The following is a 144,179-nucleotide window of genomic DNA, read 5'->3' as shown; positions in this document are numbered from 1 at the left end:
TGGTTTCTATCTTGATGCCTAGAAAATAGAAATTCAAACAATAGTCCACTTGCTGTTCTCAAGGTATTTTATGTCATAATGAAGTCTCAAAGTGATCTGCTGCTACAGTCCTTGTGACTATTACTCCCCGAACCCAACCACCACAAAAGAAGAAGGCACCAAATCTAGAGTAAGTAAAGCTGGAATGAAAAGATAGAAACCTCCCTGCCTAATCTAAACCCTTCAGAAGACCAAAGTGACTACAGATCTCACTTACTCTAATCACCCCCATGCCTCCCTGTGTGCCAGGCAGAGCTAGCAAAAACAAACAGGTAGATTGTCTTTTAAGCTTTAGTTGAGGTGACCTCAACACCATGTCTTCAGAGTAGTGTCCTGATCTAAAGCCTCCCACCCTATTCCAATACTCCATATCCAAGAGTTAGGAAACACTATTCAGTCTGGTCATGTGACAGAAGGGGAGGGCAAAATTGAAGAGAGGGAAGATGTTGGCAGCCAAATTAGTAAATGGCTTCCCTGCTTGAGGGAAAGGGGCTAGAAACCTAGCTAGAACACTAAAAGTGGAAGTAGGAATTAATCCAACTGTACTATAAAATAATTTTTTACCTTACTCCCAAAGTTACCAAATTGTACCTACCCTTTGCTCAGGCAAAATCATACTGCCAATCACATACACCAAAGAGGTTTTAAAGATAGAGGGAAAGAACTCAGATGTTGACAAATATTTATAGCATTTTTTTGTTATAGCAAAGAATTGGACTTAAAGTAGGTGTTTTTCATTTGAGGAGTGGCTGAACAAATTTTGGTATATGAATGTAATAGAATAGTATTATACCAACAAATATTAAGAATTCAGATATTTGGAAACATTTGTGAACTAATTCAGAGTAAAATGAGAAGAACCATGAGTACAATTTACACAATGACCACAATAATGTAAGAGAAAAGAATTTTAAAAGATTTCAGAACTTTGTATTGTGACCAATCACAATATTTAAAAACCATCAATCATTGTCATCATCACCATCACAGTCATAACTGGAATCGGTCTAGAACTTTAAGACTTGCAAAGCACTTTAAAAATATCTCATTTTATCTTTAAAACAATACTGGGAGAGAGGTGCTATTATTTTCTCCATTTTAGAGATAAAGAAAGTGAGTCAAAGGACAAATCATTTGCCCAGGGTTATATAGTTAACATCTACAGCAGGATTTGAATACATTTCTTTCTAATTACTCAATTTCCTAGGGATCATCATAGTACCTACCTACCAGGGTTGTTGTGAGGATATTTGTATAGCACTTAGCACAGTTCCTGGCACATAGCAGAAGCTTAATAAATTTATATTCTGTTTCTCTTCCTCCTTGTGTCTTCCCCAAGTTATGTCACAAGAGCAAAGGTTTACAGATGGAAAACCCAAGGGCTACACTAGTAGACACAAAATAGTTTCTAGAGCATCATAGAAGATCTTGGCATTAGGTAGTTTCTCATCTATATCTAAGTCATTTATATCTATTTAATCTATTCATTCCTAAATACATTCCTTTATATAACCATCAATTATATCATCTGGTTAAGCTTATGGTCAAGATAATATTATGATGGGGGGGAGCTAGGTCGTGCCCTGGATAGAGTACTGGCCCTGGATTCAGAAGGACCCGAGTTCAAATCCAGCCTCAGACACTTAACACTTACTAGCTGTGTGACCCTGAGCAAGTCACTTAACACCAATTGCCTCACTAAAAAAAAAAATAATAATATCATGTATTTTTTGAATAAAGACTAAATACACAAAGGGAGATCTTCATGATAATAAGTTTGGGAATTAATCAAATTTGTTTTTAAATATTACTGAAGGTTATAGCCACGCAACAGTTAATAAAAAATGAGGAGAGGGAGAGAAATTAACATGGTTATAAGGGTGTTGGTATTAATTTCTCAACATGAGAAGTACTTTTATTGTACAAATATCTCATGAAAAATCTAACCAATCAGTCTAAATCATGTACATCATTTGCAGGGGTGGCCTTGAAACAAAGCTGTTGCAATATGGCATAGTGGAAAGAACAGGAGATTTAAACTCCAAAAGCTTGAGTGGACCCTTGGTCCAAATCACGTGATCTTGAGTAAGCAAATTTCCATCTTTTCTCATCTGTAAAATGAGGATAATAACACTTCTCTATCCTAACAATGGATAACTGTAGCTTGAAAGAGTGAATCCTTCCCTTTCTTTCTTCTTCTGAATTTTATTATTTGTAAGAAAGTTCAAAATCCCTTGTCCTATTTCTTTGTGTACACCCCTCCTACTCCCACTCCACCCCTGTCCACAGCCTAGTTGAGTATTTTGCATATAATATGTGACAAATCCATATTATTTGGCAACCTAGCAGGCTCCTTTCTAATTGTTTGGAAGTCAGACCAAGCAGGAGTTCAGTTTAAAAGAACCTCATGCAAAGAAATTACAGTAATTCTTTTCTTAGTGGCTTGGAAGGGAGACAGGAGTGACCAAGAAACAAGAGGAACCAGCAGTGTGAGAGGCTTCTTCTGCAGCTTTTCTAACAGAATTTTCTCCCACACCCCACCCCTCAAAACATCCCTCTGATATTCTGATATTCCATGTTTTCTGTAGGTACCTTGAAGGCTTTTAGTCATTCCTGGAAATAGGTGATTAGTGTCTACTTTCACAGTTTTTTACATTTAAATGTATGATTAATGATCAATAATGTAGTCAAACATTGGCTGCTCTTATGCTAGAAATATCTGAAAGCCCCAAGGGAACCAGCCTGGATCAATTGCTCAGGAGCTAAATGAGAGCCAAGGTGCTAATTATGGTTCTGTCACTGATAGTGCCCCTGGGTCACTTGTAGCCATCTCTGTTTCATCTTTAAATCTAGTGAGAGATAGGGAACATTTGTTCAAATTACTAAGATGCTGCTGCATAGGATATGTAAATACACATGCATTGATACCCAGAAGTTGTCTTTTCATGTTTCTATTCTCAGTCTTTTGCTTCCTGTTACTATTTTCTCTCTTCTCCCCTTTCCCTCCCTGCTCCATATTTGGCGCCACACTTTTTACAGGTGTCTTTTTTTTTTTCTAAAAAGGGAATCAGGTGCCGCATTTCATATTCCTCTTGTCACCTCCACAGAAAAAAGGAACAAAATTTCTTTCTCTTGCTCGAATGAGTTTATCAGACCCTTTCCTAATTCAACATTTTATGCAGAAAAAACCAGAACAACTCTCTTAATCTCTCATCTGAAGGATGAGGCTCATTAGCCATGTATTGCTAACTCATTGGATGGCTATGAAAAAAGTCCTTAATAAACCTTAGAGTGATCTACAAATGTGAGATGCTCATGGAATTAGAGATTCTTGTTATAATATTGATGTTTACAAAATTTGGAATCAATCCTAGACAGCCAGACCTTGTTTATTCTCCTGCCTCCTATCCAGTTTTCTGAAGGCCGTAACATGATTATTCCTTGTTTACATTTTCCCTATGCAACCCCCCAAACTCTACTACTTCCTTCCCATAGACTTTGGGACATTTCTCCTTCCTCACAAGGCACAGCAATATTGCCTGCCATTAGACCCCACAGGTGACGGCCATACTTAAACCCTGAAGGAGAAAATGAACCTTCTAAACTCTTGCCTTCATCAATGAACCTCTTCCCATCTGCTGACATTCTGAGTTCGTTTTCCAATAGCTAACATACATTCACGCTCTCCTTCTTTCCTCATCTTGGTGATACTGAACCTCAAACTGCAAAAGAAGAATCCCTCCTTTTTCCAACCACATCTGTTCACCTCCTCATTCCTACTTCCCCCATGACCCATTTCAGATTTACCTATCTCTTTCACTCTGGAACTCCTGCTCCAAAGTTAACAACTTTCCTTTCATTTTAGATGCCAAACTCTCCTTTCCTTTCTATATTCTGATACTAAGACTTGGCTATCCCCATACTGCTTATAAATGACAGTCAGGACGCAAATCCAGGCTTTTATGACTCCAAGTCCATTATTCTCTTCACTATGCTATGCTTTCACCTGAAAAGAACAAAAAGATCCCCTTATTCAATATTTCCTATCTCTTCACTCCTACAAAAAAGAACGTACCTTGACCCCCCATTCTTTCACCTTTCACAGGAAGCAGAAATATCATATACTTCATATGTGCAATAAAGATGGGGCCCAAACCATTCCATTCTATGTTAGCCTTGATATCTCAACTAGGTAAGAACACATCTTGAACAATCAACAATAGGCTTTAGAATTAATGTGAAAAGTCCTTTTAAGTAGAGTGACTTTGCAAAAGAATCTTATTTGGATAAGGCCATGACCAAGATGTTGTATACAAATTAATCAAGCTAGTTAGAAATGAAATCATTCCATAAATTGTGAAATTTCAAGAAATTCGTGAAAGGAAACACGTTAGGGAGTGTGGTGGAGAGGAAAGAGTCCTCAGTATCATGTTTGGGTCCCCTTCCCCACCAAGTTGGTTGGAGAAGGACCTTGTGTCTATGATTCCTAATCTTCTCATCAGTACGCTAGCAGCACTCCCAAATCAAAATTATGACAATGTTTGTGCCAAGAGCCAAGGACATAGATTTACAACACCACAAAGATCCAAGAAAAGCACCTCTTGGTAATTTCTTAAGTACCTCATAGATGGGGCAAAATGATTTCCAGCAACCTGGAGCTGTGAGTCACCCCTTTGTCACAGGCACTCTCTTAGCTTATGCACACTTTTCTTGGATTCTGTATATATTCATAGAAGAGCTTGTCAAAGAATTTTAGGTATATATTTTCTAGCAATTATTCCAAATGAGTAAATACTTTTTTCTAAAAGCAACTAAAGGCTGGCTTACTAAATTGATTCTTAACTGATAATCTTGTTGGCAATGACATTAGAAACAATGGCATTAGAAAACCATCCCCAAATCCTCAGGGTACACCTCTAGAACTCTGAGAGAAGATGTAGCTAAGCAGAGGTAACTAGGTGATACAGTAGAGAGAGTATTGGACTCAGAGTCAGGAAGACCTGCCTTGAAATTGAGCCTCAGACATTCATTAACTGTGTGACTCTATAAAAGTCACTTAACCTCTCCTAGCCTCAGTGTCTGTATTTATAAAATGAGGGAAATAATAATATTTCCCAGGGTGTTTGTGAGGTTAAAATGAAAAAAAAATTTCTAAAATACTTTGCAAACCTTAAAGTGACATATGAATATTATCTTATACTACTACTATTACAATCACTATTACTACTTCTGGTGCCACTACTACTACTACTACTACTACTACTACTACTACTACTACTACTACTACTACTACTACTACTACTACTATAATCACTGTTACTGCTGTTGTTGCTACTACTACTATTACTACTATCGCTATTACTGCTGCTGCTACTACTACTACTACAATCACTATTATGCTACTACTACTACTACTATCACCATTACTGATGCTGCCACTGCTACTACTACTATTACTACTGTAATTATTACTACTACTACTACTACTGTTGCTGCTGCTGCTGCTGCTGCTACTACTCCTTGTGTAGCTTTATTCCAGGATATAAGAATCTGTGAATTTGTGAGTAGAATTAAGATGAGTTACCTCAGAGTTATATGGGCTACTAATGCATGAATCAGTAGTTTTTAGAATCCTTGGGGATGGGGGGAGGGGGAAGTCATGACATCTTTCAAAGAAGTGGCAAAAAAAAAAGAAACAAAAAGAAAAAACATAGATAAGTAATTTGTTTTGAAGAGTAACATTTCAAATGCCTAGTGTAAATTCTAGGACACCCCCAAAATACTAAATCCATTTTAGTGATGAATTAATAAACCCTTTTTTCCCCTTAAATATGTATACCACAGTGATAAACTAACCAGGAATGAAGATGTATCCTTTATCATCTCTGTCACATCAAAAAGTAACATTATCAATGAATTGTTAAGGCAAATTCTTCTTATTGTGGTAGATCAGCATATTACTATGTTGTAGAGAAGGAAATATCCTTAGAAGGCCTATGTGATTAATGACCATGAGAAACCAGTTAGTTTCCATTGTTATGTGCCTGAAGTCACATATACTAGATGTGATCATCCCCAAAGAAGAATTGTTCAAATCCAGGAATAGGAAGTGAAGATTAGCGAAATTAGGGAAATGTCGCTTCTAATTTAGTTGCCCAGTTGCATGATAGAGCAGCATGGTTGCAGGATCTGTTGATGGGACCTAAGTTTGAATTTCTGCCCACTACTTAATCCCTGGGTGACTATCTCCAAGACTCAGTGTTTTCATTTGCAAAACGGTGATGACTTACATTGAGAGGTGTCAAGGAATGGTCAAGAGAACACATATTGACTGTGTGATCCTGTGCAAATCATTGAATATCTCAGTTTCCCAGGCAACTCTCCGACCCCAACAGTTAAAGGACAGTTGAGGATCTCCATTGAAAAGAAGGGATTTTCTCAACTGGAATCTCTCTACACCAAGGAAGTCCAGTGACATCCCCCACTCCCCAAAAGAGGACATTAACTAAATCACATTTCACAGTTGTGAAAAATGCTTTGTAAATTAAAAAGCCCTCCTTAAATGTAAAGTATCAGTTAATATTAATTAATCTCAGACAGGCATTATACAACTTGTATAACGTACAAATATGATCCAATGGGGCCTCAACAAACTTTCATTCTGAGAACAAGAGAGCAGGGATGAATTTTGCTTTCTCAAACCACATACTTTAGCAAGTCTTTCACTTCAGTACTATAACCTAGGAACAATGCTGAAAAGAATGAAACAGAAATGGAAACTCTAAGAGGTCAAAGGGAAGGAACAACATCTTCCCCCTTCCAGCCTTCCAGAGAGGATAGGGGCACAGAGAGGAAAAACTATCCCATCTACCTCAGCAGGAACAAAGGTGTGGGCTAGGCCTGACTCAAGCCAGTCTCCTGGTAATTTATGTGCTATATTAGAGTGGAGGGAATACTTGTAGGCCATTCGACATTGTTAACAAAAGACTTCTTTAACCATAGTAGGAAAAAAATTTCCCCAAGGATAGGTACCAAAGGTTGGTATTGCCAGATGGGGCCTAGGCTGCTGCTACTATCCTTGGAACCCATATTGTTGGGATGTAAGTCACAGAGGGAGAGACAGAGACAGAGACAGATAGAGTGAGAGAGACAGAAAGACAGAAACAGAGGGAGACAGAGACAGAGAGAGATACAGAGAAAAAGAGAGAGACAGAGATACAGAAAGAGACACACAGAGACAAACACAGAGACACAGAGATGGAGATACAGAGAGAAAAAGAGAGAGATAGACAGACAGAAACAGAGACAGTGACAGACAGAAAGAGACAGTGACAGGAATATAGGGAGAAACAGATAGAAATAGAGACAGAATATGATTACAGGTATTCCTACTCCATGTTTAGGGCTCTTTCCCCAAGTGCCAAACGTTAAAGGATTAGTAACCAAGGCACAAATGAAGTTGAAGGGGATAAGATAAGAAAAGCATCTAAAATGAAAGAGGACACAAGAAGAAAGAATCAGGCCAGGAAGAGGCAGGGCTTAGGAGCTGAAAAATTGCCAGAAGTATGCAAAGTTAGTAAATGTAGAAATAGGTTATTATGTGATGAAAAACTGATGATTTTGAAAAAGAGATACAGAATATTGTCTATTCTGACCATGGCTTCTTCAAGTCTGCTTTGACTACTCTGGGATCCAGGAACTGAAGTGTTAAGTTTTTGCTCCTAGAACCTATAGCTTTTCTGGTCCATACCACTTGTCATAAATCACCTAGATGGGGACAGTGAATGGAGCCATGGACCTGGAGTCAGTAAAACTTGGGTTCAATTATGTCCTTGGACACTTATTAGCCATGTGGACAGCAAGTCATTTAACTGTTCTCTACCTCAGTTTCCTCATCTGTAAAACGGGGATTAAAAAAAACCATACTTGTTCATATCCTGTTTCTCCAACTAATCTGTTGGGCCCTTTGGCACAGAGACCATTAGTTATACCCTTATTGTCTCCTGTACTAGGCATAGTACTCAACACATAGTAGGTTCTCCACAAATGTTCACTAATGAGGACACTGATCTGTATACTTTGCCAATTTATACTCATCAAATTCCACAATGCCTGCCAAGGATAGCAGTCTCAATCAGGAAACATCTTGCATGCTTATGGGCATAAAGTTAAGTTCCAATATAAGCATTTTCCTCATAAAAGTTGTATCACCACTTGGCTTGCTACTTTTTCAGCTGTTGGAGGCCTTCCCTGGGAACAATAGAACAGGCTCTTTTCCAGAGTTAATGGAAGCACTCTGGCAAAGGGTAACTATTTCTATGTAAATATATAAGTAATTTAGATTATCATGTGAATGACAAATTTCTTAATGTGTTGGCCATTTTCTCAAATGCAATATCAGACTTTTAAAGGGAGAAAATATAATCAAACTGATTTGGATTAATATTTACATATTTCATCTCTATAACATATATTTTATTATCTTTTCTGGTATCTATATGTATACTCAGAAGATTCTGCTAATGGGCAGCACATTATGTTATGATTTATCCTTATGATACTATTAATTTCTAGTATACGACAGTTTTACTGTAAAGGATTCATGGGAGATTTGCACTCATGGAGGAAATTGATGGCATGGAATATTAGCACACTTTATAGGAAATAACATTGGGTTTGGAGTCAGAGGATCTGGGTGTCAGTCTTGGTTTCATGTGACCATAAGCATATCAATCACTTAATTCCCTTATGGGATAGTTTCTTCATTTCCCTCTCTGGACTTGCTCACCTGCCTTTTCATTCTACCTTTGTGGTCTTCTTTACCTACTGGTTAAGTTTCTGCATGAACGTCCATTTTGAGAAAGTTCCCAGACCAACTGTGCTTCATTCTCTAGACTTCAAGAACCTTATTCTCCTGTGCAGATACCTCACTCCCTTTTCAGCCTCCTTTTTATGTGTTGTCTTCCCCCATTAGAATGCAATCTCCCTGAGGGCAGGGACTATTTGTATGTTCAGCATAAGTGTTTGGAATATAATGCATACTTAATAAATGCTTTTTGCCTCAATTTGATATTCCTATGTTACCTTTCTATCAAAGACTTTCTCCTGACACAAAGGTCCCTGGTATACTGTGAGAACCTCTTTCTTCTCTACTTTATCACCTCCAAAAAAGGTAGACTCTCAGAACTTTGTTATTTAACCCAACTCCAAGGGAAAACCATCAGCTCTTCTTAAAATTTTATTATTTAACCAAACTCAAAGGTGGATCATTAGCTCTTAAAAAATACTCCGTTTTCATATATAAATATATATAACCTCTATCATAACACACACATATGAACATATAAAACCTCTCTCTCTATAACCTCTCTATATTTGTATGTGTATGTGTATGTATATGTGTGTCTGCATATGTATGTATATACAGAAATAAAAACTGATATCAGATTGCTTGCCATCTTGGAGAGGGAAGAGGGAAGGGACAGAAAAAATTAGGAACTCAAAATCTTATAGAAATGAATGTTGAAAATTATCTTTACATGTAACTGGAAAAGATAAAATACCATTAATATTGAAAAAAATACTCTGTTTTACAAGTTCTCTCTCTCTCTCTCTCTCTCTCTATATATATATATATATATATATATATATATATATTTTTTTTTTTTTGCAGGGCAATTGGGGTTAAGTGACTTGCCCAGGGTCACACAGCTAGTAAGTGTCAAGGGTCTGAGACCAGATTTGAACTTAGGTCCTCCTGAATCCAGGGCCAGTGCTTTATCCACTGCGCCACCTAGCTGCCCCTCAAAATATATTTTTAACATAGTAAAGGACACAGAAAAGCTCTAAATTTCAGCCCAGAGAAAGTAAAAAAACCAAATAAAACAAAAAAACAGCAAGTACAACAGTTGGCTTTACCAATAGAACAGTAGTAGTGTTTTGAGAATGATATTTTTTTTATATCATGACTCCTCCCTCCATGGAGAGGGCTCTGGATCTCCTCCTTTTTGGGCCACTGGAATAAGCTACTGTCTTCTGTTCTAAGTCAGGCTATTAGAGTCCATCCCATTTGCTTCCTCCTTTGCTTAACACTTGTCAATGTGCTTCCCATTCACCAAGCCACTTTCCACACTATCTTTCAGAATGGCATCTTTATTAGTTTTCTGTTTATTTTTCTATTTTCTCTTACCCTCCAGGGCAGCTGAACTGCATATGCAAATTAATCTAGTCTGCTTCTCAAAAGAACTTCCTCCAAGGAAAAGTAAAAGGGACAGATCTACTTAGCACCCCTGTGGTGAGGGTAAAGATTTATGTCTTTGCTACCTGAAAATGGAAAGTGTTAGACTATTGACCTCTAAGATCTCTTCTAACTTGAAATCTTATAATCCTTTTCCAAGACCACTGCCATAAGGAAGAAACATCCATTTGTTTTGTTGCCTTTGAATAATCTATACATTTTATATCTTTCAAAAGAGAAAAAAAAAAAAAAGGAGCAGTGCCCCAGGCCCTAGTAATTTGGTATCTTGGGAATTTCCTCAGCCTTTTTGTAGGTCACAATTCTTCAATTCTCTATTAGTTTAGCTAAGACAGTTTTCATACTTCTCACATTTTATTGGGAACCCATAAAGGTAAGTAAATAAGTTGGGTAATCACCTTTCTGAACTTTCATTTGAACAAACTTTTTTTTTAATGTGGGAATGACAATGTTTTCCAATTGAGAAAAACACAGTATGAACTGCATATTATTACATAGCGATGAATTACTATTTTAAATGGTAGTTATATTACATAAAAGTGTGCTGGATTTTATTATTCTCCAGTTGAATGACAGTGGAAAGAATATTGAACCCTTAATCAGAAGATTTGGGTTTGAATTCCACCTGTGCCATTGCTACATGACCTTAAGCAGATCAATTAACCTCTACTGGTCTCAATTTCCTCATTTTTGTAAAGTGAGATTGTATTAATTATTATAGTTTCTTTATTTTGATATTTGATGGTTTTGTGATGCTTATCAACTTGTCACCTATGCTCCACTACCTATTTGAGAAACCTCCCCCATAGGATCCTAATGGAGTCATCCAAGCATCTACTATATTGCATTGCCCTTAGTAAGGGGGCCTGAAACAATGACCTTGCCTTTCCATTTGCATGGTGATAGAATTTCTGGTGGAGAGGACTGGTCTTTGCAAAGGTTTGAGCTGAGAACTATTAACCAGGAGTCTCTAGGAACTTTAGTACCCATTTTCCACTCAGCTGTCAAAGTGATTTTCTAGAAGTGCAGGCCTGACCATATTATTCAATAAAATCTAATGTTTTCCTATTACCTCCAGGATAAAATATAAAATTATCTGCTTGGTTTTTAAAGCCTTTAACCACCTGGTCCCTTCCCATCTTTCCAGTCTTCTTTTATTCCCCTCCACATATGGGCCAGGAAAATTGGCCTTCTTGCTGTTGCTCCCATAGTATACTCTGTCTCTTTTGACTAGCTATCTATCTCTTACCTCAGAAATGTTTTTCCTCTTGTGTACATGTCTTCCTTTACAACTCAAATCTACCTCATGTAGAAGGCCTTTCCTACTTCTCTCCTCCCCCCAAATCCCCCATACTTAGTGGCTTTCCTCTGAAATTATCTTCTATCACTCTCTATATATCTTGTATGTTTTTAGCCTTCCTTGTTTCTCTAGGGCTTAGAACCTTGCCTGAACACAATAAGGATTTAATGCTTCTTGATAGATTGACTTCTTGAAAAAAGAATGCTATTACAAACGACCTAAAGAAGACTGAAAGTAAAGGGAAAGGTTACACACAGAGATGTCTCCCATGCTTTCACTTCTTGGTTCCATTTCCAGTAGGCAGAGGAAGAGTAAATGATTGTAGTTCTGGTATATTCTTTCCTTTGCCTTTCTTTTCCCCATCTCTGATTGTGTATATGGCCCCAGAGAGGTATTAACTAGTAATCGACATCCTATTTTCAGGAATGCTGGTACATCTGTGACTCAAAAATCTTCCTTTATCTTTCACCTTTTTTTTTTGGTGAGGCAATTGGGTTAAGTGACTTGCCCAGGGTCACAAAGCTAGTAAGTGTCCAGTGTCTGGTGCTGGATTTGAACTCAGGTCCTCCTGACTCCAGGGCCAGTGCTCTATCCACTGTGCCACCTAGCTGCCCCTCACCTCTTCTTTTGATCAAAGTAATCTACTTCTTCAGTGGAGTTCAGTAATTCTAACATCATAGTATCTATTTATATGAGTATTTATGATTGATAAAGGGAATACAGTACCTTAATCCTTTTCCTAAGCAAAAGTTCACAATCTAGTGAGTTATATGGGCATGAAGCATTCAAAAAATAGAAATGTTTAGAACATCTAAAACAACCTCCCATTCAAAGCTGGAACCCAATTTGCAGCAGTTCTAACATATGGGAATACAGTCTGTTTTAGGTACAACTGATCAACAAATTGCAAGTCAATCTAAATGTTCTGTGATCCAGTCCAATCAAATTCAGATTTAATCTGGGAATTCAACAAATATCTATTAAGTTTCTTCTGTATGCAGATCACTCTTATTGGGGACTGAGGGTTAGATAAGACATAATTCCTATATTGATGAAGCACAGTTTAGTAAATAGATTGTAAGTTTTTGCCCATTGCTCTTTTGAAATCAAGGTACACTAGAAGTTGTATAATTCAGTGGAAAGAAAAATGTGAGTTTGAGGACCTGACTTTTTATCCCAGCTCTTATACTAATTAATTGTATGACCCTGGAAAAGTTGTTTAGTCTCTCTTTGGACCTCAGTCTTCTGATTTATAAGTAGGTTGGACAACAGAATATCCAAAAAAAAAAGAAAAGAAAGAAAGAAAGAAAAGAATATCCAGTCTTTTCCTGTCCTAATATTCCGAGTCTCGATTTCTACACAATTTCTTCTCTACCTGACTATTAATAACTTTACCAAAAAAGGAAATGAGGTAGGTTTATAATAATTTGATCTTAGGGAATCTATGTTTGCTTCTCAAAATCATTACTTTCTTTTCTAAGTGTTTATAAATCACCTTTCACATAATTCATTTCAGATTTTTCTTTCTGGAGATTCATGTCAAGATGATCAGATTCCATCTTTTCTTCTTTTTGAAAATTGTAACATTTTCCTTTCTCCGGTCTTCTGACCTGTTTCATAATCCACATTTCACAGATAACCAAAAATCCTTCTATGATCACATATATGTTTTTGTTCTGTTTTACTGTGTTTCATTTTTGCACTCTGAAGTATAATTCTTAGACCATTTTTAACTCACTTAGTTGCATAAGGATAGATACTGGTTTTGCTTTTCTTTGTATCTCAGTGTTTAGCACAATGCCTGGCCTCGCCTATGGTGGGCACTTGGTAAATGCTTGTTTACTTGTTTTGACAGAGCAGGGAGCTTCTTTTTTATTCTCTTGGACTTTAATCCCATATTCCTTCTGATTTTCTAAAATTCTACACACTGTTATTTAAAGATCATACTCCTTGAAGAAGTCACTTTCATAAAAAGTCCCTCTCTAAATCACTCTCTTTTCATTAGCATCAAGTTAAAAAAGGTATTAATTGTTTTTACTGGTTTAAAAAAAAACACAAAAAACAGGACTCTCTGCTTCCTGATATTGCTTTTGAGAATGGATATGAGATCCTTGCAATACTTCAAGGAAAAAGTTATCCCTGGAAAACTTCCACAGTCCAAAAAACAGATGGCTGATTTCAGGAGAAGAATAATAAGATTTGAAAATGGCTTAAAGTGGCTTAAATTTTTCAGGACATCAACTGTATGCTTTTTTATGATAAAAGAAAAAGAGGTTGAGTAATGAATATCCATTTATCTGACATCCATTCTTTTCTTTTTTAAAAACCTTTTTTCATTAAAAGCTCAAATTTATCACCTCAAAGTGATTATAGGAGTTACTCCAGGGAAACTGTAACATCAGAATTCCAGCTTAATAGTGAAGCTTGACACACCATCACTAGTTTTGGGATGCTTCATAGTAAATCTAAACCACATCTTCTCCTTGGAACCTTAAAAGGATTATTCTATCATAACTGGTGATGGTATGATAGTGCTTCAATGGTTTTTCTGCTCATTATGGAACAGATATTACAAGGGCTAAAAGGGGTCATACATTACCTTGATGAGATCCAATTATAGGAAAAACCACAATGGTCTACGTGGACAACCAGAAAGCTCTGCTAAAGCAATCACATGCCTGAATATTAAGAATACAAAATGTTAGTTATCCCTCCTCCCCTGTAGGATTGTTTAATTTATGCATACTACTAAAATTGTGATTAAGCAATTCATGCAGTCAGATTTTTAAAAAAATACAGTGATTTTTAACAGATACCGACTATACCAAAATCTTGCTATACCTAGCCTAGCATCACTGTACTTCTTCCATAGAAAATTCTCCTCACTATTCTTACTTGCTAATATGACCCCTAGTGAAATTGTTACAGAAATATAAATTTGGGGAATTGACAAGTGGATCGTTAATTTAAGAGACTAATCCAAGGTTAATGTAATTTGAATGCCCAACTTGACTTCTAATCCTCTCATATTTAGATGGGGACTATGGTCTCACCCAAACTGTGTGATTAACACATTCAAACCAAAGACATATATTATTATATTCTTAAAACATTATGTAGAGTGCCCAAAGTGAAGACACATGTACAGTACATTCAAAGGTACAGCAAAGCAAACTTGGATTAGCTATAATTAACCAACACCATTTTCCAATCTCAGAACCTGAGTTTCTTCAGCTGAAAAAACGAGGGAGTTGGCCCCAGATTCAAGGCTTTGACTAAATCACTTTCCCTCCTTTGCTTTATATTTCTCCTTGGTAAAGAAAGTGTTAGTACTATATGATCACAAAGGCACCTTTCAGTTCTAATATTTTAGGAGATTGATGAGAAATGATTATGGAACCAACTCTGGGATAATATAAAGACAATGGTTAAAAAAACATACCTAGGGAGCACAGTGGATAAATCACTGGTCTTGGATTCAGGAGGACCTGAATTAAAATCCAGCCTCAGACACTTGACGCTTACTAGCTGTGTGATCCTGGGAAAGTCATTTAACCCTCATTGCCCCACCAAAACGCGCGCGCGCGCGCACACACACACACACACACACACACACACACACAAACAAAAAGCTATACCTTGATTTAGTTACTTCTCATTCTCATAGTTGATCAAATGGTAATATACATAAAGCACTTTGCAAATATTAAAGCACTAGATAAATGTTAGGTGTTGTTATTATTTTCATTTTTTTTTCCCATTTTTGACCTCTATATAGAGCACTGGATCTAGTTAATCACCCCATTCCTCTGCATATTCTTTCCTACTTAGGATTTCATGACACACATGTCATAGTTCTTTTCCTAACTATCAGAATAAAGGTTTTTGGTCTCTTTTGCAGGTTTATTATACAAATCTCACCCCCTAAGTATGAATGCACCCCAAAGCTTTGTCCTGAGCTCTCTATTCAAATCACTCTAAACTCTATTTTAGTAAACTCCCCAATTCTCATGGATTAAATTTCATCTCTAAGCATATGACTTCTACATGTACATATTAAGACCTCATTTTCCTCTGAGTTTTAGTCTCTCATATGCAGCAGACTATTTGGCTTTTCCAGGCCACTGGTATTCATTTGGGTTGGCAACATAAGTCATCTTCAATTCTTCACTTTCCCTTGTCTTCCTTATCTCCAAACATTCTTGTAAATTCTACTTCCTTAACACCTCTTGCATCTATCTTTTTTCCTCTATCTAAACTATAGCCAACCTAGGCCAGGGTCTCATCTATGTTATTATGGTAGACACTTCAGTGATCTTCATATTTTCCCTTCTCTAATCTATCCTCGACACAAATTAATATTCCTCTAAGTATCAGTGACTCCTCATTGCCTTCAAATTAAAACATAAAACTCCTTTAATTTGCATGAAAATACTTTCACATTCTAGATTTATTCCATCATTCTAGACTGATTACACATTACTCCTGTGAGGTCCTAGATGTTTCAGTCAAACTGGCTTAATTGTTCTTTTCATCTCCACCCCTTTGTATAAACAACACCCTGTGTTTGGAATGATCTATCTTTACCTTCATTTCTTAAAAACTGTTGTTTTCTTAAAGGCTCAGCTAAAATATAACCTCTTTCAAGATACCTTTCCTGTTTCCTTGAGTGGTTAATACCTCAACCCTTTTCACTTTACATTAAAAACATATCTAAGAACATCTAGAACGTAACTTCCTTGAGGACAGGCACTATAATACTTTTTATATTGATTTTCCTATCAACTAACACATATGTGGCTCATTTCTTAAATCATTTTTGTGATTTCATTATATAGGGGACTTCTGATGAGTAAATTTTCGATGCCAGTGCAGGTCAGCACCTGCTCTGCAACTTAGAATCTCTGATAGTTGCCTGGAGGCACTGAGAGCTTGAATGATTTATGGAGGGTCACACAGCCAGAAGCTGAGTCAGAAACTGTTTAGAAATCAGGTTTCCTGATTCTATCCACTGTAGTTATTCTATATAGATTTTGCTTTGTACATATTTGTACAGACACAGTCTCCTCCTTTAGATTGTAAGCTCTGAAGGAAGACACTGTTTGTTGCCTCTTTTTGTATCCTGAACAGGTAGCACAGTGCCTGGCATATAGTAGGTACTTTTTTTTTTTTTGCCGGGCAATGAGGGTTAAGTGATTTGCCCAGGGTCACACAGCTAGTAAGTGCCAAGTGTCTGAGGCTGGATTTGAACTCAGTTTCCTCCTGAATTCAGGGCCAGTGCTTTATCCACTGCTCCATCTAGCTGCCGCCACATAGTAGGTACTTAATGAACATGTGTTGATTGATTGATTGTACCACATTGTCTACTTGCTGGCACCTACCAGTGTTTAGTAATATTTAATTTTATAATTTTGATGTTTATCATATTATTTCACTACTATTAATGATGTTTTATTAACATTAAATTCTTACAATAGCATCTTTGTAATAAAGCACAGATGATCTTAACAAAGCAGAGTAAAACTGAAAATACCAGATGTTTTGTGATAACCTAGTGAAACTTTCCTGGAATTACATTCATAACATAACCAAATAAGACCCTAGTTTAAATAAAAGATGAAAAATATCTATGTAATTACTTTTTTAACAGATAATCTGACAGTTTTAAATGTTGATTTGCACAGCCTTCTGAGTTTAAGAAATATTTTTACATAATAGCTTATCCTTCATTTTATAGCTGCAATAGTAAACTCAGTTTGCATTAAAAGTTAGGTCATCATTTACTAGATGGCTATTAGCAATAACGTATCATTTTACAAATAGATGCATTTTTTTAATGTGCTGTTATGTAGAGAAATCAATGAGGATCAAGTGAGGTAATATTTGTAATGTGCTTTGTGGGTTTAATAGTCCTATATCAATGTCAGTTGCTGTCATTATGACTATTTTCCAATAATCCAATGAATCTATGATTTTAATCAGCTTGGGTATCCCTTTTAATGATGCAGATCACAACACATCCATGACTGTCTATGTATAATTATAATTCAAATAATAAATCAAATTATTTATTGCAATTGTTCATACTCAAGTTGAAATCACAAATTCTAAATAAAAAAATTATTTATTGAGTCCTTACCATCTGTTCAAGGTTTCTGAAGATTTAAATATCTTTAGTCATAGAGTTTTAGAGCTTAATAGAATCCTTAGACATCATAGGAGGCAATAGCCAGATGATATAATGGATAAATCAGGAAGACCTGAATTTGAATCCTACCTAATTCTTGTTAGCTATGTGACCCTGGGCAAGCCACTTAGACAAATCTATGTCTCAGTTTCCACATCTCTAAAATGGCGATAATAATAGCACCTGTCTTACATGGTTCTGGTGAAGATCAAATGAGTTAACATATATAAAGTACTTTACAAACTTAAAGTTTTATATAAATGCTAGGTTTTTTAAAACCATCATCATCATTATAATAATAATTATTAAAGTCCAGTCCTTTCTTTATCGACATAGTCACTGACCACAAGGTTCTTAGACCTGGTCTATTCAGGGAACCAATACTAATTAGTAGTAGTAGTAGTAGCAGGCCTCCACTAGTCAGGGACGACCATGGATCAGCGCCTTGAAGAGCCACAGGCCACAGTGTGGCTGTGCAGTCTGATACAGGAGCCGCAGCTCCTGAATGACTTATAACTGGTAACTGGCGCATCCCGTGTTGTATCTACCCCATGAGGAGTAGCTGGAGTGTCCTCTCCAGGGCGCTGGCCTGGGCGGATCAATATGGAAAACAAGCTGTTGCCCATGCAGCAGATTTTCTCTCTCTGCGACACTGGTGGATCAAAAGGAGAGGCAGAGCCAATACAGTTTGGCACCAGTGCTGCCGCAGGAGTTGCCAGAGGGATGTGATGTCCAACATCCAACTGCCTAAGGGACTCCGACTCCTGATTTTTCCTCGGGGTTAACTCCTGAAGCCTTTCCCATATATGGGTATAGCCACAAGGCAGTGGAGGTTTAAAATCAGGGTTTCCTTCCCCTAGGCAGGTTGCCTACCAAGGCTAACAAGCCCCACCTGCCCAAAGTGACTGGTTTTAAGGCGCCAGTGACTTGCCTTCACCCCTTCTCCTGTTAGTGGAAACAGTTCCACCACGAGAAGGCCAGGAGTTGGGCTTCGGTTGTTAGAAGCTATTTGAGACGCACGCTATTGGAGCATTTTATAGAGAATGGGAGTTTATCCCCACTCCCACCCCGGCATGACAAACCTTTGGAACCAAATACTAATTAATGCCCATGAAACAATAATAAATACAAGAAGGTCAAATTCAGTGCCAAATCGGGTGGTTACAGAGAGTCTGTAGATGAGATTTTGTAGGAGACCGGTAAGTATTGTAGAGTGAGTTGTCCAGCAGGAGGAAGGAAGGAGATGGGCCTTGGGATGCTCTCTGAAGGATGTGGAGGATTTAAATAGGAGAAGAGGACATTCCATGAGTGAACAACATAAGAAAAGGCACAGGCAGAAGCAAGGATGAGTGTGTGGTGTTTGTGGGATGAGACAGTTCTGATTAGAGAGAAGGTAGATGATGGGAAACAAGTTTAGGGAGATTATAGATGGCATCTTAAAGCAAGCAGGGTGGTTGACTTGATGTAGTAGGACATTGGGAGACAATTACAGGACAGCACAGGATGAAAGAGAGTAATCATTTATGTAGTGAATGAGTTCCATCACTTAAAGAATGCTAATTAAATGAAATTGGGATGGAGGGGAGAATCTTCCAAAATAGACAAGCTAGTGGGGAATATGGAAGTAAATAACATAACAAGAAAATGCTTTGCAGAATATTGATTTAATGCATCACTTAAGCAGCAGAAAGTCTCCAACCCGAATTATCCATGCTCTACTTCCTTGTACTTTGGACAGCTTATCTGTTCACCTCTCTCAAAGGAACAGACACATTTTTCTACATGAATTGTTTGCCTGTGATGTATAGTTTTTAACAGTATGATAAACTGCAACTCAAAGAGAATTCAGCACTTTTAGAAGTTATGTATTTTCTAATATGTCATGGGTTATAATGCCATGAATAAAAATGACTAAAATTAAATTTAGACCAGCAGAAGATAACTGCCATCATCGTCATCTGTTGAAAACATATCACAGCAAAAGAAATCCTTTTCAATACTCACAAAAGTTTGCAAATTGCAATTTGACCTCATTGTACAAATTTCAATAGTCATCTGAAACATTGAAATAAACCCATTTAAAATAATTATGTTGATTCTAAATTGTGCGTTGCAATGGGATGCTCAGTTCACAGACTGGAGATGTGACAAGAACCCATGCAAGAAAACCAAGGCAGAAAGCTGAATCTAGCTATGAAGGCTATTGTTTATTTTGAAACACAGGTAGAGAATTCCTAATGTTTCTTTTTGTTTTAATAAAAAAAAAAGCAACAGGTCTAGAAATAAATTGTATTAATACGCCACTAACATTTGCCCTCATTTAAACAAAACTGGTCTTTGGGACTTTTAAAGCTCTATGGACATCTTTTAAAGAGATAAATAATAAATACTGGAAGAAATATTGGGTGGTAAAGAGACTCTTGTTGTTTACCTGACCAGTTTTGGGAAGGTCAATATTTGTAGGATGAGGCCCCCCAAAATGTGGCTTTTTTAGTTTGTGGCTCAAGTCCTTGCAATTCAAATTTCACTTTGGGTTGAGATGTTTGATCTCATTTTTACTTTCATGAATATATGAAAATAAGAAAACTGATATCATACTAAAATTTAGATAAACTTGAACCACCTTAAAGTTTAGAGTGAACATCAGGTGAAACACATAATTTTTCAGATTTTTTTTCCTCCTTCCTTTGGGTTTTGATTTGGCCTGAACCTCAAAGAGAAGATCAGTAGATAAGAAGCCACGTAAATGAAGTGTGCAAATTCGCAAAATTCCCTTGCAAACCAATATTACTGAACCTCAAATCATGCCTAGCCACCAGGGAACTTTAGAATCAAAGGCAATAAACTAAAAGAGATTTGCATATCAAATTCTGGACACCTATTTCTTTAATGTTAGATAGATGTTAAAACACAGGGGAAATTGACTTAATTTGATCTCAAAACTTTCTTTCCTTTGATTCTGTGCTTCATCTTTTTTTAAAATTGTACAAATAGTGATTTTACATTATATACTTATACAAAGGGACAATAATAGTATATAATGGAGTGTTGGCCTTGAAGTCAGGAGAACTGAGTTCTAATTCTATTTCAGACACAATTTGTCTGAGTGACCATAAGTAAATCAACTTATTTCTCAGATCTTCAGTTTTTTATCCGGCAAAAAGGGATGGCAATAATACTTGTGTACACCCTACCCCATAGGATTGTTGTGAGGAAAGCGCTCTGCAAGCCTTTCCTCATAGACAGACCAATTATCCAACAGCAGTAACTATTACATGATGGGTTGTGTGCTAGGTCCTGGGGATACACAGGAAAAAAATGGAAACAGTCCCTGCCCTCAGGGAGCTTCTCAATGGAGACAATATGTGAATACATAAATAAAAATGAGGTTGGTTTTTCTTAGGGGAGAGTACTAGAAATGGAGGATAGGGGAGATTAGAAAAGGCTTCATGTATAAGGTGTTGGAATTCTAAGAGGCAGATGAGAGAAACCAGACAGAAGCTAGGGTTCCCTGTTGTCCTGAAACACTAAGAGATAGGTCCAGCTCCTTAGGTTTCAAATCTCACAGAAAGAAATCCTTGGGAGTAACATGAGCTCACAAAGGCAGGAAAGCAGGACTGGAAATCCTAGACTGCTGTGAGTGCAGTTGTTTCCTAAACCGGCTGAGCTGCCCTGGATTACTTTTACATTTCCTCCCCAGCCCTCCAACCTCAGCAGCCTTCTCATGCTAGAAATTCCTCCACCCCTAGGGCCTCTTGACATTCCTCCCTGGAAACTACACTTGAAGAAGGACAAATGCCAGTCATACTAACTTGTAATCCATTTCAGCTCCTGAATCTCTAGGCTGCCTTTTCACTGGGCACCTTTCCCAACTTCTCTGTCCCCAACCCCTTTCAGCTCCCATTTATATGTTGCCACCCCTCATTAGAATGTAAACTTCTTAATGGCAGGGATTGAAGAATTACCTTTCTGTTTGCATTTTATTCCCAGCACTTAACCCAGTACAGGGTATTAATTGTTATCTAGCTTCCTTTCTTGTGTGACCCTACATTTTTCTGCTACATAAATAAACCACCTCAGGGGTGGTTCTTTGCTATGTTTTCCAAAAACAAGGTGGCCATGTAGAAGATCTCCAGCATCAAATGTCTAGATGCTATCTTCTCTATCATGTTATATGCTAGTCTCATCTAATTTCAACCAGTTGTCCTGGATAGGAATTGGAAGCAATTTATCCCAACCAACAGCTGAATGGCTGTTAGCCCAACACTATTTATAAGGAGGTATATCAGGTAGTAGATATATGGCCATCCTCATTGAATTCTGAAGCTTGTTCCTCCTGCTCAGCATCAAAAAACATATTTGACAACTTCTCTACATTTCCTTTCTTCCTGGAAGGCACTCTTGAGCTACTGTCTCAAATGAATGAATGAATGAATGAATTTATTAGGCACCACAATGTATCAGGTACTGGGTTAAGTGGTGGAGACACAAACACTGAAATAAGACAGTCCCTGTTCTTAAGTGATTTTTAGTCTTGTAATAGAGTTCTGGGGGAGTTGCCTATCATACTCTTTTAAGGAGAAGTGGTAGTATTGATTGTTTTTGTTTGTTTTTTTTTAGTGAGGCAATTGGGGTTAGGTGACTTGCCCAGGGTCACACAGCTAGTAAGTGTTAAGTGTCTGAGGCCGGATTTGAACTCCGGTACTCCTGACTTCAGGGCCAGTGCTCTATCCACTGCGCCACCTAGCTGCCCCAGTATTGATTATTTTGAAAAGTCGTGTTATTCTGTAATTGATAAATATCATCAATCATGATCATTTCCACATACACAGAAGTCTTTACCCCAAAAGGATTGTTCATGGTACTATGAATCTCAGTTGTGCATATCTTGCATTTTAATTTTTTTTGTTTTGTTTTGTTTGCAGGGCAATGAGGGTTAAGTGACTTGCCCAAGGTCACACAGCTAGTAAGTGTCTAGTGTCTGTGACCAGATTTGAACTCAGGTCCTCCTGAATCCAGGGCTGGTGCTTTATCCACTGTGCCACTTTGCTGCCCATATCTTGCATTTTTAAAAGAATATAATAAATCCAACATATTATTCTCAAAGCTATCCTACTTGTCTGCTTACTTCCTAGTTTTCTGTTTTCTTCTGTGCATTTTTTAAATGACCCTCTGTTCTTTTCCTTCTTTTTAAAAATTAATCTGCTGTGCCTATTCACAGTTCCCCTTTCCCTCCCAAATCCCATCCCCAGAGTAGAGAAAGAAAAAAAAACACCTTTCCCTTATAAAAATATTAAAGCAAAATAAATTCACATATCATGGTATTGATTTGATAATTTTCCAGAGCAATGGGTAGTAGAGAGCAGAGGGTGGCATATTGCATGTGGTGGCAAGACAGATGGCAGGGATGACTAGGGTCGACAAGTAGATGGGATGTTGCACTTTTCTTAGGATTATGGCTGTCTCCTAAAATCACTCTGCATCTGGAAACTACTTTTCCCAAACTCAAGAAACAATTGCCCTTTCCCAGTGGCCTCAACTTTCCATGAGTTCATCCAGAGGTCAGCAAACTACAGCTTATGGAGCCAAATTTGGCAGCCACCTGTTTTTGTACTGCCCATGAGCTAAGATTATACATGTGTGTGTGTATACATATATACTTTAAATATATGTGTATATATATATACATATACTTTAAATATATGTGTGTGTACATATACACTTATATTTAAACAAAGTCTTGTTGGGTTTAAAATGTAAAAAACACTTTCTTAACTCTCTCCAAGAAAACAATTTGGTTTTGGCCCTTGGGCTAGAGTTTGTAGATCATTGGTTCATAAAATCATAGATTTAGAACTAGAAGGACTGAAAATCATGAAGACCAAGCAGAACATTTCAGCAATTGAAGGAATCATACTTTTTTGCTTGTAATGAAAGGTGCATAAGAGAGTGAGCCAGAAATATGTCCTCTTCCCCACTTCCATTTACCATATTATCAGAGAGACTGGAAGACTAAAAAACAATGGATTCATCCAAGAGCTGAGAGGACTAATCTGAGGAAATGCAATTTCAGGAATCGTGACCTCTTTGAGTTGTAGAGAAATACAGCTGCAGGGTTCTTCGGCGAGTGAATAGAGTGCTGGGCTGGGGTTGAGGGAGAGCTGAGTTCAAATCCATCCTGAAACACTTACTAGCTCTGTAATTCTAGTCAAGTCACTTAACCTCTCTGTCTGCCTTAGGTTCCTCAACTACAAACTGAAGATAATAGCAGTACTTACCTCACAGGGTTGTTGTGAAGATTATATGAGATAATATTAGTAAAGCACTTAGCACAATGCCTGGCACTTAGTAGGTGCTATATAAATAATTATTCCTCTTCCCCTCCCTCTTGATACTCAGGTACAGAAGAGAGCTACCGACCCATCTCAGAGGAATTTCTTGGGGACTACAAAAAAGACAGGTTCTGGAAACTGGGGGCTGTTGGATGACCCTTTGTTGTAGAAGATCAAATGAGTTAATATGTGGAAAGCTCCTAGCACAGTGCCTGGTACTTAGTAGGTACTATATAAACATTAACTATAAAGCATCTAGCATTGTGCCTGACACATAATAGGCATTATATAAATTTTTGTTATTATTATTATTATCTTTATATACATTCTATGTGTGAGTCCACTTTTTACTGGTCTCTATATCTGATAGCAGGAGAATGTGTCTCTGACTATTTTTTGAAGAGTAATAGATGTCTTTGTACCAAATGTTCTTACTATACCATCTTATTAAACACCTCCTTTTTTTTTTTTTTTTTTTTTTTGCGGGGCAATTGGGGTTAAGTGACTTGCCCAGGGTCACACAGCTAGTAAGTGTTAAGTGTCTGAGGTCGGATTTGAACTCAGGTCCTCCTGAATCCAGGGCCGGTGCTTTATCCACTGTGCCACCTAGCTGCCCCTAAACACCTCCTTTTAAAATTTAATTAACTCTGGCTCCTTAATTGATATTAAAGAGCACACTAGATGAAAGCCTGTATGAAACAGAACTGGAGGAACCCCTAGGAAACTGAGATAGGAGTCTTAGCTGTCCTTTGAAACCTGGAGTAAGAGTGGGGAAAGTAGCCTCAGAGGGGATGCTAGACACAGACAGACACAGATGCACACACACAGAGATCATACAATACCATACTTACCAGGATGCTTCTCAATCTAGTTTAGTGATTTTCAAATTTTCCTATGCCATGTGGCTATTAAATGCCTACTATGTGTTCAGTGATACAGATACAACAATGAAAAGCACCACAGCTCCTGCTTTCAGGGACCTCACTTGAAATATAAAGGTAATATCTCTAGTGCTAACTATTTTTGTGGAAATTTTTCTTACAACATTCCATCCAGCATACCATAGTAGATGAAGAGGTGATCTCAGATCAGAAAGAGCTAATTTCAAATCCTACGTATTAGAAGTACTGGCTAGTAACACTAGACAAGACATTTAATCTTTAGCATTCTCTCTAGGATTATAGTTTGTTTATCTGAATTGCTCACCTAAATTGATAGAGGTAATATCAAGTAGTAGTAGTAGTAGTAGCAGCAGCAGTAGCAGCAGCAGTAGTAGCAGTAGCAGCAGCAGTAGTAGTAGCAGCAGCAGCAGCAGCAGCAGCAGTAGTAGTAGTAGCAGCAGCAGTAGTAGTAGTAGTAGTAGTAGCAGCAGCAGTAGTAGCAGTAGCAGCAGCAGTAGTAGCAGTAGCAGCAGCAGTAGTAGTAGCAGCAGCAGCAGCAGCAGCAGTAGTAGTAGTAGCAGCAGCAGCAGTAGTAGTAGTAGCAGCAGCAGTAGTAGCAGCAGTAGTAGTAGTAGTAGTAGCAGTAGCAGTAGTAGCAGTAGCAGCAGCAGTAGTAGCAGTAGCAGCAGCAGTAGTAGTAGCAGCAGCAGCAGCAGCAGCAGTAGTAGTAGTAGCAGCAGCAGCAGTAGTAGTAGTAGCAGCAGCAGCAGTAGTAGTAGTAGTAGCAGCAGCAGCAGTAGTAGCTGCAGTAGCAGCAGCAGCAGCAGCAGTAGTAGTAGTATTTACATAGCACTTTAAGGTATGCAAAGTGCATTACAAATAGTATCATATTTTATCCTCACAACAAGCCTGGGAGACTGTTATTATTATTTCCATCTAATTGGAGGACTGGAGAGTAGAGTACCAAATTCCTCCCAATGCCTTCCTTTATACTATAGAAACTGGAATTTTTCGTTCACTCCACTCAAACTGCTACTTTGTCTAGTTTCAGCTCCATGAAACAAGATGCCTCCTAAACTCTCTTTCCTGCCTCTTTTTGTGTGTTGTCTTCCCCAATTAGATTGTAAACTCCTGGAAAGTAAGAACTATCTTTCTTTTTCTTAATTATATTTCCAGAGCTTATCACAGTACCTGGTACATAGTAAGCACTTAATAAATGTTGTTGGTTTAGATTAGATTTTCCATATGAGGAAACTGAGGATAGAGTTGGTTAAGTGACTAACCCAGGGTCACACAGCTTTTAAGTTTCTGAAGTCAAATTTGAACTCAGGTCATAATGACAACAGGTACAGAGGTCTATCTCAAGTACTATCTATCTAATTTCCTCACAAATGAGGATTTCCCTACACAAATGAAGTTACATCTTTAGTCTCCCCTGTCTCCTAAAATATATGTGCAAATACACACACAAACACACGCACATATCTAACTCAGAGAAAATAGCTGGATGCTATTACTATTCTCACTTTGAAAGGAGTTGAAATATAAATTAATTATAGATCTTGGGTAAAAATCTGAATATTTGTGGCGAACAATGCCTTCTTCAGAAATAAAGAATAATGTACCTAGGAAGAATCTTATGGGGTACCTAATCCAATAAATAATCTGACAAAAGATAACACTGATACTTAAAAGATAAAATCACTTGCCTGAGGTCATGATGTTAGCTAGATTCAGAGGCTAGACTAGATCCTAGTTTTTCTCATTGCTAGACTAGTGAACTTTAAATTATACCATGGTACTTCCTAGTTTTTATTACAGATTCCCACTGTCACACATTGTTGCCACTCTCTAGTATTGAAGAAGGAATCTCTTTTCCTGGTACTCCTGGTAATATTTAAAGCAAATATTTTTAAGGGTTTTTTTTTTCTAAATTGGAAAATTATAATTTTAATTAGCATTTGCACTCATTATTGTAAAAAAAAACCCTCTTGCCTTTTAAAATTTACTGAAAGAACTTTCTTCCTAAATTATTAATCTAATTTAATTTAAATTTTCATAAGTTACTAAAGGAGACTGCATTTGAGTAGCCAAGTATCAAATATGGCATCTCCTAATGCAAGACATGATGCTGATGTAGACCCTTTGGGGTATTAACTTCCCTCAAGTAAAGCATAAAATAATTTTTTTCATCGAAGGAAAAAAATGTGGATGGCAGATGCTTTTCAAAGGGTTTAATGAATTATCTCAATTTTCGACCACCCAAGAGTTGAGAGACGGATCAGAATCGATTATGTTGACAGAGATCACATGCACTGAGATATCTGGTGGGCCTAGCAACTCTCATAATTGAAGATCTTAATAGACAATGAGGACTGCCTATTAAAAATAACCAACTAGAAATATATAGTAAATTCCACTTCTCAGAACAACTTTCTGTGATCACAGGATTCAGAAGACCACCCGCAAGTGTACTTACTGGAATTCTTTCTTTATATGAAGAGTTTGAGATTAAGATAGTTATTTGAAAAGAGAGAGGGGGAATAACAGAAAGAAAAGCTAGTAACACACAGAAGACCCAAAGGTAAGTCAGAAAATAGAATGAAAGTTATCTAACCCTTTAAACCTCACATGTGAACTAACTAAGCAAATGCATAGACCATAGTAGGCTGACAGGAAACTACATTTCCTTGGGTGAGTATATTTTTATATCTGAGGAAACAAAGAATTAATAGCTAGATTTTTGCGGCATAAAAAGTCTTCCTTGGTCAAAATAATTTCCTTCTTTTACTGTGGTATCTGATATTGATCCTATGAGTTTCATTTATCTAGGAGTCATGAATCTTAATTTATTTGTTTGGTAATCCAAATAGATTAACAAAATTCATTTTACAAAAAGAAAATGGGTATGAGGAGGGTAAAAATTATATTAGAGATTAAGGCTCAAAGGTAGAAATTAAGTAAAAATTAAATGTTGTGTCTGGATTACTTAGATATCTCATACTTTCTGTTCATAATGGATATTTTATTCTACAGAGATATAAAAGGTGATGTATGTGAAAAATACTGAAGGATACCATAAATAAATTTATACAAGTAATAATTTCATAATCCAAGGTTGGTGTGCAAATGATTGACAGGTTAGATTAGACATCAAAGTAAGAACTAAATTATAATAAAAGATAAATAATGGAAAGTACAATGTATAATTTCATTGATTATAACACAATCTATTTAAACAATTCATTACCCCCCCAAAATTGAAAGGGGTAAATACAAAGACACTGTCACCATGATTTGTTAGGGAATTTTAAGTAATAAAAAGGGCAAAAGAGCAAAGAAAAATCCTTAGCCAAGAATATTTCAGATTTCATTATGAGGGAGAACTATATGCCAGTCAAGGGCAACACTTGTTTAGAATATAAGTTAATTGTTGAACCACTATTGAGAAGATGAAACAAACACCATTAACTCACAAAACAGAGAAAACAGATAAGGATTGAGAAAATCCTTTCAGGGATCTTGGCTTGACATTCAACTTTGTGGTGAAATCAGAAGCAACAAACAGATGTGAAATGGAATAGATCTGCCAGTATTTTTGAAATAGCACTTTATTTTTACCGGGTGGAACAACCAAATTTGGAGTCTACGATATCAATGTCCAAGAGTCATTGTCGCTTAAAAAGATGAAATCAGGAAGAGCATAAATTTGTTGGTGGTGACACAATTTTAAAGACACCAATTGGGGTAATTTCTGAACATATAACTATATAAATGCAAAGGAATATTATAGTACAATAAGAAAGATGAAATGGGTTGTTTCAGAAAAAAACATGTCAGGTGAAGTAAGCAGAAAAAAGAACAATCTATAATGTCAACATTGTGAATAGAAACAATTTTGTAAAACTTAAAAAAATTGATCAACTCAATGACCAACCACAAGTCCAGAAAGCTGGATGAATCATGTTAACCATCTCTTCAAAGAGAGGCTATTGGTTCAAGATGCATTTTTTTTTTGCAAATATCAACTATGGGAATTTCTTTTGATTGTCTTAGCAGATTTGCTGCAAGGTTTCTTTCTGTCTTTCTCTTTCTTTCCTTCCTTCCTTTCCTCCTTCCTTCCTTCTTTTCCCATGCAGTAGTGGAGGAGAGGGGTTAGGATGTAGAGAATATAGATTTATGTTTATTGAAAAATACAAGATATTTTTAAAATAAAGGCAGTTAGGAATCAATTTTCAAGATAAACGCCTCACCCCTATCCCCACCCCAACTTATTTCTTATTGCTAAGGTAAAAGGTCAAAGGGCACATACCATTTAGTAAATTCTTGTGTATAAGTTCAAATTGTTTTCCAGAATGGTTATAACCAACGGTCTACCATCACCCACAGCTCCTCCAATATTTTTCATTTTCATTTCTCATCTTCTTAGATACTATGATAGATGTGAGGAAGAATCTTGGAATTGCTTTAATTTGTATTTCTTTAAATAGTTGTGATTTAGAACATTTTTTATTACATATCCATAAACAGCCTGCATTTCTCCCCTTGAAAACTGCCTATTCATGTCCTTAGACCATTGACCAATTGGGGAATTTCTTTTTTTTTTTTATAAATTTGAATCATTTTCTTAATATATTTTGGAAATTAGACTTTCTCAGAGTAACTTGCTATAAAGATTTCTTCCCCCAGACAATTGTTTCCTTTTTAAATGTTGAGTTATTAGATTTGTGTAAAAACATTTTAATTTTATTCAATCAAAATTATTAATTTTATCTTCTATGACCCTCTATATTTTTATTTTTGGTCACAAACTTTTCTTCTATCCATACATCTGATAGGTTCATTTCCCCCTACTTTTTCTAATTTGTTTAAGATGTGATTTTTTATATTCAGGTTATATATCTATTTGGAACTTATCCTTATATGAAGTAAAAGGTGTTGATTGGAATCTTATTTTTTCCATGTTGCTACCCAAATTTTCCAGTAGTTTATGTTAAATACTGAATCTTTATCATAACAGGGTGTTTATGTTTATTGAATACTAAAGTAATGAATACATTTGCTTTCCCTGTGTATAGAATACCTCATTTATTCCATTGTTTGATTGAATAATGCTAATTTAAAATATAATAACTGAAGTATATTTTGAAGTATAGTTTTTTGACCTAGCACTGCTAACACCATTAGTTCCTATTTCTTTTCATTTTTTTCTTGAGATTCTTGACCTTTTCCCCTCCATATGATATCAATAAAAATCAGCAAGAAGAGCTAGATAACATTTACAATTACTTCAGAATGTATAAAATACTTATGAGTGTACTTTACAAGGTATGTGGAAGAACTATGTGAATATAATTACAGGGAAAACTAGGAGGCACAGTGCATTGAAAATCAGCCTTAGAATCAGAAAGACTTGTGTTCAAATCAGGCTTCAGACAGAGGCCAGATTACTAGCTGTGTGACCCTGGACAAGTCATTTAACCCTGATTGCCTCCCCAAAACAAATAGGTAAAAAAAAATAAATACAAGTAAAAACAATTGTTCATAGCAATAAAGACAGGCCAAAATAATTGGGGAAATATTCATTGCTCACAAGTAGGATGAATAAAAATTTAAAAAATGTCAATACTTCATATATCAACTTACTTATTCAATATTATCCCTATCAAATTACCAAAAAAAAATAACTGAATATTACCAGTCCCTTTAGCCTAGAAACAGAGAAATTGAAACAGAGATGAAGTGATTTGTCATCAGAGGTGGTAAGGAATAGAACTTGGATTCAAATAGGACAAACCCAAGGCTTTCTCCATTGTATCTTTTTCTAACACCAATATTCTCTAAGTGATGCTGTGTAGCTATGAATCATGAAATACAATCATTTAAAAATTAAAATGACAAGATTGAAAAGATGCATTGTGGGCTTAAGTAGGCTATGGTTTATTACCAAGACTGATGTGGTAATAGTAGGATTATTAAGAAGGTATGCTTCTAGTTACATTGTGAGATTGAGAGATAAAAACAAAAGGATAATCCAGTTGGGAAATTATCACCCCTTGCTGACCCCTGAAATATTTAAAGAATTAAAGGAAGGCACCAAGGCATTGTGTAAATTCTTTATGGAAATATTCATCAGAAACATTACCAAGTATTGTACAGAATGAGAAGGAATGGAAGGGTTACATTCTGTGTCAATGCTGACAGTATTAAGGATCTACATAGTAAACATGGAAACCAACACTTTGATGCTGCTGAGGCTGAGTTAAATGTCACCTCTTTTCCAGTGCCTTTCTTGGTGCTCCCTATTTGTTTGTGATCTCTTCATTCTCATTTTTTAAAACTTTTTCATCTGTTTTCATGGTTTTATTATATAGTAAAATGTAGGCTTCTTGAGGGTATAGATCATATATTTTTTTTCTTTTTGTTTTTGTCTTTGCAGTCAAAGAGCCTTGGGGATAATAGAGATCTAATAAGTATTTGTTGAATTCAACTAAATTCCTCCTTACTCTCTTATGGCTCTTTTTTTGCGCCTCTATCATGAATCTATAATCTACTTAGTCATTTAATATACTCTGGTGGTTTTGCATTTATTTTACAACCTTGAGATCAGAAGTGTGTCTTGCTGATTTTCATATTCACTCATTGTTTCTAATGTAGTATAATATTTAATAAATGCTTGTTGAATGAATGACTTTTGACCTTCAAAGTTAAAAATTTACTCATCTTTTCTCTTTTTTCTCAGAATAATTTCATTTAAACTTTATTTTCCTGGCTAGAAATAGGGAATCTACTACAAACATACAATAATAAAAGAGCTAAATACTCATGTAGATAGGTTTAACATCCAGAAATTTTTGTCATATTTGCACTGGTGCAGATTTTCCCTTGGCTGAAATTTACATTAGTTTTTCTGCCAATCTCCTATTAATAAGGTACATTATATATAGTGACTAGTTTCTACAAATTTATTTTCTGTGTCTATCTTCATTCATAAGACAGTAACAAAATTTGGGATGTCTTTCATCAAATAAAACTCTAGTACTTTTACAATTTGAACAGAATGCTAGGTGACCAGTGAAAGCAATAACCCATGTGTCTTCCTCCTTCTAAAATATTTTACTAACTTATTCCTACTCATTTTCTCTTTCTTTCTTTCTTTCTTTTTTTTTTGCAGGGCAGTGGGGGTTAAGTGACTTGCCCAGGGTCACACAGCTAGTAAGTGTCAAGTCTCTGAGTCCCGATTTGAACTCAGGTACTCCTGAATCCAGGGCTGGGTGCTTTATCCACTGTGCCACCTAGCTGCCCCATTCCTACTCATTTTCACCACATGGTATAAAAAAATTGCAGTTGAAAAATGGACATCTTAGTTAATAACCAAAAACTTTATCTATAGGAAGTACTGCATCTGAATATTCAGAAAAAATCAGTTTGGCTGATTTTGTTCATTCTTCCTTCATATGATTGACATCGTGGAATTTCAGGCACAGAAAGGAGGCATTTTGACTGTAGGTGGGAAGGAATTTAGACGGCAATAACTCAGAAAGTTTTCTTATAGCCTCACAAAAGCAGAAGCCTAAAGCTAGAGGTTTAAAAGTTCAATTGTCACAGATTTCAACAAACTATGTAAGAGGTAGCCAAGAAGGTTATTTCCTGTGGTTTTGTCTGTTCAAGTTCTTATGTTCTGACAATATTGGCCCACTCTACATTCAGTATGATTTAGATACTTCTTGCTCTAAGGACCCTTATTTTCATCTGATTCTTGTTTTCCCTCCCTAGAATTAGACTACCCATGACAAGCTTAGCTAAAACAAATTTGCTACCAGAAACTGGTTATTTAAGCTAGAACAAAAAAGAAATAGGTATCAAATTAGGTGAAGACATAGAATTCATATGCTTTAGATAAGTTGTGAGTTAAGGGGAGTGATTAGATGTCTTAATAACATCTAACACTTTACTGAGTGGAACAGAGATATATCTCTGATTCTTAAAGGACAAATCACTCAGTTTCTTCCTCTGAAAAGTTAGGATAATGATACTTGCATTATTTATTTCCCAGGGCTGTGGAGAAGAGTGCTTTGCAAACTTTAGAGCATTATATAAATGAGTAATTTGCTTTGTAAATCTTTAAAATAGTTGTGTATTATTGCTTATTTTTGCCATTATAGAAATAGTTATATGTACATCATTGATAATTCTGTATTAGATTTTAAACTCCATGAAAATATGGACCTTATATAAATTTTCATATTTCTTCATAACTCTTAGTGCAGTGTTCTACAGATAAGTAGGCAAACTGTCTTCTTACATAAAATTCCATCTTTTTAACCCAAATATTTATTTAGTGATTCAATGTCATTGAGAATCATAGAACACCACAATGGTATAAAGAATCAAGATGGAGGGTGATCAAAAGAGCAACTGAGAAATGCATATTGGGCAGAAGAAGTCTACAGGATATGATTAATGATGACTTGCCAAAGTATAGCAAAATATATCATTCAGGAAGTGTACAATTGCAACAGCAGCTATTTTCTACATAGATGACTTTCAGACTTATATATACAGCCTGATTTATCTCATGATCTTCCCTCCCATATCACCAAGTGCCCTCAGGACATTTTGAAATGGATGTCTCTCTTGTGTATAACAGCTACTCAAAGACCATCTCTTGTTGATTCTACCTCTACAATATCTCCTTTGAAAGTCCATTTCTCTGTACTTACATGGCCACCTCCCTAGTTCAGGTCTTCATCAGCATTTGCCTGACCAGTGTGATGATAGCCTCTTAATTTGTCTCCATGCCTCAGGTCTCTCCAGTCTCCTACCTATTTTTTTTTGGCAGGGATATAAGTGACTTGCCCAGGGTCACACAGCTAGTAAGTGTCAAGTGTCTGAGGCCAGATTTGACCTCAGGTACTCCCGAATCTAGGGCCGGTGCTTTATCCACTGTGCCACCTAGCTGTCCCCTCTCCTACCTATTATTTCCCGAGATCCCAAAGCCATATACCTAAAGCATATTCCTGATCATATGCTCATCATAGAACACTCTTACTCAATTAACTCAACTGGTTCCCAATTATCTTGAAAATAAAATAAAACTTCTCTATTTGGCATAAACTACCTACTTACAACCTACTCTTCCAGGTTTATTATACATTCACACACTCTCTAGTCCAACCAAACTGCTTGCTTTCTATTACGTATACAGAACAGACAGGACATTTCTTTTCTCTGTGACAATGCATAAGCATTGTACTCTGTCCCCTGCCCCCCCACCATAGCCTGGAATGCACCCCCTTCCCTTACCTAGTTTGCATCAAAATTCAGCTCAAATGCTACCTCCTGCATGAGGTCTTTTATGATTCCCAAAGCAGCTAGTGCTTCCTCCCCACCTGTCACCTATATATTTTGTCTCTGTCTCTGTTCCCCCTCCTCCCCTCTGTGGGTGTGTGTACATATATGTGTGTATGTATATATGTGTACCTATATATCTATCTCTATATATCTATACACACACACACACACACACACACACACACACACACACACACACACACACACATATATATATATATATTCATTTCTCTCAAAGCATAAAGTTCCTTAAGGTCAGGTACTATGTCCTTTTTTGTTTTTAATAACTAGCACCTACTGCAGTACCTGTAACATCCCAGATATTTGATAAAGGCCTGGTTGATTATGCCAATCATTTGGTCATACAAACAGTTAACAGATGAATAACTGTAAGGCTGCATTGATACCAGGGGAGGTTAAAAGTTCTAGACAAAGGCCTCTACTGCATTTGGTAGGTTTTCTAGAGAAGATTTATATTAAGGCATAGACAAGATTTGTACAGGATGAGAAGAAATAGGATGAAGCAACATGATGCCACTGGCCTTAGGGTCAGGAAGACTTAGTTCATCTGATGTTTGATATCTGTGGGATCCATAGCAATCAGCCTCTCTTGACTTTGGTTCCCTCTTTGGTGGACTTAATGCCTGATAAGATCTATTCCAGCTGTAAATCTGTTATCCTATGACCCCACAGTTGCTTCTGATTGATCTGTAGCTCTGAGGATGGTACACACATTGACGAGAGCATGAGTACATGGAAGTGCTGCGTTGAATGAGTTGTGCACTTGGTTACTCGGGAATTTTAGGGATTGTTGCTAATTTTTGACTTTACTATGAAGTCAGAAATTGCCAATGAAAGCATTGTTTTGCACTTAGAGCTCTGTTAAGCCTTAATATTAAGTTTTGAGATGACCAGGTTCAGTAACAGCTGAGCCAAATGCTAAAAAAAAGTTTTTGTTGCACATTTAAAAAAAGAAGAAAGAGCAAAACCAAACAAACCAAACAAAAAACAGGCTATAGCAGTAACAACAAAGGGAGGTTATTTCATTCTTCTAATATCATATAAATGAAAAATCCCAAAACCCACAGTAATGAATGATTCTAAGGTATACTGGCAAGAACATTTTGTTGTTGCCATTCAGTCATTCAGTTATGTACAACACAAGAATATTAACCACTATTAATTACATCTTTGACTTATTTTATCAGGCTGTTTGGTTTTCTTTCTTGGTACCTTTGAGACTGAGTGCCTTCTTCTTCTTCCCCCAACATGAAACCTGGTTAAGAATAAGAATAGAATATAAAATACTAGGTTTAGATTATAAAAATCCAACTTGAATTCTTGGCGTTGCTATCTATTATCTGTGGGACTATGAGCAGATCACCTCACTACCCAAGACTTCAGTTTCTTCATCTGTAAATGGAGAGCCATAGTCACATCAGGTGCTATTAAATATAAGACATGAGGAGAAGTTATAAATTAACCCTTGCCATACTCTTCAGTGCTACAGGATGGCTTCTTGAAGAGCCAGGCAGTTCTGAACTTGCAAATGGAAAAGAAAATACTTGCTATTAGAGTACTAGGTCATGGAACACTCTTTTGGACTTTTAGGCTAGAAATAAGAACCTTATGACCTTTTGGGAAAGGGAGAGTGTTGACTCCAAATCTCTGATCTTTACCGTTTCTTTTCTCCAGGGGATCTTGTCAGGGACCTTCTTTGAATCATGAGAACTGAATTGGGCCCTCTATGTTGTCTAGAGACATGAAAGGGACTCTCACAGATGCCTGGTTGCCACATGATATGGCACGTGCTGAATACCAAATCAAGACATGATCCAACTTGTAACTTGGGGAGCATCTTTGTCATAACTTGGTAGCAAGGTCAGTGTGAAATTGACCTTTTCTGACGAGATGGTTAATGATAAAGAACATCACAGGATTAAAGCTTTAAAGATGGAAGTGCCTTAAGAGGACATCTAATCTAACTCCTTTTACAGATAAGGTTGCATAAATATAAAGTAACTTGATAAAGATCACTTAGCTAGTAAGCATCAGACAGAGGATTTGAACCTTGGTCTTCCTAAGTAAAAAGCTGCATTCTCTATACCACATTGCCTCATTGGTACTGAAAGTAAGCAATCCTAAATGTAATAGGACAGGGGCAGCAAAAATCTTTCACTGGTTTCACGGTGCTGGGACCCTCTATTTGGATTCTCTGGAGTTAAAAGCAGAGTCAGTGCCATTGATTTCACAAAGGTCAGTGTGATTCTCAGGTTTTGACCTGACATTATCCCTATTTCTACAGCAACATTAAAAAAGGGGAAGTTGTGTGGAAATTCAAGTCAAGGCAGAGCCATTGTCAAAACTGATCCAATTGAGAACCATGAAATGAAACTTTCTCCAAAATTTCATCAAATCATAGGAATTTTCATTTAGAATCATTTGGGATCACCTAGTTCTACTTCTTCATTCTATGCATGAGGAACCTGAGGTGACATGATTTGACTAGATCGTAAAAGTAGAAGGGAGCAGAGCTTTGAATTCAATGTATGTCTTGTAACTTCCAATTCATTGCTTTTGCCACTATATCATGGTCCTTTCATGTAAAAGGTATGCTTAGATCTGGTCCAGGGGGAGGGGAGAGAGACAGAAATAGGGACACACACAGAGACAGAGAGATGGAGAGACAAAGACACAAACAGAGAGACAGACACAGAGAGACAAAGACAAAGAGAATAGAATACAGGGATAGGAAGAGAAAGAGGGAGAGAATGAGTGAGAGGGAGACTTAAAAAGAGCTATCCATGAATGTGGAATTTAAGCTTATACCACTTTCAAATAGGTCTTTACATTTTAAAAAGCTATCTGCACAGTGACTCAAAAAAAAATACTTTGAGCATATTAGAAACTGGAAGACAAAACTAACTCACATGCCAGCAAATTATGTCTGCCAAATTGAATTTAATCCAAACAACCTACTTATGATTTCCTAATATCTAAAAACATTAAAAACAATCCAATCATGTTCTTTACATTTCTATCTCTTTTTTTGTGCTAGTTTTTTGACCAATGGGAGTAATTATTTTGACCTTTCTGTTAGGAACCATTAATTTCTGATGATTACATAATTCATGTGAAATGAAAATGTAACTACAGCCTATATTTTTAAAAGATAAAAGTCTGAAGCCCATATTTATTTACTTAAAAATAAAAACCGTATTTAGCCTTTGTCTCAGAACCAAAATATTATATTAATTCAAATGTTTATTTTCTACTACAAAATAAGTATGTAAGTCAAATAATTGAAAACAATATCTTGAAGTGTTAGCCAACAAAAAAGATCATAAAATAGTGGAATTATTCAATATTAATAATTACAGGTTTATAATAAAATATTACATTGGTGTTTGAACTGATGACTATCTATGAATCATATGCATATAATAACATACATTTTATATTAAAATAATTGATCAACAGTTCTCCATAGTAATCTTTAGCTTTAAATATTCAGTACAATAATGACACAAGTTCAATGGACATTACAACTGTTGAATCTCTTCATGATTTTCTCCAACTAAGTTATTATCAGAATGGATATATCAGCTTCCTGAGGCTAATTTCTGTAAGCCTACGGTATTAGTATTGTCAGCATTTAATCATAAGCCCACTATACTGCAATATCTACAGACACATATCCTGCCACACAGGAACCTCCCAATTATTTGGAACCTCAAGAATGAATTTAAATATGATAAAAGCCTTCTAAGTCTACCTACCAAAGTACTTACATTTAGATTTTTCTCAGTGGTTAAACTTTGTTCATCAGGGCAGAGTGCAATCCCTTCTTGACTTCCCATCCTTTATCATCTTTGTCCTTGTCCTACAAAATTCTCCATAGAGGATTTGTTTGGAGGTTTTCTTCTCATTCTTTGGCTATTTGGAAGATACTGTGCTAGAATTTGGGCTGTCTACCTCTTGTATTCTAATATTACATTGCCACCCCACCTTTTTTCATCATGCATGTCCTTGGTGATTTGTCATTTCTCATATTAAAATTATCACTGATAATGTGATTCAGCTAACATACTCAATATACTTCCATTGTCTGTTGGGTCACTAACAATGTTGATTCTCTGAGATAATGGCTTCCCGTGGTATCTAACCATAGGAGTAAATATTGGTTTTAAAGGAAAGGACTTCTGGAGCAGGAAGTCAACTTAGGATCATTGATCATGTGGGTCTAAACCAATTAAATTCACTTTGAACACTTAATAAGTGATAACTACTTGTGAGAACTGCCACAAAGCCCTCCTCTGATGCCTCTTTGTGTAATATGTAAAGTTCTGGGTTCTCAAATGCTAGTTGAATAGACGTCAAGGTTCTACCATGGCAGAAAGATTTCATATGTGATCCTAGCATTAGACAATTCATTCAACAGACAACTATTAAGTGCCTATTATGTGTCAGTCACTGTGTTAAGTCCTTGGAAGGCAAAGAATGAATAAGGAAATAAATGTTTATATAGCACTGACTTTGTGTCTCTCACTGTGCTAAGTGCTTTCACAAATATTATCTCATTTGATCTCACAACAATCCTGTGAGATAAATGCTGTTATCATTTCTCTCTCTCTCTCTCTCTCTCTCTCTCTCTCTCTCTCTCTCTCTCTCTCTCTCTCTCTCTCTTTTAATTGAGCAATCTGGGGCCAATAAGAAATTAAGTGACTTGCCCAGGGGTCATAGAGCTAGTAAATGTCTGAGGCAGGATTTGAACTCAGAACTTCCTGACTCCAGACTCAGAAATCCTTTGATAGAAACAAAATAGTTCCTGCCCTCAAGGAGCTTTCTTGCAGTTGGAGGAAAATAACAAGCACATAGAAAAGTACTTATGGAATACAAAGTAAATAAAAAGTGATGGAGGTAGTGGGTGGCATTAGCAACTGTGGCCATTGGAATAGGCCTTGTGAAGCAGGAAACATTGAGTTGAGCCTTGGCAGAAGCTAAAGACTGTGAGATGCAAAGATTGAGGAGAAAGTGCTTTGCAATCCACACTGGCCACCAGTCTAGGAACAAAGATCCTCCTCAGCAATGTGACTCTAAACCTGAGATAATCAGCAAAATAATACAGTGAGTCCTGAGGTGCAGCTGACCTCAAATACACCCTGCCACCTACTGTAGAAACAGTTTGACCCCAGGCCTACTCTAATCCCTAATTTGATTACAGAAGACCAAGAGCCAGTCTATACACTCTATACTTTCCTTCTACCTCACATTTTACTTTTTTCAGGGATGGCAAATAAATTCAACACTATCTTTGCTTACCATAAAGAAGTTTTACAATTTATGGACACCTTATGAAGCTCTTTTAAATCCCTGGGGGCTGACTTGTGAGCAGTTTATGTGAGAACTTCCCTTCTTGACCATTATTTCATAATCCCTTAGATTTATCGATAGTCCCTTCCTTCTGTTGTCATACTCTTTCACAACTTTACTTTGTACAAATTTGCGTGTGTGTATGTGTGTGTGTGTGTGTGTGTGTGTGTGTGTGTGTGTGTGTGGATAGACCAATGGGCCTGGAGTCAGGAAGATATGAGTTAAAATCCAGTCTCAGACATTTAGTAGCTGTGTGAACCTGGGCAGGTCACTGAACCCTGTTTGCCTCAGTTTCTTCATCTGTAAAATGAGCTGGAGAAAGAAATGGCCAACCACTCTAGCATCTCTGCCAAGAAAATCCCAGCCACCAAGAGTCAGACATGACTAAAATGACAGCAACAATAACTCTCTCTGTGTATGTGTATATGTATATGTGTGTATGTATGTTTATATATATGTGTATATATATGTGTGTGTGTGTGTGTGTGTGTGTGTGTGTGCATGCACATACACATGTGCTATTTTTCTTCTCCTCAAAAATAAAATGCTATCCTCTGGTTCTTGTCCTACCTGTATGGCCTCTCTTTGTCTACTATGATAGAATCTTCATCCACATCATGACCTTGCCCCAAAGCTCTATCCTGGCCCACTTTTCTTTTCCATATATTATATTATATTATGTTATATTATTTTACTTGATGATCCCTTCAGTTCCCATGGATTCAATCATCTCTATTCTGATGAATCTCAGATCTACTTTTCCAGTTCTAACCTCTCTCCTTACTTTCAGTCTTTTATCTCCAATTATTAGACATTTTGAACCCAACATGTCCCAAAACAAATTCATTGTCTTCCCAATCCCTCCAATCCTACCCCTTTGCTAACTTCTCTATTACTATAGAGAGGACCACTATCCTCCCAGGCACCCAGGCTCATAACCTAGGTTTCATTTTCAATTTCTCTCTCTCTCTCTCTCTCTCATTCCACTCTCCCACCATATTGAATCTGCTTCCAAATCTTATCATTTCTACCTTCAGAACATCTCTCATATATGCCCCTCTCTTCTCTGACAATGCAATTCCCTGCTGTAGATACTCATTATCTCAAGCCTAGACTATTGAAATAGTCTAATGGTTGGTGCCACTGTTTCAAGTCTCTCCCCACTCATGTCCTTCCTTTACTTGGCTGTCAGACTGATCTTCTTAAAGTAAAGATCTAACCATATCCCCTCCTTCCACATCTTCACCTTCCCCATAATTCAAGAAACTCCAATGACTCCCTGTTACTTCCAGGAACAAATCTAAAATCCTCTAGTTGACTTTTAAAGCCCTTTATAACTTGGTCCTTTTCTACTTTTCTAGACAGTTTAATACCTAACTCCCCTCCATGTGCTTTCTGGCCCAGTGACAGTGGCCTCCATGGTGTTCCTCTCACACCACATTTCATCTCTGCACTCTGAGAATTCTCACCATCCTGGAATGCTCTCCCTCCTTGCCTCTCTCTGCCTCACAACTTCCTTGCCTTCCTTCAGGTCTCAGTTAAAGCCCCAGCTTCTACAGGAAGCCTTTCCCATTCCTTAATCTCAGGACCTTCCCTCTGATTTTTATCCTGTACATGTCCTGTTTGCACAGTTAATTGCATGATATCTTCCCATGAGACCAAAAGATCCTTGATATCAAAACTATTTGGTTTTGCCTCTCTTTGTATCCCCAGTTCTAGGACGGTGCCTGGCACTTTGTAGGCACATATTAAATGCTAGTTGACTAGAAGATAAGGTTCCTGAAGGAACTTTTGGGTCTTGGTTTTACATGCCCCATGAAAGGAACCAACTCTTTTTTGCTCTAACTCTCCCATCACCCTGGTGTAGTCCCCCATCATCTCCCTTCTATACTATTGCAACAGTTTGCAGGTTGGTCATCCTGCCTCAAGTGACTCCCCATTCAATCCATCTTCCATTCAACAATTAAAGTGATCTTCCTAAAGCACAGGACTAACCAAGTCACCCACTAATTCAGCACATTCTGGCAGCCCTCTATTACCTCCAGGACCAAATATAAAGATCCTCTGCTTAGCTTCTAAAGTCCTTCATAAATTGGATTTTCTCCTCTTTCCATCCTTTTATTCCTTATACCTCACTACCACATACTCTATGATCCACTGATACAGGCCTCCTTGCCTTTTCTTCTACTTGGAACTCCATCTTTTGACTAGGTATTTTCACTGGCTACCCCCACACATGAAATTCTCTCATCTTTTCCTTCTGGATTCCCTGACTTTCTTTAATTCTCAACTAAAAAGCCCATATCTTCTGTAAGAACCCATTCCTGGCCTACTTGATACTAATTCCTTCCATCTAAAATTATTTCACTTCATCCTGTTTATATATAACTTATACATAGTTGTTTGCACGTTGTCTTTCCCATTAGATTCTGAGTTCCTTGAAGGTGGGGATTGTTTTTCCTCTTCCTTTGTACCCTCAAATATTTGTTTATTTGACATTATCTTGCATAGAGTAGGGAGCCACTGAAACTTCTTGAGCAAGAGAGTAACAGAGTCAGGCTTGTGCTTTAGAAATATCAATTTGGCAGTTGTATGTAGAAGGGTTCTACACACACATTAAAGCTATCCTTAAGGGGCAGCTAGGTGGCACAGTGGATAGAGCACCGGCCCTGGATTCAGGAGGACCTGAGTTCAAATCTGACCTCAGACATTTGCCACTTACTAGCTGTGTGAACCTGGGCAAGTCTCTTAACCCCAATTGCCTCACCAAAAAAAAGCTACCTTTAGGGGCAGCTAGGTGGCGCAGTGGATAGAGCACCGGCCCTGGAGTCAGGAGTACCTGAGTTCAAATCCGGCCTCAGACACTTAACACTTACTAGCTGTGTGACCCTGGGCAAGTCACTTAACCCCCATTGCCTCACTAAAAAAAAAAAAAAAAAAAGCTACCTTTAACTGAGATATTAGAAGGTAAAAGGCAGGCTTTCACAAATGATATGCTACAGCAGACCACATCTTCATAGTCACTTAATTGCCTGAAAGGTATAGTGAATGCAAGAGCCACCAGGATTATTATTTTTTTTTAGTGAGGCAATTGGGGTTAAGTGACTTGCCCAGGGTCACACAGCTAGTAAGTGTTAAGTGTCTGAGGCTGGATTTGAACTCAGGTCCTCCTGACTCCAGGGCCGGTGCTCTATCCACTGCGCCACCTAGCTGCCCCCAGGATTATTTTTAATAGAAAAAAAACTATGATTTGATATAACAAAATGCTATGTTAAAAGGCTCTTTTCAATATGTGAAAGTGTCCTTTTCATATATCAAAATCATACAAGATTTGTTTAAGATGTAACAAAAGAGAAAACCATTTACTCACCCTATGTTCTAATAAATATGAAATGAGGCATAAACCATGAAAATACAAATTTATCAAAGTCCTATCATTACTAAAGTAGCAGGCTATCCAAAGTAGTGTCTAAATTGGATTGATTCTATTTCTACAAATGAGGAAATTGAAGCTTTGAAATGAAGAAGCACTAAAAAGTATCAAAGATGGAACCTGAACCCACGTTTTCCTGACTTCCAGTCCACTATTCCATTCTTGTGTGTGTGTGTGTGTGTGTGTGTGTGTGTGTGTGTACCCAGGGTTACACAGCTAGTAAGTGTCAAGTGTCTGAGGCCGGATTTGAACTCAGGTCCTGAATCCAGGGCTGGTGCTTTATCCACTATGCCCCCCTAGCTGTCCCTCATAGTCCACTATTCTTTCCATTATCCACCAAATATTATCCCTTCTCAGAAGTATGGCATAGGGAAATAGAAACCTTAATTGTATAGGCAGAGTAGTTGGAGGTATATTTTGTATGATTTATGAAAGACTATGGGGTTGTTCTCCTGTCCCTAAACACATCACTTATTCATCTACTGTTCTGTCTGAAATTCTGCCATTAGAGATTTATTATTTTGGTTTAACTTATTGCTTTGTGAAAGTACGTTCTTTCTTCAAAGTGCAAATATTCCTGAGAGCTAGTTTTGTCAGAGATTTTTTTTGTTCTGGTCCAAAGTGGGCCCAGTTGGGGATGGGGCTTGAGGTTGGAAGCAGACAGCAAAACTGCCCATGGAAGGATACTTTGCTAGGTGGGGAAGGAGACTGGTCTCATGTGGGACAAAAGTCCACTGCTTCTTGTCTTTACTTACCTTCATAGATTTTTTTTTTTTTAAGTGAGGCAGTTGGGGTTGTGACTTGCCCAGGGTCCCACAGCTAGTAAGTGTTAAGTGTCTGAGGCCGGATTTGAACTCAGGTACTCCTGACTCCAGGGCCGGTGCTCTATCCACTGCGCCACCTAGCCGCCCCCACCTTCATAGATTTTTGCTGATTTTGTATTGCTGCTTAGGCTCTGTTTTATAGCTCCTGCCTGTTGCAATTAATCTTTTTTTCCCAGTGAACTCTTTGGCTAGAACTTGCCTTGAGATTCTGTTTACCCTTTTGTAACACGGGGCTTGGACCACACTCTTTTGCCCCCTCAAAGAAGGCTTGTCACCCTCTAAGCCTATTAATTGCTTCTCATCACCAGCCGGGCTGGGACCTGACATTATTGTCAGTTAGTCTGCCAGATTGCTTTCCTCACTAAGAGCCGATCAGTATTGGAATCCATTCATTCATTCAGCAAGCATTTATTGAGTGCTTATCATATGCAAAGTGCTGTCCTTACCCCTCAAAAGGATACAGTGATGTATAACCCATAGTCCTCAAGATGCCCCACAATATAGTTGAGGAACTGGGAGGGTGGGGTGGAGTAATGAGGAAGCAATAATTTCAGTGTGTAAGTGTCTCCTGGGAAGAATAGATTAGGTGAGAAACTTCATGGAGGAACTCCAGGGACTTAGTTGTTAGCATGAGGACAGTGGGTAACGAAGGTGAGTCAACATCATGATTTGGGGCTAAGATGAAGAAAGAAGAGAGGAAAAAGACTCTGAAGGTAAACTTGCTACTTCCCCTCCCCTCCAGCCAGCCCAAACTTAATTAAAGCACTAACCACTCTCTCAGGCAACAATCATGTGTGCCACAGAAATAATGCTCCCTCTGAATCTGCTAGGAAAAGACAGCATAACACCAAGGCATGCCCCCAATTTTCCACATCAAAGGCAACATAGACTACCTCATGACACGGCAGATGCCACTGTAGTCCACAGCCATGAGTATTCTCTTCATTTTCTGGATAAATACAGATAAACTCAGAGAGATTCCATTAGGCTGCTTGCTGTTATAATCTCAGTCCCAGGAGTAGTTTCTATCATCCCTTATTCACAATCAGTGCGATGTATCTTATTCTAAATCACATTATTATGGTTATGCTAAAATATGAAAATTCAGTAAGCCATGGAGAAAATCCTGACCTGATTCTATGGGAGAGTACTGATGGTAGGGTGAGCCCTTCTCCAAGACACAGACATGTGCATTTAGTTTATGTAGAACTCTGAAAATAAGTTTTACTGAGCGTGACTACTGCGTCATGATTTGTAAAACAACAACAATATCACCACACAAAACAAAACAAAAACCCTTGAAGGTTATGGTATGCAGTCTTGTGTGGAGACTGTAAGACAACATATCTACCATACTTTTAGATATCATTTTAAAAAATGAAGTTAGGAGATCGGAAGGAAGGGGTAGGGAGAGGTATTTTATGTCATCTGTGAGATTATTTTGTTTCATTCTGCATTGTCCAATCAGGCAAATCAAGAATGTTGCTCCATTGTGAAAGAATTAGTGGTTTTCCCTATTCCTGGCTGGTTATAAGTATGCCATTGCCATTATTGCATTGTAAGTATGGAAAAACAGCATATAAATATTTCAGATTCCTGCTTTCTAGCACACTAACAGTTATTCACAAAGGAAGTAGAGTTTGGGGCAGTGACCCTATTGAACACTGGTCAGGCAGCCTGGAACTTCAGTAGAACCAGCGCAGTCAACAAAATCCATTCGATTTGAAATGACTTCCTTTGAAAAGATTGAGAACTTCGAATTAGGGCTGAATTCTTTGAAGGCAACATTAATGCTGATGTCCTCACTTTCTGCTGCTGCTGCTGCCAAAGTTAAAAGCAAAAGAAAGCTTTCCCTGATAGGCAAAGAACAGGCAAGACTGCAGAAGAAGAGAAGGTGTGTGTGTGTGTGTGTGTGTGTGTGTGTGTGTGTGTGTGTGTGTGTGTGTGTGTGTGTGTGTGTGTGTGTTTTAGAGGGAGGGGAATCTTGGATCTTGGAGGGGGAAAAAATCCCTAGCCTTCCAATCACCACCCACCACTCTGTGAAAGATGACTTCAGTCTCTTTCTTAACTAATTCTGTCACTGTAAAATCCTACAGTCATTCTTCCACACATAAAGGAAAATAAGCTCACTAGGTGGACCTAGATGCTTTCAGTTTTAACTATTAACCAATGGCGAAAAGGACAGAATGCCTAAGTTATGTCTTTGTGACCAATAGGGTAGCTGTGTGTGTCCCACATGACTCCCTTCCCCTGTCTTTCACATGGGCTGTAATTTAGTTCAATTCAGAACTGCAGATAGTACAGCTTTCACAGAAGCAATGGGATGTCTGAGCACAAGTAGCTGACTTGGGAGTGACTTTATGAAGCACTTTCTGCCTTCCTTAGGCATAAAAAAACTGGAATTCTGCACCTGCATCAGAAAAGGACCAGGCTAATTCTGCCACCCAGTAGCAAGAAACTCCCACAGCTAACCAGTTTGAAATTGTAAGTATGCTTTTTTTTTTCATAAAGTGCTGTGATTCAAATAGTTTATATGCCATATGCATAAAGTATATGAGACTTAAAAAAAATCCAGCTACCTTGTAGATGTGGATATTAATGAGAATGTAAATTACTGGAAAAAATCATTTCTGGCCAGATGTTGTCTGTTTCGGTCTAATAAAGATAAAAGAACAAAAAATAAAAGTCAGTCATCCCTTAGGGTAGATATATGAGGGCTGCACGGCAGAACATAGCTATGTGCCGCTTTGTTCATAAGGAAAATCCAAGGCAGACACATATGTATTTTGTTCTTTTCTATTTGGTCTCTGTGTCTAATCAGGTTTGATCAGTCCCCAAGAAAAATAAAAGACAAACTTTGCTGACTCCTCTGACAAGGGCACTGTAGACTTTCCAGACATCTGACAGTTATTATAATTAGCAATGAAAGACAGCTAAGGCACTTGGGGGCAAAGAGCTCTTAAATTTTGAACAATGGATCCAAGCCAGGGCTGGCTTTCTATTTATTTTTTTTAACTACCCTCTCCATTTTTATAGTATTTATAGTTGTGGAAGGGTTTCAGAGCTTATTTTAAAAATAAGAAATAAAATGCAAACAGTTCTACAGGAGTCTGAAATTGGTCAGTGTAATGGCAGATTGGAGAGACAGCCTGAGAGACGTCTCGGATTCCAGCCTTCCATGTATAAAGAATTTTTCCCCCTGAAATTCCTAATAGGGTGGAGTGAGGAGGGGGAGCTTCTTCACAGCAGATTGCCAGACGGAAAAATAATTTTGGTTTTCTCTTTCATCTTTACTGGCTAGGGAAAAAAAATATATATGATTAGCATCTAAGTTGCTTTCCATGTAAGATTTATGGACTTCAAATAGAAGCAAACAAACAAACAAACAAACAAAAAACCACACTTGGTTAAGAAAATCTAACCAAATGGGTAAAAGATGCCGTTCACTTATCACTTCTTCCCTTTCATACTCAGATATAAGGTCATTCTGCCTTTACTTCTAGAATCATCGAAATCTTTTAAAAGTTGCATGCTAAAACTCTCCTGGGGGTGGTAGTGGAGGGAGGTGGGGGATGAAATCAAATCTACTTTTCATGGATGCATCAGTGCTTGCTCAGTAACAAAGCATGGGAAGAAAAGAAGAGTTTGTAAGGGAAATGTTATTTCCGCGATTTAAAAAAAAAGCATATTAGCTAATAAAGGAAATTATTGAAGGGATCCAGACATTCCTAATTATGGCTTAAATAAATCTGCTCCAGCAGAGGTTTGTGTGTTCTAATTGGGGAGAAGAGAGAGGCACTGAGACTTTAGGATTAATTTTAAAGAAGGACTTTGACGTGAATTTTCACATAATCTTTTAAAAATACACCATTTAATTTTCTTTGTCTGCCCTCATGTTATCTACACCTCCCCCCACCACCGCCCACTGTGAGCTGAGACACCTGAAGGCTAGACATAATGATCAACAGAGCCCTAGCCTGTCTGGAGTCCAGCCAGGTTTTTTTTTTCCCCTCCCCTCTCTACAATCAAGGAGCCTGCACACAGCAACGCATGCCAAGCCTATTCCACTGCTATGTGCAGATCAGGGATGGGAGTCTTACACACACTGCGGAAAGATTAAAGACAACAATATCCCCTTTCTCTTACCCTGGGCAGCCTCGATTTTAACCCTTTCATAACCCCTCCAACCATATGCCTTTTCCATCGTAACCCAGGTCTCTAGAGACCCAACAACTCATGAAGCATTATCATATACCCCCGCCTGACTCATTTGGTTTAGAAACCAATTCCCTAATGCCAGTCCACATCTGGATTATTTAGTATTATCGATGCATCGCTCCGCAAGGAATCATTTGCCTATAAAAGCACAGTAAGGGTGGTTGGAATGAACTATGCAGTAGGAAACCTGCAAAAAGTCCGAGGTTAATGGGGAGAGACTTCCAAATCTTGCAGAAGATTACAGCATAGCTGATGATGCCGTTCATGAAGGCATGAAGAGCTTTTCTCTCTCTCTCTCTCTCTCTCTCTCTCTCTCTCTCTCTCTCTCTCTCTCTCTCCTCCCAACTTCTATTTTTGCCCTTTCTTCTTTCTTCCCACATTCCATTTCTCCACCATCCCTCTCTCTCCTTTCTCCTTCCCTCTCCCCCCCCCCAAATACTCATGCAGTTACATCAGAGAGATGTCCAGATTTTCAGGTGATGTCATCACTCCCCCCAATTTTGCCTTCGTAGGAAGCATTTCCAGTCCCCAATGTCCATCTGTTGGGTGTGTGCCCATAAGAAGTTCAGGTATTTGTGGGGTTAAACTACACCCACACGCAAAGCATCTTAGAATCTTGGCCATCTCTTCAAGATGCTTCCATATGGCATCATGGTCATGTTTATCACAATAAGATAGTCAGGCAGCTTCCCTGTTTCTAGAGTGCTTTGTTAATGTAATGGTTCAATGTTCATCCGCACTCCAGAGGTGACTGAATTGCAGTGACATAAATAGGAAGAAAAGGTTTAGGAAAGAATTTTCAGGTTTTCTAAAAGAAAAGCTATCAAATACAGCTACATTCATTTGATCTTGCTTTTTCTTGCTATGTAAAATTATGAAGTGCTCTAAAATGTACCTTGGTAATAGCCATTTTCATAGAGGGAGAGGAATGTTATGCTAAATGAGTTGTAAAGAATGATGATTTCATATGTTTTACTATCTGCACATATCCTGATTGGATAGTGGGTGGGTTATATTTTTTGTGGGCTGGCATATTTCCTGTATTTATTTTCTAGCACTTATAAGGGTCTTAATAACTTACGGTTGCTGTTTGCATTCTTGTATCTTTTGATAAAACATTTTAAAAAGTGTAACACAATGTTCTTTTCTGAAAAATCCACTGGATTTCATTAATTCCTTACAATGCAAACACAAACATGCTTGTAGAAATACTATATATAAATATCAGACAATAATTGCTAAACGTTTAGTATCTTGTACATATATGTATGTATATATATACATACATACATATATATATTTTATTTTTAAATGTTAAAATGTTATCTCAGCATTTTATGTTGTATATCCATGTCAGAAAGGCATGTATTTTAATAGGACTTTCAAAATGTTTGTGAAGTGTTCAAATATATGAAATAGATCAACTTTACCAAATTAATGTTTTTTTTTTAATTAAAACAAACATGATTTCCCCCTTTAATACTACTGTTGAAAAAAGTCATTCCCTAAGACATAACTTTATCAGTTGACACATTTTGAACCTAGGCACAGAACAGGTCACACAAGTTGGGTGACATTCTATGTGGGAAGACTGAACTAATATGTAACTTTTTGGACAACCACTTAAGGCCTCACTTTGTAATCTCTCCATGGGTAGTTCTAAGAAAGCCCCAAAGTTCTTCCTGTGAGAGTTACAGAACTCATTTAGATTATTAAAGAAAGAAAAAAGGAATAAACAGTAGTACTGAACTTTCAGCTACTTTGTGAGTACAGCACACAGAACCACCCAGTGGGGGTACAGGTTACTAAAAGGCATCTTTCAAAGAAATGAAGATAATGGCCTTGATTGAAATAGTCAGACTACGTAACTCCAATTCAAGAACAAATAGTTTTTCAGTGCATTACTGAGAAAGAACAATTTATGAGAGTACACTTTGCTCTTATACAATGCTAATGTTTCATATGAAATGGCAGACTACACATCACTGAATGAATAAATGCACCAATGCATGTGTGATATTGGGGAGATATAAAAATGCATGTTTCATGTTACATTAGAATGTATTTTTTCTTGTCCATTATTTTATGTTTCTTCCTTAAAGCAAAACCACCATTCTATAAAAAAAATACACATAAGCTATGCAGGTGATAGTTTTAAAAAAATAAACAAAGAAGTTTATTTATTTTTGGAATGTAATGGAATAACCAGACTTTAAGATGGGTTTTACAGTTTGAATTTCCTTATGTGTCAGCTGAACAGAATTTAGGTAGAGAAATCAATTTGTACTTAGCAGAGAAGCACATATAAATAGGAGACTATTTTTGGTTTTGATCATTGTGCATTTACTGTGCATAGTCTCATCTAAAATATTGTTTTTCAATCATATAGAGAGGTCTTTGGCTCTAATTATTGCACATATTAAAAACTGGAATATCCTCTGAATCCAATTTTTCTTCTCTCCCCTCATTCCCTTCATTCCAAATACTTTCACCATGTTGTTCCTAAGAAGTAACTTTATATTTATGGACTCTTCCTAGAAGTATAGAGTTTCATTTCCCCCACCACCACCACCTTTAGTCTACTCCTTTGAAATATAAACAATGCTGTATTGTGTGTAGAATACATGGGAACATCAAGTGAGTGAAGAACAGCCCCCCCCCCAACATTTTCCTCTTTAAGTATAAATGCAGATTTTCATGGAGTGGAAACAGTTCAAGATTCTTTGTACAACGTTCAGCAGATCAGTTGCTCTGTTGATATGTCCATGGAGCAAAAGTGCTGTGAGAATGATTGAAAGCTTTAGGGCCAGAACCTCAGTGAAGCTCAGGGAGGCACTGGGGTCAAATGGGCTCATGCATCACAGATAGGAAATGGACTTGCCATGCATTTTTCTAGATTTTTTTAAAGCACACACATTTGGGTTATTTACTACAAACAGATTTGGGGTTCATTTTTCAGTATCGTCTTTCTAAACATCAAGACTACAAGCAAATGTAAATGAATTTCTGCATGGTATAGTGAGACCAGATGGCCACGTGCTCCTTTCTTATTTAGATGAGACTTTTCCTTTCAATAACATCTTTCTTCCTGACCTGCTTAAAAATTCCAGCGAATGAAATCAGCACAGGATTTTCAATTCTAATTGACCATGTGCAGAGGAACGGCCAAGTAGAGAAATCAGTAGGGCCATTGTGAGCTTGCTTGCATCAATCTTGCCTTTGTGTTTTGCTCTTACTAGGCAGAGCCAAAATAATTAAGAATATTTAATTTATATTAGTTTTGCTATGACTACAAAACTAGCTAATTCCCAATGTAAATCACTTGAGTCACTGCTTCTGCGCTTTCAACACCAGTAAGCAGAAGATGGTTCTCATACACGTATACACAGTCCCTCTCTCTCAGCCATCTGGGCAAACAGGTTCTGAGTTAATTCTCTGAAATCAGAAAAGAAGAAGAAGAAAATTTGGTCTACTGCTTAAGGTAGGCTATAAATATTTTAAAATGTGATGAATTTCCTGAAATTGTCACCTGAAATGATTAGAAGAAGTTATAGGAAGAGATCATTTTGGATTTTGTTTTTAATTTGGAGGGAGAAAGAAACCTGCTTAACCAAAATGCTTACTCTAGAAGCTTATTACATCCAGGGAGAAGCTTGGGCCATAGTTTCTTCATGATGTTATTACCCAGGCATTTGGAATTAGCTTTAGCAAGTAATAGCATGGTATGCAAGAATGGTGCTCTCATTTAATGAGGCTTAGCAGAGTTGGCTTATGGAGTTGAAGTATTCTTAGCCACAACATCTATGAAGTATGCAGAAAAGACAGAAAATATCAAGATTAGGAGTTACTGACTTATGTCTGTTATTTAAGTGAATTATATACATTGAAAATGCCATACATCAAAAAGTAGTTGTTTGTTTTATACTTCTAGATAGTAATTTACTCAAATAGCTGTACTGATCTTGGTTGCTGCTAAAAAGAGACTATGACATAACTTTCTAACTTTTAAAAAACTGAGAATAGACTTAAATGGAAATTTAGGCTGCTCTTCAGGTAAAGATATTAGTTGGATTTAGGCCAAAATCCAACCTAACATATACACAGAGTTAGGAAAAGCCTCAGGGGGGAAAAATGCTGACAGAAGGCCAGCCTTGGGAACAATGGGAGTAGAAGTGGTCTCAGAAGTCAGTGTATATGTCTCAACTTTAAGATATTTTATTAGTATACATGCATCACGTTTGAAGAAAAAAAAGATGATTGGTGTATGTTTTTAAGGTTTCCATATGTAAATTTCCTACATATGTAAATCACAATTTGAGGTGAAGAGGTGATTGAAGGAGAAAATAAATTATATTTTTTAAGTGAAAGCTGCTGTTGAACAAATCTTAATAGATATCCAACACTGCTCTTTCAAATTTGGGGTGCTTTATTCTCTAGCCATCTTAATAAACAAATTCTTATAGAAATTTTCATAACCTCACTGAAGCTATACCCTGGTGTAGAGGAATGTGTTACATTTTCATTTTGTCAGCTCTTTCAATAATGATGACAGTTACAATGAAAAGTTCATGATAAAAAATGAACTGTAACAGAAGCCAGAAAGTAGTCTCAGGCAATGTGACATAATGGACTGGACCCTACATCTGGAATCAGAAAGTTTGGATTTAATGTTGGCTATGTCATTATGAGTCCTCAGGCAGGCCATTTACTGACTCGACTGTAGTCTTCCTACTTGTACAAAGAAGCGCATTGGCCTAGAATTATTCTCGAAGTTCCTCCCCCCCCCCATCTATAAATCTTAAGATCCCATAATCCTAAATTTACCTATATAATTCCAAATACAAATTAATTTTTTTTAAGCCACAATCTTCTGGAGTCGAAGAATTTATGATATAGAAGTCTCAAGCATTAGTATTGCTTTCTGGGTACATATGTGATGTGCTACACAAAACATAAGCCCCTGCCTCCATTAAGCCTTTTTCATTTATTTGTATTACCACGAAGCATAAGGTACTATAGATAGACTTCTATTGTCAAATCATGATTAAGAGCAAAATCCATCTGGAAAATAAATCTCAATTGATTGGTTTTTGTTTCTGGCTTTTTAATTTAATTTAATTTTTTTTTTGCTTGTTTGTTTTTACTCTGCCTTCCAAAATGAACGAAATATACCATAGGTCTTTAGGCCAGAAATCAATCAAAGGGTGAAAAAAGGAAGTAAAATATATAGTCTCTAGTATTAAAGGAGCCTTTATCTCATTTTTGCTATCCATGGACCAGCATGTATACCAGATTGTGTACATTTATCCAATCTCTAATAGCATTGGATAAAATGATTAAAATGTGTTTAGTGTCATACTTTTATATGATTGATGCTTTAATGTGTCAGAAGTTTTGTAGTGAAACCATAAGCTTTGTTCTCTTTTCTTCCTGTATTGTTATTTAATAAATATAGCTAACTCCTGAACACCCATAATCATGCAGTATCATGGATAATCCCAGTGGAGAATGACACCTGAAAGTTATTTATATTTGTATTTGGAAGATTTTTTTTGCATTTTCATTTGATTGTTAATGGAATTCATAGATTATGATACATATACATGTATTATGTGTGTGTGTGTATGTTACATATAAGATTATAAATTTAGAGCTAGAAGAGATCTTAGAGACCAAGTCCAAAGCCCTCATTTTATGGATATAGAAAATGAGATTCAACTTAGTTAAATAACTTGCCTAATTTCACACTGGTGATGTGTCAGAGGAAAACAAGATGTGAACCAGTTAGTGCTTTACCTTTCACTCTGGTCCCAGGAAAAGCTCTAGCCATTTATTCAATCATTATAATTGTACAAGATCTGTCTGGGATACTGTTTCCCTTTCTATAATGGGGAACTGGCCTGAAGATTTGGGGCAAAGATATCAAGGATATTAGTTTTTATCCACTTCTAAATGCTTTGCTCATAGTCTATTACACAGTTCTTGATGGACCTACACATAAAAGGTTTCCCACCATTGTCTTAATTCTAACTTTCTCCACTTAGAATTTTAACTTGCCCTTAATGGCCCCTATGGTTCAGCCTCAAAACTGCTCTATCATTTTGAGGCAATGTATCCATCTCGGAGTTAAGGAAGTATTGATAAATGCTTTGATGTCTTGAAATTCACAAATCCTTCAAACTAAAGGATGAAAATTACATTGTAGTCGAATGACTGTCCAGTTTCCTTGACTGGTGCCTTACTTTCTTCTCCGTATTCTTCCCACACTAAGGTACCTGATTAAGTACTCTTTCTCTAGACTTGAGAGAGAGTTCACAACTTTCTTGAAGGGAGGTAACTGGTTTGACTTAAAAGGCCTTCTGTTAGTGCTCCTGCTGCACCAAAGTAAACAAGATCTTGCTTATATCAACAAAGAATGTAAGTAAACCAGTAGGTGACAATGTCAATAAGAATTTGAAAGCAAGTTTTGTATCAGAGAATCTGAAATTCTAATAATCTGCCCAAGAGAATTGAGTTTGGAAATATGTTCTTACACATGAGACTTAAGTCATGAAATGCCTTAAAACCTCCCTTGCTTTAAATCTATCTTTAAGGAAGGCTGCGGTTGAAATTTTATGCACATGCACCAACATACAAACATACATATATACATATGTATATCTATATTATACACACACAAAATTGTACGACTCATTGAAGTAATTTTACAACCACTGATTAACAGAAATCTCTCAGAAAATTATTGATAGCACATTGATATTTCATTGAAATCAATTGGTCATTATAAGTGAATAAATATGTAAACTTAGAGGGAGGAGCTTAAAATTTGAATGACAGAAATGACAAGGAAAAAAATCCTACCCTTCTGGTTGGTCAAGAGATATATAGGGGTTAATTTTTCAAATCTCTATGTTAAGTGGAAAGAATGAAAGGGATTTTTTTTTTGAAGGAAAGCTAAGCTGCTGGTGACTTGGTTGTATTTATGGATTACTACATTTTGAAAAGAAGAAAACCAGAGTTGTAAGATGACCCTGCAGGGGATGTCTGGACTTTTCAACTGAGTCTAAAGTCTGTTTAGTCAATGCCTTAATGCTTAGTTTTGACCTTTGCCCTCTTCACTCCTCCCTGTTCCAGGTGCAGCATTTTTGCAAATACTTTACCATTATTGGAAACTTTGTACAGTTTCCATACACTGTTTAAATAAAATTTCCTGTGCAGCAAACCCCACCATATAGATCTTCTCTCCAACCTTGAAGAATTTAAGAACTTGTATCAACTTGTACATCTCCTCTCATAATTAATAAACAGCTTGTGTATCTCTGCTTGAAAATAATTATGAAAAATAACTACCCAGATGAGAAATTTTAATTTGAAACTGGCAGCACATTCCTAGTTTGGGTGAATTTTAGCAAGAAGATACATGTACAACACTAAAAAGTGGTACATTTACTATTTCTTTAAGTTAATTTTCTTTGCAATGAAATGGTAAATGGAAACAAGAGTATATATTGCTACAAATCTATGAAACCTAAACTCTGGGTGGATCTTTTTTCTCCTCAAGTTCATTGATTTCTCCCACTGTTTATTAATTGTACAGCTTGGAGACAAAAACAAATACCTGGAGTCACAGAATGCATTTAAAGAGACTTCAGAGAGCACAGTATATAAATACTAGATGAAGGAATCTTGGCCCAAAGAGGAAAGATGACTTCTCTAGAGTCTGGATTAGAATTCAGATTTTTAAGACTCCTCAGCCAGTGTTTTCTCCATTATATTAGAAACACATATAATTAATTATGTTCTGCAAGCCAGATAAACCTTGGATAAGTTTGATTAAACAGTATTCATCTCTGCATGTGCATATTTGTATGTAAATGTACAAGAACAAGATACCTAGCTACATATAAACACACTCTATCAGAAAACATTTTAATTTGAACAAATGATTGACCAGACAGACTCTAAAGGAATATATATTTTTTAAAAAAGACCGAAAAGATGTTCAAGGCTGTGTTAATACTCCACCAGTATGTCCAAACGAAAAGTGAAAACTTTAGTCATTCCAGATGTTTTGTCTACATGATATAAAACATGCAGTTATTTGCACATTTTCACATAGAACTTTTTTTCACTCATACTGAACATTTGTTTTTTATGTAAACATAGCCCAACTATCCTAAATTACATAAATATTGAACACATATTTGAGTTACAGAAGAAATGACACTAGACATTCCCAACTTTTGAAGACATTAGACTTTTAATTACACTCATACACACAAATTTACACACAAGTTTCACCTAATCTATTTTTTGTAAATGAGAAGAAATAATGAAATTTTAAATGTCTTTTTCTGGAATGCTGTCTAAAACCATTGATTTAACTTTTCTTAAATTCCCCCTTAAAATATTAATGGGAATTGCCCTCCTAAAAACATTCACATGACCAAATTGAGTGTTTTTGAACTTAAAAAAATTATAGTTGGTATTGTCAACTTCGGCTTGATTTTCATTCATCAAGGAGAATTAACTACATGCTGATCAAGTACGAAGACTTGGGTTTTTTGGTTTTGGTTTTGGTTTTTTTGGTGAGGCAATTGGGGTTAAGTGACTTGCCCAGGGTCACACAGCTAGTAAGTATTAAGTGTCTGAGGCTGGATTTGAACTCAGGTCCTCCTGAATCCAGGGCTGGTGCTTTATCCACTGTGCCACCTAGCTGCCCAGATATGAAGACTTTTAATGAAATCTTTTTTTCAGGGTTTGCAGAAAAGGGAAATGCATTCAGGATTCCATTTTATGGAATTCAGAAATAAAACTGGGATTAACTGTAGTGTAAACCCTTCAGATGAATTATTTTCTGAGGCATGTGAAGCATCAGCATTTCACATTTTAACTCTCCCCCACCCCCATTCCCTTCCCTCAAGAGAGAGCCTGTTGTGGGAACAGGATGAAAATGGTATCGTTAACATTAGCTTTCAGGTAGGTCAGAGATGTCACTTTATAAGTGAAGACTGCTCACATTCATGCACATACAAGAATGACCCCCATTGCACAATAGGTTAAAACACAGACTTTGCTTATTCTAGTCACTCTGAACAAGGATTACAATTACCTGCAGTTGAAACTACAAAGCAATATAAGAAATAGCTGAGGTTAGGCCATTGAGTCATGTGCTGAAGTTCAGACAGTGTTAGACTGGTTTCCTTAAGTATTAGGAACATATGTATTCCTGAGAAGTTGTTTGAGAAGCAGTTTCCTATGTTGAACAGTATTTCTCCATTGTTTCAAACTAAGCAGTTGGGTCAGGATGATGGTCTATCTGGATCTCCTTAATCTTGCTGTTGCTACCATTGCCTCACAGTAGTTAGCAGTATGAACTTCGGTAAAATAAAATGTCATAAATTTGTCTTATAATTTAAGATTCCTCAGAAGACAACTTCAGAATTACATGAAGGTGAGTTTAAATGCAATATATTTCCTCTCCCCACCCCAATTTTTCCCTTTCTTTCTCCTCCTTCATCCCATTACATTAATCTGTTTGTTGTATGTCACAGGATACTTCCCCTCAGTTTTAAATCAAATTCCAGATCTGATTGCCTGGAGATAGAAATGGGTAACTGGATTACCTATGGTTAGATACTCCAGATCATTATCCACTGAAAACATTTTCAGCTGACTTTTCTGAACTATGTGTTCATTCGAGATTGGAAAATTAGTATTTACTACCAGTCCTTTACTCCAGGCAAACCTTTTTACCAACATAGACTAAACAGAAGGCAAAAATATGAAAACTATCTGAGAGCCTCCATCTTCCTTCCAAATACAAAGTATATAGTCCATTGTGAAACCTAAGGAATCTGACTCATTATCCTTTTCACTGTGTCTGCAGTCTATACATAAAAACTAACATGACTGTTTTGACTAAGACTTCTTTTCATTTTATATTTTTAAAGAAAAGTTTTGGCATTAGTTTCCAAAAAGTCTCTGGAGAATGGGCTGGAACTTTTTTCCTTTTAGGGGGGTAAAGTAACCAAGGTTTGGGAGAGTAAACACAACTTTCGCTTGATTTTCTTGAAAAAAAAAAAATACAACCAAGGACCCCATAGCATACAGGCAACTGTGAATTGAGAACATTGTAAGGTTGCTATTAATGGGTTATCTGTTCTGTCCTCAGTGGTCAGTAAGGTACCTTCTGGGGCACATTAGCTTCTGTTAAATTTCTAAACTCAGCAGTTATCTATATAAAGTTCTTTTTATTGATTGATGTCAAAAGGCACTTACATAGTTTGGTTGCCTCAGAGCAAATATTTGTTTGGTGCCAGGATTTTTAGTATCACTGAGAGAAATTTATTGCCATTATTCATTTTTCAAGACCTCAGTACTAAGATATAGGGCCACATTCAGTGTTCTTTCTAGTCCATTTCTTGATACTGCCAAAGCACCAAAATTGTCTATACTGAATGCTTGGAAAATATATTTTTTTAATCCTTAAAGATCCCAACATACTTTCCATCTAAGAAATGTTGTTGCCATGACTTTCATTTATTGATTTCTTCTTATTCTAGGTTCCTAATCCATTTACTATCTTCCCTTAGGCTTCTAGTTCATTTTTGTTTAGGTCAGTATGACATCATGGATGGAGCTTTGGAATTTGGAGTCAAGAAATCTGAGTGCTATTCCCAATACTTCTATAAACTGGCTCTGTGATTTTGGACAAGTAATCTCTGTATGCCTTAATTTCTCATCTGTAAAAACAAGGGATGGGAATTAGCATGGTATCCTGGATAGAGAGATGTCCCTAGAGTCAAAAAGACCCAGATTTTGGCTAACCCCTGCTACAAACTATATTGGCCAAGTAATCCTGGGTAATTCACTCAATTTCTCAATCCCTCAGGCCTTTCCCTGAGGCTAACTTGCAGAACTCCTGCTGATAGGTATTAACTGAGTGAATTCCTTCCCCCTAGAATTCCCTATAACCAGTGGAATCACAGGTTTAGACTGAACCTTTCCCCAAGTTCCTCCAAAACCAAGGGGTTTGGACTAAATGATCTCTGAGATCTATCTCTTCCAGATTTCTGAGTTAGAGGACATGTAAACTATTACGAAGTTGCCAAATTCTGAACTCTTTAAATAACAGGAACTTCATAAACCAGAAGTATTATTTTTGTTGCAACTCTATCCCTTTTTGTCATATTCACAGTTAAAATTCTTTAGCGATTTTGCTCTGTTTCTTTAAATTCTTTTGATGTATGTATCTTGATTTTACTTTCTTCAAGATGGTTCTTTGCTTGATTTTTTAAAAAAACTTTCATAGATAAGGACTGTATGACTAAGACAATGACAGAATATAAGGAACCTTATAAGGTTCTATAGCAGCTCATCTCAGCCGCTTCTTTTATTAAGGGGAGAGCTAATGCTAGTAATTATACTTGGAATCTCTGCTTTAACGTTTTCAAAACAGCACTTCCTTAATCACATTTGATCCTTACAACATCTCTGCAAGGTAAGTATAAGAGGGATTTTACCCCTTTGTTTTACAAATGGGTAAACTGAGGCTCAGAGAGGTTCATCACTAATTCATAGCTATACAATTAATTGTCAAAAGGAGGGTTCCACCTCAGTTCTCTTCTCGTGGTAGCTAGGTGGCACAGTGGATAGAGCACTGGCCCTGGAGTCAAGAGGATCTTAGTTCAAATCTCACCTCAAATACTTTTTAACTGTGTGACTCTGGACAGGTCATTTAAATCCTATTGCCTTAAACATCTGGGACCATCTCCAGTCATCCTTATATATATATCTTGCCACTGAACCCAAATGGCTTTGGAGGAGAGAGTGAGGTTGGTGACCACAGCCCTCCCTCACTTAAATCCAATTAAGTGCAAATCATGACATCACCCTGATGTCATGATCATCTTTGAAAATGAAGGACAAACAACAACAACTTCTGAATTCTATGTCCATTGTCCTTTCCATCATAGCAGATTACCTCTAATCTCAAGAAATGTCACGGTGATGAATTCTGTACCAAAGCTTTGGGGTCAACCCTGTTTATCCACAAAAGTTGGGTCAGGGAGTACTCCTTCAATTGTGCTGAGCCATTCACTAACCATAACCAAATAGGAAAAAAATGAATAATTGTATCTCTATGTCAGGGCCATAGTAATATAATGTAGCCATGGGGATTTCCCAACAGATGATGTAGACAGTGAATTTTGAGTAACCAAATGGAAGTCATCCAAAATGTACCAAAAGTTCATCATTTTTTGTTCTAAAATGATTATTAAGAGGTATGTGAAACTGTTCAGATTCATCAGTAATAACAATTCCTTAGAATGATAATGTATTTCAGGAAAGGATTAAAATGAATAGTAAAATTGTCATTGTGGGTATAGCACTAGCCACTGGGAATGTTGAATCTATATCTTCTCTTTAGAAAAGGTCAAAATAAATGATGTAAACCTATATATAACATACTTAAGTATATTGTTAACTCAATTGCATGTAGTTTTTCAGATTAGAAGACAAAGTTTAATGAAAACAAAGATAAGATTGATAGTTCTCATAGGATCATAGATTTAGGGCTAGAAGGAACTTGTGATGATTACTTGAGGAGAATTATGTAGAATAAGAAGAATGATAAAGTAGTGGAGACAGTGGAATTTGATTTGAAAAGGGATTTTTTTTTAAAGTTGAGGATTAGATTGAATTTAGTGCTTTTTTAAACAATGACAAACTAAAAAACAATTTGATTTTCATATTTGGATGTTTGAGTTGGACAGGTAAAAAAAAATTCTGATGAAGGAAGGTGTGTCGTTTAAAATCTAAATTGTGTGGTTGCCTTAAATTAAAAGCTTTAGCACCAGTCTTTGGGCATTAAGCATTTATTAAAGCATACGGGGACAGCTAGGTGGTGCAGAGGATAGAGCACTGGCCCTGGAGTCAGGAGGACCTGAGTTCAAATCTGGCCTCAGACACCTAACACTTACTAGCTGTGTGACCCTGGGCAAGTCACTTAATCCCAATTGCCTACCCCCCCCCAAAAAAAAAGCATACAAGTATTCATGTGGAGTTCAGAAAGTTAAGAAAAGGCCTATCTAGCCTAGAGTTCCAGCCTGGTCAGGTTCTTCCTCATGAGCCTGCTTCAATCACGAACTCCCCTCAAACTGAGTGTGGAAGCTATTTATAGGTCCAGAACATGCGCAGTCTTTACACACTGCTTCAAGATGGATTGATTAGCATCATCCAAATTCATTGGTTCACTGTACTTGAAGGTGGTCTCAAGTTAATTTCAAAGTCTAGCTTCTAAGAACAATACCTTCTTAAGGGCTAGGATGTGCTTACAATCTATTTAACTTGAAGTAGGCTAATCAGCAGTCAATCACTCTCACTTAATTCAATCAGTTTAGATTAATCTCCAGGTGGGCCTTTGAGTATCTGCTAAATCCCATTATTTTATCACAAAGGTAAAGTTTCTTGTGAGAATAATCAATTTTTTCCATATTTTCAGTCAACAGAATTGTCATTCTGAATTTTCTCCTAGCAGGATAACTGTACAAATCACTTTAGATTGTTGTGAACAACAACAGTGATGGATGCAAAATTAGCCATGGATGTAAAATTTGTCTGAAAAGGATCAATCATCATATAAATACAAGGCAGTAATAATTTGATGAGGAATTACCTCAGAACCACTCCCCCTCCCACCTAATTTCCATAGGCAATCAAAAGGTGATTTTGCAAGCCAAACCTCTGTAACAAATACAGTTAAACTGAACGTGTTGATCCCACTGGGCATTTATAGCTTCTGTCATGTTTGTTTGAACATGTGAAGACTTCTTTAAAATTCATTCCAACAGGATTTGACGACATTTGTTCAGTTGATAGATCAGTGGACCTATATTCAGGAAGATTTGAATTTGAATTTGACCTCTTATACTTCCTAATTGTGTGACCCTGTTCAAATCACTTAACATCTGTCTTTCTTAGTTATTTTATCTAAAAATGATTACTTCCGTAATATTCAAGTTGTCTTTTTGGCAACACTAAGGCTCATAAAAACTTGCTTGACTACTACACTAGTATTCATGAAATAATAGAAAACTCAGATAAAGGCCTCCAGTATGGAAAACATGGAGGAATGATGGAAGGGCATGGGCAAGAATTTCATAAGATGAAAAGGCAAGAATCTTAATAGCCACACCTATGATGTCATGGATCCATTTCATGTGTTTATTTATCTATCCTTTGAATATGATCATAGAAGAACAAGCTGCTTTCAAAACAGTTGAGTGGTTTTGGTTAGTGTTTGGACATGTGATTTCATAGATATATGGGAACTCCTCTCCACCACTGCTATAAATAAAAGTTGTTATGGGTAACTTTCTCATGGTCATATAATTAGTGTGTATCAGAGGCAGAATTTGAACCCAGATCTTCCTTACTCCAAGCCTAGACTTCTATCCATTATAATATGCTACTTCAATTATAATTTAAAGAATTTCAATATAAATATTAATCATTATTTGTTATATAAGAAATATTCCTAATTTTGTTTGTCCAATTAAAGTAATTTAATAATTCTTAGAAATTGTGAAATATTTGATGCAAGCCATTATAGTAAAAGCACCATAATCTTGCTATTTCACATTCTTTGCAACAGAGCAAAATTCTCTCTTATGATATAGCTATCTTTGACCCCATGTAAAGGGATTTAGTTACAAAAGTATGAAAAGACCTTGTTTTAAATGTATCTTATTAGGTTATATCTCAGCATAGACTCTATAAACAATGTTATAGAGGAGCACAGGAATGGGTAAATTATCATCAATTAACACAAAGTTACTATGGAATTCCTGTATTCAGGATACTAGGTAACAATGACCATTCCTCTATTCCATATGATAGCCCATGTGGGGGAGGGAGAATGGAGAAAGATGACAAATTCTGGGAAGATCCACTTAAAATGAAAATATTTAACAATGTCCATATATGTTCTTGTATTTTCTAATACTTCTACAAACAACCCTCAATTCAAAACTGGGAAATCAGGAGTAAGGATGAGAACAGTAATTCTTTAAGCATTAATCATATGGTTTCCCTAAATATGAAATTGTGACTCAGATCAACTTCTCTCCAGCAGGGAAAAAAATGTAAGGTTTTGCTTGAAAATATTGAGGATCATAGATTTAGATCTCAAAGGAATCTTAGAGATCATCTAGTCCAACCTAACCCAATCCAAGCCTCTACTCATTTTACAGATGGGGAAAGTGAGGAGCCAGAAAGTTCAAGTAATTTGTTAACAGTTACATAGGTAGTAAGTTACAGAGGAAGGTTTTGAACTCGGGGCCTTGACTCCTAAGCTCTTTTTAGTGTTCTATGTTCTGAGATCGAGGCTATATATAAATAGAAGCAAAACTCTGCGGTTGATTTTATGTTAGGCAAGAAGATTCACTGCAGAATATCATGCTACACGGAGTGGCAATGGAGCATATTTCATCATTGGCAGCATCTTAAGCTATTTCTGAAAGAAATCCCACTGTGTTTTATATCCTCCTCTTGAGAAGGCCTCTAACGGGATCAGCTGTTTCAGTTTTTAAATATATTTCTGGTGGCTCTTTGCACATTTCCAACCAGGATGAAATTTGACCCATGAACCAAAACAACTACATAAGAATCATATAGTGACCATAAAATAAAGGTATGCTGTCGTGCCAAATGCTAAGAAATTCAGAAATTTTTGAATTGCCTTTTAAAATGTGTATTATTCAGATCTCAAACAAACCTCACTTTTATTTAGTTGTGGGACAAAATACTCAACAGTCTTGTGGATGCCATTACATTTCTATTGTTTAAATAAGTAAAGGGCTTCTTGTTTATATAGATAGTTTGAAATCCTTCTCCAAATTTCTTATGACTGGTCATAGCACTGAGGATAAAGGGAAGAAAATTGATGCAAGGGATATTGTGAAGGCAGAATTGATAGCCTAGAAGACCCTCCCAATTCCATCCCTCAGCATCTTTTCTTTTGAGGTTTTCTCCATCTAGATTTATCACCTTTCTCAAGGAATTAAGTATCTAACTAAAAATCCTATCCTCTGCTCCTAGACTTGAGGATTTCAACATACATGTTGCTGTTGCTCCTTAGCACCCTGGCTTCCAGGTTCATGCCCACAACCTACACTTTCATTCCATCTTATGTATGGTCTTATTTTGATTTCACTGTTCCCCAGGGGTGACCCACTTAATATTTAAGAACTCTGAAATCCTTATCTGATAATAACCTCCTGTCCTCCGTCTTCCTGTGCCTTATTCCTATCAAAACTATACTTTGAGGGGCAGCTAGGTGGCACAGTGGATAAACCACCAGCCCTGGATTCAGGAGGACCCGAGTTCAAATCCGGCCTCATACACTTGACACTTACTACCTGTGTGACCCTGGACAAGTCACTTAACCCTCATTGCCCTGCAAAAAAATAAATAAAAACAAAAAACAAAACCAAAACAAACCAAAAAAACCCCAATACTTTGTCCTCACCATGATCTCCAATCCCTTCCTTCCTCAGTTCTTCTCGATATCACCTCTGCTTTAGCTTTACTTTCTTCTTTCCAATCTTGGCAGATGGAGTTAACCAGTTCAGCTAGATAGCATCCCTTTGCTTTTAAATCCCTTTCTCCCTCTTTCTATAAATGTTCACACCTTGCCAGACTCCAAAGTGGAGTTACCTCCCATATGCATCCTCTGTTCCCATACTTTGCTACTGATTGGTGCTAGAGGAAAAAAGCAACAACAATTAACTTCATCCACTAGAAATTTTTCTTTTAGAATCCCAAATGAGCAGTTGCTGACATAAGACAATCTTTTTGTTCTTTCTTAATTAACTCTGTTATACTTCCCACAAAGGCAGTGCCAAGCCTTTTTTTCCCCACTGGCCCTCCCTCAGCAAAGTACTTCATGGCATCCTTTTGTAAGAAAATCAAGTTCCTTTCCTATGAGCTCCCTCTTTCCCCCTTCTCCGCATCTATAATAATAGCTAATATTTATATAGTACCTAAACACTTTACAAATAGCTCATTTTATATGCACAACAGTCAATTCTTACCTCCATTTTACAGTTGAGGAACCTGAGGTAGACAGGTTAAGTCACTTGCACAAGGTCACATTACTAGTATCTAAATCTGGATTTGAATTCAGATCTTCCTGAGTCCAGTTCCAGCATTCTATCCATTGCAATGTCTGACTGCACCTCAGAACCCCTTGACACCATTCCCATTCCCTCCTCATTTGTTCTAGTCTCAGATAAAGAGGTAGCTAAAAGCAGCCCCCTTAATTATTCCTTTTCCTCTAATCTTTGACCTCTTCCTATCTAGTGACTCCTTCCTTGCTGCCTATAAATCTGTCTAAACCTTTCTCATCCTTTAAAAACAAACAAAAATCACAGCCTTCTTGAACCCTACCAGCTTTCAAACTATCAGTCTATGTCTTTCCTTGCATCTTGCTTCTTGCTTCCATTTATTCTCTTCTCAACCCCTTGCAATCTCTCTCCCACCCTGATTACTCAACTGAAACTCAGCTGTACAAGGTTACCAGCGATTTCTTAATTGTTAAATCTGATGACCTTTTTTTCAGTCCTCATATCCTTTCTTGTAGCAAGTAGTACCAGTCCCTCTTCCTGCCTACTCCCTGGGGTTTCATGACAATGCTTTTTCTCTTTTTCCTCCTCCTACTTGTCTTCTTTATCAGTATCATTTGCTATATCATCATCTATGTCCTGCCCCTAACCATTAGTTTTCCCCAAGATTCTGTTCTGCTCCCTCATCTTTTCTTTCTATACCCTCTCGTTGATCTTATCAACTCCCAGGGCTTCAATTATCATCTTTCTGCAGATGACTCACAGATCTATGTGTTTAGCCCCAGTCTGAGCCCAAGCCCTGCGTCACCAGCTGCCTATTGGCATATGCTATGGGGCTCTCAAAATCAGCATGTCTAATACTTAACTCATGTTTGCCCAAATGCCCTCTGCTTTTTCTAACTCCAGCATCATTCTTCCAGTTACCCAGATTTGCAGCCTTGGAGTTATCCTCCACTCTTTGCTTTTCGCTCATTCCTTATATAAAATCAGTTACGGTGTCTTGTTTATCATACGTCCACATCTCTCACAAACATACTCTTCTCACAACTCTTAAGGCTACTACAGCATTTCAGAACTTCACTGCCTTTTATCTGAATGATTGCAAAAACTTCCTAGTTGGTTTCTACTAATACCATGCCCTATCCAATCCATATTCAACATGGCTGCAATAAATTGATTTTTCCTAAAGCATGTCAGACCAGCTTTTTCCCCTGCTCAAGAAACCACAATGACTTCCTATTGGCCCTGAGATAAAATACAAACTCCTTTTTAGCATTTAAAATTATATAAAACATGACTTTAGTCTGACTTTCTGGGCTTATTACAATACTGTTCTTCACATATAAATGTACATTTCAACCCTCAACCCAACCTTCCTGCTGAGGTCTACTGCATAACTCAGTGGATAAAGTGGTAGGCCTAAAGTGAGAAGGACCTGAGTTCAAATGTGGCATCAGATACTCACCAGCTGTGTTTCCCTGGGGAAATCAATTAATGTCTGCTTGCCTCAGTTTCCTCAGCTGCAAAATGGAGATGAGAACTCCTAGAGTTGTTGTGAGGATTACATGAGATGATAATTATAGAGCATTTTTCACAGTGCCTAGCACATAGTAAGTGCTCTATAAATGTTATCTATTATTATTCTTTTCTATATTGACAATATTTCCCATTCCTTCTCCACAGGTTTGGAGAGGCTATCCCCATGTATAGAGCATCCTCCTGGTTTTCTTCCACTTTTTCTGATCTCAGCTTTCCTCAAGGCTCAGATTGTGGTACTGTCCCTATGCCTCTTATTCTTTTCCTACCAAATATCTTTGCTTTTAGTGTAGATCTAGATATCTACACATATACATATCTACCCAGATATAATATTTAGTTAAATTGTGTAGTGGTTTTTGCCAATAAAAGGTAAGCTCCCTGAAGGAAAGGATTTTTTCATTTTTGTCTTTGCTCAGTGCTTTGAATAGTGCTTGCAACAAAATAGGTTTTAATAAACCCAGCCAAATGTTTGAATGAAAGAACTAAATAGCAAAACTAGCATTTTAAAAAAATTATTTGTGCATACAGTGATTTTCTGAGTTTTAAAATCATGAAAAGAAAATGAAAGTCTTTTCTGGATAATTTAATGTGAATTATATACCTATAAATCATTGTCTTCTAAATTCTTTGAAATGGGGTACTCACTCAATAAACATTTGTTAAGTGCCTACTATGTGTCAGGCTTTATGCTAAGCTCTGGGGATACAAAAAAAAAGGGTAAAAGGCAGGCCTTGCCCTCAGGGAGCTTGCAGTCTAATGAGAGAGCTCATGAGCTATATAGAGGATAAATAGAAAATAATTAACAGAGAGAAGTCACTAGAATTAGGAGGGGTTAGAAAAGGCTTCCTGTAGAAGACAAGATTTTAGTTGGGACTTAAAGGAAGCTAGGGAGGTGAGTAGGTAGAGATAAGGAGAAAGAGGATTCTGGCTGGGGGACAGCCAGAGAAAATGTCCAGAGCTGAAAGATGAAGAGGTTTTGTTTGTTTGTTTTTTGAGAAGCAACCAAGAGTCCAGTATCACAAGGTCAAAAAAGTATGCATTGGGGAGTAAGGTGCAAGGAGCCTAGAAAGTTGGAGGAGAGGGTGTACTAGCTTAAGAAGAGTTTGGGAATTATCATCTCCAGTGTATATCTAAACAAGATTCCCTTCTGCTATACATCTGACAAACACGTAGTCTTTTTTTTAAGACTTCCAGTGATGGAGAACCTACTGCTTGAGACATATCACTTCTCTTTTTGATAATTCTAATTTTCATGAAATTTTCCCTGTAGCAGGTCAAAGACTGCTTCTTTGCAACATCCATTCATTCCTCTAGTTTTCTTCCTCTTGTATCAAATGGAACAATTCTAAACTTGCCTTTCCCCCCTACCCTTCCCCTACATCAAATCCCTTAGTATACTTGTAGACAGCTGTTGTCTCCTCCTCTAAATCTTCTCTTTTCTAAGACACACACCTCCGGGTCTTTTAACGGATCTTATTGTAGCAAAATCTAGAGGCTTTTTATTATGCCAGGTTACAACCTGTGGACTTTCTTCTATCAATATCCTTCCAAAAATACGTTGACCAGAAGTAAATACAATACACCAGCAATGGTACAATGATGACTAAGTACATTGGGACCACTACATCTGTTGTCCTATATAATCTAGCTCTGTTTAATTCAGGCTAAGATCGTATTCGATTTTTTTTTTTTGCTTCCACATCCCACTGTTAACTCATACTGCATTCACACTGCACAAACATTTCCAGATCTTTTTCACATAAGCCACATTAGCTGCTGTCTAGCATGTTTTCCCCATCTTGTGCCTGTGAGGTTGATTTTTCTAAACCTACTTGTCAGACTTTACATTTGTCCCTCTTAAACTTCATTTTATTTTAGCCTGTGGAGCTTATTTGGGATCCTTAGTCTATTACAATAAATTGCATTAATATTAAAGTTTGCAAAGTGTGATTTGAGCCTCTCAACAACCCTGCAAAATAATGACACTAATAGCATGACTTTAAAGAGTGTTTTAAGGTTTGCAAAGCTCTCTACAAATATTATGTCTTTATTCTCATAACAAGCCAGAAGCTGTTATTCTCCTCATCTTTGCAGATGAAGAAACTGAGACAGTCAGAGATGAAGTGACTTGCTAGAAAGTCAGAGGGTGGATTTGTACTCCATTTCCAGTACTCCATCCACTATACCACCGAGCTGCCCAAGTACATTAGGTATTATTATCCCCATTTCATAGATGGGGAAACTGGCTAAGGGAGCATAGGTGACCTGCCCATGGTCACGTAGTCCGAGTCATATTCACTGAACCATGATGCCTCTCAACCAACTAGATTTTGGATCAACTAAAAATATAGTAAGCATGTAATCATGCCTTCTTCTAAACCAGTGATAAAAATGATAAAAACTGATGAGTCACATATGCTACATGTATAATTTTCAGCTAATCAGAATATTAAATAAATCATCAGATCCCATACTACATTTACTCTAACCAAATTCATTTTTATATATTGTGTATTCTATGGCTTTGCATAATTGAAGAAAGAAACTTGAAAACCATTTAATAATCCCCTGCTGATTGTGACTATCTGTGTAAAGTAGATGTTTTTATACTATTTCCAATTATCAGGCTAAAATTATCTTCTCCCTTCTTTTAGTTTGTTTATATGATAGATTGGGGGCATATTTTGAGCATAATCATACAATAGGAATCCATTGGAGTAGGATACAGTTTGGTCATCCTAATTTAGAAAGAACTGTTTAATTCAGGACTACCAATAGCAAGGGAATATCTGACTCCAGGTACTTGTCCAATCACTGGGATCCTCAGGGTGCCTGCTGCTTCATTATTCTAAATTTCCCATTTTTCTCAGTCTGCAGTAAAATATATTGGTGACTTCTACATGTCAGGGACTAGAGGTATATAGTCACAGACACTGACTATGCATGTCAAGAGAACAAATAAAACACAAACTTAGTTTAGGAGTCTCTGGTGACAGAGTTTGGGCCCCTGTGCTACCTGCAACTCTATTCTGATGTTTCTCTTAGTCTTCTTCAATCATGGAGGGGGGGGCGAGGGAAAGTACCCCAAGAACCTTCTTTAAGAAGGGGCTATGTCCTTTTGCATTAACTCAATGCATTTTTCAGTTGTATTGCCTGGATCCCCATGTCACAAATAATTCCAAGATGAAATGCCAGGAACCTCTTTGTTCTGCTTGGAAGTAATGACTTAAGGTCATTAAAGACCTGGGTTCTGGTCATTCAGGGGATTTTGAGTGACTGAGGTGACACACAGATAGATCAAGTGCATTCTGTTCTACCTGTTTTCCTATGGAGCAGGTGCAATTCAGATATAAGTTCCAGGGACTCTAGCCTAACCACCTTAGCCTTGATTTAATTTCAGATACCTACTAAAACCCGAGCTTTCCATGTGTTGACTGCAAGCAACCTTATTCTCAGACCTTTCCTCAAGTTTCCCTGGAGACTAGATAACCATGGGTTGTCACCTCCATGTCAGTCAATTAAGCAACTAGTGTAGGATAAATATAAAGAGTCTTGATTTGATCTATTCTCCAAATATGTTAGTTCAGGTGAAACTTTGGGCCTCAAATGAGAAGGCACACACTTTGAGAATGTGTCATCGGTTTTCCCTCCTGGGTGCCAGTTATTCTGACTCATTCTTCTGTAGCTCTGGAAGGGGGTGGGGGGAGGGAAAGTAAATGACTCAGTCTAGAAGTTTAAGCAAAGCTGGTTTGCAAGACCAACACATAAAAGGTTTTAGGAAAGAAAAGAAAATAATCACCAAGAAGGTAGATCAATGAGAATATCAGGGAATCACAGAGTTAGGAGAGATCTTCCAAGCCATTTAGTCTAACAGAGAAAAAACAAACAAAGCACAATCTCCTAGGGATCAAACTGAGTGGAGGCCAGGTGAAAGGGTGTGGGACACTGATTTTGGAAATCTGGTTAAACCAGGGCATTCATAAAGAGTTATATTAACTTTTTTTTTAGATTCAATCTATTTTGGTCATAAAGACAGATGCTCTTCAAATTCCAGAGAGATTTGAAGTGTCAGGAAATGGAGCATATTGTATTCCCCATTCTTCAGTCATTTGTGCACACTCCATAAGAATTCCTAAGGGCTATGCTAATGGCTGTCACAGAACTGTTCTGATGCTTCCAGCTTTTTCATTTCTCTTATTCTGTCTTCTCCATGATCCTTTAAATGTGTATGCTGTGTTTGTGTTTCTTAGCCATTCCTGAGCTGTTGACTGTTATGTCAGTATTTTCAAGAATATTTTCCATTTTATCCCACACCCTCCATCTACCCTCTGGGCATTCACTTTCATGAAAGTTTTTTGTCCAAAGTCACTTTAGCTTTTACATGGTAGCAAATCAAATTCCTCCTGACTAGTAGGGAAAAACCCACAAGGGCAAGTACAAACTCTTAAAACATACTGCTGAACCAGATGACTAGGAACAAAACAAACTTTCAGAAAAGTATAATAGTAATAGCATAGTAAAATAATGATAGCCAGCACCCACAGACATATACACACATTTATAGGGATTGAAGGTTTGCAAAAGTACTTTACCAATATTGTCTGATTTTATTCTCACAACAATTCTAGGAGATAAATAACTATCATTATTCCCATTTTAAAGATGAAGGATATGAAATTCTGGAAACTTACATTTGTAGCAGAAATGGTTTCCTTGTAATTTGATCATTTAATTCCTGCTAATCTCCTATGAGCATTTATTAGTTTTTTTTAAAAATTAATTTTATTTTCATTTTCAGATTCTCACTCTCTCTACCCTACCCACTGAGAAGATAAGAAAAAAATAACATATGTATAGTCATGCAAAACAAATGTCTGTACTAGCCAGTTTTTTTATTTTAAAGAAAGAAATAGAAGAAAATACACTTCAATCCATACTCTAAATTTATTATTTGTCAATCTGATAATAGATAGTATGTTTCATCATCAATCATTTGGAATTGTGGTTTGTCATTGAGCTGAGCAGAGTTACTAAGTTTTTCAAAGTTGATTATCTTTACAAAATTACTATTACTATATAAATTGTTCTCCTAGTTTTGCTCTTTTCACTTTATATTAGTTCATAAAAGTCCTCCCAGGTTTTTCTGAAACCATCCCCTTCATCATTCTTATAGCACAATAGTATTTCTTGCATTCATAAACCATAACTTGTTCAGCCATTCTCCAACTGATTGACATTCCCTCAGTTTCTACTTCTTTGCCGCCACAAAAATAGCTGCTATAAATATATTTGTACATATGTATCCTTTTCCTTTTTCTTTGACCTCTTTAGGGTATAAACTTAGGAGGAGTATTACTGGGTATGGACAGTTTAGTGGATTTTGGAGCATAGTTTCATAGTTTCAAATTGCTTTCCAGAATAGTTCCAGTAGTTCATAACTTTACTGATAGTGCATTAGTGTACCCATTTCCCCACATGTCCAACATTTGTCATTTTCCTTTTTGTCATCTTAGCCAATCGGATGGGTGTCAGATGGTACCTCCGAGTTATTTTAATTTGTATTCCTCTAATAATTAGTGATATAGAGCATTTTTCCACATGACTATCAATAGCTTTGATTTTTTTCCCTCTGAAAACTGTCTCTTCATATACTTTGATATGAATGGGGGAATGGGAGAATACTTGTTTATAAAACATTACATAGCATCATAGAATTTGAGATGGAAGGTCCTGTCTAAGAGTCATTCATTCCAACTTTTCATTTTGCAGACATGAAAACAGAGGCCTGAATAAATAAAGAACATGCCCAAATTTACATCCATAATGTGTCAGGGTGGATTTGAGACCTATATTTTTACTCCATAGGCAGCTGTTTGGGTTTCCTTTTTTCATGAGTTCCACCTTAATGGCAGAACTGAGCATGTTTATCCTGATGAAGAGAAGACTCAAGGGAGCAGAACTGATATCTTCAGGTATTTGAAGCCTTGTCCTGTGGAGCAGGGATTGTACTTGTTCGGCTTGACTGTAATGGCCAAAACCAGGAACAATGGTTGGAAATTGGGGGAAACAAGACAAATTTAGACATCATGTTGGGGGCGTGGGGGGGGTGCGGGGGGGGGAGGAAAGAAACTCTTAAAATTCCTGTTGGCTTTCTTAGAAATAAAGACTAGATGACCACTTGTTGGGTATAGGATTATTTTTGTGTGAGGTTTGGACTAGATGGTTTCTGAAGACCCCTCCAATAGTCAAATCTAGTGATTATCTGCCACTACTAAAGGATTATTCTAATAGATAAGAAGATTCTGGATTGTAGACCAGGAGAATGTTAACTCTGGAAAGTACCAGATTGGAAAGACGTTTTTAATGACAGGTGGTCAGGTGATGTCATTGTTGTTGTGCCAATTCATGAAGACTATATTGTGATTCAGAGGGTTGCAATCTGTACCAGCGAAATGAGTACTCATCCAAATGAAATCATGGTTCACTGAAGTAAATACATTATCAAATGAAAACTTAATCTTTGCTTAGAGGAGCAGTTTAGGATGTTGCTGTTAAGTAGAAGGGTTGGAAGGTCTTTTCTTCAGTGCTATTGATGGGTCTCAGATTTCCAAGAGAATGAATAAGCAGTCAGATTTTTTTATTCTACTGCTTGCTTTTCTCTTTTCTGTGAAATACTATGTATAGAGCTATTGAAAGTCTCATAGACAGAATGGGAAAAAATGACTCTATTGGGATATTAGGTATATGGTGATGGCTCCATTCCACTTGCTTTTTTGTTGAAAACAATCATAAGTTAAAGGATTTTGTTTCTAGCATTACCTGTCATTTGATCTCACAATTCAAAATTTATTTGTGCTTAGGAAGGTTAGTTTGTAAATTGTTTATTATAATGTATAGTTTAAAATCATTGGGTACCACAAGGAACTGGAGAAACATCTTGAGAGAAGAATGGTGCTTTCTTAGTATTTTATGTGGACTTAACAGTTTTTAACTAATTGCTTAAAATATCACACCAATAATGAGATTTCAAGGAAGAAAAGATCATAGTAACAAAGTTTCACTGCATATTTATTTGTTTTTGGAAGAAGGTAGTAGTCACCATTTTATGAGAAGTCATGGTTTTTCATGGTGTCTTGTTTTGTAGCCTCTCTCCTCAGAAACAATTTTTTCTAATTCTCTTCCACCATATTCTAGATATCACCATTTCCTTAGGATCATCTATTTTTTACTTAGAGTATTTGGAAATGTTTCAATTAACTTAGAAATGTCTGTAAAGTAGCTGTTCTTTAACTTGGAAATTCTAGGCATGTGATAGCAGTGCTCTGAAAATTTGTGTGGAATACCCAAATTTCAGTGAGATGTCTAGATGTATAATTGAAACCTCAATGTCAGAATTATCTGGCTCAATATCAGGTAGCTGGCCAACCAAATTTTCATTTTAATTTTTTATTGGCTTCATAATTCTGTAAATGCTAGTTAATATATAGTCCCAGCTTCTTTATCACAGAACAAAATTAAAGATCATGTCAACCAATTATATATATTTTAAAATTTTACATAATTTTTGGATGAAAAAAATATGTTCTCTCCCCCCCTCCATTTGAAAAAACAAATTCTTTCCCCTTTTAAACACATATGTATTATCAAGCAAAACTAATTCCTGCATTGTCTATGTAAAAAAAATCTGTTCCAATCTGTACCTTAAGTCCATCACTGCTCCCGTCATGAGGTAACATGTTTCCTCTGGAATTGTAGTTGGTCATTGTATTGATCCAAATTCTTACATATTTCAAGGGTATTTGTCTTTACATTGTTGTTTTTATTATATAAGTTGCTTTCCTGGTTCTGCTTACCTCACTCTGCATCAGTGAATAAAAATCTTTCCAGGTTGCTCTGAAACTATGCACTTCTTCATTTCTTATAACCAAATAGTATTCCAATACATTTATATACCATAATTTGTTCAGTCATTTCCGAATTAATAATGGGCACCCTTGGACAGATAGGTGGAGCAGTGGATAGAGCACCGGCCCTGGAGTCAGGAGGACCTGAGTTCAAATCCGGCCTTAGACACTTAACCCTTACTAGCTGTGTGACCTTAGGCAAGTCACTTAACCCCAGTTGCCTCACTAATAAAAAAAAAATAATGGGCACTCTTAGTTTTGAATTCTTTGCCACTACTAAAAGAGGTATTAGAAATATTTTTGAGCATAGGAGTTCTTTGATCTCTCTGGGGTACAGCTAATAGTTGACCATCTAGTTTGTAATTTTCCAGCATATTGCTGAAATGGTTTTCAATAGGTTTTGTGTGTGTATGTGTTTTTGTTTTGTTTTTTTTTGTTGTTTTTATTTTTTACTAAAGCATCATAGAGAGGCATAGCCAAAAATAGAATTTGTCTTCATACTCTTCTTACTTCCCTGGGAAATAAGTGTCATCCCTGGTCTGAGCATGTAAAATTGAATACCGTGCTTAGGTTTTCAGGCAGAAAAATAAAACATTGCTTTGGCAAAGTGAATGGAAGAATATTAAAAATACATTTGGAATACACATCTACTTTTTTTTTTTAGTTCATCTAAAAATCATCCAAGATTTACTTGATTGATATTTTGTGATGTCAAAACACATCATCTTCATTTTCCTGGGCAGGTGAATAAATTTCAAATGGTGATATAGTCCAGCCTTTATCATCTTTGTAGACTAACCAGAAGTGTAGGTCATAGGAAAACAAGGGGTCATTTTCTTTCTTCTTCACCGATTTTACTTTCTACGTATAAAACTCTCTTTCAAGTGAAGGCTAGATATTCCATCATTGCATCAAAGATTCAGAGTTGAAAGTGCCTTTGGAAAGTCTAGTCCAATGGTGTCAAATAAATAGAAATAGATATCTGTGGGACATATTAGCAGAGAAAATCACAAATAACATAACATGTTATATAATATTTTATTTATTTTGTTCAACATTTCCCAATTACATTTTAATATGGTTCAGATGCATTCAAGAATTTTGCAGCTTAAGTGACCCATTGGCTGAGAGTTAACACATCTAATTTAGTCTAGCCATCTCATTTTACAGGCAAGTAAACTGAAGCTGAAAGGTGTTAAGTGACTTGTCCAAGGTCACCCAACTAGGAAATGGAGGAGACAGGATGTAAACCCATGTTTTCTGAATACAAATCTAGTTCTCTTTGTTGGTAGTTGTTTCTCTCTTTATAATTGGGGGTGGGGAATTTAAACAGGGAACGATCTGAGATCCAATTAAGTCTTTTTTGTGTGTGCCAATTAAGTCTTAAGATGGAGATTCATAATAGGACTTTGAAGGGAGCAGTTCTCTGGTCACTGAAATCCTAACATTTTCTTATGTCAAACAACCTCTCATGCAACAAGTGGTCTTGTCCTGATTCAAACACTGCTTTGCTTGGAATTGTGCCATTTTATTCATCTGGAGAAACAATAATATAAAGTGAAAGGTGCTTGCTTTCAGAAGTTAAAAAAAAAGCACAATGTTTGAATTCTAACCAAAGTGGCATTTTATCCTTTAGCTATGTGTTTATGAGTAATGCAAAGTGTCATGTAGGTTATAGTGAAGTCATGCATTGCACATTGAAGATAAAGTGTTGATCCTAAGTAGAAATGGAAAATCAAAACAAAATGTTTTTGACTTTGAGATTTCCTGGCAATTTATAAACCCTATAATAGTCATTAAGCTGAATACTGTGCTCATTTAAAACTAGTGAATATTATCAAATGAAAACTATGTATTGGCCATGTATTTTTTACCTGATCAATATAAACAAGTGGCAAGCCATCTTGTTTAAGTAGCCTTGCCTTTATAAACAAAAATATTGTAATATTATTTCACTTATTTGTTTTGCTCATTTCAGAGCCAAACGTGTAAATGCTCTGAACACAAAGAATAGCCCAATAATGAACTAATCTGTAAAATTTCATTTTTTTTCTTTCAACTAAGAATGAAAAAGAATTATGGTGTCACTAAGCACAGTACCCGAAGTAGTAGATAATGATTGCCAATAAAAATGTTTTTAAATTACTGCTTTTTGGTCAACTGTGTTTTTAGGTGGTTTAATTTTAAGTTGTACATAGATCTAGATTAATGAACTAATGAGACAGAATGTTATCTATACTAGACTCTCTTATTAGTGCATATCCATTCATTCATTCATTTTAGTAGAAAACAAGCTTGCTGAGGGCAGGAATTAGCTTTCTTTTATATATGTATTCCCAGCACTTAGTCTACTTCTTTAAGGCCTACCAATGGGGAAAATAAAACTTCAGAGGAAAGAAAAGTAGTCTTAGCAAACTAGATACTGGTTATGTCAAGGAACTAGCAGATGTTAATTATCAATGAATATGCTTTGAATATCTTTAAAAAAGCAAAGATTTCCCTAGCCTAGAGCTTAGGGAATTTAACTCTATGGCAATCTTTAAGAAGAAAGAGCTGGGGCAGCTAGGTGGCACAGTGGATAGAGCACCAGGCCCTGGAGTCAGGAGGACCTAAGTTCAAATCTGACCTCAGACACTTAACACTTACTAGCTGTGTGAGCCTAGGCAAGTCACTTCTTAACCCCAACTGCCTCACGAAGAAGAAGAAGAAGAAGAAGAAGAAGAAGAATCCTCTTTGGAAATTTAGGGTTTTGTCATTAGAGGTGAGGAGTCCACAGATCTACTTCCAGAATTTTATATTCACCTTTTTATTTCATTTGGTTCTACAATGGGATCTCTGTATTCAGTGCAATAGAAGTATGGGCTTTTGCAGGCAGTGCATGACAACTTTGTACCTCCCTGCCTAGTAACCAGAAGAAATTACTGGAAAGACTGGAAGGACTATGGCAAAGCCTTGATGACTGCATTACTGTCACACCAGTCATAAAGCCATGTTACCATTATATTGGCAAATCATTTGTTTCTCAAGCATCATTTTTCACCCAAGCAGCTCTCTTTAACTCTTATTCTTCAACCTTCAACAATAAAAACATTCTTTAATCATAGATGCTCAAAGGCTACCATAAACATCATCATTACCAAACATCTGTTTAATTACTATGTACTACCAACAACTGGAAAGTCTCAGTAAAAGATAGGTGGTGAGGGATGTTCACTGCCATTCAGCTACAACTGTGTCCTATTCCAGAGACAGTGCAATTGTGGGAGTCTCCACAGCTATGGGTCCTCTAGCAGATCAAGGTGGCAGACAATAGTGCTTTAAAAAAAAACAATTAAAAACCAAAGAGTGTTCCTCCAAGGATTATGAATGATAAAGAAATTGGAGAAGCTCATATCACAAGCTTAGATCTGCTCAATATTGGCTTTGTTGACCCCTCCCTTTGGCCTTGGAGAAGTCATGATTTTATAAAGGCCATATTGCAATCTACATTTAATTGTTTTTGAGAAAAAGGAGAAATATTGGCTGAGTGGTTTCTGTAGTGCTATAGCAACTTAACCTTCAAAGATTTAGTGAAGTGGCCTCTCACCATTATAGAAAGGCCTGTGTTCCCACTTTGGCAGGCATAGAAACAATCATGTTGTCATTTAGGTTATAGTATTTTTAGCAGGCACTATGTAGAGAATGTGTAAGTGTCCTAAGTGATCTTTTCTAAAGCTTGGACTACCTACCTTTTCTTCTTGTTGCTTGTTGTCAAAAGCACTACTTGATTTTGCTATGATTATGCCCTTCCATTAAGAGATCACTTAACAAGCTATTAGTGACTATAAAAATGGCTGTTGCATTTGTCAGCCAATTGAAATTTTTATTTCTTTTTGGATCATTAAGATACCACCCAGCAATCTTCTACCCTTGTATTCATTATTAAATATCTGAGTGCTCTTATAAAATTGAGAGCTGCTATTATGCTAACAAAGTTAGTAGATGTTATAAAAATTAATATTTTAATCTGAAACTTGGAATATTGACATTTAAAAAAAACAACATATCTCTCAACACTAATGGAAATGAGTTTCTTTTTTTCCCCTTCTAACTTTCCACACTGTTCACTCCAGAGGTCAATAATCACAGTCAAATAGTGACTGTGTCATTTCTTTGAGGGCAGGGACTGTTCATTTTTGTCTGCCCCAAACTAAAGTTGATATTACTTTCCTTAGTCATACAGCGAGTGTTCAAATTGGGATATGATTCAATTCTCCTAATAGGAGCTGGGAGCCTCAGTGGATAGAATGCTGGGTCTAGAGTCAGGAAGACCTGGGTTCAAGTGCAGCCTCAGACACTCACTCAATGGGTGATCCTGGGTAAGTCACTTAACCTCTGTTTGCCTTAATCCACTGGAGAAGGAAGTAGTGAACCACTCTAGTATCTTTGCCAAGAAGAAGAAGAAGAAGAAGAAGAAGAAGAAGAAGAAGAAGAAGAAGAAGAAGAAGAAGAAGAAGAAGAAGAAGAAGCAACAGCCATATGGGGTCATGAAGAGTCAGACATGATGAGCCACTGAACAGTAACACCTAATTGCAAATTCTGGGCTCTTTATACTAATCTATACTAGCTCTCAATATGAAAGAGGTCAAGAATTATTTATTTTACATTTTCCTCTGAGAGTTTTGATAGTATTTTATCAATCTGTGTTCACTTCATTTCTTGGAACATTTCTTGGATGCCAAAAAGGTGCCTGGCTATACTCTACTACACTGAGCACAAGTGAGTGGGAACAATGACCAAAAGCACACACACACACACACACACACACACACACACACACACACACACACACACGCACAAAATTCCTACACTCATGGGTTGTGGCCAGTGAATTTATTCCAAATGGTTTCTTGGAAGCCTGCCTGGGATGTGTGTGTGTGTGTGTGTGTGTGTGTGTGTGTGTGTGAGAGAGAGAGAGAGAGAGAGAGAGAGAGAGAGAGAGAGAGAGAGAGAGAGAGAGAAGAAAAGGCTTTTAGAGATACCTCTGCAACATTTCTATGAAAGAGAAGAGGAGTATGATACAGAGCTTCCATAGACACACTTTTTCTCTGCCTCAACCAAAAGATGGTTTATGGCATAAATTTTGAAGTCTTGAGCTCAACCTTCCTCCACATCTCTAAGCAATACCTGGTGTTGCACAAAATTTTGAATATGGGGGCAAAAGGAGTATGGCATCAGGAACAGTGAATGTTAGGTACACAACAGTGCAAAAAATACATAAATGCTGATAAATGCAAATAGCATTGATTAGTCCATCTTCCTTGTTCCTAGTGCTAAATTTAGGGTTTATTCAACTTTACAATATGGAAAAGAATACTCTCTGTCTATGTTTGATTGAAAGAACATTTACTAAGTACTTCTTATGTGTAAGCAATGAGGATATGAGTACAAGCAAGGAAGTTAGTTCTTGCCCTCAAGGAGCTTACTGGAAGAAGACAACACATAGAGATGGTGGTAGGCTAAAGTGAATTTTCAGATGTGGATAAACATAGATCTAAAATCGGAGAAGCAAAAAGATAAATTACCAACACTTATTTTTCAGATAAGGGGATTATAGAAAAAGATTTGGGCTTTTTTGGTTTGTATTATGTTTTATTTTGTTTAGTTTTTGCTTTGATTTTTATTCCTCCAAAGAGGTGTGGGTTAGAAAACAGTTTTCTGCCTCAGAAGCTGGAAGAGCAGGTATATATTGGATCACTGTAGGGTAGGGCAAAATAGCTTATCTTGGCATGGCAGTAGACTCTCATCACTGTCATCTTGAAAATATGACTGATTGAAAGCTCCAAAGGATAAACAATACATTTGAGAAACTGCAAAAAGAGATGTGTTTAGTTAAGAATTTCAGAGTGATATTAAATAGTGTGCCTATTTTCTGTCTTACTGGTTAGGGCTCTCCTGCATTCATATTTTTAGGACCCACAACAAAATATACCTAGAGAATTATGCAATTTATACTCTGTTGGGTTCTGTTGCTTTTAATGTAATAATTTTAAAATATTTTTTGTGTTATGGGGTTCATATGCCTTATTCTTTTATTATATAATGGGGTCTTCTCCTAACCTTCCCCCATACCAAAAGATTATGGCATATGGAACCTTATAATAAAAATATTTCAAAATCATCACATTAAAATGTAATTGTGGAAACTTTTTAGAGCCACAGCAAAATAATTCTTCTTTGAAGATTACATAATCATACTGAAAAATTTAGTGGAGTAACGGAAACTACAGAGTGGTAACCCTTTCATAGTGCATTGCCAATGACTCCCAAGTTATTAACATAAAGTGTTAATTCTGTTATAGATGATTATCAAAATGGAGATAATTGCTCCATGGAACCCATCAAAAGTCTGCTTTATGCTGACAGAAAAGAAATAATTTTTTTTTTGTTGTTTTGTTTTTGTGAGGCAATTGGGGTTAAGTGACTTGCCCAGGGTCACACAGCTATTAAGTGTCAAGTGTTTGAGGTCAAATTTGAACTCAGCTCCTCCTGAATCCAGGGCTGGTGCTTTATCCACTACGCCACCTAGCTGCCCCAGAAATAATTGTTTTTATGTACCTGTGGATGTCTTCTATCTGATACTATCTCCTATTTATACTTTATATACATCCTGCAAGTACATGCTTGTTTGTCTATGGCTTGCTCCCTTATAATGTGAATTCCTTGAGGACAGGGGCATTGGTTTTGCCTTTCTTTGTATTCCCAATGCTTAGCAGAGTGTTAGGAACATAGTGAGTGCTTAATAAATTCTTATTGTAATTATTGATGGTAATATTGATGATTCCAATGATATAGGGGAACTCTGAGAAAATTTCTTCTGCCAATGTAGAGCAGCAATTGTCTTGGAGCTTCTAGCACTAGTTGTTTGCTTGGTGGCACTGAGAGGTGAGTAACTTACTTAGAGTCACAAAGCCATCACATGTCAGAGTGGGAAAGTGAACCGAGGTCTTCCTAAATGAAGCAGAGGCTGCCTCTTTTATCCAATACTCCACACGGTTTCTTCAAAAATCATTATTATTAAATCATTTATCTTAGACCTCACTGAAGGAGGGATTACATACATTATATCACTGTGGCAAGTGTGGCTGCATCATTCTTTATTTCCACCGATTTTGCTCAGAGAAAATACAAAATGTGCCTCAAGAGCAAAATCTGTGGTTTTCTATTCACTATCTTCCCAGATTCATATGTGACTGTTGCCTCAACTGCACCCTGGGAAGTAACTGTTCAAGGCAGTGAAGGGCCAAGGTCTGCCAAATAAAAGGGCAAACACCCTGTTCATAAGAGCAGTGAATACTTATTCAGAGAAAGAACAACAGAAACAGGCAAGCTTGATTTGTGTCCTCTCCCCTTAGATACAATTTGCCATGCCTATTGATTGTACTCTTCAATAAAAGTGAACACTTGAAGAATACGAATCCCAAGCCATAGAGTCAAATTGTGTCTATCACAGGGCAGTAGCAGCAGCTCACTGGCTGTTGGTGCATCCTGTCCTTATTTTCTTCAATGGGGATTTATGTTCCGCGTGGTTAAGATTTGAATGAATCCAGTAACTTTAAGGCACAAATAACAGAAATCTCAAGGCTCAAATGCATGCAGAATTTCTGAAAGTTTAAAAAATTTTGTGTTGTCACTTCTTTGGAGTTTTCTCTTTGTATAGAATTCTGCAACTGAACCAATTTAAATTCTTGCTGGAGTTGAAAATATTTACAACTTTAAAAACTACCTGGGAAATTAGCTTCCAAAAGAGTTGGCTTGAGACAACAAAGGAAATATTTATCCTTTTAACTTTTAAAAACTCAATTGGACATGCTCATTTATCTCTTTAAATGAAATATGACACTTGGGAGAAGGAGAAAATATGAATTGGTAAAAGAAAAAAATGTACAAAGTCAAAAAAGAATGTTAATTGGGATACAGTCAGCACTGCGATGCCACCATTTTGTTCATGTTGTAAGGAGGTCACAAAATGGTTGCTTTTAGAGGAAGTAGCAATATTATTTTCAACATTGGCATGATGAAAACCTAGTTCTGAATTGTTACTCTGAAAATATATTTTAATTAATATGCTTATCTAAGTCCTATGGCCAACAAATCTGTCTATGCCTTATGAATCAGTTATTTTATTGTACTTGGATCCTAATAATGTCTGTTTCTAACTGAGAATCATGTCAGAATTAATAAAAGAATAATAAGTGTTCCATCTGAGGGCTCCCACTGTACTTTAGGTTATAATGTTCAGGAAAGGATGATGTCAGGAAGCTTATTGTACTTGGCTAACTACAACACACAAATATACAGTGAAAAACAAACCTGGTTGAAGGTTGAATGAATTTCCTTGTTTGGGGAAGAGAATGGTATAGTCATAATTTCAGGATGTTATTGTGATGAGGATGCTTTAAAAATGAAAAAAATACCTTTTGAATTCACTATGAAAGTAGCCCACATGGATTCCAGCCACTTTCCAGTCTTAACTTCTTAGCAAATAATACTTGCTGCCTAGTTTTTGCCAGTCTTGTACACAGCCCCATCTCACTTTCCCCAGCTTGTGTTGGAGAGCCCTTAAGTGCCAAATGAGTTAGGGTGGGGGGCAGTCCACAAAGTTCTGGAATGTGAAATTTGTAGAAGTACAGGCAAAGGCCAGGTTTCACTTGTATTCACTATGTGTCTCCTTGGGATATGGTTAGAGAAACTTTTACACATGGCAAAAAAAATGTAAGAGGGGGAAGGGAAAAATCAGGAAACAGATTTTTCAGTTTTCCCTGAGGCAGGTTACTAACTAGCAAATAGAATCCAGAAGGCAGTATGACAGAGGGCCCGTCATCCGTACAGTTATATGGACAAAGTAGAAATTCATATGCTGTACATAAATCACTGGATCATGATTGAGATACGTACCACATGCCACTCATTACTTCACTTTACATTTTCAAGTTCTGTGACTACACATACATACACACATTCATGCACACATATACACCTTTACATATGTGTATATAGTTTTAGACAACATATATACACATTTATATAAACATAAAAGTATATATAGATGTATATGCACATATATTTGTGTTATGGAATTTGGTGCAAACCAAGTAAGCTCTATAATACTAAGGTTCACTTCTGTAGTTTTTCTTCTAGATTTCATAATCAGGAAACAAAGTCTTGTATTTCAATTAGCTGTTTTTCTTCTATTCTGAAGAATAGCTAAGTCTGTGCCAATTCCATGCAAGGCTTACATCTCTCGTTGTTGGTCTCTCAGTAAATACACCAAAGGACCATTCGCTTCATCAAAAGCTATATCGGCCACACTGTTCTCAGAGTGAAGAAAGAAAGGGGAATATTTTCATTATTTCAGTGCATGAATTATTCTGTTCATCCTAAACCTGTCCAGGAAATAAACAATCACATTTTACATAGCTCAAGGGTTATTCAATTTAACATTTTAAAATGGCCTTACATAATCTTTCTGGCTAAAGCCAAATCCCAGGCATAGCATGAAATATCATGGCATAGGTGGTGAGATAATGAGGCTGGTAATATGTGAAAATGTTTACTCTAAAATTCATTTATCCTCCTTTCTGCCAACTCATTTTGTTGCTAAACTCCTTCCAAGAAGATCTTTATATAATGATGTGTAGGAGAACTTTAATATTTGCAAATGCTATAATTCTAACACAATACCTAGTGGGTTTGACTTGCCTTTCAGCAAGGATTTCTAATAGGAGAGAGCTGTAGTGAGTTTTCTTACAATTTAAGATTCATTATTTTTTTAAACAAAATATGCTGCTGCATATTTAATGGAACACTAAATAAAACAAACAAGCAAGCAAAAAAATATGAAGCCCAACTATGTTTACAGAAGAATTGAGATTAGCACACTTGAAAAGAAGTTACTTTTAATTTTTACATTCTCTCTCCCCTTCTGACACTGTTTGCATGATTTCACTAGAATTTCACAGTCTAATAATTCTTTTAAACAGTACTGGTAATGAGCAAATATCCTACTCTGAAAAGTAATTCCTACTCAGCCATCTCCTTCATTTCAGTTCACTAGCAAAAAATGCAATGAAATATTAGGGCCAGATTCTGGCTTGCTGAAAAGAAAAATTTTGAATGATTCCTCACTTTCTCTAAAGATAGTGAATCCATATGTAATGTGAATTCAAGCATCTCTTCAAAATATTATTTTTCAGATACAGAAGCAGAAAAAGTACCAACTTTATATTACAGAAACTTACAAGTACTATACACTCAGATATTATAGTAGGGGTAGGTGGTGATGCAGATACCACATCCAATAATAAAGTTCATGAAACATTAAAATTCACCATATTTATTTATCCCTTCTTATAAGATAAGAATCAAATTATTATTTTTATGAAACATCACTATAACTCTCTCTTCTGCCTGAGCACTCCTGAGTCTTAAATTTTGTACAAAGGTATTTGAGTTTAGCCACTATCTTATTTCACAACTTCCCCCCACCTCTAATTATTCAAAATTCTACAGGTGGTTGATGGTAAGAGGTAGCAGAAGAAAGTAGCCAATAGTAGTTGTATAATGTTATTTCCATATTTCCATTCTTTTTCTCACATGTCCATAAACCATGTGTCCAAACCTATATTCCTTTTTATTTGGAAATGTATTTATTACACTGAAACAAATACTCCTTTGGGGAGTAATTTTTAAACTATAATAGTATCACTTTACTTCATAAATATATTTTGGCTTTTCGTTATGTAAATGTGGGTATCCTTCATATTCTTTAAGGATAGAAATGGAATATTCCTACTTTTTCAAAATATTCAACTTCATGTACTTACTGTGCAGCCAGCCAGTTCATCCTGAAAGCTCCACAAAATAATTTAAGGTAGTAATTCTATATTTAAACTTTAAAATATGTATTTTGCTTTTGACAGTTTGAAGTTACTTAAGTAACTTTTTTTTGGAAAATGCTTTTAAAATAACAACCCCTCTACTCTTAATAATTAACTATAAATTAAACAGTTGACATTGGGAAGACATAGGAATTTATCATCTAGTCCTGTGTGTCTAAGAAGCAAGGCAACCACATATCACTGCTGTTTTCAAGGTTAATGCTAAGATCAAGCCATACAAACTGTATGATACAATTGGAAGATATAGACATATTTCATAACATGTAAGCTGTGCTCTGAGCTCAAAGAACAATTGACTCAACTCTTCCAGTCATCCATTGTGACTACCTGATTAATGTTATATTTAGTTTCTGTGAAACCCTACGATTGGCCATCGAAATGTTCACATATAACAGTGCTTTTCTAGAAGCACACAATTAGATTGCCTTTAAAAACCTGAAAGCCCTTTCTTTTCTCTGGGAAATAGATATAAATACACACACACACACACACACACACACACACACACACACATCTTGTTTCCAGGAAATGTCTGAAATTATTTTTAGTCATGTCAAACATGAAAATCACTTAGCATCCAAATAGTTTCCAATACTGACAAATGAAATATCTTTTTAAGAAGTAACAAGAATGTTGGGGTTTTTTTAAACCAATAATCCCTGTGAAAAATTAAAGTGTATTCTCTTTTGTCCTGGACTTTGATGCTGCAATCACATAATTGCTTCAGACTAGCACCATCTTTCTTGCACCACCACGCTGGACTGCCTTGCTGAAGATCTAATGTTTTCAGTATTCATGTTACTGTTGCCATTTCATTTGTCACCAAAAGCTTGTTTACTTCCTTCCTGTTATTAATTATAGGAAACAGGATCTCTTCAAACTATAGGAGAGGGTCTTTTAACTCCTGTCTAGACACTTCAAGGCAAAATATTGATGATTCCTTTAATGTTCTGGCAAAGCCGGAAACTGAGTTAAAATACATTGTGCCTCACAGCTTAAGACTCCTTATCTCACACACACAAAAAATTTAAATCACAGGCGGCTTCTTCCATCCCTATTATTAGACACTGAGGTAACATTTTCTTTCAGAGTGGGGATACTTTCTTCTTCTGTCACTGATTAATTAACAACACACAGTGTGAGCCCTAAGCTTCAATAACCCAAAGAAAGGAAGTTAGAAAGATCAACTATCATATTTAATAAAAAAAAACAAGCAAACAAACAAAAAACAAACAAGAAAGTGTGTCACAACTCAACATGAATTGATCTTCACAGGAAGGGGGAAAACACTAACCTAGTTTTGGGTATGTTAAAATATCTTTTTATTGGGCTGCATCTGAGCAGTCATAGCTTCCCCTCTCTGAAATGCAGACATATACATATATATATATATATATATGCATTACAATAATTTTTAAAGCCCCAAATACCTGAAAATTTGGGAAGAAAATGAAAAAAAAATAGTTATGAGGAAAAGGCAAATTAAGAGGGAAAAAACAGATGTTTAATTAGGCTGTCATTTTACTCAGAAGGAAACGAGGGCTGAAATAAACGAGGGCTGAAATAACCAGAAGCCACTAGTGGAAAAATTAAAATAGAATTTGATGAACCATTGCCAACCTCAAAAGCACTGAAACCGGTAACATAGTAAGGGAAGGGGGGGGAGGGGGGAGGGAGGAGAGACTTTCTAAGGCCAGATCTAAAAATATTACTCTGGGCCATTTTAATGAATGTATTATTTCCAAAGTCCTAACCCTTCTAATTCAAACATCCTTTAAAAAGTTTCCACGACTTCCCTTTCTCCCTCTCCCTCTCTCTCTTTCTCTCTCCCTATCCCCCCCCCCCCCCCCCACGGTTAATGTCTGGCAGTTATTTTGAGTTTGACTTTCATCAGCTACACACTCTCCACCCCTTCGCCACCCCCCCCCCACCTTCCCGCTGTCCCCACCAGCCCCTTTCCTAAGCCCCTCTATACTGCTGAGTGGACAGAAATTACAGACGCGAGCAAAGCTGACAAATGACTGCGAGGCCCCTCCCCCAGTGCCTCGACAGTCAGAGCTCCTGCCAAAACATGCCTGAGAGCAGCCGGCTTGGAGACAAAGACACAAAGATTCCATTTTCTTGGGGAAAATAGATTTCATGTGCAATACACCAGTGAGGATGACTGAAAGCGGACACATGTGCCATTTTGGAGAAGCTGGGATGAATATTTCAAGGAGATTGAAATTACACTTGATTGCATCAAGCTCAGCAAATGTTGTTTAACCTAAAAAAGTCTTTACAGTCTGAGAGGGGGCGGGGGGGGGGGAGGAAGACGGTCGGTGGCAGGATATCTTATTTTTAAAAGTCTGAAGCACGTGTTCACCAAAAGGGAGGAAAAAATCCTCAAACTCTAAAGAAACCTCCACTGATTATATGGTGCTGTGCTACTAAGAATTAACTCTACATCATCCCATTGCGCATATATAATATATGTGTGTGTGTGTGTGTGTGCGTGCGCGCGCGCGCTGCGGGGGAGGGGTGGTATGACGAGAAGTAAAAACTACTCACAGAAAGGTTTAGCAAGACGGTACCAAATCCTTGTGAATGTGTTTCCTATAAAAAGATTCTCCACCCCTCACCCCCAGGGTATCATTACTGGAGATGCAGTGAGAGCTTTATTAGAGATTTAAACCTTGGCATCCAAACCTTGCCAACCTTGCAAGTTTTAGCTGGTGAACTTAGGGTTCCAGGCTTGTTCCTTTCCTGCTACTAGCATCCAGAATGGGTGTATTCTCTGATTTGCCTTCACATCACGCTAGTCAGATGTCAGTGAGTGCAGGAGGAGACAGATAAAACACAAAGAAAGAACAGGATTTCATTTGAAAAAAAGTTTTGTGAGGAGAGGGAAGAGAAAGAGGGAGAGAGAGGGAGAGAGAGAGGGGGAGAGAGAGAGAGAGAGAGAGAGAGAGAGAGAGAGAGAGAGAGAGAGAGAGAGAGAGAGAGAGAGAGAGAGAGAGAGAGAGAGGAGAGAGGAGAAGAGGTGATTGATTTTCAGCTCTCCTCAAGTGGAGGTGAGACTTCTAGTTGACTTGTGTTTTTAATTATTTATAATTCATGGGGTAGGGTTTGTAATCAGCAACCAGAGGAGGTTAAACAGAGAGCCTAAAATTAGAGGGTAGTTTTTAAGTAAACTACTCTGATTTCAGCCACATCTTATTTGTCCTGTGCACTGATCTTAAGAACTTGCAAGGTGAATCTCCCCCACTCCTCCCCCTCCATTCATACAAATATTAGAAAAATTTACAAGGGATAGAACTGCTTTTTTATTAGATACCCCTTCCCAAATATCCACAATTTTAACATTTAGTGTTCATCAATACCTAATATTATCACAAAACCTCCAGAAAAGTCCTTGTTATTTTACATGGAGACTGCCCACATGCCTGTTTCCATTCAATAAAATCCACCCTCTTGCTAAACTGGCACACTTTCAGAGAAAACCTTAGAGTAAGATTAACAGGCCTTGGAAAATGTTATATCATTAACAGGTTAAAAATATAATTAACAGTGGCTGTCAGGGGTAATAGACCAAGAAATTACACTGGGGATATTTTAATTGAAAAAAATGTTTTACCACATTTTTTAAAAATTCACTGCAAGGGTCAGTGGAGAACATATTTTGGATTCTTATTTTCTTTTTTCCCCTCATAGTTCCTTACAACATTGAATTTCTGCAACCACTTGAAATATCACAAAAAAAAATAAGCACCTAATTACTTCAAAGCCCTAACAAAAGAGCATTGAGTAAAACATTGATTTTATTATGAATAATAGACAGTAGCTGTGACCATACTAAGGTTTTGTTCTAATGCAATGAACTTAAAATGTATTACTACCCGAGCAATAGTATGTGTCTGAGATTAACTTTTCTTCCTTATTTTCCTGACTTAATGAACTTTATCTGTACATGAGATACAAAGGCATTTGTATTCACTTTTAATAATGTACACATCTAAATGAACATACATATATAAGAATGGTTCATTATAGCATTCCCCCTAGCATATGATACAATGCTAAAGAGGTGATATTCATTAGCACAGTCAAAATTTTCCTCTGGCTTTCCCACTTAGACCCTTGATAAGAATAGTGAAATGTGGCACATAGTGTAAAAAGATTTAAAAAAAAATATTATTCCAATGTTCAGCACTCTCTGGTTCCCTCCTCCTCCTTCTTCTTCTTCCCCACCCTCTTCTTCCCCATCCACTTCTTCCTCTTCTTTTCCTCCTCCTCCTCCCTCTCCTCCTTTCTCTTCTCCTCCTCTTCCTCTTCCTCTTCTTTCTCTCCTCATTTTAGAATCTGTATACATGGCAAGATAAAAGAATGCAATAAAAGACTTAACTTTTGTACTTTTGACACTATAACTGTTAATTTAAAAATTAAGCTTAGAAATATATTTGCTTATTCTAGCCAGCTTTCAAGTATAATATATACATCATTTTGCATTTCTATGACTTTTTTTTTTTTGGCTGGGCAATGAGAGTTAAGTGACTTGCCCAGGGTCCCACAGCTAATAAGTGTCAAGTGTCTGAGGCCGGATTTGAACTCAGGTACTCCTGAATCCAGGGCCAGTGCTCTATCCACTGTGCCACCTAGCCGCCCCTCTATGACTTTTTAAAATAAGGGATTTTGGATCATGAATCAGTCAGCAACTTTGGCATTTAATATTTTGAATCACTAAATAACATATCACCCTAAGCAAGTATTTTGGAGGAAGTATCCAAAGGGATGTTGAAAAACTCAATGTTCATTCACACATTTGTACATGAAAAATGATTGAACTGAATCTCTAATTCAATGAAAAAAAGTTATAAATCCTCTTATGGGCGATAATGGACACATCTACACAGTAATCAAGCAACAAATCAAATGTGTAAAACAGATCACACCAGTTGTCTACACAGCACCAAAAAACAGTCACAATATTTCATAATCGGAAGGAGCAGCATAGTCCAAGCTCCCTGTCAAAAACCAATGCTTATTAATTGATAACATACTCTTTGCTACAACAGACCTTTTAAGTGGCTGGCCAACATTTGCCTGAAGACCTTCATAGAGAGGGGAATTCATTACCTCCTGAAGCAACCCATTCCCATTTTGGATATCTCTGTTAGGAAGGTTTTCTTTATATTGAGCATAAATCTCCACCCTTTGCAACAGTTGATTGAGTGAATTTTTAAAAATTGTTACTTTTTTCATATAGCCTCTAATGAAATAATATTCAGTTTGGGCCCTGAAATGTAATTGTAAAAAAAATTATAGATTGCAACTATTTATATAATTTCTTGCCTACATTTTAATATTTTATTGCTAAAACGAATGGATGTAAGGAAGCACAGTGAGAAGGTTAGCAAGGAATGGGGTTTGTGAGGTATATGAGAGTAAAGCTAAGGAGGGAGCTACTTTTGGTAAGAACATTTAGAGATATGTAAATAATTGTTAAAGACCAAGAAACAAAACAAAACCCAACTTTCAGAAAGCAAGAACATTCATGTCCACTGAATTGTATTTATTAAGAGACATAAGACCTGGGACCAAATATCAGGGATCTAGTGCTATACTTGAAATCAGAAAGAGTCAGATTTTAATTTGGCCTCTGACACAAATTGTGTGATGATGAACAAATCACTTAAACTCTTTAAACCTCAGTGGTACTCATCTGCAAACTGTGGATGATGACTGTGGTCCCCACCTCCCAGGGCAATTGAGATACAGTATGCAAAATGTTTTACAGTCTGTTATTATTATCCTTATTATTATTAATGATAATAAACTTGTAAATTTAATCTGAGTTATTAAAATTGTCTTATCACTTTCTTAAGTCTAGACATTCAACAGAAGAATAAATTAAATGTTGATTTTTTCAGTTGGTCAGTTCCCCAAGTGTCAATGCTCACTGTGAACATTTAACAACCCTCTCTTGGGAGCTGTTTTGATCTCTCCCCACCATACCTTTACTTAAAAACAACTCAGCATCATGGAATTTTAGAGTAATTGACCTAGAGTTCATCTAGTTAAACTTCCTAATTTTGCAGCAGTCAGTATTAAAAATTAGAGAAGGAAAACACCTTACTTGTTCCAAGTTATTAAGTGACAAAGCTAGGTTTTGGACCCATTTCTTCTGACTACACTTTCTTCCACCACAGTTTAATACTGATAAACGGGAGAAAATGAGAAGAAAACCAATATGTAGAGTTTGTGAAATATACCAAATAAATAAAATATGTCCTTAAAATGGCAACAAAATAAGCCATAGGAAAAAGTTTACTACTGATGGTTCCGTGAAGGTCAGATGAAAAACTACATATTTCCACATATCGAATATAGAAACTTTTAGTATTTTCTAAGATGTCAGTACTCTAAAATTCCTGGACCTAGCTTTATGGGGAGAATTTTCTTTAAGTTTTTAAATTCAATAAATCAGTATGATTTAAAAAGAATCTAAAGATTTATAACGTGGTAGACTCAAAAATGTTTCCATATGAAAGCTCCATGATCTTCACATCAATATGTGATATAAAATAGTTTTATCATGAATAAAGTGGACTATTCAGGAAATAACCTTGAAACACACATTTCCTCCTCTCAAGGAACTTCAAAGTCAGATTTTTAAGTCATACTAAACAAACAAAATTTCTCCCAAATATAATTCTAATCAACAGCCTATTTCTTGTGATCCTTGCAAACATTTATTTTATTACTAAATTCAAATTCAGGTGATTTTTAAAGCTAGCATGGCACCATATATACATGTGTGTATTCATACATGCACAGGTACGTATACATACACACATACACACATACATACATACATACATACATACATACATACATACATACATACATACATACATACATAAGAATGCTGAACTTAGAACTTGAAGATTGGAATACAAATTGTTCCTCAGAAACTTCCTAGTCATGAGAGGCCTCTGAGTGCCTCAGCGTCTTCATCTGTAGAGTGGATGTATAATTAGTAAGACCCTTATACTACCTACCTGACAGGGCTGTTGAGAGGAAAGTACTTGGAGTGGATAAAGCACCAGCCCTGGATTCAGGAGGACTTGAGTTCAAATCTGACCTCAGACACTTGACACTTACTAGCTGTGTGACCCTGGGCAAATCACTTAACTCTCATTGTCCTCCCTTCCCCCCTCCCCCCTTAAAAGTACTTGGGAATTTTAAAGCACAATGTAAATGTGAGTTTTAATTTTTTGTCAGTCTATTATAAGGAGTAAAGGGAAAAAACCCCTTAAAATTGATTTTGAATATATGGCCTAAATCATTTAGTTAGGGTCTATAAGAAGCTCTCGAAAATAGGGAATCAATGAAAAGAAAAGTTAGAGCTTTTCAGTGACCCCAATCTAATACCAGTATCCATTTGAGTTTATTTCCTTAACCATATATGAGATTTGGCCTAATCTCTACCTCTAACCTGCCTCTCTCTCTCTCTCTCTCTCTCTCTCTCTCTCTCTCTCTCTCTCTCTCTCTCTCTCTCTCTCTCTCTCTCCCTCCCTCCCTCCCTCTCTCCCTCCCTCCCTCTCTCTCTCTCTCTCTCTCTCTTTCTCTCTGTTTTTGCTTCGTCTAGGAATCCTAATAGATTTGCCAAGCAGAAGACAAAGGTAGCCAAAGATACTTTGACCCACGCCTCTTACACAGAAGTTGCTGATGGTCTCCAAAAGATCTCCAAGATTCCACATAGAGATGAGTCTGCTGTGCTAAAAATTAGAAAATGACTCAGGTGAGCCATTTCCTTAAACTACTTACTTAGAGATGCTTTATTCTGTCTTCTTTTCAAAGCTGTATCATAACACACATATATGAATAATCTGTTTCTTCCCTTCCCCTCATTAACAGATATCTTTCATAATGAATGTTGTTTACTGCCTTTCATCAAATACATGCCACTTCCCATTGGGTGATGGAGCAGCCAGGTTCCTAAATACCCATTAGGAGAGACTGGCACTTGTAAAAAGCTCCACCTGTCTCATCAGGGCACTTATTATAAGTATCTCACTGCCATCAAGTGCAGCCCTGGATGTGAATGACAGCTTTCATCTTCACTTTTTTCCCCCAATTTCAAAAGAAAACCTTGAAGCCTTTTGGAGGCCCTAACAAAACAATACAGATGCTAAAATAAATCAGTGAGACTTTGAAAAAGCCCTTATGTAAAATGTGTGAAATATCTTCACATATCTCAAACCAGACCCCCAGGTAAATGATGGCTTCTAATAAGGCACATGACAATCTCAATTATGAGAATCATTATTCCTTGCTCCGCTTGCCATTTCATATTCCCAGCAGGATATTTTTCTTCTCATCAAGAGTTTCCAAGGCTGTCTACTCTTCTGTGTATGTAGAGCATATTTAAGAGCTACCCCCCCCCCAAAAAAAAGCCTCACTAATTAAAAAAAAAAAGCTTTGTCAAGTGGTCAGACAGACTGGAACTAGAGGATTATAGGTAAGAGGGATAAAATGAAGGGTTGAAAGATATAATTTCTCTTTCTGTGGTGGCAGCAGAAGCAGCTGTTATAGACAGGCAATTTAAAGATATGGCTGCTTAAGCACTCTGTCTGGGAAACAGGACACAACAAAACCTCACGGCAAATAATGTCCCCCGTTTTTAAGATGTAATCACTGCTGGTTGACTCCATTGCTATCACCCTACCCTTTGCCCTCCCTCCAAGAACAGTTGTGTGTGGGGGTTTTTTGTCATCATAGACTTACCTCTTTATTTCTGCCTTTGCCCATTCACTTCATACTTTGCTCTTTTCCATCCTTCACTTGGTTTGTCCTGCTGAGTTAACAGTAATTCCTAGGCCTTTGACTACTGTTCCATGCTGGTAAACTGCTAACCCACAAAGAGCATGCCCAAAAAGGAGGGCCATGGTTTGAAAGGAGGATGGGTAACCCCAGCCACTGACTTGTTCGTTTTGCAATATGGATTTGTTTTAGAATTTGAGCAAGAAGTTTCTTGTGTGGAATGATTCAGACAATGCTTATGTACAAAGGGATAATTTTGGAAAAGGCGACTTGGATAATTGTTGAAGCAACTATGTGAGAAACAGAGGGGTTTGCTCCAAATATAGAATTCATTTTGTATTGTAAGAGTGGTGTCAGCTGAGAGTGAATTTTAGTGAATTCAGATTGAATACTTTTGTGATGCACAAGGAAAATCTCATATTCTTCATATTGATTTGGTACTTTACAATTTATAATGTGCTTTCCCCGCAACAGGCCCGTGCAGTAATAATACGAGTGTTATCCCCATTTCACAGATGAGAAAACTGAGTCAGAGCAGTAAAGTGACTTTCCCAAACTGAGTCAAATCTAGGCCCTTTGCCTCCGGGTTCATTGTTCTTTATGCTGACTTCTTTGGTGTAGATTTCTATTTGCATTTATAATTCATAGAAATCAGGAGCCAGAAAGAACCTTAGGAAGTAGGCAGTCCAACTTCTGATTTTATATATACTTTAAGTAGAATACAGAAATTAAGTTATTGTAACAAGGTCACATAACTAGTCAGTAGCAGGCTTTTCCTCTTTATTACAGCATATGATTTCTTTAAGACAAGCCTGTTGGTTCTTAGGAAGTTATTGGGAGAAAATATGACCATCAAAATACACACTAAAATTTCCTCATCATTACCATGAACAATCCATCTATCAATCAAAAGGCATTTATTAAGCACCTACTTCCACTAAGTTAGGCCTGGGCGATACAAAAGCAAAGAATGAAACAATTCCTATTCTTAAGAAGCTTACAGTCTAATAATAATGCCTATGGATATACATGGGAATAGAATATACATGATGATATGTATGCATTGTTTTAAGGACTTGAAAACTGATTTTCATCATGCATATGCATTATGTGTACAAGGACAATTTTTATCTTATGCACCTACTTACATTCATATAAATTAGTACAATCCTAGTTTAGATCTTCTATGGTTGGTTTGGGAACAAATATTTGCCTTTGTAACCAACACAGCCCCTTAAAATGGGCTAAAAAGATGCCCAGGAGAGGAGATAGAATATGCTCTTTCCACACTTTACTACAAAGGCCAGCAACTGTTTTTCTCATATGCCCTAAAAAAAAATGAGATTGGTAATGGCAGAAAAAAAATGATAAATGATAGCATACCACCTGTCAGTGTACCATAATAACAATTAGAATGATAAAAAAAATACAGGGCAGCTAGGCGGCACAGGGGATAAAGCACTGATCCTGGATTCAGGAGGACCGGAGATCAAATCTGGCCTCAGACACTTGACACTTACTAGCTGTGCGACCTTGAGCAAGTCACTTAACCCTCATTGCCACCCCACACACACATACACAGAAAGAGAGAGAGAGAGAGAGAGAGAGAGAGAGAGAGAGAGAGAGAAGAATGATAAAAAATACTTAACCTTTATAGAGCACTTTAAGGTTTGCAGAAGTACATTATCCCCCCCCCCCAAATCTGGGAGGTAGGTACTCTTATTATCTGTATTTTATAGATGAGGAAACTGAGGAAAACAAGTTAAGTGACATACCCAGGTTCATACTACTAGTAATTTAATTCTGAATTTTAACTCAAGGCTTCCTGATTCCAAGTCTAACACTTTATATAATATACCACCTACTTGCCTTCATAAGAACATTATTATGAAGAGGTAGAAAAATATCTCTGTAGGTAGATTCTGTTTTAATGATAGCATGTTGACTAATTTTGATGAAAATGAGAGGGAATACTGAAGACAAAAATAGAAATAGATTGTATGATGTATAATATATATACAATAACCAGGCCATGGTCTACTCAGGAAAAAAAGATATAAGAAAAAATTCAGCTACCTCTATACCTGTGTGTGTGTGTGTGTGTGTGTGTGTGTGTGTGTATGAGTTTGAGTGAGTGAGTGCTAGACAGAGACAGAGACAGATAGAGGCAGAAGCAGAGAAAATGTACTATGCCTCATGTGATTTTTAGGGCAATAAAGCAATCCTCTAAAAAGAATAGTAGACTTCATCCACTGTAAACTTTTACGTGATGTGGAGGGCTTTTCCCAGTGGAGGTGGTGCTAGGGAATTTTGCAGAATGGAGAAAAAATGACCCAGGCGTCATAATTCCTGAAACAAGGGGCTTCACTATCCAGGGGTGATAATGTTATATTTCATAAATAGTTGTAAGAAATCACCACCATCGTAAAGTCATAACCTTTAATACAGACATTTAAAATAAGAAAGGGGATAAATCTTCTTGGTTTGAAACATATTGATAAAACCTTTATAAGCCAACCTGGGGACTGAAAATAGACATTTACCACCTTATTCACCAGTTGGTTGTTTTTTAAAACATATATTTGCTTCCCAGAATATTGTAGGCACACCTAAGTGATGGTAGAAATTATAGTTTAAACAACAAGCCAGCGGAAGTCCAGTAGATTGCATTTTAGTGTGTGTTTTTGAAGATACCACTTAAGTTAAGAACCATCATTAACTGAATTACATCTTCAGTTGCCATGTTTTAAAGAGTCACCTTAAAAAGAGTGCATCCCACAATACATCTATAGACTTTACATTATATTAGCTAAATAACTTTAAAAAAAAAACCTCAACTATCTCTCAGCATTTTTACCTGGAGCTTTAATGGATTGATCATTGGCAATTTGTAGTAATTTTTCTGTTCTGTATTGGAATTTGAAGACAGCCAACATTCTGAATATAAAATTTGTGTGGCTTCTCCCCCATCAAGACATCCTCAATAAACATCACATAGGTAATTAGGTAAAATGTCAATCTGTCTTGTAGGAAGTGCAGGGACTGGAAGCTGTGTATTACCTGCCTATATGTGATCTAGTAGACACAGCAGAATGTTGTGTGACTCAGTCAAAGCTTAAACCAGAAATTTGAGAATGGGGGATTCATGACTGTAATCACATAGTCAAATAAATATCCATATCAGCACCTGACAATTATTTTCTTTTGTTACCTTTTCACATTTCTGCTCCCTTTTTAGACAGTGTCCTGAAAGATAGCATCTCTAGCTGCAGTGCCCTAGAAACACTGTCTGACTTTTGACAACACATTTTCTGAGGCATTGTAGGAACTTGGGTAGACTGAGGTTAGCTCTAAACTTATTGTGAAGATCAAATATATATATTTTGACTAGGAGTTCTGAGCTTCTAGTTATCTTATCAGCTACTTTCAAATTGAAAAAGGAAGGTTAGGAAGAACTGAAAAAGAGGTTCAGTGTCTCTGTGGTATCTGTTCTGTATGTGGAAAAGATAATATGCCTTTTTTTCCTTAACTGCAGATTCACTTCAAAAGAGTGACTTCGAGCTCTTGTTTTCCAGTAAGGAAGATACTGATTGATTAGGACAGGTTAGTCCTTTGCCAAAGTCAACATAACCCAAAACTTAAAAGGCAGTATGGTGGGGGGGTGTTAATTATGCTGTGTACTGAGGAAACATAGTCTCTGACCTAGGGAAAAAGCACTACACGGTTGTTATTTTAGACTAGAAAGAAGAGAAAGTTGAGCAGAAAAAGGAGGGGAGAAGATTTAATTCAGACTTCCAAGTTTTGCCTTTTTAAAAGAGGGAACTAGCCATCTTCTAAGAGACTTTTCAGGGCAGCTAGGTGGCATAGTAGGTAGAATACCAGGCCTGGAATCAGGAAGACTAATTTTCCTCAGGTCAAATCTGGCCTCAGATACCTATTAATTGTTTGTTTGGTTTTTTTGCGGGGCAATGGGGGTTAAGGGACTTGCCCATGGTCACACAGCTAGTAAGTGTCAAGTGTCTGAGATCAGATTTGAACTCAGGTCCTCCTGAATCCAGGGCCGGTGTTTTATTCACTGCGCCACCTAGCTGCCCCTCAGATACCTATTAATTCTGTGAGTCTGAGCAAGCCTGTTTGCTCCTGTTTAATCCTGTTTGCCTCAGTTTCCTCATCTGTAAATTGAGCTAGAGAAGGAAATGACAAATCACTCCAGCATCTTTGCCAAGAAAACCCAAAATGGGGTTACAAAGAGTTGGGTACAACTGAACAACAAGAACCTTTTTAACACTGCTTATTAGGTGACATCTGTCCAGCTACCAGGTGATGTCTAAGTGATATTCAATATCCACTTCGAGGAGAAAACTGTGGAGAAGGAAAAAGGATGTTTGATTTTTTCCCTAATTATATTCATTTTTTCAAACTTGTAAGACCCAAATTAGAGAAGATGGCACAAGAAAACCTACTAAATGCACAAGTGATACATTTCAGTCACATATCAATCTATGTTTTGCTCCTCCTTCTTTACCGGAATCACAGAATCCTAGTACTGGGAAGGACCCCAGAGGTTATCTAGTCCAACTTGTACCATGAAAAGCAGTCTCCCTAGAATATCCCAGAAACAAGTGATTATTCACTCCTTAAAGAGCTCAAGTGATGGGGAAACCACTAACTCCTGGGGCAGCCTATTCCATTATTGGAGTATTCATTGTAAATTCGCTATCAATGAATATAAAGTAAATTTAGAATATATGGAAACAGATATGTGCCTGAATAACTGATGTGGTCAATAGGCCATAAAATATGTGATTGATTATAGGAGAGTTCAAAGCAGGAGATTATTACTAATTTCCATGAATAAGGGAAAGTGTTAACCAGTCTTCCAAATAGTGGCTCTTTAAAGCAGTAATATTGTAAAGAAGTAAAGAAAAAAACCAGAAGCATTCAGAGGCATTGACAGGATATACAATAGAAGAGAAATCTGATATCTGCTTTTTCCAGAAAACAGAGTCAGGAATTGAGCACTACTGAAGGGGGTGCCTAGATTATTAGGGTCCTATCACCAGCAGGAGAGTACATTGATTTAGAAATTTTCATCAATGACAATTGAGAAACACTCTAAAGAAATGGGATCTGTGTGTTAGGTTTACAGGATTCTCTTGGAACTATGGATTATTTTGTTTGATGGGATGTGAAGAAAGGCTTGAGATTTCATTGGTACAAGGTAGTAGAGTGGAGGAAATCTCTATCAATACAGGTCCATTCTGCAACTTTTACTCTTTGAGAATTGCCTGGGAAAACTTAAAGGTTAAGTGTCTTGCCCAGTACAGCATGCATGTTCCCACTCACTCTCTCAGAACCAGGCCTATTAAATCTGCCCCTGAGGGGTTGGGGTGTTTTTTCTCTATTGCTATTGGCTCAAGGTCCTACCAGCTGCATTCTCCCCATTGTTAGACCACATGACCTCAGAGAGAAAAGACTTGAATTTCACCAGAAGTTGTGAGCAAAGGAGCACATCACCAGAGTGCAGCTGAAGACAATAAGACAAAGACCAAGTAGCCAAAAAGGCGTAACCCAAGTATGACAGGCCTTTTTGAATGCTTTCAAAGACAATGAATAAGCATTCCTCTTCATCATGAGACTAGCCAGCCACAATCAGTAACAGAATGTCCATGGATGCTCTACATTCTGTCTGAGCAACTTACATTCATCATAACTCCCCTGGAAGTAGGTTTCTGCAGATCCTATTCCATTTTTGAATTATTCATTGTAAATTTGCTATCATTAAATGTAAAGTAAATCTATAAATTATTTGGAAAAAATCCATACCTGAGTTACTGATTTGGTCACTATAACATTGCTACTGCAGATCCCACTTCCTTGATGAAATGTTGTACTGGATCTTCTGTACATACTCTAGACCTCAATTACACTAGGATCACATAGCTAGTAGATGTCAGAGACAGCACTTGTACCTAGGTCTTTTTGCCTCTGATGCTGGCTCTCTGACTTCCATTCCATGATATCTTCTACATCATTTAATTAAAGATTCTTTTCCTTTTCTTTCTAATTTTGGGAAAAATATATTCAGGATAACTCTACTTTTGGTAGCAGTATCTCTTCTCGTTTCTTTCCTTAGCTTTAACAACAGTTATGTATGTCCAACATCCTTTCATAAACCAAGTAGAGAATAAATATTATAATTGTAAATGTTTTTGCAGTAATTTTCATGGTATGTTCCACATCTGAAATACTGGCTATAATAGCATATTTATAAGCACTGAATGTGGGTTTATACTTTTGTTTCATTTTTGAAAACTTTCAAAGCAGAGATAACAATCTAATCAAAGAATTCATTTACCTTTAATTGGAGTTTGGAAGTTTTCTGACAGATTGTTAAGAAATATTCTTATCAGCCTTAAGAGTTTATTTTGGGGGCTGGGGGTCAGAAGGGAGGAATAAATTCCTAGCAACTAAATACAGAGGAGCATTCCTGATAATAAGCTGTTAAAATGACTGCACTATGAAATTCTATTATAAAGAATAGCTATGGAGGAAGCACTCTACCTCTCATTAAGCTCTTCTATAAATGTTAGCTTCATTGACTTTGTCTTGGAAAAATTCCACATAGCTTACAAAGAACATCATATCCTGAAAGTAGCCATAGAATATTAATAAACAAAGAAAACAATAGAACAGAACTTTGAAAAACAGCATTAATGATGATCTGAGTACCCAGTAGCTGAAATGCTGGGAATCAGCAGAATGTTTGGAAATCATTTCAATTGTAGAATGGCAGAGAAAACATTAACTTTTTTTGTGAGGCAATTGGGGTTAAGTGACTTGCCCAGGGTCACACAGCTAGTAAGTGTCAAGTCTCTGAGGCCACATTTGAACTCAGGTCCTCCTGAATCCAGGGCCAGTGCTCTATCCACTGTGCCACCTAGCTGCCTCCAACATTAACTTTTTATATAAGGCTTATTTTCTTTGTCTGGGATGTCTTGATAGTGGGATAAAGAAGCAGACAGGAGCATCATAAAGATTTTTAAAAATTTATCATAGTCATCTAAAAATAAATAAAAACTTTGGTGGGAAATAAAGAACTTTAATGACTAGAAGATGAAAAATATGACTGCCTCAGTAATCAAATGTTCTCACAAATTCTGGAATTTCTGGTTTTGACCTAGTATTTCTTCCCTTGGTCGACTTTCATCCAAAAGACTGTGTGAAGGCATTCAGATGTCATATCTGAAGCCAGGGATTTCTTATTTTCCATTTGAATACACATTCCTACAGATTCAAGCATATTAAAAATTACCCTTGGAACCATGAAAAGAACAAGATGCATGGGGTTGTCTTTTTGAGATAGTAACTTATAATTTTAGAGCAGATGTGCATTAAATTCCTCCCAAGCACTGGTAGGAAATGTAACCAATGAATGTGGAAATAGGTGCAGATGATGTTACAACTTTCCAGCAAGTGTAGATAGCTCCAACTTGGGGTAGTTAATTATGCAGTAGATTTATGAATAGAGTTTGGAGAGGGGTTTTTTCTTTCTTTTTCGGGGGAGTATAAAGGCTAAAAGTAAAGTGATTTCATTTCTATACTTTAGGATTGTTTAAATAATTGTAGTCTTTTACCTGGCAACAAATAATATAATATGTAATTAAGATGAAAGAAGGAAAGATGTATATGGGAACATAATGTTAATTAATTTGAAGCATAATCAAAATGTCTTAATGGAAACATTCTTAAATGGAAAAAGAAAATTTCCCTTAGAGACATTAAACTGATATACTGTTGCTATTTTTTTTTAAACAAAGCTACTGAAGCAGACATTTTTGGTCTCTACAGATTTATCTAGAAAGTTGTTTAAGTTCAGTTCATTTGAGATCAGCTTTTTTCACTAGAAAGAATGACATGAATAAAGGGTTAATCATTAAGAACTGATATTTTCAGGGATGCTCAAAGATGAAAACCTGTTTTTGGTACTCTCAGCAAGTTATTCAACTCACTGTGATTCATCACATCAAATATTCATTATGCACTCAGGTATAGAGTAATATTCTGAAAACTAAAGAAAATGAAAGCAATAGCACATAAATATGCATATATTTGTACATACATAAATGTGTGTATTTGTAACATATATACCTAATATATATTCTTTATCTTCATAAGCACTTTTTATGGATATAAAACATGTTATTTACATTATTTATTGGATTTTCATAGCAATTCTGTGATATAGGTATCATAAGTAATATTATCCAAATTTTCAGTGATGATATTGAGACTCAGAGAGGTTAAAGGACTTGCCTATAGCTCATATCACTGGCAGGGTCAAAATCTAACTTTCGGCTTTTTCCTCTCGAATATACTGTTTTCACTATATCAAGCAGCAATTCTAAGCTATGAATTCCTTTCCTTGCACTATCAGAAAGCCTTCTGTCTCTATTTATCCTTGTCCTTCCATGACATTCCTTCCTACCTCTTAAAAGATGGTAGCCTGTCTTTTTTTGTTTTCTTCTATGAGAGACATAAAACTTGAACCCCTGAGTGTAAATAAAGAGTTAGAGAACTGACTGATTACTTCTAATTTTTATCTTACAGTAATTTGATAAACCCCTTATTTGATGAGGTATCCATTATTTGTCAAGCATCTTGGATCAATGTGGTATAAGAAAGTATTATTAGTAATATTGGTTTGTGGATAGGAGGTGGGTAGAAGGCTGAAGTTTCACCACCATCTTTAGACTTAGGTGGAAATACTTGCTTTTCTTCAATGTATTTGTTGAGGGGGAGAGAATGAAGGGGTAGGGTACTAGAAAACTGTAGCCTTTTAAATTTTATATATGTGATGTCATCAACAGTACCATGGTACCTTGATTCATGCATCTAAATGGACGTTTATAATTTCCATATTAACTGAAAGTCTTTTGAAATTTGAAAGGGTCCTTAAGAGATGTAGCTAGGCTGGTAAAAGAAGCAATCACACTTTGGAGAATAGAGTGGAATCGTGTTTCATGGTCTCCTGTACTCCATTCACCATTAGCTAGCAGCTGCCTTGTACATAGCTGATTCCTGATATCATCAGTATTAAACCGTGACCTACTTTCTTTTTGCTCACAGTTAATGTTGTTATAGAGTTCTGACTCTAACTGAACAAGAAGTTGCTGATGATTCAGATGCAGGGTGTGATTTTATAAATGAAACTTAAACAAGTGAGACAGCTTTAAAATCATCTACTCCCTTTGGTGCCTCCCATACTGATATCTTTGGATAGACCTATTCTGGAAGCTCTCACATCAACAAAATGTCCCTACTTACATACTAGAGAAGTGGAGTCCCACTGCTCAGAATGCATAGCTCTACCCCACTAACTTTCAAGTCTTTTCCAGTAGTGTCAACAGAAATGTCCATCTATGATAACAAAATTGTAACCTCCTCTTCCTGATATTACTGTGATATCCACGTAGTGCTGACATCTATAAACCTGTAACAGCTGGGGTTCTCATCCTATATCAGGAAATGAACTCTACTTAATGAAGAGTCCTAATCATTGCAAAAAAATGTCCTGGTCACTGGAAGAGAAATACTAGCTGCCCATCTTTATCTATCAAGAAGAAAAAATAGAGAACAGTTTCAGAGGAATCAGATTTTGGAGTTACAAAAAGCTGGATTATTCTCACAAATCTGTACTTTGTGATATATGAATTTGAATAAGATTAATATGTTTGAGATGGCCCTTTCCTCATATAGAGAAATAACTCTATTATGAGTTTTGTGTTTGTGAGCTGTATGTGTTGGAATGTTTCAAGACGTGTCAGCACATCTCACCAAGGCTCTGGGCATGCCTATGATTGTAAGTGTAATTGACTAATACAATGACAATGACTTAAAACTCATGCTTGTCATTGTCTTCATGGAGCCAGGTTAATTTGATGAGTTCTTCTCTAGTAAAATTTTAAGTGATCAACTCTCATCATTCAAAAGATCATTAAGCCCAAATTATATATTAGCATATGATTTTGTCACTTAAAATAGAAATGAAAATATTCTGGGAGACATTGATCTCTATGTTTGCCCACATTGTCTCTTAGCTAACAGAGACTTTCAGATATTTATCAGTTTGTTTGAAATCAAAAGAGACCTTTAGTAGAAGTAATAACCATAATGATGAAGAGATGGGCAAACCCAGCTGTGTTTTGGGCCCATTGAATGTCTGAAATGATTTTGCGAATGCTTTTGATTTGATAAAACCCACAAAACCTTTTTACCCAGGCTCCTGTGGGATTTTCTAAAAATAAAGATAAATAAATGATGGATTAGCATATTTTATTTGTATTTAAATTAGTTAAATTTAATTATTGATCTTATTTCCTAACATGCCATTTTACTAAAGTAGGAAAACAACTCATTTAAAAAAGAAATAGTTCTTTATCACTTATTAATCTTCTCTGGACTATATTTTTATTCAGTTATTTATGTTTTGCCTTCAACTTACATTTTTTCTGCCTTATCTTCCATCATTTCCCTTCATATACTCTACATGCCTGCCAAACTGGACTACTCATCTTTTCCCAAATATATCTAATGTTTTCTTACTTCTGTGCCTTTGATCATACCCATCTCTCTACTTTAAATACTCTTTTCCACACATCCCCAACTCTACCATTCCAATTAGTACCCTTCCTTCAATGTTTACTTTAAATATCACCACCTCCATCAAGCTTTTGTAAATTCCACAATGCCTATCCAAAGACCTCAATAATACTGTATTTATATGTTGTTTTTAAATTAAATATTTTATCAACATCATAACTTTCTAAAGCGATGTAAATTAATTACAATTCCCTTTGCTCATTGATTCATTTCCTCTTCTTATTTATTCCTTCCAATTTGGCAAATATAATCGGCACTATACCCTCCATATATATAACAGAATTTTAAACACCTCTGAAAACTTTTCCGAGCTGTTGCTTTGGTGGGCTTAAACATTTTGACTTCTAGCATGATTTTGTTCCCAATATACCCAACAGATATCTCACATTTTTCTATTTGTCTATGCCCTCAAGTTTTCAAAGGAGTTTTATAACCATAAAAGATAATTATTTACTTATGCAGTGACATGTTTGTTTCCCTTATTGTTCCATCGTTGCTGGTTTGAAATCACAGTGTGTCATCTGCCTAAGGCTGATATTTGAAAACCATTGGCACATATGGAGACCAGAAAGATGTTAAGATGGCTGGAGAACATCTTGTCAGAATCCAGTATAAAATATTGAGTCAATTCCCTGATTGTCTTTTCTGTTATCTAAACTAAACTTACTTAGCATCATTAAAAACATATGATACAGGGGCGGCTAGGTGGCACAGTGGATAAAGCACCGGCCCTGGATTCAGGAGTTCCTGAGTTCAAATCCGGCCTCAGACACTTGACACTTAATAGCTGTGTGACCTTGGGCAAGTCACTTAACCCCCATTGCCCCACCAAAAAAACAACAACAACATATGATACAAAACTTTGAGATGTCCCTTTTTTCTTTTGTTTTTACAGGGCATTTTCACATTGCTTTGGCCTTCATTGTGAGGGTTAGGCAAACTGCTACTGATTCGGTTTTTACTTCCACAGCACTGCTAGAGGATTTGCCTTTGCATATCATTTATTATTTCATGACTCTTGATTATTCTATATATAGTATTTGAGTGCTTACTCTGAGCAAGGCACTGTAGCAGTTGCTATAGAAGATGAAAGATGAATGTCTCAGTCCCTGCCTTTAAAGAGTTTATAGTCTAGCACTTGATGTTCACCAAAAACAATCTCTCCATAAATACTCTGGAGCTGGTCATTTAATTTGGTAGAATAAAAGATCTTTGAGAACAGAGATGGTTGCATTTTTTTCTCTGTATACTCACCACATATCCCAGTTCTTAGCACGTAGGATGTACTTAATAAATACTTATTAGTTGATTGATTTCTGCCCACCATTGATAGAAAAGGCATTATTTGCTGTAGATTTCAAAGAATTTGTAAAAGATATATAGATTCACAGCTCTAGAAAGGGAAAAAAAAGGTTAAGAAAAAAAGTCCAAAGTCAAGTTTTGATTTTACTTTACTGTTACTTTTTGCTTAAATATCTGATGCCATTTTCACTTTGGTTTGTACAGAAAAATAGAACTTGTTGATGTTTAAAATGGTAAATAAAGGTCGAAGTTCCTAATGACTAATTGTCTGGATAGTTGACTTCACATTCTATGATGCAATGAAATTTGTCATGAAACTTAGTCGTTATTTCTGCATAGAAGAGTATTGCCTTTAGCTTTTTACACTGTATTTCAAATGAAGCTTATTATTAAGATTCCCCAGTCTAGCACCAGGAACCTTGATGGAGTAGAAAAATTTACCTTGTGTTTAAATACATGCTTGCTCCAAAAATCTCATCCTTTAATTAAATAAGAGATTTCCAAATGTAATTTACATATTAGGCAATAGTAGGTTGAATGAATGGCATGTGCAATATTTGAAGCCTGTATTGGTGAAAAGATTTTTGTTTATTTTTGATTAGCCAGAATCATTAATATTTTTGCAAACAGTTTTGTCCCTGTTGTTTTCTTCAAAAATTACAAAATTACAAAATTCATAAAGTTCATATTATCCCTGCCTATATGCTTAAAAAACTGACCTGTACTTTATATGCCAAAAGTTATAGTTTGCAAAATATTGTTATGTGACCCTGTGCATATGTCAGCCTATAAACTCAAATATGTTATGTACAATGAGCTACTTTTTATGAAATCTCATGAGTAAGCATAAATCTCAATGGCTGCTTTCTTTTGTTTTGAGTTTTTGTCTAGGAATAATGACTCTATTATGAAAATTTAAACATTCTTCCTTTTAAAAGATAACATTTATTGGCAATGAACTATATGCATTCCATGAAGACTGTCAAGTCCAAGTGGCTTGATCAGCCTAGAATCAACTGTGACTTGTTTTAACAATTAAAAAATATTTCAAAGCTGTATTAGTTATCAAGTTTATAGGAGACAAATATGTAACATACTTATGACCTAGTCTTACAACTAAATCTAGATGTCTTAGATAGGGGTAGGGGAGACAACAAGCATTTATTAAGTGTCTAGTAGGCACTGTGCTAAGTGTTTTACAAATATTATTTTATTTGATCCTCATAATAGCCCTGGGAGCTAGTTGCTATTACCATCTCCATTTTAAAGTTGAAGAAAATGAGGCAGATGTTAAATGATATAGGGAACTTCCAGTGAGGACACTTCCTCCATCACTGCAGATTTATTTTCTCTATAACTTACAGTCTTAGGGTGTTCATTATTTTGGGCACTGAGAGTTAGGTAACTTTCCCAAGGTCACACCACCAAGATGTATCAAAGGAAAGGTATAGTCAGAAAGAACTCTTTGAAAAGGCAATGTTTACCATCATACCTTGCAAATACATGAATGATCTGAGATTTTATCACTGTAAGGAATCTTCTATTATGTGAGTTCCATCAAAGAAGATTGCAGCAGTATGAGATTTTATAGAATAAGCCCCAAGGAGTTGCATGAGGTATGTAAAGGTTAAGCAACTTGATTCAGATCCCATAACTAGTAAGTCCCATGACAGATTTGAATTCAGGCCTTGTCTGATTGATGAATTCAATTCATTACCTCAAATCTAACTCAACATCTTCAAAAATATTTGTTGAAAGAATGAATTAATAAGTAATTTAACAAGGTATAAACTAGTTCAGATTAACCCATTAAAAACATAATTCTATGAAAAAATCCACCATGGCTTCTGTATGGTAAAACCTAAACAGCTTACAAAAATAGAAAAAGGAAAATCTGTGGTGTCTAAAAGAGGAAGCACAGAAATAAGTTTTCCTTCTGGATAGTAGAGTTGGCACCAGCAAAGGGACAGTTTTATCTGCATTTGCCTATGGACCAAAAGATTTTTACAGTATTTCTGTCTCTGAGCTCTTGCTTTTGTGTCCCATTAATGGCATTTAAATTATAGCCCTGCTGTAGCCATGTAGTCAAAACATCCCATCATCTGATGAGACACCATATTATAATCTGTCAGGATGTCTCATTTTACAGTTCTTTCATATACAGTATTTGTCCTCATTTCTCTTCGATGCTGGGAAAAAATTGTCCTCTAAGCTAGGTATGTTTGTTGGCTTAATGGAGCTGGACATGAAAAATAAGCCACATGGGGTTTAGATTGATTTAATTGAACTAGAATCTTAAAGATTGTCTATCAGTCTGTTTAGTTGTCTCTCTCTTGCTATTTACACATAATTCCTTTTGTGAGATTCATGCTTCTCTTCTGTATGGGTCCACAGACAATTCCAATTAAAATTTAGTTTTCATGTTTGTTAAAGCAGAACAAAAATTAATATCCTTTAATGAATCATGGTTAAAATATGCCTCTTTTCAATGCATAATATTTTCAGATCAAGTCACATAAAATATATTTAGTTTTATGAATATATAAATTACCTGGGAAGTCTTCAATAAAGAAGGTCAATTTTAATATATCCATTCATAATATAATACAATCAAAATAAGTTTGTTTGTCAAATAGGTTGTAGTTTGATTATGCCTTACTCGTATATAAGATTTTTTACATAGATTTCCCTTTTAGCTTAGCCTCCTGGTGAGCTCAGTATATGTTCCCGTGTAGAAGCAATGACTTCACTAGATTTGAAGTTAGAAGACTTGGGTTAGATTCTTAGCTCTGACATTGTGTTCTTGTGCATAATAACCTTTTACCTTTCTGTGATTTCAGTTCTTCCATTTCTCTACCTAATTTCTTAAAACCTGAAGTACAGCAAAGAGAAAAAATACAGGTAATTTTCACATATTCTCATTTCATTTCATCCAGTTAATTCATAATTAGCTGGCAAAAATTTCTTTAAAACATTATATTATTATTGGGAGGGCTCTCAAAAATCAGTCCTTAGTTTTGGTTTTTGGTTTTTTTAGTCCTTAGATTTTTAACTATTATCAGTGCTACTTTGCTTTTAAGCCTCACAAAGAAAGAGTTGTTGTTGCTCAATTGTATCTAATTCTTCATGAGCCAGTTTGGGGTTTTCTTGGCAAAGGTACTGGAGCATTTTTCCATTTCCTTCTTCAACTCATTATATAAATGAGGAAACTAAAAAAAAATGGGGAAACTGAGGCAAACATGGTTAATTGACTTGCACAAGATCACTCAGCTAGTAACTCTCTGAGGCTGGATTTGAACTCAAGACCACCTACCTGCCCCATAAAGTGTAGTAGGAAAAAAACCCCAGCTTTAGTATCAATAGATCTGAGTTCAAATTTAACCCTGTTATTTACCTCCTCTGTGACCTTTGGCAAGTCACTCTTCCTCTCTTGGCCTCAGTTTCCACATCTGAATATTGAAGGGACTACATCAAATATCCTGGAAGACCCATTCCAGGCCTAAGATACTATACTGTATTATATAGAGTAACAACATCATCTATTTTTCAAAAGTTACTTTGAAGAGGCTAAATTTTCTGCTGTTCAACTTTTTACAAAAACATAAGGAAAATTACCCCTAGGAATGAAAGGAATTTGTATTTACCAGGTGTTAGGTACCAAATCTCTCTCTAATCTGGCTCTAACTAACCTTTCTAGTCTTATTTTACATTATTCCCTTTCATGTAACCCACATTCTGGTGACACTGAACTAATCAACACGCTGAAAATATTTCTTATCTCTTACCACCCCAATACTTTTTTTTTTTAAGTGAGGCAATTGGGGTTAAGTGACTTGCCCAGGGTCACACAGCTAATAAGCGTTAAGTGTCTGAGGCCAGATTTGAACTCAGGTACTCCTGACTCCAGGGCCGGTGCTCTATCCATTACGCCACCTAGCTGCCCACCCCAATACTTTTTCTTATATCTTTCCCTTGGCCTACAATGACTTTCCTCAATTTCTACCCTCTGAAGTTCTGTCCTTGAAGACCCAGCTAAAATACAGCTTCTTTCATGAAATCTTCCCTGAACCTGTCCTCTCCTCTGACTTCACACTGAGGCACCAGAAGAGACCCCTCCTTCCTTCTTAACTCTCTTTTCTTCCTAATATCCCTATTACTTCTAAGGATGTCAGCATCAGCCAAGTCACCTTCTGCTTCCTCACAGTCCATGTGTCATACTCAACTATCTCTTTCACCCTCTCATATCCAATCAGTTTTACAGTCCTGAAATTTCTACTTTTATAAAATAGCATATTCCTCCTTCTGTCCCATGACACTGTAATCACCCTCGTGCAGGCCCTCATTACCTTATACCTAGAAAACTTCTAATAGACTGATGATTGGTCCCTTAGATTCAAGTTTCCCCTCACTTTAATCCATCCTCCACTCAACTATCAAATTGATCTTCCTAAAGCATGGGTCTGACCATATCGTTCCCCTATTTAATAAACTCCAGTGGTTCCCTGGTATCTTCAGGATCAAGTATAAAATCTTTTAATGCTTAAAGATACAGTTACACTGACCTCTTTGTACAACACACTCTGTGTCCCCACTTTTGTCTCTCATGCCTAAAACACTCTCCCTACTTATTTCTACCTCTTGACTTACTCAGTTTCCCTGAGGTGTTAGCTAATATCCTACCCTCTGCAAGAAGACTTTCCCAGTTCTTGTTAATCTTAGGGACTTCACTCTAAGGATATTCTTTATCCATCTTGTTGATAACTTTTTTTTGTGTATGGTTGTTTGTATGTTTCTTCTTCCATTGGATTGTGAACTCCTTGAGGGTAGGGTCTGTTTTTGCCTTTCTTTGTATTCTCAGTGCTAGGCACAGTGTACTTAAGTTGTGCCAGTTGACTTGTCTTGACTTCCACTTTGGTACTTTGCTTGTAGCATTCTTACACACTTATTTGGGTAGGATCATTGCATTTGGACCTTAGAGATCATTTATTCCAATATTTGTATTATACTATTGAATAAACCAAGGTCGAAGATAGGGACAGTACCCATTTTTCTGTGTACCTCTCATAATGCCTTGTAGAAAGTCAGTGCCCAATATATATTATTGAATGAATCATAGAAACAAACCCTCTTTGCCTTTAAGAATTTTCAGATATCTAGAAACACTTTTTGTTTCATTCTCATGGTTTCTAGGAGCAGCAAGATGGAAATAGAGACTGCTGCAGCATAATCCTCTCACCGAGACTAAATAATCTTTTCCCACAACCAAAGTCTGTGAATTGGCAGATAGAGAATTGTCAGAATACTGGCTCTGTATATGGGGCTGTAGAACCTAATGTTTTGGTCAAAAATAGAATTTGGCATCCATTAATGTGATGGGGGAAAAAGTTTTTAGGGACAAATGAACAGTTTAATGGAAAGAATTTTCTCTGTGCATAAAAGAGTGATTCAGAGGCCCTACCTCCATGGGGAGTACTTAAACTTAGGACTGAATCTCACGGGCCTAATATCAGTAGAGAGTACTTAGCACCACTGTTACATTTGAACAGCCCCAAAGCCAAGGTACAAAGAACTGTTGTGAGCTTTATATTGCATCCATACCATACAACCTATAAGGGCCAATAGAACTGTGAGTTGTAACTATCATTATAGTTCTTAGTATATTGGCACAACGAGCTACCATTTTCAATCATGAACCGAACAAGAAGTAAGAGATGAGGAGGAGTGAAATAAAACTTTTTTCACTTGCTTTAATTTGGTTAAATGTTCAATTTATAGTGGACACATGCTGGGGAAGAGGAAACAGTAGAGCCAATCCAAATGGAAATTGGATGTTTAAGGTAGCTCCTGCCACCACAACTTCAATTTCATGAATACTTACTACTTTTAAACGTTATTTGCTTTTTCAGCATTTATTAAAAAGAAAAAAGTCATTTGGGGTCTCACATAAATAGCTAGAGTAGGGAATAGAAACTACCTTCTCTCTCCTTGTTGCCTTTATACTTGGCAAACCATTGAGAAAACCCAATCTATTTCATGGTCATGTGATGAGAAAGTAATTCATGTCAAACGGGAGCTGCACATTCTAAGGATTTCGCATCCTGTTGACACAGGATCCTTTGGAGATGTTAAACCTCAGTCTGGGTTGTCATAGGGACAGCATAGAGTGAGATGAGGCCTTTTCATTATAAAACAGAGAAAGAACAGACACAGACAACTATTAACCTGTAGATTAGCTGCAATACATATAAAGTCCCCAATAGGTTGACCACTTCGACATAGACTCATCCACTTCCCCTCTTCTATGGAATGGTATTGAAAAAGGAAAATCTGCAAATTCTGATTTCTTTGGACTGTCTGTCTTCCTAAGAAATATAATACATACGAAACTTAAAATGCATTCCAGAGGTCCAGACATCTTCCTCTGATCTCTCATCCAATGCTGGAGATGATCTGATTCTTGCAAACTCCTTTCACCTCCTTTATTCTTTTTAAAATTTTTTTTTTTTGCTGGTGTGGGGGCAAACTGTGGTAAGTCTTAACAAGCTGCCAAAGCTTTGACAATAGTATTTAGTTGGAGACTCAGCCTAGCTAATTTGAGTGGGATCATCATCCAAAGACTATTGCCAGGTGTTGAATCTTATTAGCCACATCGACTTAAGAAAATTATCTATTCATTAATTAAGCATTCAATCAACAAGCATTTAAGCAAATAATTCCCACATGCCAGGTATTGTGTGAGGTGCTGGGGACATGAAGATAAAATGAAACAGTTCCTGTCCTGAAGGAACTTATATTCTTTTGGGGCAATAACAGGTACATCTCTCATTTAGTATAGATAAGTACAAACCAGGGATTTTGGGGAAGAAGAGGTATTAGCAGCTGGGGAGATAAGGAATTAAACTCTCATGCTTTATGATAGTAGAAAGAATATCAACACTGAAGTATTATTTCAGGAATTATTTCAGAAATTAAAGGAATTAAAGATGGATTTCTTTTTTTTGGTGGTCTGAGATTGTTAGGGCTTTGTGGCTAAACAGTTTTGAAAGAGTGGTTGGATTTTGACATGTCAAGTCAGGAAGATCAAGCTTCAAGCCTTGACTCTACTACTTAGTAGTTGTGTGTCCTTGAGAAATTTATTTAACCTTTCTGACCCAATTTATTCATCTGCATAAGAGACTCAATAATACTTTTTAGTACACACCTCAAAGGAAATTATATACATATGCATATGTATATACATATATATATATACTATATTCAGTACTTTGCAAACTTTAAAACACTATATAAATTCCAGTATAATTATGTCAGACATTGTAATTTTTTAGTTGTCTTGTTATCACTTCCTTATCATCTATTAAGAGCCATAGGTTCTGATAATATTACAAGATGTTGGCTGTTTCCCATAAGGTTAAGGCTAATATTATTATTAAAGGATCTTGGAAATTATAAGATTTACATTTCAAAGGAAGCTTAGAGTTAATCTAGCCCAAACGTCTTCTTTTACAGGTGAGAATATGGAGAGCTGGTCAATCATACAGCAATAGATGGACCAGCCAGGACTTGAACTTAGGACTTCTGACTCTTAGTCTTAGTACTCTGCCATTTACTCTTTGTTTCATATATAGAAAAAAAACCCACAAAAGCTCTATGTGTGTGTATATATATACATAGAGAGAGAGAGAGAGCACGTGACTTTATAAATATCTCCTTGACAAAACTAGAATCACTCACATTTCCAGATTTTGGACTTATCTTCATGGCAGGTAAAGGGCAATTCATACAACTAGCTCTCTAGAATTTAAACACAAAGTACAAAATATGATTTAGTGTATAGCACTGATAATCATAATGCTAATAATAAAAGGAGTAAATCCAAGATAAGAGTTCATTCATCTTGTAGCAGGATTTTAAATTAGGATCCTTTGGGATCTGCTACCCCAACACAGCTTTTAAGTGACTGTAAATAATAGTATTATTCCATATCTACAAAGTGCTGGTATTCCGTCTTTGGAGAAATTAAGTAATTATTACTAGTACTATTTGTTATTTAGCTGCATTTGAATCTTAGTGAATAGAAATGTCATTTGTACATTAAAATGCAAAAGAAAAAAACTGTAAAGATACCTTCTTATTATGCCTTCCTTGGATAAATCCGGCTTTGTGTCAAAGAACTGGGCTATCATTTTTACATGTTCATATACAAATGAGTGACTATGAGTGTTCTGTATTTCTCATTATTTCTATGTGGCTCAACTGTTTCACTCTTCAAATCTTTGCATCAAATGGTGGCTTTGTACCTTTTTGTTAGCCCTTTCCTGAAAAGAACAATGCAAAATAAAACAAAAAAATTATACAGATCCTAGAGATTGATATATGTGAATGAAGACTGTTCATTTATCATCTTAATATATAACATCTTCATTTCTCCAGTTTTATAAGTCTGTTTGTTAATATGGTGATACAAATCCCCATTGGGCCTGATTCCAGACTATAGTAATCTCTACTCTAATTCTACCAGTAATACCTATGTTATAACAAGCTCTCATTAGTGCCTGCACATTCCAAGTCTCTCAGGGTATTAATAATTATGTATGCTCTGTCTTTATCCTTCTCATTTCAATACCTTCACATTTCTTTTTTATTAATCATAAAACATAGAAGATTTTAATGATCAGCTAAAGCTTTAAAATAAAGAAAACCATTTTTTTGTTTTCAAAACACTGTTGGCAACTGTATAAAATGTTTGAAAATGTAAGCAGCGCATAAATTACTAGGGAAAATGGATACTTTTATGTGCTCATTGTATTACATAATAATATGAATATGCATAATTTGTACTCATATTATTATACTTCTACATGCTATGTTACTACATATATGCATATATATTATATTGCTCTATGCCTTATATTTAGTACATGTTTGTTGGACTAAAATGATTCTTTAAATAACCTTAATATATGAAGATAGACAACATGTATAGAAGCATAGTAGACAGAGAGCTGGCCTTAAATCAAGGCATATATGGGTTCAAGTCTTGCCCCTAATACATGCTGGCTGTGTGACCCTGGGCAATATGCCCATCTGCTTGAGTAGAGGAAGTCCCCTCAACTGGAGGTTTCCTATAATCAATGAAATCATAATTTCCCCTCTGTACCCTATATCTCCATAATCTTTTCCTCTCAGAGTTCAATCAATGGTACAATTAGACTTAATTTATTTCAGAATATTTATTTACACTTTACTAGAATATATGTCTGGTATTTACTACTATTGGTGAATATTTTTTCTTACATGAATAGAAATTACTTTTTAATTTCTGTGGGGCAATTAGGGTTAAATGACTTCCCAAGGTCACGCAGTTAGTAAGTGTCAAGTGTCTGAAACCAGATTTGAATTCAGGTCCTCCTGAATCATGGACTGGTGCTTTATCCACTACACTATCAATTACCCCCGACTTTTGTTCTAATAGAGCAATTGGGCATAGAGAATTCTTCTAAGTGAAAGGGTGAATGGCTGGTTATGTTATCTCATCAGCCCAGGATCTGCATTACAGAAATATTCAGAATTTCCCTCCATCATTAAACATAATCATGTTCATGATGGCTGCCATATAGTTACCATAAGATTCTTCTATAAACCAATGGATTTATATGAATGGGAATCAACCCTGCACCTTATAACGCGGACATTACTCTATCCCATACTGCCAAACAATGATAGGCAGCAAGCATCAAAATGTACTGTAGCCATTAAAAAATGATTAAATTCATAAGCATATGTTTTAATAACCTCCTTAAACAGTTGAGATGTAATTTGTAGTTTCTGATGGGAGTCTAGGAGGCATTGAATGGCAAAGAGCAAGATGCCAGTTCTATGGGCAAGAAACACATTGCTTAGTATTAAGCAGGACCTGTAGGGCAGAAGAGAAGGCAACTTAGAAAAGGTGTGTTAGTTTTTTTTTTTTTTTCAAAAAAACGGTGCTGTGGTTTGCTTACCTATATTGTATTACAAGATTGTGGTGAGTAAGGGTAGCAGTGCATTAACCATCAGAGGCAGTCATTTCCCTGCTGCTTTAAAAAGGAAAAAAAAAACACCTTTCATTCACAATAAAGTCAATTTCCTGAGTACATTGTCTCTGAGTAGCTGTGTCCTAAGGTACAGATCAATTGAAGATCCCCTCATTTCCAGATCTGGGCCATTTTCCATTGTTGTGATTACTTGGAAAAAGCCTACGCCAGATGTGTCAAGCAACTACTTTTTGACATTCAGAGTAGCTGGGGGGTAGCTGGAATTTTCTGATTCACACTTCCATAGAACTCTATCGAAGCTTTGACCTTTATAGCTTGTTTTTTCCCCTCCTTTTGCATAGTCCTTGATCTGGTTGATCCATGTAGGAGAGGCTTCCTAGTAATTTCCTTACCAAATTTCACAAACCATCCTTGTAAGCCAGATTAACATTCTGTGAATAAATAAACAGTCTGTGGTTCAGATTGAAGGGCACACATGGGTTACACAAGATGTGAATTACCAAGTAATGCAATACTGTACAATGAAACCTGTTAATTACAGTCTGTAAAGGGACGTTTTGTGAGTTATTCACACAGATGGCCGCTGCAGGGTATAGCAAAAAGAAAAGAAAAGAAAAAAGGAAAAAAACAACTGCCTCCACAGGCGGCTTCTTTGTTCCTCAATTTCTTGATTACTGGTATAACCACATAAAAGTATCCTGCAATTGATTTCTTACTGTCTTGTCTCTCATTCTCATAAAGCATTTTTTTGATGGTTAGTTTATTCCAGTTACTATGCTCCATGTTTTAGGAATAGCCATGGGTTTTCCCTTACTAGGGGAATATTTTACTTAGGTAGTTTATAGTAGACTTACTTAGGTGACTTTTCAAGTTCATTATAAAGGTGTCTACTTAGCACTGAAAAATTAACATGGTTGTGCCATAAACTGTTAAGGTGGTAAGATTTTATTTTGATCTCAACCTGTGACCTCATCTATATAAGGAAATTCTTGTGTAAAAGCTCCCACCACTGATGTAGGCAGCAGCTGTCCCATAACAGTTTTAGAGAATTTAGAATGGGGTTGGGAGATGGAGATTGAGAAACTAAGTGACTTTTCCATGATCACATACCTAGCTAAACTGTGCTAAAGGAAGGACTTAGACCAGGATCTTCTGATTTTGAGGTTGGTCTCTACCTGCTAAGCCTCTCTTTTGTTATAAAGCCTGCAAAGCAGTACTTGTGTATGGATTTCTATTTAGCACAAATCCTGGGACATCACATTTAAGAAATGCTTTTTCATTCATTCATTCACTCATTCACTTATTAATTCATACATATATGTTGGGCAAGTCACGATCTATCCATGTCTTAGCTTTCTTATATGTAAAATGAGAAATCTTAGACCTTGATTTATAGATGATTCTCAGTATGCTGTTAAAACATTGCTATGTAGTCCTATATTTTTACATATGCTAATTCTGACAACATTTTTGTATAATCATTTCTTAATTCAAATGTCTCTAAGATATTTTTTTTCAATTGGTTACAAGATTCCCACTAATAAAAGAGAACTGATCAACTGTTTCCTATGTGATCCAAGATTCCTATTTTCTCCTTTTACCATGTTTCTGGTAGGCAGATACATGGGGTACAATGGAGAACGACTACAGCAATGAGTTGTTTCAGGAAAGTGGAGCCTAAGAAGATCCCCATCCTTTAACTAATAATTGTAACTAACATTTATATAGAACTCAAAGACTTGCAAAACACATTTAATCCTCACAAGAACTTGTAAGGTAGGTGCTATTACTATCCTCATTTTGTAGATGAGGAAACCAAACCTGAAATAATTTAAGTAACTTACTCAGAATCACATAACTAATAGTTATCTAAGTTAGGATTTAAACTCAGGTCTTCCAAAGTCGATCATTCTATAAATGTCATTACCCAGTTGTCTTTCAACTTGAAGAAGAATACATTGTTGAAAGCACTGTGGTTAGCTGTCTGAACCTTTTAAATCCTCCAGGAAAGGACATTTGGAATGTATTTGAATATGTCTATATTTACACTTGGCGATGCATATAAAATAGATATGTTCATTGTTGCCTTTCTTGGAAAGAATTGCATGAATACTGCTTCTAACAACAAGTGTAACCTATCGACTAAGTTGGTCTATACATATTAAAACCCAAATTTCTTTAAAAAGTTCCTCTTAGTCATTTTCATGCTATCATGTGAAAGAATCATTGGCTCAGAGCTGCGAAGGATCTTACAGATTTTGCTCATCTCCTCATTTTACTTAAGAGGAAACTGAGGGCCAGGGAAGTTAGCAAACTTGACAAATCTCACATAGGTCATAAGCAGAACACTTGAGAGAGATTTTTTTTCTTTTAAAACTAATTCCATTTTAAAAAGTTTCATTTGACAACTTTTTCCTAAATCTTATATATCACCTTGTAAATAAGTACTAGAAAATTAAGTCAGGTCATATTATTTATCACAGTACTCTCCCTGGAGAAAATGTGATGAGTAAAATAACAACCATAACATTAATTTGGCATAAATTTGTACCCATCCTGAGGGAATGATTATACTCAAGGCTTTGCCATACATTCATTAATCAATGTATGGGTTATTTATAAGTTTCTAGATTTAACATCTCTAGGTTATGCAATGATTCTCCATGAAGTCTCTGGGTATGAAATTTTACATTTGGTATTGTGATCTCACAAGGAAAACAGAGAGAAAACAGTACAATAGAAAATCATTGGCTGGCATGCAAAAGAATTGGGGGTTGTTCCCTTTCTCAATAATTTGGTTCAAACTAATTTTTCAAAACACCCATGTTTTTTCCTACTATTTTACCATCATCATAGAAATGACCTTGATTGAACTCTAAAACAATGGTTCTACTTCTCCATCTATATAAATATAAGTTGCTGAAAACCTTGGGTCTAAGGTACATTCCCACAAAACATTACTCCTTGAAATGCATGAGAATTTGCATAAAGAATTGTTTGTGTAGGGACCAAATGGAATGGATGTTCCCTATATATGGTGAAGCCCTCTGGATGATGTTGTTTGCAGATTATCCTGTGCTGAATCATATTAAGGTCAAGAATAAAGATAATTAGTACAGAATTATACAATCTCGGAATTAGAAGGGTACTCCAGGGCTATCTAATCCCACCCATACCTGAAAAAAATCTCAACTATAGCTCCAGAAATGGCCATTTATAAAACTCTTTAGAGGTTTCAAAGTACTTTCCATGTGGTATGAGGCATTATAGTACTGGATTTTTGAGTCAAAAGAGAAGATTCCAGACCCTACCCTTCCACTTGAATCTTGGGGACCTTGCTAAAGTCATTTACCCTTATCTTGTACAACTTCCTCTGACACTTATGCAACTCACTTAAGCTTTGTAGAGCTCAGTTTTCCCATCTCTAAAATGAAGGGATTGGTCTAAATAACTTTTAAACTCCTTTTCATCTCTAGCTATATCATTCTTTGATCCAATGAGACCACTTTGTGTGCTGTGCTATGCATTATCTAATTAGATTAGTGTTTTACACAGAGTTGATGCTCAATACAAATTTTTATATAAAAAGTGTGTTTCTATAGAAATCTGAAACAGCTGAAAAAATGTTAATATATAGAGTATGACTGTAGTAGCTTTTGAATTTTTTTCAAGTGCATCCATTTTAACTGACTCGAGTGTCTACCATACATCAGAAATTAATTCCATTTGCTTTTAAACCATTACTCATTACTGAAACACTTGAATGTTGGGTGTCCTAATTAATAGCTATTTTATACTCTAGGCACTTGAACCCTTTGCCAGGGCTTCATTTTCCAACCCTATAATCACACACCTACCTAAAGACTCAAAGCTGCAGACAAAGAGTCCTTCAAGCTATCAGCTTCCCCTAAAACTCATAGTAACACAGACTTTCTGGCTCTGAATTACTTGCTGAGCCCTTCCCTGGAGGACTGCCCATTTGGAGACAATAACCCCGCCACCCCCACCCCCAAGACAGATTACTTATTTCAGTTTGTTGGCCATATCACCTGAAAGCTGTCACTTGAGCAAAGGGAGAGACCTAAGAGGCCCCTTAGATGGGAAAAAAACAACAGCAATAGCACCCCCCCCCAAAAAAAAATCACAATCAGACACTTAAGGTTACATCTGTTGTCTTTCATTCTAGACAATGTCAAGAGTCTGTTTACATAAGAGCCTTGAATCTGCCCTCCTCACTCAGGCAAAATAGCCACTGGAGTAAATGGAGCTTTGCTTACTTAGGTGAAAACTGTCAACTCAGACCTTCAGGACAATTTAAGGAAGAGATAAAAGCTATTCTCCTATTCTGTGCAGCCTACTGGCCCAGAAGTAGGTAGTTAGAGAGTTGTACAGATTTTTATTAAGGTATGGGTTAGATTGGATGTGAGTTCCCTCCTTTCCAGCTCTGAGTTTCTTTGAATCCTCACTGTGACATGAATGTGCTGCTCTTGTTTCAAATAAATGAAAATGTATTTATAATGTGGGTTACTTGGTCAATTGCTTCTCAGTTAAATAATAGGATAATAATTAGAATCAAAAGCAGACAGGAGTCCAGCTCCCATTTTCCAAATACTTTTCCATGGTTTTTTGAAATTGACTTTGTCATGACCAACATAAAACCTCTGCAAGGAATTTCTATCATAAATGTGGGGACCATTACTAAACCCTCCATTCAGCTAATATCTAGTGATCAAAGAAAATGTATGGAGGGTAAGTAATACCTCAGTTTACCTATTTGAGACTTTTACTAATTGAGGGTTGATGTGACAAGATCAGGACCATGTTACAAAATTGGAAATATGGGGAAAGAATCCAGTATCTGGGCACAGTTTGTGATATTTAGATCTGTAAAAGCTATCTTCTTGTTTTCTGGGTTCTAGGAGAACAACTGGGACTTTGCAAACAATCCCAGAAAGTTGATACTGATGTTGTGCCAGTTATGAGTAGAGCACTGGAAAACCCTCTTGAAATTTTGTATGCAACCTAGTTTTTGGGTGTGATTCCCCATTCTATTTTTCTTGAGTGAGGAATTTAAGATGCTCTGTGTTAAGAATCCAGGCTTCTATAATTGTAGAAAAAGCTGAGCAGGGAGTGGAAAACCCAAAATGACAAATGCAATTAAGTTTATTTTATTCAGCCTTTTAACTAAATATTCCTGATGAGAATTTATAATTTGTTGAATAATTTAGACTTTCTTAAGGTGGCATCATACAGTTGTCTTTTTCTATTTCATTAGGAGATCTTACCTTACCTGTGTGTATAGAACCTTAATGAATGACAGTATCATAGGTGCAAAGAAGGATAGACATCATCTAGTTCAATTATTAGACCTGTTTTATCTGTCATGAACACCTCTGGAGGTCTGAGGAATGTAATAGACCCCTTCTCAGTTTTTTAAATGCTTAAAATAAAATACCTAGACCAAGGAAACTAATTATATTGAAATATAGTTATCAAAATATTTTTTAAATCAAATTCATGGACCCCAGGTTATGAATTCCTGATCTAGTGCAAGCATTTTTATGCATAAGAAAAATGGAGATAAGGGAATTAAGCATTAGAAATTGGCCAAAATATCTAATAAGAAAAATTTGAACACTGTGGGCAAGATTTTGGAATGGAGTGTGTCGATTTTCTGTACCTATCAATTTGTCCTCATTAAAGCTGTCCTGTATTTCTCAATTTTTAATTTACTCTTAAAATAAAAAATAAAAAGCCCAAACATTTTATAAAGGAACATGAGAGACTGCATTGTAGTAGATGGATGTCACATCAGCATATAAATTACATTTGTCTGCAGTTAAAGTTTTGCCTCTGAGACTCTGTATCCATAGACAATTCACATGAGCTCTCAATGCCCTGGGCAAATAAGTCATAGAGGAGTTGCCAATCAGCATGGGTCGAAAAAGATTCCATCCTAGGAATCAGTCCACATCTGATGTATTGTGTTCAATCTGGGATACCACCTTTTAGGAAGAACAATGATAAATTGTGGTGTTTCTGGAGGAAGGCATGCAGGATGGCAAATGAATTTAAAATCATGTCAGAACCACTCAGAATAAAGGAATGTTAAAGAAATTGTAGCATTCTTGAAGATTTAAAGGGCTATTAGGCCCAAGAAGGATTACACTTATTTTACTTGAACTCTAAGGGAAAACCTGGGAGCAGATGGTACAGTCAACAGAGCACTAGGCCTGGAATCAGGAAGACCTGAGTTCAAATTTTACCATAGACAGGTCCAAGTTGTGTGGCCTTGGACAAATCATTTAACTTGATCGCCCAGTTTACCCAACTGTCAAATAGGAAAAGCAACAGTACCTGCCTATCAGGGTTGTTGTGAGGGTCAAATAATACAATATTTGTAAAGCACTTAGCACAGTGGCTGGTATATAGTAGATGCTATATAAATGGTTATTCCAATTTACCCATTGGATGGAAGTTACAGAAATAGATTTTGTATCAACATGACAGAGAAATTTCCAGCAATTAGAGTTGTGTAAAAGAGGAATGGACTGCCTCTGAAGGTAGAGCTTTCTATCTCTAGACAGCTTAAGTGGAGGCAAGATGACAATGTATCAGGTATACTGTAAAGGGGATTCTTGTTTAGGTCATCAGAGTAGGTGACCTAGATGCCTTAGAGCTTTGAAGTTTTCTGATTCTGTGGTAGTCCTTTAAATCATACCTCCTGATTTCTGACCCTCCCCTTTTTGCAAGATATCTTTCTAAGGGGCATCTAGGTGGTGCAGTGGATAAAGCATTGACCCTGGATTCAGGAGGACCTGAGTTCAAATCCCGCCTCAGACACTTGATACTTACTGTGACCTTGGGCAAGTCATTTAACCCTCATTGCCCCACAACCCCCCCCCAAACAAAACAAAACAAACTTTCTAAAATAAAAACACTTTAAAGGGATATTCTACATTGGTATAAAGAAACATGATTTCTGTTTGCTTTAGTCCCCTTAGGCCAAGGAAGGAAAGAAAGAAGAGAAAAGAAGGAAGCAGAAGGTAGGTGAAAATTTGAATATTTGTCTGGGAAAAAAAAAGGGTAACGGTCTATGTTTGGGGTCATTTTGGCCTAGAAATCACCCATGAGACCTAGTTCTTCCAAAGGGAATGTGGGTTAGGGGAAGGGAAGGAAAGAGGAGTGGCATAAATAAAAAGGTTTTATTTCATGAGTCATGACCAAAGAAGTGGCATTCTTTTTCTATATATGGTGTTGCTGTGATCACACCTAGCAGAAGGAAGTGTGAAGTTTTAGACTTTTCTTTGCCTTAAATGAATTTGTAAGAAATGAAGAGAAAGGAGAAAAAAATTCAGATGAGTAAAATAGGCATGATTTGTTATTATCTAATATGTGAAACTGCAAGTGTTGTCATTTGATGATAATCATGATAAGTAATTTTCTATATATATGTGATAAATCAGATTTACAAAGCACATGTTTCAGAACTCTAGGAACTGCTGAAATTAGTCTAGGGTTTAGCTCTCTAAAGGCCACAATGGCATTGTTTCCTTCTTGACCCAGTCAAAGAGGTGTTCGAACCACATGAAGGGATCAGGGCATAGATTCATTTTTAGAGTTAGTTTGACACCTCATTAACATCTTGTGATTATTTGGGGGTGGGGGAACACTACTTCACATGTTGTCCCCATTTGAAAAACAATTGTCAAAGCTTAGCATTTCCAGGAGAAATGGAAACAAATCTAGAATAATGGTTTTTAAAAGTTGAAAGAAATGTTTTTAGGGTGAATTAATAATGGAAAAAAGGTAAAAGATCCAAAATAAAAAAAGAACATAGATGAAAAGCTGTATTCAAGCTTCATGAAACTGGCTGTGTGATCTTAGACCAGATATGTATGCTATTTAGGCCGCAAGTTCACCTTTCTTAAATTAAGGATAAAATCAAATGTTCTCTTAAGTCCCTGAAAGTTCTAACATTCTATGATTCTATGATAGTTTAACCATAATCCTTCTGATTGTTCTAGGATATTCAAAAAAATGGTAGGATGAACTTTTTTTGTCTCTTTCTAGACCAATATTCTTAAAATTTAGGAGAAAAGTATCATTATGATCTTAAGATCTGTTGCTTTCTTGTTATAACTTCTTTTGGCCAAATTTTTATATATCCAAAATAAAATTAATTATATTTCCCCTAAAACTTATCTTTCTCCAAATTTCCCTATTTCTGGTGATGATAACATGTGCCTCTCTCTTTTTTTCCTTTTATGGGTCTCTACCCTTGTTCAAGACTTAATTCTCTCTCTCTCTCTCTCTCTCTCTCTCTCTCTCTCTCTCTCTCTCTCTCGTGAGGCAATTAGGGTTAAGTGATTTGCCCAAGTTCACACAGATAGTAAGTGTCTAGTGTTTGAGACTGGATTTGAACTCAGGTCCTCCTGAATCCAGGGCCAGTGCTCTATTCATTGCACCACCTAGCTGCTCTTTAATTTTCTCTTACAATAGTCTACTAATGGTAGTCTTTCCCTTCTCTCTCTAGTCTTTCCCTTCTCTCATTCATTCTGTACCAGATTACCAAATCACTCTCCCTAAAATACCATATTACCAATATCTCTATTTAGAAATTTTTAATGGCTCCCTAAAACCATGAGTTTTACAGTTTTTCAGTGTTTCTCACCATCTCCCATTACTTCCCCCTGCATGTAGCCATGTTCTCATCATATTAGCCTCCTAACAATTTTCCATAAACTGTATTACATTTCTCTCACATATTTCTCTGCACAAATACTCCCTCCTCACCTCTTGGCCTGGAATGTACTGTCATTTTTAACAGTTAGTCATTAATAGTTGGGTGAGCCAGGAAGGTCCACCTATAGGAGGGAGATGCATTTATCTTCCCAGAAGATTGTAAGTTCCTAAGGACAGAAATTATTCTTGTTTTCTCTTTGTAGTCTCAGTGCCTGGAAGAAACTTTTCATATAGCGGATACCCAATAAATGTTTCTTTAGTTGAATTTGTTGAGTAAATTCTAAAGTGATATGATTGTTGAACTGCTACAGTATAGTTGATTGGTAATTATCTTAAGCTCCACCACTTTGACTCTTGGTGATTCAGTTTCACTTACTTAAAATTGTTCCCTTTTTTTAATGTCTCCTTAATGTTGCTTTCCACTCTCCATTTTTGATTTAACGTACATTTGTTTGTTCCTTTCTGTACAATTCACCTTGATGCTTCCTTCCTTAGTCCATCAATGATTTCATTTTCTTTCTTACTCTTGCTTTCCAAAGGATTATCCTCACTCTCTAACATTCAAAGAAGTCTAAGGAAGTAGAATATTACATCTTAATCCATTTTGATAGGGATCTGGGACTGTACCCATTATAAAAAATAATTGCATCACTGCACATAATCACAAGTAGTATCTGTTCATTAACAAAAAAATGGGAGCAAAATTAAGTTGTCATCAATACATCAGATAAGATAGAGTTGTCTATTACTAAGAGTTCTTTTCCAGCTGAAAAGCCACCATGTATCTTGAAAATGGGTGGTAGATATACTAAAATCCACAAGGTACCAACACTCAAATTCAACTAATAATCTATATCTATGGTAGTTGCAGTGTGCTGTGCTAACTTTCCATGTCTTATCTCCTCATATCTGTATTATTGGAAAACAAGCCATACCACAAAAAGGACATTAGAAATACAAAAAGCTTTTTTTATATTATTTATAAAGATGCTATTGAAAAGTATGCATTTGACTGCAAAATGGATGTACTAGCTAATAGAACACTTAAGCACTCTCTTGCTATTCTATCATGCATATTTCCAGAAGCCGAGTAATTACAAAGTCAGTTGAGGTCTGAATCTTAAGGCTGCTCTTTGCAGAGATTAAAAGATGCAATTTTAACTCCACTAAAGTAACTGCCTCTTTCTACCATTCAATGCATTCTCTTCACTATAATCTAGGTGCTCACTCTCAGGAAAGGCAGATGTTTCAAAAGTTCCAGATCAATCCTGCCTTCACCACATATTCACTCTTGATATACACACATCATCTTGTGGCTCTCTACAATCACGCCCATCTGTTAAGGTGGCACTCTTCCCATTTAGAAATCATTTTTGCTTCATTTCACTAAGGCATAGATTTTAAATAAGGGTGGGTTTAGATGGACATTGGATTTAGTGGAATTGGGAAGGGCAGGAAACAACACAATATTGCTACTAGGAATATGCATTATTTGAGATTACAGGCAATGCCATTTTTGTATATATCAGCTGCTATATTATCAGAGCAAGGTAGAAATTTATTATTTGGATTTGTCTTTTTAGAAGCTCAGGGAAAAAATGTTATTTATTGTTTGGAAGTTTAAGCTTCCAAACTCCTAATGGTCTTTTTTTTTTTAAGTGAAGCAATTGGGGTTAAGTGACTTGCCCAGGGTCACACAGCTAGTAAGTGTTAAGTGTCTGGGGCCGGATTTGAACTCAGGTACTCCTGACTCCAGGGCCGGTGCTCTATCTACTGCACCACCTAGCTGCCCCTCCTAAAGGTCTTTTAAGGTTTCATCAGGAGCACAATGCATTGTGAACCCCAAAGCAGCTACATGTGTAGAAAGTATAAAAATGGATGCAATCCAGTGTTCCTTTTTATCTTGCAGGAAAGTGCCTGCCAATGTCTCCATGATATATTGCTATGTTCCAGTCTTCAAAATATTGAAACATGTAAAGAATTCAGGAATTCTACCAAAGCAAGGATCCCAAGATGCTTGCACACAATAGAAAAAATAGAAAAAAAAATATCAGTCAGTAAGTCAATAAACATTTATTAAGTGCCTACTATGTGCTAGGCACTGTGTTAAGCATTGGAAAATCAACTCCAATCAAATCATATAGTTCTTCTCCATTCCTATAGTGACAAAAACTGAAATCCTCTGACATGTGGGAAGAAAAGATTCTCCTTCCAAGCAACTTCCTCAATCACCAAACTTAAATCTATTTACATATTACATCTACTTCATTTTTTTCTTTTTCACAAGATGTTTTAAAGGAAAAAAACACATCATGTTTTGGAAGGGTATTACAAGCACATAAAATAATGCATATTAGAAAACATCTGTTCTGAATTTTGCTGCATGCTAGACATATTTTTATCTTAGTATTCCCCAAAATAGACCTGGTTTCTAAGATGAAGCCACCTCTTATTTTTATCTTTCCTACTGCCCATGCCAGAAAGACATCTTTGGTAGACACTGATACTCTCGAAATACTCTCCTATGAGTGAAATTTCAGTTTTAACTAAAAGAAAAGTTGTATTGAAAGCAGCAGGAAAACTGACCCCCTTCCTACCTCCTGCCCCCATATGCCTCAGGTCATTTCCCACAGTGGAAATGAAAGCTTATATAATACAGTCCATGTCCTAAACAGCAGCTCTTAGCTGTTTGTGGCTAATTAGTTACTCAAGGGAAACCATGATAATTTTCAACAATGCCCCAAAATGTTTAGATTGTTTTCTGCTTAGAGTATCTTACTGGAAAAGGGATAGTAAATCAGCAGGGTTATGGAAAGATCTTTAATGACGTTAATCTGCTTCAGGGGCTCCATTAAAAATGTGGCTAGGTAATATGCATGCACCCACTTTGCTTGTGCTTTTAAAAGAAGGTATTTTAGCTTACATTTAGGTGATGCTCCTCTAATGAAAGCTGGGGTGGGGTGGAAAGAATAAATCCAGTCTGAGCTCCAAGTCTTCATTTACCAGAGTGATTACTGCCCTCCCTCCCTTCTCCCACCAACACTTTTCAATTTACCAGGAAATAGAAGATAGAAAAATACTCAAATTTATTGCTACAGCTGTCCCCTAAATGACAGAGTTTCTCTCCCCATCTCATTATATAAATTATGTTTTCATGGTGGTAATTTTGGAAATCAATTGTAGAAAAATACACCGGAGTATTCAAAAACCATGAAGAAATCTGTGTTGGTTTTGTTGTTGTTATTTAAAATAGTGGCTTAATCCTTCTGGTGGCTGAATGATGCAGAGGGAGTAGAGGGAAAGTTGGCTTTTGGGTCAGTTTCCACAGCACTCAAATGAAAGGGTGAGATTAGAGCATCTCAAAGGAGTTTGCCAATTCCAAATCTCTGGTTCTATGCAATTCTAAGTCAGGAAACTCTGGGTTCAAGTGTGGTCTCTGCTCCAGGCACCCTGTACAACTTCTAATTACAAATGAGTTGCAAGGGTGTATCTACACTGGGATTTCCCAACATTGCTGAAAAGTGAAATTTCCCTACACTCATGAAAGTGTGGCTCTACTGTCTCTCTAGCCAAATACATTGTAGTGTTCTAATCTGATAATAATTAATAATTAATCTGATTAATACATGGATGAGGAGTACTTCATGCTTTTCTCCCGTTTTGGTGGAGAACATTTTGTCTACTATTTGTCTCTTTGAGAGGTATAAACACAAATGAACATCCAGAAATTAATGGCACCTACAATAGTATAAGAACCTATCATCACAGTGTCCATATGTGATTTCCCTAATCCTTCATCCTTCTTCCCATTACCTTCCAAAACCCCTTAAAAAGAGAGAGAGAAAAATGCTTCACATAAAGGGCAATGCCAAACAGATTGTCTGACAATGGAAAGAATATCAATTTTCCAGACACTGATATAACTTAATTACACAAAAGAAGCAGGAATGCTGGAAAAGAAATACAGCAACATGAGCTCTCTTGAAGTAATTTTGTTCCTTTTGTTACCTTTTATTTAAATAAAAAAAAAACTTATCTAAAATGAGCCTAGAAAACTAAGAAGGCCACAGTGAAGTTTTCACAAGGATCATTATTATAATACTCTAGCTTTTTGACTGTTTTGTATGATTACTATTATTGCCCTCAAAGAATAACAATACAGATGTTTCCATGACAGGTATTTCAGGGATGAGGAAGATACAAGGTTCTCCCAAAAAGGGATGTGACTGATTTGTGGACAAACAGCTAGAATAGAATAGATACTTGTAATGTTCACCTTGCCCAGTCTACCCCATGCCCAACATGTGAATTCCAGAGGCATGATGTACTGGCTGAGTATCAGCCCTTTCAGTATATTCACCCTGGGAAGCTGGGGTATCATTCCCATGAAACTTTCCTCCTCTTTTGGAATTTTATATCCCTTCTATGGTACTAAAGATTCCTTTTTTTCTTTGAGAGTGGATTTGAAAGTTTTGTAAACAAAGTATTTAGAACCAATTCTCCTGGTTAAAGTGGGAGGAATGATCAAGCTGTGTTATACAATTTAGGATGGGGGTGGGGGGTCTATACCTGTCTTCTCACTGGCACAAGGAACTAACTCATTCACTCTTTTTGTTTTGGGGCAATTGGGGTTAAGTGACTTGCTCAGGGTCATACAGCTAGGAATTGTTAAGTGTCTGAGGCTGGATTTGAACTCAGGTCCTTCTGAATCCAGGGCCGGTGCTCTATCCACTGTGCCACCTAGCTGCAAGGAACTAACTCTTGGTGAGGAAATTCCCTCTTATAGTTTTAGACAATTGCCTGGAGCACTGAGAGATTAAGCTACTTGCCCACTGTGACAAAGTCACAATGTGTCAGAAGCATAACTTGGACCCAGGTCATCCTGACCTTGAGGCCAGCTTTCTGCCCACTTACTCAACACTTTCCACTATTTGAGGTAGCACCAGAAATTTAGGAGGTGATTTATGTGAGTGTGTGGGGCCTTCACTCTAAAGTCTGGTGGCAACCTTTTTTGTTTGTTTTTTCTCTAAGTAATAAGTATCTCACCTAATACAATTCAATGCTTATTTAGTAGGCATTATGCTGGGCACTTTGGTAGGTAATGGAGTTTCAAAGACTCTAAAATGAAACAGTACTGAATGTCAGTGTTCATAGAGGGGAAAACAACGTATAGAGAGATAAATAAATACAAAATCTATACTAAATACAAGCAGTTGGGGGTGGAGGGGAGGTGATGTTGTTGATGGGAAGTGTAATTAACAGATAGGCCAGTTAGAGTAGTTGCTTCTCCAGCTCATCAGTATTGAGACAGTTGAGCTAAAAATCCAGAGGAAACATGATTTATTTTGTTTCTATTACTGTCAAGTTGAGTGGATAATTGTTGGTATGTAGGCATCATAGTATATTGGTAGAGCTAAGGAGGGAGTGGTTGCTTTGAAAAGCAACTTTATAGAAATACATTTAACCTTAAACATATATTTCCATCTCCTCTCTCTCTTTTTAATGTATTATGTTCATAACAACATTGTCAGTGCTGGAAGGGACACAAGCAGCTATTTAATCCAATTCTCTCATCTTACAGACATAGAAACTGAGGCTAAAACATGTGTTATGATTTTCCTGATATGACAGGTCTTCTGTCTTGGTCAGACCATATCTAGGACATTTTATTCAGTACTGAGCATCTCATTTTAGAAAGGGCATCGATAAATTGGAGGGTCTCCAGAGGAGGGCAACCAAGATGGTGAATGATATATAGTGGTATATGAAAACTGGCTGAAGGAACTAGGTATAATTAGATTTGAGAAGAGAAAATTTAGGGGAGGCATGATCTATCTTTTAAAGTATAATGTCTTGGAGGCAGCTAGGTGGCACAATGGATAAAGTGCCGGCACTGGATTCAGGAGGACCTGAGTTCAAATCCGGCCTCAGACACTGGACATTAACTAGCCGTGTGACCCTGGGCAAGTCACTTAACCCTCATTGTCCTGCCAAAAAAAAAGTATAATGTCTTCTATCTTTCAAAATAAGTAATCTAGGGGCAGCTAGGTGGCACACTGGATAAAGCAAGAGCCCTGGATTCAGGAGGGCCTGAATTCAAATCTGGCTTCAGACACTTGACAATTACTAGCTGTGTGACCCTGGGCAAGTCACTTAAGCCTTATCACCCCACCAAAAAACAAAAACAAAACTTCTGTAATTCTAAAATGGTGTACATAATATTTTCCCTGGGCAAGTCACTTAACCCTCATTGCCCACAAAAAAAAGAAAAAGAGAAATACAAAATAAATAATCTACCCAAAGGATCCCAACTTGAAAGAGAAGTTTAAAAGTTTAATGAAAGCAACCTTCCCTGAATGAAAGCAAACTTCCCTGCCCCTGAATCAATTAGATAAAACTCAGTGCACCGTGACAGGATATAAGCATTAATGGTAATTTACCTTCTATCCTGAATATTCTTCATATCTGAATCTAGACTATTGACAACAGAATGCATGTTTATTTCTACTTGGGTGTCTATGATTTGGTCTTATAGTTTAAGGGTGAAGACTCCAGGAATTGACAATAAACATATCATAAATTCATTATTGTTTCCAGTTCTCCAAGTCAATATAAATAATAAACTATATATTTTTTGGTTTCTTTTGAGCTAAGGATTAGATCATAGGATGAGAGAGACTTTAAAGGTGATTGAACCAACTACGTAATTTTACAGAGAAAACAAAAAACTGAGCCTCAGGGAGAAAGCGGCTTGTTAAGGAAGTATTAGAGCCAAAATGGGAACATAAATTTAGAGTTGAAATGAATATTTGAGATGCCCTAAGATATTCAAATACATAGATTTGGAGCCAGAATACACAATTGATGTAACTAGTCAAAGTGTTCATTTTACAAAAAAGGAAGCAGACCCAGAGAAGTTGATTGTCCTGGTAGTAACTAGCAGAACTGGAACTCTAATAGGGGTCCTCTCACTCCCAAACAAGTTCTATTCACATCTCCCATGCAAACTTCCTCCCTATTTGCCTTTTTTCAAAAGTATATATGAATTCATGTGAGTAAAGAGTTTGGATTGCCAAGAATGCAGGAGTCTTATAGTCCCCTAAATGTTATTAGGCTCTTCTTCTGAAAGAATTTTAATTATTTTCTCTGGAGCTGTGTGTACTTCATTCATCACTGAAAAGCAGTCACCTCTAGTGGGAATGTTGCAGCTGTTTCACAGCTGCCCTACAACACTAAATAACAGTTTTAAGACAGGAAACTAGGCAGAATAGTATATCCAATTAGAATTTCATGGTGGAGGTGAGAAGGAATATACATAGGCACCTTGGTTGGAAATTGTTCAGAACACTCTCTGACCCTACTTTAGAATGCAAAATAAATATAGTCCTGGTATATTCACTGACAAGGTGATGAGAACAATCATGTTTCATATCTTAGGTATAGTGGTTGCTACTCCCAAAAAGTCTAATAAAATAGAGATGGATGGTAATGTCCATAAACCAAATTAAAATATTTATGAAAATCTAAAATATGGCATAAATGCAATACAATACCCAAATAAAATATATGTATGTCTTACTTTATACATGAAAGGTTTCCTGAAAAATGTTCCTCTAGTAGATTGAATTTTTATAAATCAAATTTGTGGGGAGACAGGCAATGTGAAATAGGGGAAAGAATGCTTGACTTGGAATCTGATGATAGGAGTTTTTCTCCTGGCTTTAAGCTCTGTCTGTGGGGAAGACAATCTTTCTGAACCTTGATTTCCCCATCTGCAAAATGGGCAAAATACTGCCTAGTTCTCAAGGGATTTGTGAGGAAAGTACTTTGTAAACGCTAAAGAACATATTTGAGCTGTCATCGTCATCATATGCACATGATAATTTCAGGAACAATGCCACATCTTGGGCAAATACGTTTTCCTATTTTCTGCTTTGCCTGATTATAATAATCTGACAATTTGTATTCATTTTCCTACCCTCAATTGAAGTTTTACTGGTTTCTCTCTTTCTGCTAATACATCATATTATCTAAAGAAGTACTTAAGAAGCTAATTCTTCTCCCAGTCAGCATTTTTATAGATTGAAACAACATTGTAGAATACAAAAATAAACTAATTTTTATGAATTTAAAAATTTCATTTGTTTTCCTATATTTGTTTTTCCTCAGTGGGGACACACCTGTGTAGGTAATTACTCGTAGCTATTGTTTTGGGTTAAGGAAGAAAGGGGAGTATTGTCTATGAGAGGCAGTTTAAAAAAAAACTATTAAAAATGTCTGGATTTTTAGTATAGATTAGATAAGATACACTCTTGAGCTTATGTCACCCTAAAACTATCCCAACCTTTGTTGTTTTATTTTCCTCCTTGGTTCCAGTTCAAATGTTTTACACAGTGTCATGGGCTCATTGTTCAAAGTAAAATTAGATCTCTCAGTTTACAAAAATAAAAGGAAAAGTATTGTGATAAAGCAAACCTGCTATATTTGACACCAAGTGTCAAATAATGTCTGTTAGTTCTTTTGGCCAGTAGAAAATTTAAAACCATAGGTACTCAAAAAGTATCATTAGTTATTGAATGTAATGATAATTCTCTTTGTGCCATATTCACCCCTCAATGCTTTTGCCTATGTGTTTTTCCTCACTCCTTTAAAAAACAATTCAAGTACCATGTATATAACATATTTCTTAATATGTGCTTCCTACTTGTAATGGCTCTTCTTCTTGGAGTTCATTTTTTTTTATAAAGATCTAGACCTATGAGTTCATCAGTGCAGGGAGGAAACTACACCACCATTACAGATTCAAGAAGCCCTGAAAAGTTAAATAACTTGCCCAAATTCAGATTGTCAGTAGGTGGGGCATAAACTTAGAGCTCTCTTACTCCAAGACCCACTGTCCCTCCCCTGTTCCATGTTACCTTTCTGAGACCTCCATAGCATTCTCTTATCATGCATTATTGTTTATTATAATTATCTCTGTAACCCCAAATAGACAGTAAGGCATTTCTTATTTAATATTTGTATCCTCTCCAGCACCTAGCACAGTGCTTTACAAAGATAGAAATGCATATTAAAGGTCTGTCCACTTGCATTACAAGAATAATATAAGCCCCAGTATATTTAGCGCTTTAAAACACTAAAGCCTCTTTTGAAAGTTCCCATATATTTAAATGTAGTTCAACAAATAACCAGAAGGCCACCTGAAATTCTATTTCTAATTCATAACAGCTGCCATTTTGTGGTGGGGTGGGGAGTGGAGAGACAAGATAAGCATAGATAGGTGAGTTTAAATGCAGATGATATGTTTAGCTACTTCCTGGGATTTTAAAACTCCTGCTTCCTTTATGTTATTATTTAAGTTGACTACTTCTGCTTAGGTGGAAAGGTGAGACAATTAAATCTTTCATATGAAAGTTTGAAAACTAGAAGAATATCAAGTTACTATTTAGGAACTTTCATATTATAACTTTTAGTAGCTATTTCCATGCTTTTAACCTCTTCTTGGACCCATAATTCTTAACCTTTTTCCCTCTTTTACCCAAAAGACTTCTTTCTGTCCTCTGAATTCATTTTCAAAAATCTAGAGCCATCCAAAAGCCCAAAGTCAAAGCCTGTAGGCATTGTTTGACACACTGATGTGAAAAAAAAATCACATTTGCTGTTCTGTTGATTGAAGGAACAGATGCTCATATATAATGTCTGAAAACTGAGATACATTCATACTAATTCTAATAATGTAGCTAACAAGGAATTTAGTCCAAAAGGTTTTGGGAAAAATATAAGTAGCATGTTGAATTAGCTGTGCCCTTTTGTATTAATAATAGAAAATAAGCAAGAAAAATGTTTTTTAAAAAACTGAAAAATTATTGTGTGCCACTATATAATTAGGTAATATAATTCTCATCATAATTGACAGTTCACACAGTTTTACACATACACACACAAATTACTATGTATTTGTGAGCATAAATTTTAAGATTGCCTTCATTGACAAATTTTAAAATCTCGAGGGAAAAAAAGACCAGGCTTTTTTCCCCCAGGACTAATTTATATAATTGTTGCTTGAGGAAATATATATTCTTCTCCTATTCATATGGCACTCTTAATCTCTGTAACTAATCAACATATTTTTAAAAAAAGGTTATGTTGCAGGTGATATTATGTTTATATAATTAAAACTTCATTTAACAGGATTTAACTGAATTCTACCACTTTCACTGTCCACCACTGCACTGATCTATTCTATACATGATAGAGACAAACAGGCAGAAACATAGTTTTACACAGACAAATGAAGAATCCAGACTATTGGCTGTAATGTCAGTCAGTGGTGTGAAGACTTTTCTTTTAAAAGAAAACTTTGAATCGGTCTTGTACACCTCAGAGTCAAGAACCTTCTCATTTTATCATCATAACTCAAGCGTACCTTCTCTTGAAAAAAAAAATGTTTTATACCAAAGTTTAACATTCATAATTTTTCCCTCTTTTCATTCCAGTCCTATGCTCTGTAAAATTGTTATTGAACAACTTTCTATTGTTATTACAGCATTGACTTACATTTTATTTTATTTAGTCTTCTTAAAACTGCATAAAAAAGAAAGAAAGGTCTGATGAGGGTTGTTACTTTATAATTTGCCTATAAAATAGTTTTCCCATATAACATTTTATTTACAGACAATAAACTAAAATGTCTTTGGGCGATATCAATTCATTTATGGTTCCTGGCAGACATATAACAATGTATCTTTTTTTTCTCTATTTCAGGAAGAGTTCCCATACCACATGACGCAGTCCTAAAACCAGCTTTAAATCTATCAACAACTATTTATTAAGTGCCTAAATGAACAGAAATCTATAATAATTGAGAATTGATGTAGGTAATTTTGAAAATACGTGTTCTTTTTTATGCATTTAAACACTGCATGCTGTTCCTAGAACCAGTGATATAAAAGGTTATTTTTTAAAAATCACAACTGTTTCTTGGCATCCATTCAACATTTCAAGGGTAAGAAAATATATTTGCGATGGCAACATCCTCAAAGAGACAATAGTGCAGACAGTAGCCTTGCCTCCCAAGGTTCTGAGTAAATTATGGAGCTTAAAGCTTCAGTGCTTAAGGTTATAAATTTAATTACAACATTTATGTAGACATCAATGCTTTGTAGCACAGGTGCCAAACCCTGGGTCTGCAAACTTGTCTAAAAAAAACATTTTGATAACTGTATTTCAGTATATTTGGGTTCCTTTGTAATCCTATATATTTTATTTTAGAAACATTATTCTGAAAAGGAATCCATAATTTTCACCAGACACAAAAAAGGTTAAAAAATGCCTGCTCTGTAAAAAAAGAAAAAAAGTTCCCTCATAGGGTCAATCATTAATTCAAAACATAAAGAAATTAAATAATGGTGGGAAGGGGATTCAATTGATATAAAGAGCCTGTCTTCAATATTATGACTATTATTGTTGTTGTTATTAATAGTGGCTTGCCAAAATATTAAAAAAAGTTGTCCAACCTTAAATATAGGCCAATTTTGTTTATGAATTTTACACAAAGCATTCTTTCCTTATATCACTAAAAGCAATTTATAAACAATAACCAGAAAATAACATATTTGCAAAAGTGATGGGTCAAAAAATCCCAGAAATACAAAGAACAACTGAATAATAAGCAATTATTTAATAAGCTATCCTGAAACACCACAGTGCTTATACTAGCTTTATTAACAAACATTTAAAAAGCATTTGACTGAATCCTATACACATGACTTATTCATGTGCTACAAATATATAAAATGGACCTGACTATGGTGAGAATGCTAGAATGTTTGCTATCACATGGAAAAGTGTTCTCTTTTTAAAACATGGCACCAACATAATAATGTCAATAGTAATTATTATGAAATATAACATCTTTCTGGGAGAGAGTCTAAGTCCCATCTGTTTTTACTTAGCCTTAAACACATTATCATCTCTCCATAATAGAATTAAACATGGCTTTTAAGTGAAAAAGGAAATATTACCAAACATCTTGTTGATTACTTCATGTACATAAAAGACATCAAACTCTGTGGCTCTACTGGGGAGAGACACATTAATCAGCACTTTAATATCGTAAAAACTTGCTATAATGATACAAAAATGTCATTTGGCATGTATCATAACAAAAACTAATGGACTCACATATTAATTTATTAATGTTGCCTTTAATTATGGACCTATGTGCATTTACCATAGTATTATTTATTTCTAATATCATTGATTATAATTAGTTTATTAATAAAATACAGGCCCATCACCCTACCACAATTACAGAGAAATTAACATTTTTTGCTTTGAAAAGGAGGAGTTTGATAAGCATTCTTTGAGCACATGACAAAGAACGTAGAAGTTTTAGGAACAAGTAAACAATACTTTGCCAAGCACTAAGAAAACCTGGTACAAACAGGTATAAATAACAGGATTTTTTTTTTCAACCATAACTGAAAGTCATTTACTTCTAGTTGAAATGGCTATAGAAGATGGCTCAGATCCACAAATGGAATCAAAAGAAACTTGATGGACAATAGCCACATGACCTGAGTCAACAATATTTTGTCAAAGAATCATTAAACAGGGAGAAGCCAGGTGTCTCAATGTATAAAGAGTGGACCCTGGATTCAGGAGAACCTGAGTTCAAATCTGGCCTCAGACACTTAACGCTTACTAGCTGTGTGACCCCGGGCAAGTCATTTAACCCTCATTGCTCCACCAAAAAAAAAAAAAAAAGAATCATTAAACAAATGGATGAGTCATGAATTATCTATGGAAATAGAGGAATTTGTGGTGACACTTCAAGGATGATTTATTGCCACCAAAAATTACATAAGGGAAATCCTTCTCGAACCCAGATTTTGCCATCAACATAGATTATACAAGGAGACAGTCATGGTTGTATACCACATTACTTCATGCTGAAAAATTTGTCACCTGCCAAATACCTACGAAGGCATGACCTAATAATTAGTATTATGTGTCAGAAGCTTGATATCTTTGCATGCACCAACAAATGGCTAATTCCTATTTAACAAATATCAATCTCAAAATCTCTTGGAGAACTAAGACAATAACATGTGTGCTACATGGAACGAAAAGGATTTTTAAAATTATGAACACAATAGAGTAGAACAAAATTGTGTGTAGACTGAATAAGGTAGAGATAGTCCTTGTTGCCCCATTATAGGAATTGTACCAATGATTTTTTTCTGCGAGCCTAGTAATACAAACTGTATTATTAATAAAAATAATATAAGCAGGTATTTATTCATTCATGAAGAATGAATACAAAATTTTAAATATGAATTTCTTTTAAATATAAAAGAATGATAGCTAGATAATGACATCTCGGGATATTATCTAATTGAACCTATCAAGAAAATATAGAATGAGATGATAATGATAATACTAGTGGACATTTATATAGCACTTTAAATTTTGAAAAGCTCTTTCCATATATTATTTTATTTTATCCATATACCAAACCCTATGGAATATAGTTTATTTCAAAATACTTTATGGGAAATAAGATTCAAAAAATTATAGCATATAGAATGGCAAAGTATTCTCTAGACAATTTTGAGAAATTCTGTTGCTAATGTCATGTACTCTGTTTCTTTCTCTTCTATTTTTTTTTTTGGCAGGTCAATGGGGGGTTAAGGGTCACACAGCTAGTAAGTGTCAAGTGTCTGAGGTCGGATTTGAACTCAGGGTCCTCCTGAATCCAGAGCCAGTGCTTTATCCACTGTGCCACCTAGCTGCCCCATCCTTCTCTTCTAGATAAACCTCATAAGATACAAAGTTGGAATAGGCCTTTGAGACCTTCTTGTCCAACTCACATTTTATAGATGAGAAAATTGAGTGCCACAGAGGTTTTAAGTGATTTGTCCAATATGTCAATAACTGGGAATGTTATAGAGAGGATATTTGCTTGAGTTAAGCATTTAAATAGAAGAAATTTAAGGACTGATCCCTTCCAACTAGAGGATGCAATTAATTCTTGATGGCTAGGCCTTATCAGATCCAATGATGACCTTCATCGCAGGCATTCTCCTCGTCCTGTTAACTGGAAGAAGTTGAAAAAGTCACCCAGATGGTCACTATTACGAAATTTAACTAGTTAAAAAAATCTCAAAACCATACCATTAAAAACCTATAAGATGCCAATAAATCTGAAGGGAACAGTACAATTTCGGTGAAATATCCTTGAATTGCATATTGTCATTTTGGGAGCAAACAGGCAGTGTTCCTTTCCTTTCATGTAGTTCTAATAACAGAGTGGTCACAAATATGGTATCCATGCATTTTAATTGATGGTTGATGAAAATATACCATGAAAGTATTAGAATAGCAAGTTTTACTCTGAGTCCTTTGCTACCTTGGCTACTATTGTCTTGGTTTGATCATTTATTTTTTTGGGGGGAGTTGTTTTTCTTTCTTTCAGGGCAGTAATGGTAATGATGATACTAATAATAATAACAAATTTATGAAGAACATTAAGGTTTGAAAAATGCTTCATGAATATCTCATTTTGTCTCACACACACATAAAACCCCACCCCCTACCCAGATGGTAAGTGCTATTATTATTCCTTTTTGACATATGAGGGAAAGTGAGATAAAGTGATTTCCCAGGGTCCCAAAACTAGTAAATATATGCAGGCTTTGAACTAAGGTCATCTTGAGTCCTAATTCAGAGCTCTGCCCACTGTACCCCCTAGCCTCCTCAATTTGTACTCAGTTTGTTTTGTCATTAACTATAACATTTAAAGTGTCATGTAAATCAGAAACTAAGGAAGGATTTGAATCCAGGCAATTTGATTCCAGAACCAATGCTCTTTTTATCATCTCATACTGCCTGCCAAAGTCAGTTCATTTTAAGTCAGCCAGAATTTATTAAGCACCTACTGTGTGCCAGGCACCATGGTGGGGGAAATTCTGGGATACAAAACCCATCCCACTTAAAGGATTTTACATTTGCCTAGGAGGGGGGGAACTGGTGGGAAGAAGCAACCTCACAGAAATCTGGATAATACAATGTGATTTCTTGAGAGGGCTGCCTGGGAGAACAGTAAAGGTTTCCTAGAGGTATTGGCATTTGAGATTGTATTTCCTTGCTTACTTTCCATAGTCAAGTAAAAAGAAAAAAATGAATAAAGAGAAGAAAGGTGTCCAATAGCAAAGGCATTTGAAAATAATGAATGCAACTTGTTTCACTTTCTTAGTTTAATTTTTTTTTCATTTTCTGTAAAAACAAAAATGACACTGAAATTGAAATCCATTCATAGCTGTGTCCCAACAACGAACATTTAAATCAGCTTATTCAAAGTAAAGAAAATGCTTGAATTGGTGGCAAGATATTTGTTTGTTTGTTTATCTGTCCAAATCAACAAGCAGATCTTCAATTTAGGTCATGCCATCACAAAGAGGAAGGGATGGTAGCCTGACATTGAGATGCTCTATTTCACACACTTGCCCTCTGGAAGGACTGGCAAAGACAGTCACTTAAATTAAGTACAGGTCATCAGACAAGATAGCTAATCTATTCCTGAGACAGACAAATTCCACAGCCCAAATCCCCATGGCCTTTACAGAGATACAATGAACTACTTCCTCCTGTACCTCTGTCAGTTCATGTTAGGCTCCTGCTTTTTTTTAAAGCGATATTTCATGTATTCTCCGACTCTCTTGCTCAAAGCAAGGAGAGTGCCTTGGTTTATTTATGACCTGCTAACATTAAGCAAAACAAATTGAGTTCCCATAAGGCTGGAGATGAGAAATAAAACTTAAAATAATTCTGGCATTTTTAACAATTCAATCTAAAAGGTTGCCCAGTTTGGGCGGGGAGGGGAAGACATGGATGTAAGAATGATCCATTTAAAATGGTTACCCTAATTCCAGGGTACTCATGCTACATCTAGTATGCCACCATACTAGTTTTAATTCAAAGGATGGTGAATAGAGGTGATTTTTAAAATTCTTCAATGGTTCTGTGATGTCTTTGATGTTGGTACTCCCTCTAATAATACCCATCTATGACTTCTTAACCTGTCTGTTTTTTGTCTCTATCCTTCAGTAAATCCTTCATATCCACCCAGTGTGTTAGGCCATACCCAATCTTGTGAGGCCTTATAGCTCTTTTAACATTACATGGGTACCAGTGAAATAACTGCACTGACTCTTGTTATTTCTTGCTTTAGCTTCTTCTCTGTATATTTGAATCAATCAGCAAATGTTACTAAGTGCTAGGGATACAAGTAGAAAAATGAGACAATGTCTTTGCCTTTATTTCTAGGATAATATCTATTATATAAATAGTATATTTGAGAAAATGGAGAGCCTTTTTTGGATAGAGAAAAAAAGATTTTCAGTAGAGCTCAATTACATCATTTAAAAAATATTTTATTTTCTCCCTATTATATATAAAAACAATTTTAACATTCTTTTAAAAAATTTGAGTTCGAAATTCTCTTGCCTCCCCTCTTCCCTCTGTCATTGAGAAGGTGAACAATTTTATATAGGTTGTACTTGTGTAGTCATGCAAAATATTTCCAGAATGATATCATTTTTGAAGATGGATGTTTATCTATTGAAACATCTACAGAATTTCCCCATCTTTTTTTTTTTTTTTTTTTGGTGAGGCAATTGGGGTTAAGTGATTTGCCTAGGGTCACACAGCTAGTAAGTGTTAAGTGTCTGAGGCTGGATTTGAACTCAGATCCTCCTGACTTCAGGGCCTGTGTTCTATCCACTGCACCACCTAGCTGCCCCTTGAATTTCCCCATCTTAAGGGATCCAGCATGAAAAATAAGGTTATATAAGGATAAGTCAGTCAGTCAATCAGTCAATAAGCATTTAATAAACATAAACTACAAGCCAGGGACCATGCTAAGTGCTGGACATACAAAGAAAGGAAAAAAAACAGCCTCTGCCCTCAAGGAGCTCACAATCTAATACAGGCGACAAGGAAATACATGTTCAGACAAGCTGTGTACAAAATAGGAAATAATTAATAGAGGTACTTGAATCAAGAGGGGTTGAGAAAGGTTTTCTTTAGAAAATAGGATTTTAGCTGGGACCTAAAGGAAGTCAAGTAAATCAGCAAGTGGAGATCATAAGGGAGAACATTCCAAGTATGGGGAAAAAAGTGCTAGGGAGTACAGATGGAACATTTTGTGAAACAGGAAGGAGGTCAGTGTCATCAGATTGAAGAGTATGTGGTGTGTATGGGAGGAGAAAGGTCTAAAAGGACTGGAAATGTGGAGAGCGATACATTATGAAGGACTTTGACTACCAGAGGACATTCTAGTTCATGTTGGAGGTAAAAGGGAGCCACTAGAGTGTGTTGAGTATTAGGGCGACATGGTCAGAAACTAATAGAACTGAAAAGGATATGTACATGTATTTAGAAACCTACACAGAGAAAGAAACCACAGTAATTTCTCAATTCTTTTTTTCTTCCTTCCTTCCTTCCTTTCTTTCTTTGAGGCCATTGGGGTTAAGTGTTTTGCCCAGGGTCACCACAGCTGGTAAGTGTCAAGTGTCTGAGGCCAGATTTGAACTCAGGTCCTCCTGACTCTAGGGCCAGTGCTCTATCCACTGTGCCATCTAGCTGCCCCTATTTCTCAATTCTTAGGGGAAAAAAGGGTAACCTAATTTGTCAGGAGTTTCCTCACCTGAGAGTTCCCTATACCAATGAAATTATAGGGATAGTCCCAATTTTTCTCTCTTTCCCTGAGTGTGAGTAATCCAGAATCCCATAAGGTTATCCTTGAAGCTCCTATTAGGCTAAATGCAAGTGGAAGAATACAGGAATTCTACACATTACAAATCATATGGAAGCATAAGTTTATTGATAGATATAACCGAAAACAAACAAAAAGTGGGGTGGGGGGGAGCTGCGTGGTTCCGTGGAGAGAACACTCGCCCTGGAGTGAGGAGGACCTGAGTTCAAATATGACCTCCGACACTAGATGTTACCCTGAGCAAGTCACTGAACCCCAATTGCCTCCCCCCAAAAAATGCAAACCCTTCTGGAAACTAAGACCCTTAGAGATTAAGTGACTTGCCCAAATAGTGAGTGACAAAGTCAGGATTTGGATTCAAGTCTTCCTAATTCAAATTCATCACTCTTTCCATTGTAGCAAATGGAGCTTAACTGCTGCTTCACCCAAGCCTTGAGTATTCAGACATTCCTTTTAATTTGATTTTTTTTTTGTGATTGCAGTGAATCCTAAATACCTTAAGATGATAGCTGTATCTTTAACGTGCCATAAACTCACCTTACTTTAGAGTCATGGGATACAAAGGTTCATATTCCATCTGAAATACTAATTATAAGACTCAAAGGAAGTAATTTAATCTCTCTGTGCCTCAGTTTCCTCCCCTGTAAAATGTGGATAATTAAACTCGTCATTGTGAGGCTCTAATTCAAAGAGCTCTGGAAGCATTAAATCACCATATAAGTGTTAGGAATTACTATGTATTATTAGTATTGTTCACAGAAATAAGGAATGCTTTCTACTTTAACATTTTCATTTTGTTTGCATATGTCAATCATAATTTCCTGCTGCTTTAAGTGACAGATCCACTTATGTATCTGTGACAGACCACTTATAATATAAAATGCCTGAAATCTTTGAGACCACAGACACATTTGAGTTATTTGAGTGTAGTATTTAATGTATTTTGAGAAAATTAATAAAATATTCCCTGCATACAATTACAACTGATTTGTCATGGAGCTTATTAATTAAACAAAAGCATATCTTGTGTGACAAGTCACTAATCCGAGGGCCCTTATTGTTTCAATATTAGCTAGTATGAGGAGATAACTGAGATGTGATTAACAGTGGTGATTTGTTTACCTAACATCACAGTAGCCAACTC

General features: G+C 36.4%; 1 long non-coding RNA gene across 2 annotated transcripts; it reads left to right on the top strand.

Annotated features, from left to right (window-relative positions):
* The first annotated feature begins 46,272 nt into the window (after positions 1 to 46,272).
* Positions 46,273 to 138,925, top strand: LOC122752653. Of its 2 annotated transcripts, XR_006356198.1 has the most exons (5): positions 46,273 to 46,462; positions 93,339 to 93,491; positions 109,318 to 109,378; positions 123,507 to 123,557; positions 136,021 to 138,925. It is a non-coding gene; the product is annotated as an uncharacterized LOC122752653 (long non-coding RNA). The 2 variants fall into 2 exon arrangements; XR_006356197.1 differs by lacking the exon at positions 109,318 to 109,378.
* The last annotated feature ends 5,254 nt before the right edge of the window (positions 138,926 to 144,179 follow it).

This window comes from Dromiciops gliroides, chromosome 4 (genome assembly GCF_019393635.1).
Source record: "Dromiciops gliroides isolate mDroGli1 chromosome 4, mDroGli1.pri, whole genome shotgun sequence".
In the NCBI taxonomy this organism is placed as follows: domain Eukaryota; kingdom Metazoa; phylum Chordata; class Mammalia; order Microbiotheria; family Microbiotheriidae; genus Dromiciops; species Dromiciops gliroides.
Note: the sequence above shows the minus strand (reverse complement) of the source record. Positions and strands in the feature narration are given on the sequence as shown.